The sequence below is a fragment of the Antedon mediterranea genome, chromosome 6, assembly GCF_964355755.1.
Source record: "Antedon mediterranea chromosome 6, ecAntMedi1.1, whole genome shotgun sequence".
Taxonomy (NCBI): domain Eukaryota; kingdom Metazoa; phylum Echinodermata; class Crinoidea; order Comatulida; family Antedonidae; genus Antedon; species Antedon mediterranea.
The window spans coordinates 3,568,891-3,685,336 of record NC_092675.1 but is presented as its reverse complement, the minus strand read 5'-3'; the positions used below and the strand labels follow the sequence as shown (position 1 = coordinate 3,685,336).

Sequence of the window (116,446 nt, the reverse complement as noted above, 5' to 3'; positions counted from 1 at the left end):
TGTATGCGCAGAAGAATTTCAATAGTGTATTTAATGCGCAATTTCTTTGTTGAAAATTCGCGGCAAAAATACAACCAGGGGCGACATTCCCCACATGAGATCGGATCATTCAATTGATTGAAATAGCGCTTTTCTTGTTGTTGAAAATTTGAACTACGTTTATTTCCGGGTTGATTACACCTAATTTTACCGAATATAAACCACCTACAGACACTTGCCAACTCCCTGGTTTGTATACGTTATATTACGCATCGGTGAGCTGGCTTGCCGAAGAGAGTCGATTGAGGCCGAAACGAACTGATAGAGGAACTATCGTACGGAAAAAAAATCGCCTGGTCGGAACTAAAAACCCTTTTACAAATATCTCGAATTAACACATTGAAAATATGTAAATCATTGTGCGTCATGCAAAAGACAACACGTCACAACAACAGAAAATAAATGTTTAAATTATTATAAATTTAAAAGCTTATTAAACAATTAACTATTCCTATCCGTCTTGTCCAATTGCAATAAGCTGCTCAATTATTTGTTCTAAAAAGTTTGCTCTCATTTGTATTGTTGATAATTTGGGCTTTCATTGACACATGTTAGGCCTCAGACCTCTGGTCAAGGTGGGCACTGGACGAGAGAAGCCCTTGATCAATGTTAGGACCAATCAAGGTGCTTTAAACAGTCCTGGCTTTGTTTGTATCAAACCTGTTAGTGGCGGTAATTATCGCTGTTGGTTTCGATTAAATAAAATAAAATAAAAATAAAATAAAATAATGAATTACATTTACAAGTTACTCTTCAATTTTGTTACTAACACATTTATGTGCTAGTATTATTTGTACATTATGATTTAGACCGATTTATTTATAGATTTCACTTTGAAATTACAAATTTAGATTTACTCGTGTACAGTACATTCCTAAAACATCGGATCTGATTGGATAATTTTTATCTGTTCTGCATGTCTAAAGCTAGCTTCAACTACCTATCAAGTGCCAATCAGTATGGAGGATAGGGCTAGTTGGTCAGTAAGGGCCAGGCTGGTGTTGTTGGCCCAAAAGAGGTAGGTACACTAAGCAATAAATTGGACATTGTGTCTCTCTGAAACACTGGTTAGGGTTCTGACACTGGAAGTGAATTGCCAGCAGAAATCACCAGATCCCTAGTTGCAATACCACACCACTAATGCAAACAACCATTCAAATGAATCGGTATTCAAATTTGTACACAAGTTTATGAAAATGTGCATAAATGCGCGATTTTTACTTGACCAATCAATTGCGTTCCGCTGACCGAACTCTAAGCACTTACAGCTAACAACATAATATTATTAATCAAAAGTAAAAAATAGATATTAAAATATAGTTCATAGCTGTTGAAATGAGGAGCGTTGATCTCGATCAATCTTTAATTGGTTGGTGGTGCTTTATATTTTAAAATTTTGGTGATCCTCTTCTATATAGTGTCGGGTGTATTTAACCATTATCAGTAAAGTGGCCTTATAAAAATTATTTTCAAAAATCCAGAAATATGGGTAATTTATGGTAATAATTCTGTTGTACAAAGAAAGAACAACAAATTAAAGTTATAATCGTAAAAATTATTTAAAAACAAACACATCACAAGTTCACTTCCTCTAATTGTCAAGAGGACAGGGAGTGCAATCCCACAAATTATGCAATTTGTCTGCAATTAATTTGTAACTTGGATATTATTCTCAAACGTTAAAAACATTGCCTTGATGTCATTATGGGATGCTTTATAGGCAAAACATAACCTTCAGTATAAGTCAAACTTTAGGTGATGAGATATATTTAAATTACTCTTGCTGGTGTTTCAACAAATACTTTGGTTTCACTGACAGACAGTTGGTGTATTGAGAGTCTGTAAATTTTGGTTCTACTTAACTGAACTGGACATTATACAACATTTTGCTTCCTTCAAAGAACAGGATGATGTACCGTTCACCCTTTATTAGTAGGCATACCGTCCAGATGTATTACAATGCACTCAACTTGAGGATTTTGTAATAAAAATACTGATTTTTTTATCTCATGAAATGAAACACATGCCATAAGAAGTAGTGGTCAATTTAGCATGAAATTTCTTAGTAGTTTGCCATGGAGTTATACAACAAAGGAATTACGTCAGTGTTGCAGAACTTGAATTAGGCCTACAGATTAAAACGACATTTGAGTATTCTGATAACCACATTTTTAATGATGAGAGGATAAAGTTTTAGTTGTCGTTAACATAAGCTATTTCTACACGTTCGTTGATACCGCCGTCAAGTGTAAAACAGTATTGTATGTATGTTATTATGAACATGTTTGGGATGGCTGGATGGCGTCATTTTCTACTTATGGTATTTGTGTGCTTGGTGTTACAGGTTCCGTTTAACCATGTTGAAGCTAGGAAGGATAACACATTGAGATGGTTAGCAGCACTTCGTTCAAATAATTCAACACCAGTAAGTAACATTCTGCTTTTAATTTTCAGTTAAATTATCTAGATGTTACAGTACATTCATTAGATTTGCAAAGATTATGACCTTCAGATTTAATTAATAGTCTGAGGTTTGAAACATCAAGCTTTACATATTTTTCATCATAACAAATTTGTTTTTGTAGCTAAAGTTGAGATGTGAATGTCTTGTTCAATCTTCCTCTTTTACACCCACAATTTTTCATTCAGGATATACAATCACAAGTATATTGCAAGTTAGAGAAAAAATAGCTAAAAAAGTATACAACACTTGGTGAACCTTGTTAATGATACGCCATTGCTTATTTAAAAAGCCAAACAAATTTAGTAAACCTGGATGTTCAATAGAGTATTTAGATATTTTTTTGATATAGTAAAATATAATTATATTGTTAACAATGCTTGCCACGAGGAGAATTCCATCTTTCTACAAGCATGTACACAAGTGCGTCTATGGTTTTAGATTAAGAGTTGTGAATAGTGAAAATTCTACAAACTATCTGTTACGATATTCAAATCTCTTCACTAATCGGGAAAAAGTTTTGTATTAATTTTTGTTGTGTATATATATATGGAATATTTTTTCTGAAGTGATCAATTCAATTCAATATGAAACAAACCAAGAACTTCATAAAGCTACTATGAATATTTCTTAAAGAATAGAACATTTTAAAATCTTCCAAAGATTATGTTGTACTCTGTGTTTGTTTTTGGACAGTTCATGTTGCCCACAAATGCACATTTAGATCTTGATTTGCAACAGTTACTGTAATATGCTCCATGTATTTTAGCCTTTATCTGTTTTTATTTTATTTCTTATTCTTCTAATATCTTATGAGATCTAATCATAAAATTTCAAAGATATCAACGTTTAGTCTCATCTTCTTCTGTTTCAATGCCACCTTTTTTTTGTAACTATACAAAATGGAAAATGATTCACCAAGATAGAGCAATTCTCAATTTTGATGACATCTGGACTTATTAAACGTCTTCATTTATAAAAAGTAGCATGTTATTTGCCTTTTTTTTTAGTATGGTATGTAAATATATAGTATAGTAGTCAATAGTCAATAGTAAATCAAAATGTACCAGTATAAAAAAGAAATTGATGAAAAGGCAGTAAGATTTAGTTGACAAATTTTATGATTTAAGTTAAGAACTTGGAGGTAAAAACTGTGATTTATTGCTAATTTATCACTGAATTATTTGACACTTATTGCTAATGGTTGGTGGCATTGCAATTGTTATGGTGGCTTTGCACTTTTATATATGTAATCTTATACAAAGTAATATTAAATTAATATTTTTTTATTTCCTTATCCAGAAAACATTTTTTTTATTACTAAAGTTATATTTTTTTGGTTTAGGTAATTTTTTTTTGTCGAATGTTATTATTTATGTAGAGTTCTGTAAAATTTAGTATGGTATAACATCTTTGATATCAAGGTATATTTATTTAAAGACAAATCAAACATCCCAATTTTATTTCAGTTAAAAAGAATTAATAAAAAAAGATTACAAAGAATCAATAGCACTCATAAAAAACATCAAGAATAATCACAATTTCATTTCAGTTTAAAAAAACTTAATTTAAAAAAAGTTGACACAAAATCAATGACATTCATAAAAAATAATGATAATTGATATATTACATCTTAACAGAGAAGTTTCATTGATATTCTTAATTCAGCTAGAATTTGGTTTAAAAACATAATTGTATTTTATAAACAAATATTTTAGAAGCACATACATTAAATTTTCGTTTTTTTAAACAAAAAAACAATATTGGAACAATTAGTTGATTGCTCTGAAAATGTAGAATATAAAAACCATGCAAAAAACGCATTGATCCAAAACCAGGAACTAATTGGTGTGCTTTCATAGTTACCTCCCAGGAAACATTATAATGTGGTGTTAAATTTACAGTGTATGGCGTCCATTTTATTTAAAATTATTTAACCCTACGATTAGGCTGTTCATGTCATTGGCCTACTTTCCTATGAACTGTCAGTTCTTGTAACTTATATAGTTACTCAGCACTTTTATGAAAAAAAGTAGAAAACCTTGATTATGAAATTATTTATATTTACAGATTTATATTTTCAGAACCCATTGGTTCTATTCTATCTCGCAATGCCTTTTGAAATGTTTACACATATTTGATGAACAGGATATTCTTGTTTCAAGATACAAAGTTTTTGATACACCATGTTCTGAAAAGAACTATTGATTTTCTTCCATTTCAATGAATATACTTTTAACTTCTTTCGATTCTTGTTATAGGTCCTTTGAAGAAAGATAATTTAGGTTCTTTGAAGTGAATGAATAATCATTTTTTTTTACATAAAAGTTCCATTACATTTTCTGCGAAAAATATACATGAATATTGGGTATTTTCAATTGTGCTTTTAATGATTATAAATGTAATATTAAGTTATATAATTGTTTCCTGTATGATGTAAGGAAAAGGTTTTTAAACCTTTTAAAATTGGTTCTCACTTTCCTATGAAATAACAGGTCACCATTTATGAACCATACAATAGAAAGTTAAGTAGAGCGTAGTAGAGATGGAACTTACAAACTATGGGCTTATTTCTGCTTGGATGAAAAACAAATTGTTTTTCTACTGACACACAAATACAAAAAAAATGTTTTAAAAACCCACTTAATGGTAGTCTTGTCTAAATCGATTTTCAAAACGGTTTTCATGGAGCAATTTGTCCTCAACTTACCCGGGTAAAAGATGAGGTAAATTCACACACAGAAAACAGCGCTAAAAACAAGTAACACTTAATCTTTGCTTGGTAAAGCTTCCACCTAATTCCCACTCCCACCTTTATTTTCACTAATAACTTTTCAACCCTCATTCGGTACAGCAGTTTTTTGAGAGGGAAAAACAAGACTGAGTGACATAAAAAGGTCATAAAGGAAGGATGTTGATGGGTTTTTGGCACATACTACACCATTATATCCCTGTCCTTTTTAAACCAAGTGAATCGAAGTAGTACAAAAAAAAGTGATGCTTGGCTATATTTAGTAGTTCCTCTATTTCGACAATAAATTACATTCAGTGTTCACATTCCATTACAAAATTGAGAGTGGCAACTTGACAGGTTATTCACCTGCTTAAATAGATTCTGTTCCCATAACTAATTTTTCTTTCAATTTAGCCGACATTTTTTATATCTCAGAAAAGATTTGACTAACAAAATTTGTGTTGACTTTCCATGAAGTTTGAAAAATTTGTAATATGATATTTTTGTTTTGTATTATAGCTGGTTTTCATTTATACTTTCAAGACTACATTTGCAGAATGTAGGCTTCAGACTTCATACCAATGCAATGCCTTTATACATTTTTGACTTTATAAAAGATAACAGTGCACAATTAAAGCAATGATTTGATTAGAAGATTGTCACATGATATAATTAAGTAAACTACTCCAATGAACACTTATGTCATCAAGAGTGCAATTTTATTTTGAGTCAATTTGTTATATCCGAAAGTACAATTTCGTTTTGCGAGAGTGCCATTTTGTTATTCTCATTCTTGTTACAATGAACATTTTGGTACTCGCGACGCAAGGCTAGGCTGAATATAAACCTGCGCTGTCTATAATTGTTCTATTCCGTGTTAAAAAATTTCTGTCTAACATAAATTAAAATTCCCATATTAATAATAATAAATTCTAATTCAACAAAAATGTTAACAATCTGCTGATTTTTCCTACATCAGATATCATGTGGTTTCATTTGAAGCAATGAAGTGGAGATATTGTACAAACCCATGTGTTAATTTTTTCCACTGAATTATTCAGAATTATTCACGTTATTCATCAGCTATTCAATTTGATTCGGTATGATAAAAAAAAACTTACTCTTGATCGTAATTCACCTTCAGGACATGAATGAGAATCCCAAGTCTATCACATCTTCAGACAAGTGTCTCTGGAAAACAATGACAATGTAGTGACTTCTTGATTCTTCAACAATGGAAAAATGATGCCATTTGAATTGTATTGTAATTTTTATAAAACACTGATTTGTCAAATAGGCAAAAACCTTTTTTAATTATAATTGTTGTTTATCAAATTTTGTGTCTATATATGGTAATAGATGGTTAGGTTAGAGCCTATGATACAGGTATCACATGTGACACATGTGATGCTGTATCACAGAATTTTCCTTTAATGCTAAAAAATAAATTGAGGTACAGTACCGAGAATCGGTGCAATGTGATGATGTTATCAGAGAGCAGTACACACTATTACACCCGCCTTCCTCTTCTCTTAAGGCGCCAAAGTATGTTGAAACATGATTACCCTTTTGAAAATGATTTTACTAATGTGTTGAATGACATATGTAAACTTGTCAGTTGTGTTGTCAATGACGATCTTCAAAAACAATGGTTGCTTAATTTTTAACCTTCGGATGAAGGCAATGGAGCTAACATTTAATCCATGTATTTATTTTTGTTAAAATTGAGTTTCAAAATAGGACTTTTGTGCTCTCAGATCTCAGAATAATATTTCTTCTTTCACTAACCCTGAGACTAAAGCTCTGTCAACACTATCAAACTTGATGTGACAAAAAATGTGATGTGCCCATATATGGACATGATGATGTCATATGTGATGTGCCCATATATGGACATGATGATGTCATATATACTTCTATAATTGGGCATATCACTACCATATTTGGGCACATCGCACTTTTTTTGTCAAACTAGTTTGATTAGTGTACAGTAGGCAGAGCTTAATAATGTTCACTTCCCATTCAATCTGACATCTCAGGCCATGTGCAAATCTGTATTTAAAAATGTTGTATTTTAAAAATAATGGAACCCTCTTAACTAAAAGTGGATGTTGTTCATCAGAAATACAGCCGTTGATTTAACTACCCTCTTGCAGCATCACTACTACTTTTGATCTTTCCATTGATTGTTTTGATTGTAGTAATTTGACAGGATTATATGGCAAATTATCTCTAAACGTTGAAAATAAAAACAAACATTGTTGGTAATTCCATCTTAATAGGCTTCTTTAGTTCTACTTAAAACAGACCTATACCACTAAAAGTCCTTTGTACTTTAGAAAATGATCATAAAACTTGTAAGGTATCCAAGCCATGTTTTACTGAATTTGGCTTCTGTTTGTACATTTTAGCCAAAAGTGTTAAGACTTATAGTCATACATTACTGTAGCTCAAAAAACAAATCAATTTAGATGAACCACAAATTAAGGCTGTACGTCAACTAATACAATACACCAGTTTGAGTCACATCACTACTAATGTATGTCTGTGGTGTTGGTTTTCAGACTTTCACCAAGAAATTATTATTATATTGCCATATTACTTTAGATCTAAATTTGATAACAAATATTTTATATTAATTATTTTTTTATACTAATTAAATGATATTATTTAATAGATATTACGTTAGTTATCATTTTGAGTCTCTGCCCTGTTTGCATGACTTAATTGTATTAACCTCTTTTATACTTTTATAGTAGCTTATTTCTGTTCTCGATAATCTGTTTTAACATTTGTTTGTGATCCAAAAAACAGTTTTTAATACAATGTTTTCATACAAAATAACTTTTAAAATCCAAATACAGTACAAATGAGCAAAACCATCTGTCTAATCAACTCCCAATAACTTATAGTCGGTAGTAAAGAAAATTTTCAGTATCTATGATTTACACAGTACTTTTTCAATCGATAAATGTCATTTATTATTGATATTAGGTAAAGCTTTGATAAAAGAATTGTGATATTTGATGACAAGAGACAAACAAAGGTGAAGTATATTAAATCAGGTGATGATTTAAGACTAGTTGAAAAGATGGAATAATATTTATCCCATTCCTATTGACTATAATATAAATCAACTGTACTTTATATATATGTACTGTATATTTTTAACTCATCATGATGTTGAAATCACCCAATAATTAAGATAAAATATCAATTGAAATAACAAACAAAGCAAAGAACATATTGGTTAGAGGGGCAAGTTTAGAAAAAACAATGCATAATAGTTTGTCATGGAAAGGATTGATCTGGATATACTGTATTGTCTTATGACCGGTTTTACCAACCCAGTTGTTCACACTGAACTTGCAAAAGGTTAAATATAATCAAGGTAATTTACCCAATTGGCCATCGTTAAATTTTACCATTATTTGCACTGGGATAATTTCATGCAGTAAGTTTGACCAAAATTTGACTGAAGGTTGTATGTGTACCTGAGACTCGCGTTCGGATTGGACTTTTTACCCGGCATGGTTACTTTTACCGAGACTATGGTCAGTTATCCTGGGCAGGCAGTTGTCAGTAAAACTAACCATTAGACTTTATTAATTTAATCCTGAGGGAATTGTAGCCAGTGTTGGGATTGAACTTTTTCTGATCAATTTAGCCAGCAATTAATTTGACCAAATTAAGTCCAGTGCGATCGATGCTTTAATGTTCCAAGTAAAAGTGTAAATAGCATTTTTATTAAAATGAATAACTAATATTTATAAACAACTCTCAGTAAGCATGCAATGTATTTTTATTCCAACCATGACACAATGATTATTTAGTGTACTGTCAGACTTTACAATCTTTCTACAAAAATGTAGGGTTCATCATCTGTTCATTTATGATCTTGGAGGCGTATGAAAAATAGATAAACATGATAATAAAGATTTGATGGTTTCATCAGCTGGTTGTTTTATTAAGTCATTCAATGCAGCTGTCATCATTTAGGATTATCATCTTTATCATGATTACCTGGGATTGGCTTGTCTTGATCTAAATCTCCTTGGTACTGTATGAAGCGTGTGGATCTAGTTAACCTTTGACATTCAGACAAGAAGAATGACATTTAATTATATAGGAGCATCTAAACTAATATTTTGATTTATAAAAATGTTTTTGTAGTAAATATATCATATTTTTGCATGCTTGTTTAGTTTTTCGTATAGGCATATCGTTTCATGTTTTTTTTATAGTGATTTATTGTTTTTTGTTGTAAACTCATAAGAATTTCAACTTCTGTTGCATTTTGAATATATTATTATAGAGAATAAATAAAGAAAACGACAAGTACTATATATACTATAATATTATTGTTTTATTCTTATATCATATTTTTCTCCCCGACAAAGATAGTCAATCGGCCCCAGTTAATATTTACATTACCATACTAATGCCTAATTACCTAAATAATTACCAAACTACTTTTTTCAAATTTGGAAAATTGGTTATGTTTCAGATTTAATTTCATCTCTCAATAGTACAATAGTTGGAGGAATATTATTTCTATAAATAAATGACAGTAACAGGTGGGAGAAACACTAATATAGGAAGCCACATTTCACATCAAAGGTTCTGTGCCCTAATATTATAATAAACAAAACAAATAAAAGCATTTTAATGTCTTCCGATTAAAAAAACGTAACCATTGTCATCTGTAAATAATTTGTGCCAATTTAAAATATCAACATCAGGAATTGTTTTTCGGAAGTTTTTAAATAGGTTCATTTCAAAGTAAATAGATAACGTCCCAGTTAATTAATGTTGTCTATTTAACTCATCTTGAAGTTATTAACAATTATTAGTATTCTCCAGGGTCAGTATTCAAATCCAAAATTAGTGGTGAAGTGTTGGTAAAGTAAGCCAGTAAATAAGACAAATATGTGAGTGCAAACACATTGCTTTAATTATGGCAATTGACAGTGAAATGATTCACAAAATATTTGTCAGTTTCAATAAAACTAACTGCTCCTCAAAATTCTTTGATCTTTTTACATGCAATTCAAATACAATAAAACCTTGAAAACAAGCTCACCTCATTGGTTTGCAAAAGTAATCTAAAAAAGAAGCCCATCTTGAAATGCCATCATATTAAAAAAAAAAAAAAGAAGATCTACAGCATTCATTTCGAAAAGAAGGCCATCTCAAAAAGGAGACGTCCATCCAAAGAGAAGCCCATGCTTCTTTTGAGGTTCATACTGTAGCTGATAAATACATAATGAATGTTTAGGAGTTGCATAGAGAGTGTTTCTTGTGAATTAAATGGTATATTATAGTAATAATGTTTTAATGAATGAAATTACTGTATTTAGTCCAAGTACAAAATATTCATTTTATAACACAAATCAAGTGTATATGTAGTAGGAGTTATGAATGAATTGTAATTCCCAATGACATCCAATCAAATGGCAAGAATATTGAAATGTGATTTGTTATTAATAATTTTTGTATTATAGCTGAGTGCAGCCCTTCTTAATACTGATGTGATTCACACTTGTTCGTGTATCTTCTAATTCCCCAAATTGTTTATGCTATACAGTAGGCCTATATTAGAACATCCACTTTTCACAAACCAGCCATCATACACATCAAGTTGCAGAGAATTTATTTATTTATTTATTACCATCTTTACCGAGGGTAGCCTATCCAGTTCCTAATGGAACTGATCATTTAGGGCCCTCGATAAAACATACATACAGTAAAACACATAAAATATTGAATATTCAAATGACATAATATAGGCCTAAAAATTTACAATGGTTATAAAATTCATATAGAATTAAAATCGTTGACAGATAAAATATATATATACACAATACGAACAATATTAGCTGGAAATAAATTCTTTAAGTTCACGTTTAAAGGAAATAATATTTTCAGATTATATTAAAATACATAGGCGCTTTATGTAAATGTAAAAGATACTGTCTCATCTGTAGGACACATCTAGTTTTATTATTCAATCATATCATTTCCTCGCATATGTTGGAAGACATCAAAATGTACGTAACAGTATCATCATCTTGTAACTATTCTTGAACCTTTGTAAAATCTTTCCCAGAGGGTGGTCCTATAATCTAATTTGATATGAAGTATTTCATCCACTGATCTCGGCCTAAAATGCAGTGTATCAAGAACTGTTGTTTTAATGGTCAGTAGATTCTGAAAGGCTTCTTTTAGGCGTTGACTACCAACTGAGATAGCTTGGTGGCTAAACATCAAAATGTCATTCATTACACTAGTAGTAGTAGGCATATGCATAACTGAATGTTTTGTGTTTGTTGAATGGGAAGAATATTTCACGAGTAGACAGAGCTTTAGTTAAGTAGCACAGTCAATAACATTACAGTTATTATTTGTTTTATAACCTTCTGTTCTAAAGTAATTAAAGATGTATTGTCCCTTAAAACACAAAAAATACAAAAAAAAATATTTTAAATTTAAATTGGCCATATCAAAGTAATATTAAAGTTATTCACTTTAAGTCGAAAATTCGAGGCAAAAACAACAAGTGTACGTAATTAACAGGTAAATTAATTTGATTACATTTCGTCTGGAAAATTGTGACGAGCGAAAGTAAACAAAGATTTCAAACCATAAGTATGCATTATGCATGATGCTAATTAGGATTGTTCACAACTGTCATGGTTGAGAAGGTGTTTCCACACAGATCGCGAGGCAAACAAGCGCGTTGCATTATGAGATATGTTTTGATCGAAAACTTTGACTGGAAGTCAAAGTTATTTTTTGAACAAAAAAACGTCCGTATTTCGGTTAAATTATTTTTGGTGAACGTTAATATAAACTATTATGATACTTAAAAATGACCCACTTTTTTTTTAAATATTGAAAAAACAATTTTTTTTTTAAGTTAGTCAAAGGGACAATACATTTTTAACTTTCGAAAACAATTTATCAACTACTTTTATCTTCAATAAATGTTGTTAAAAAAGGCAGCACTCAGAGTAGAACGTTTAGAGATGATGCACGCTACAAACAAACTACTAACAGTCACAGCTTCACAGGGCACAGAATGTTTACAATATTAGCTGAATGTAATAGTACCATTAAATGTCTCTTACGTGCAGTAGAACTAATACTGAATGGCATGTGATATTTTAATTAACCAGGTAGTCTAATTATATTCAAGTGTGCATAATGGGTAATTAGGCTTATGCATGTTCATAAGAGGATTTGTGGTAACGGTGTGATTAGGACACTGGTTTAAGTTCTTGATAAGAACAACTCCAAATCTAATCAGTTAGCAAATTAGTGCCTGGTTGAAAAATAAGGCAACATGGAATAGAATTGTAACCTACCATATAGTGCCGAGGCTTAGTACAACATGAGCTCCTAACAGCTTATTTCGCTACATTCAAAATTAATAACGGGACTCGCCTTTACCTTACTGTACCTAAATTCAAATAATTTGCTAGTAGAAAAAAACAGCATGCAGAAGCAGTTCATAAAAAATCATGAATATACACATTTTTTTTAAATTAAGGCCAATGACACTTGATGTATTCTAAGGTAACTAGATTGTTGAAAGATGCTTAAATCCATCGGACAAATCAACAATTTTCCAACAGCTTGATAATATCAAATTTTATTAATTTTGGAAGGGGTTTCCTATTTTTTAAACACGCTTCATTAAATTTGGGCTGAATAGGGTCTGGAAAGTAACTTTTCAAATGAAGATGCATGTTTAATGTCGCATTCACGTATCATCAGATGATGCAAATCCAGACAAGTAGAAAATTGACTTTTCATCTTTAAAAGATTGTTTTTAGGTGTTGATTGAGATTAAATAGGTGGGCAATTTCACCTATTCTTAACAGACTTCGTTTAGTCATTCACAGTCAGAAGAGTGACATTATCCTGTTTATTCTGAATTCAGGGTACACATTGGTTTCAACACTATTCTCCAAATCTATGCCCATGTGCAAAGAGCTGTTACAACTGTTGTTCATCATGCATCCATGCAAATATACCAAATATATTATGATCAGCTTTTCTGTATGCACTCCTAGTATGTTTCTAAGTTGAATAATGTCCCAATATAAATGAGAATTAACACAAATAACCAACATACTTATTTTAAAAATTAAACAACTTGACTCATTTTTTTGCGATGTTTTATTTGTCTATTAAGGACTTTGATATTTCTGGTGGCAAAGGCCATCTATACAATTTTTCATTTTCAAAATTTTGTGACTCAAAATTTTTGTAAATTATGAAAGTTAGGAAATTAACATTTCCATATTTCTTAGTGGTTAATTTTGATTTTAAATATAGCAAAATTAAAAAAGTAAAAAAAAAAGTATTTTATCAAAGTTAATCTAAATAATCAATATTCGTTTTAAATTAAAATATTTGAAATATTCATAAAGAGCATGTGTGGCCTATATTTACCTGTAGGACTGTTACATGCATGGCCTACATCTTAGCCCTCGCCTTAGGTTGCTCAGGTGAATCAGCCTGCTATGACACCTGCCTCAACAAACACTTCCTGCCGCAGTTACCTTCGAGCTTGCATGGTTATTAAAACAGGAAAATTGCATTTGATTTGTTTTTGTTTCTGACACGCTTGCTAGTTGTAATTCCCTCGTCTAGGATCATCTGTGCCAATGTGCTTGGTCATGCTGATAATGATGTGTCAACTTTGAAACAATATAAACAGATTGTGAAATAAAGATATTTATTGCTTCATGAAATATCAAGCAAAAACAGAAGATTTTTAATTAATAGAGTTTAAACGCTCTCTCAGGTTGCAGAAAAATAAAAATAGTCATTATGTTATTTTAAAAAGTAACATTTTAGGGGGGGGGGGGGGTGGGAGGTAAAGCCTGTTTTCGCCTAAATATGCGTCTAAAAATAACAATTGAAACTACATTACTATAAACATATTTGATATATATAAAAACAATTAAAAGCATTAACTATATACAGTACATTTTGATTATAATTTTATTTTTGTTCTGCTCTTTATCCTTAATATAAATGATTTAAACTTTAAAAAAAATGCATGTAAAAAGTTATTTCCTGGTTTAGAAGTCAATATAAAAAATGTAGTAAATTGTTGGATATTCTTTAAACATTTTTTTGTAATCCAATTTCCTTTTAATATTAAATGTATCCATCATAATTACTATGTCAATTCAATTCAACTAGTTAGCTTTTATATATTCGTGACCTTGACAATAATAATAGCATAAAGAAATCATAATCAAAGATATTTGTTAGTTTACTAAATCATAAATAATGACATTTTTTTAATGTAGTGGTACTATGGGTATTTCTATGTACATATGACTAACGGCTTTACGTTCCATCCGAAGGACGAGGGATGAGAGTAGAGCATCTTGCCTAAAAATACAGTTAGTACATGATACAGATAGGCTTGAACCCATGCCTATCACATGCTAGCCCGATATTATCACTACACCATCACTCTCTAGTATATGCAGCACCCGCCACTATTCTAGACCGTCTCCCATCCAGAATGCAAACAAACCCAACGAGAACTGGTGTTGAACACATAATGGAGTTTATATGGTGTTTCGGTATTGGTTGAACACATAGGGTTGGTGTTTCGTTATTGGTTGAACACATAATAGAGTTTAAATGATGTTTTGGTATTGGTTGAACACATAGGGTTGGTGTTTCGTTATTGGTTGAACACATAATGGAGTTTAAATATGTTTCGGTATTGGTTGAACACATAGGGTTGGTGTTTCGTTATTGGTTGAACACATAGGGTTGGTGTTTCGGTATTGGTTGAACACATAATAGAGTTTAAATGATGTTTTGGTATTGGTTGAACACATAGGGTTGGTGTTTTGGTATTGGTTGAACACATAGGGTTGGTGTTTCGGTATTGGTTGAACACATAATAGAGTTTAAATGATGTTTTGGTATTGGTTGAACACATAGGGTTGGTGTTTCGTTATTGGTTGAACACATAGGGTTGGTGTTTCGGTATTGGTTGAACACATAATAGAGTTTAAATGATGTTTTGGTATTGGTTGAACACATAGGGTTGGTGTTTCGTTATTGGTTGAACACATAATGGAGTTTAAATAGTGTTTCGGTATTGGTTGAACACATAGGGTTGGTGTTTTGGTATTGGTTGAACACATAGGGTTGGTGTTTTGGTATTGGTTGAACACATAGGGTTGGTGTTTTGGTATTGGTTGAACACATAGGGTTGGTGTTTCGTTATTGGTTGAACACATAGGGTTGGTGTTTCGGTATTGGTTGAACACATAATAGAGTTTAAATGATGTTTTGGTATTGGTTGAACACATAGGGTTGGTGTTTCGTTATTGGTTGAACACATAATGGAGTTTAAATAGTGTTTCGGTATTGGTTGAACACATAGGGTTGGTGTTTTGGTATTGGTTGAACACATAGGGTTGGTGTTTCGGTATTGGTTGAACACATAGGGTTGGTGTTTCGGTATTGGTTGAACACATAGGGTTGGTGTTTTGGTATTGGTTGAACACATAGGGTTGGTGTTTCGGTATTGGTTGAACACATAGGGTTGGTGTTTCGGTATTGGTTGAACACATAGGGTTGGTGTTTTGGTATTGGTTGAACACATAGGGTTGGTGTTTCGGTATTGGTTGAACACATAGGGTTGGTGTTTTGGTATTGGTTGAACACATAGGGTTGGTGTTTCGGTATTCGTTGAACACATAATGGAGTTTATATGGTGTTTCGGTATTGGTTGAATACATAGGGTTAGTGTGTTGGTATTGGTTGAACACCGGTGTATTAAAATGACTGGAATTGTACTGGGAAATGCTCACGAGGAGGGTTATCTTTGCTAGTAGACCTACTATAAATAAAAGTTTAGAGTTTGAAAGTAACTCAATGTGTTAGTGTTGAATGAATGGATTTAATTTAATACTTGATATTTTGAGGGAGTGTAAGAATTAAATGGTCAACTATGTGGTTATGAGTGAGAATCCTATATCCTCTGTACCTATGATTCATAGAAGATACACTAAGAGCAATACTTTCTTTTTATTAGAGCTGTACATTCAATTATATAAAAGTGATTTTAAAATACAATTGTACAATAATAATAACACAGACAAATGTCAAATATCCAAAATCAACCTCTTGTATTTACTCTTGTACAGTATTGTAGAATATTATTATATTGGATAGAGTCAGAAAATATTTAAGGATGCTGTATTAGTACAGAGTACTGTACATGCATTGTGAAAGTTTTTTGTCTAAAAATGGCCAATGTAATTTATTCGCAAAATTTTCTGGTTTTGCAGTCTGATATAGTATAGGTAATGAAATTTAAAGGCCAGGTGCGAGCACAAAATTTCTATTGATCATACATTCCAATAATCCTCGATCTATAATAGTTTCCTCTATGTTTCATCATTTTTGGGATTTTATTTGTGTTACACAGCTTGTTGAAAATAAGCACTTTCTTATCAGTGGGGGATAGTTCAAATTACACAGTAAAATCTCTATTCTTTTGTACACAAATTTTGTAAATAGAGAAGCATTTTAAAAAGCTATGAAAACTAAACGGTGTGGTAAAAAATGTTATCGGATGACTAAATATAGGTAATATAACTTGAATTTTACATTTCTGGTATTTTTATTCAACTTCCGATTTTTGTTTTCATGCTATAGCAAAAATTATCCACCGTATATCCACCATCTTTTTTCACCTTCTAGGGAGTCACCAGACATGTTATTACATTAGGTTAACTACCTAACTACTGAACAAAATTCTTCCTGGTTTTTATGGCAGAATATTGCTAAATTTTGTATTTGACCATATTAAGGGAAATTCATGTTTTTTCGTCTTGATTTTTGTTACAAATATTTGATTTATGTACAATTAACCAGATATTATATTTAAAATTCATGCCTGTACCTGAGCTTTAAAGTTTGATCAAAAACGGAAATTGTATCCATTTTATGGTTTTGTTTAAAAAAAATGCTAATAAAATACCTAAGTAATGCAATACATTGCCTTCAGGAAAATTCAAGATCAACTATTGTATTGTGGTTTGATTGGTAATATTTGGTTTTGAACATTTCCTTTGATCTTTAGTATCACGATTTGTCTAGACCCCCAAAGTTTACGAGTACATTCCGTTATTACCCATGTTACAGATTCGCATCTGACAGCCGCGGTGTTTAACACAGGAATTTCATAATTAAACAATAACACAGCAACAAGAGGAGATCAGCAGTTGTTGTGTTTAGCACCAAGGTGCATTTTTAGAGAATCAATAGATATGATACTGTTATTAACTGTTATGTGTTATGCCAAGTTTGGCCGGCTTGTTTAGTTGTGTCGGGGTGCTACCTTGAGGCAATATCCTATCTGTTACCAATTGTGCATCTGCGTTTTATTAAATGCACTCACAGAGCAAGATATGTATTAAGTAAATAGCATTTTCAAAGAATCGTGCAAAGTTAAAAGAACTATGTTTTCAAAGAAAAAAAAAAGGAAAGAAATGATGACTATGCAATATTATACCTGTATGTTATATATAAACGTTTTATTTGGATACTACAATGTGACATACTATACAAGGTGGAGTCTGCGTAAAAAAAAAATATCTTAAAATTAATTAAAATAATAATGACAAATTCAAACCAATTAAACCATTCAAAATACAAACAATGTGCTGTTGTTAATTGATGTTAATAAAGCTAGTAACATGAATCTTACAGTATTTTTTGTTACCTTTTACACACAGTACAGTACCACATCTATACCTGAAATGAACTTTTTGAGTACACTCTGTATAAAAGTTGAATTTGTTTGTGATGGTATAACAGGTTATATTATCATATTTGATTGTTAATGTTTAACGTTAGCAATTTGTTGGCATTTTTTCTTCATTGTATACCTGATCCTTTTTTTGCTGATTCCCCAAAGCCATTGCTTGTAAGTAGAGCATAAGCGTTGCGGTCATTCCAAGTTTGTTGACGCGTAAAAACAATATAGCGCAACTTGATCAAAGTTCAAGTACCAAGAAAACAATGCAAGTTTGATGAATTCATTCCAAGTTTAGATACAGTAACTTAATATGCTTTATAGTTCATTAATAAGCCTATTTATTATCCAAGTGAACATGTTTTATCTGCTAAATTAAATTCACCCTGTTGAACTTTACTGAGATCCTTACTCTTGTCTTCTTATGGAACGTCCATAATTACAATGAAATTTGGCCCAATTACAAACGTACAGAAATGGTGATAAATGCTAAAAACTACACAAAATTATTATTTGCCATTGAATTATTGGAAATCCCCGACCAAAAAATATTTATAGACAAATCAACAACCCACATCATGAAAAGGCCTGTTTCTGGAGTCTTCCCGAAAGAAGTGTATAAACATGACATGTTGGTCTTTTGTTTTCATGACGCAACAAGCAACTAAAACACTGTCAGGCTCAGAAACATCATAGCAACGGAAGAATGAATGTTTGATGTAATGTGTAAAAAAGAATACTGAAATTAATTATAGCAAGTTAAGTACTCTGTCACTTTGAAACCTTTATAGCAAGTTAAGTACTTTGTCACTTTGAAACCTTTATACCAATAGAATGTTGGAAATAGATGCTTTTGAAAAATCATGCTCTATTATATTGAAAAAAAACATCTGTAGAACCTCCTTTGGGACTTCCTTATGTGTGGTGGACACCCCTTGAGTGGAACAAACAAGGTGCAATATTTGTTTTAACAATATGACCAACTCTTAATCACGAGACATTCTCTATTAACGGAGGTGTCCCCTTAATAGAGGTTCGACTATAATGTTAAACTGGTCAAAATAAAGCCAAAAAGCCTAATTATGCCATATTTGGTCACTATGATATTAAATTTTATTAAATTATTTTCACAGCAGAGGAAGGGTTTTTCAGCTGTTATTAAATCAATGTCAGAAGTTGTTTGTCTTCAAATGGAAACAATACCTATTCTACTGCCAAAGATATTCAATCTATCTAGATTTATTACATGCCTTCCAACTCTGTGATTTACAAACATCTCCTGGGGGTAATTCATTGTTTTTATTAGGTTTAGAAACGTAATCTTAATATATGATACAAACCAACCATGTAGGATATATTGGCGTCAAATTTACACAAACATGTTTCAGTCATTAAAGGGCTGTTTCTGATTTTCAATTAATAAATATTAAACAATAATGTTCACAAAAATGTCATTTTGTTTTTAAAGAAGCAAACATTTGTTTTAAGCTATGTTAATTGTGGCAGATCTCATTGGGATATAAGCAAATTCAGTCAATATCTAAAGTAAAGTGGAGAGAAGATTTTAAAAAAAATGGTACTTAAAATGTAGAATATTATAATTATCAATATGGGATTTTTAAATTAAAAGATTACTTAAACAATATTTAAAAATACAGTAGGTCAAAACTGTCAAGATTTATGTAAAATTGTATATATAAAGTTTGGAAAGTATTATATTTTCAGTTGGGCTTTCTGATTGGCCAATACTTAACAATGTCAGAACACCACCAGCCTATCAGCAATCGGATATTGCATGGGCATTATCAGCAACAATAACTAACTGATATGTATACCTATTAGGTTATATTTAGAATGTCAGCTACAGAGAAGGATATAGACAAGAAACTCTTTTAGGATGAAGGAGAAATTCTAAATATTACTTTCATTTATTTTTTTTGTGCGAGACAATAATTTTAACCTTGCCTTAATATGGATCTTCTGTATGGTGTGCAGTTATTAATTGTTATAGGATTTTCATTGTTTTTTTTGGTAAGAATTTTTTTTTCTAGGTGGGAAGTAAAATGCAATAATGCTTTCTAGGTGTAAAACTTTGAAGGTATGGGTGTCTGCCTACTTCCACCCATCCTTTATAATTATACTAATTATACAGTATGTTAATAATAAATGTAAATATATCTTTAAATATTTAATACAATGTAATAAGCTGATGATACTTAATAATAATGAATAGTATTAAAATATTTTAAGATCTTGTCATTCTGCATTTCCACAGACTTACTACTGTAAATGATATTTTATTTGTCCATCTTCATACGGTACTCTATTTGGTTTACCTAACCATACAGTTAGCATGTTGACATAATTGCTTTTTGTATAGTTATTGAATTTCCTGTGTGGCTCAGACCTTCATGATGTATTATGTTACTGTGTACTGCTTGACTCCTCTGCATTTTACTAGATCTATGTCATAACTTTCTCACTTTAATATTTGCTACAAAAGTTGTATTAAACTTTAAATTACATTGCATCGCAAAAAAACAAATTCGAAATAAAAAAAAAATTATAAAATTGAGAGTAATATAATTATTTGGAGATAGTTGGCCGTTTTATTTGAAAATTTTTTATTTTATTTTTTTTATTAATTTTGTTTTATCCATTATGGATTTAAAATTAACTCCCAAATGGTCTATAATGATAGGGTGTTCATACTACATTTTTTTCATCAATAACGTTTCCTGTGTTGTTTGCCTTATGTTTCAAAAATATCTTATCCAACAATTGCTATTGATTCTGAATCTAATCCCACAACTCCTCAGGGAAAATGGCACTTTCCTAGGAAGGGGAACAGGAAAGTACAGCTTTTGGGCTAGGGTAAAAGGTTATATGGAAGTGTATTAAAAATGGTAAATTTTTGTTTTGATCGTGTTCCTGACCCATATTACATCATCAGTTTAGTGTCGACCAGCATACCGTTAGTAACACTTGGTACGTAAGAATTCCTTAGTTTAAGTAACCTAGTATCGAATAATCTACTTTCGTGTTAGGCATCTAATTTGTTTCATTAACTTCAAAACAGTTACCACCATGATACCGTTGTTGAATTCTTATCTTGCAAATGATACTTTCACCTGTTTGTATAAAATTTTACTTAAAAATGTTTACATGGCAGAGAATTATGGTTCCCAATCCAATAAAAAGAATATCTTCAACTGTTCTTACAAAAAAGTTAATATATTTACAAAATAAAGAAACATAAATAAAAAAGAACTTTCCGAAAGTTAAATATGTTTTTGTTTAACTAAAATGTTAGGGCAAGAGCTTTAAAATGAAGTAACACAGGAAGTCACAACATCAAGGTGTCATTCAATTACAGAAATTGTCACTATTCTTAGTGTTTGATCATGAAAGATTTGTGTCACATTGTTTTTTTATATGAAAGTCATTGTGTAACAAATCTATCATGTAGCAGATAATTTATAAAAAAATTAATATTTTGACCCTGAATTTTGCCTTAGGCATGACAATAAGTGGATAGACTACAATATTGTAGCCTTTGGCTGCAGCACGGTCCTTCTGAAGTGCTGATAAATGTCTGTGAATTGTCTATATCAAATATTAAATTAACACTGAGTGAACCGTATCTTTAATCAGTTTCATGTGTTGATTTAATCTTTGTTTTCCAGGATTTTAAAATCTATTTAATTTTTTCTGGAAACTGTACAGTGTACTATATCATCATTCAGAGTGACGACCCTTACACATTTTGAATACTTCTAATTCATTGGCATGCATTTGTATTTTTATTTTATTCAATTTCCAAAACAGAACAATAAAAAATAAATAAAAATCTAAAATTAATTTTTAAACATCATAAAAAGGGATCTTAAGTTCTGTTTACACTATCAAACTAGTTTGACAAAAAAAGTTTGATGTGTCCAAATATGGTATTGATATGCCCAAATATGGTAGTGATATGACCTCATCACATCACATTTTTTGTCGCATAAAGTTTGATAGTGTAGACAGAGCTTAACAAGGTATATCTTGAATAGTGGTGTCCCCTGAATGGGGACTAGGTATCCTGAATAGGGTCTCCTCTAAATATTCTACTCTATATTTAATATCATCAATGTACTGCAATGTGGTGCAATAATTTATTCAATTTCAACAAGCCTACACACCCATTTTATTGAGTGTCCTCTTCTAAATTGATAATTGATTCATCTTCCTATTTTTTAAAGAATTTGGCATTAGAAGGTGACTAAGTTCAAAAGCAGCCACATGTTATTAATCATTATTTAACGAGAATGTTTCAAAGCAAGACCCGCTGACGACAAAAACTTCTTGAAATAATTACCATGAGATTTACTGTTCTGTGTTTTTGTAAAAAAAAAAATAATAATCACTCATTTATGCTTTTTTGATATAAATCTTTTTGGCGTTTTAAAAATAAATTAAAAACTTATTTGCACATGGAATGGGCTATCAAGAGATATTTAAGGACATTGTTCATATATATATATATATTGTGTATATTTGCATGTTCTTGATACAGTATATACCTCTTTTTCCACTTTTTGTCACATTAAACCTATTAGTTCTTCATTGTCTGCAAAAATGTTTGATTGATAAAGATAAGTACTTAAAATAAAGAAAAGAGAAATTTTAACTTAAAAGAACTTTTTTCGCTAAATATATTATAGAGCATTTTAACTTTTATAAAAATATGCATAACTGTGGGTGGCTATTTTGATTTGGGTCTTACAATGTTTGATTTAGCATAGGTCCACTGGCCGATGGCGAGTAAAATCCATAATTGCCCTGTAGAGGTTACTCAGTTACTGGCCCGTTTGGTCATGTTTTATTAAGTACAACAGTCTTTTGAACAATGCTTATGTTGATTTCAGCCAATACAGATCTACTGCACTTGCCCAATGGGCTATTTTAAAGTAACCCCAACCCCCTTGGGTCCATGAATGATACAGATCAAAACATAACATATTATTTCAGAGGTTCAACTGAAAATTTTCCAAGTTGAAATACCTTGGTATGGTTGTTGCTCTCAAAGGATTATTAGGTGAAAAATAACTGAACCCTATTAACAGGACTAGAGCACCGAAGATCAATGTTTAATACCATCCTAAGGCTATTTCAAGTTCATGCTTAACGAGGCTATAGCTTATTCCAATTTCATGGTACCTTTACCAAATCTATTTTGTAACTCTAGGATATAAACACAGTAGTTTATTTCTAAAATGGAATATATACACTTTGTTTGGGTTTTTTTGTATTAGTTTTTGTACAGCGCACAAGGTTTCACAACGCGCTATATAAATCCAGAATATTATTATTATAATATAATGAAATTGCTGATTATCATAGAGCTATGAATTGTTTAATTTAACCACGGTTAGTTGGTCGGGCACATCACATTTTTTGGTCACATAAAGTTTGATAGTGTAGACAAGGCTTAAAAAATAGTATTACAAAGGCAAGTACCGGTATATCAATACAAGAGGTTGTTTATTTAGTTGTAAATGGTTTCCCTTTATAGTTTTCTCAGTAGTTGCAATTTATTTTGCATAGTCTACCATTACCGACAAAACAGGATGAGAATGAATCTGGTTTCCTAATTTTAATTTGTTTAAAATCAGGTAAAAGTTTAGATAAAATGTGTAGTTTGTTGACCTTTTTCCGGTTGTAACTAATTTTTTCCTAATAGTTTACAAATCTGCTTCAAAATAGTTTTTGTTTTACTGGTTTCATGGCTGTGACTAATTCACACTGTTATAGCACCATCTGGATTGAGAAAAGAGCATGAAAATTCCCTAAAATGTTGTCCTATCAGCTGTGAATCAATTTGTTTTTTAAAACGGCGTATTTAAACCACTTCCTGTGTGTCAACTATGGACTAGTCTGCGTTCCCTTGTTGCTTCTGTGTGTACGGAAACAAGTCTCCTCACTTTTTCGTCCCATATTTAAACCATGTGTGTGTAAGCCTCAATATTATATTATTTGCAAATTGTAATGTTTCTTCTATCTACATTCATCATCTTATTTTATTTAATGTAAACATTTTATGCAGGCTATGTTTGTGTGTTCCCCTGTACAGTATATCTAGTTCAAATTGGAATGAAGCATTTATCTACCTAGTATACAATGTAAAAATTAACCCCTTAGCCTGTTAACCCTGGGCTAAGAATCCTAAAGTTCTATCACAATAATATTGTTTGAAGGTTTGCATGGCGAAATCAAGTTTTCTCAGGACGATCAAAGCATTGATCGAAACGTTGAGTACCTCAACAAGTTCTTTTCAGAACTAATATACGTGGTATAACGCAAACTTTATATCAACATATCACAATAATATGTAAACAAAAATTTTAGAATGAAATTAATTTAAATTTTACTTTTTACTAGTTAGCAAGTTTCCATTAAATCATACGTAATACTCCTCAACACTGTAACAATAACAAGATAAAAGAAACGCTTTAATTTTAATCTAAAATATTAGAATGGAAACTTACATTTTACAAATTACTATATGTTATATCAACTTTTCTATAATACTCTCATAGCCCTGACGAAGGATTGATTTATTCAAGAAGTTTGGACGTTTGTTATTAAGTTTGTTATACTTTTACTTATTTATTTATTTATTAGTATCTTAATGGATATCCAGCTACTGTTTCTAAAGGCCTTGTTCAGATTCTTTTATTAATACTACAGTATATCTGATAATGATATCATATTTGATGTATAGTTATTTTAATCTGGAATGTTTTTCCAAGTTCATGAACTGTTTCACAAAGCTGTTATAACGCTCCCTCGATGAATTGACTTGTTACACCTTAACGGTATCAAACTGAGCATGCTCAATAGTGCACCTGTTTATCAAACGAATATTTCACGCTCTTGGCTGCGAGGGCCTAAGTGAGCAGCTGATTAAAGAAAATAAAACCAACAGTTTTTCAACAATTTTGTTGCGATGAAACTCAGCTAGTAGAAATAGTTTCTCAACAGTTGCTAATTTAGATAAAGGTGTGCCTCTAGCTTCAGCAATTATGATATCGTAAATGATTTTATATGAAGAGCTATAATACAGAATGATATGATCTACTCCTAAATAGATTCCTGTCATTTGATTGGACGATTGTAAGTCACATAATAAAAATAAATGCCTATTTTTACTCTCGAGCATAGTGTATTATATTTTTACCTATAGAAGACAGGAAAATGCGACCCCTTTAGCATAACAAAAAAAACTTACTGCTAGGTATTCACCTGGGGTGGATTCTAGGGCAGATGATAGGAGCTTAGCTCTATATAAAGCTTGGTTCCCACTAGGATGCAACATAAGCAAGTTGACCAATCACACGCGATTGTGCGAATAATCTATCGCTTGTGATTGGTCTAATCACATTACGTTGCGTTACGCCCTTGCGTTACCCTGGTGGGAACCAAGCTTTAGAATGAACTATCACTATTATATCAATTTAGCGTAATTGGAAGTTATTTCTGGAAATTGATAAGTATTGAACTATTTCACATTTCTATTGAACTTTATTCATATTTCTATTGTTGATTGATTAATATTTCTTTACGACTCTGACATCCTCTGTCTATGTTTTATAATGTTGATTTGACCTCATTATATGATATTGTATATCTGATATTATATATAGATACTCTAAGATAGGATAGACCCATGCTGACTTGAATACCAGCGAAGGTCAAATTTTCTTTTACTCGTTGTGGAAATAATACATTTATTAACCAGTTAATTTGGATTATTCCATTTTCAATTCATTATATATTAATTCATTATTAATTCTATAGTTACATTTTCTCATTATTTTTGTTCTTAATTGTTATTCATAAATAAAAAAATCAGAAGATATAATACTCTTCTGTATATTTTGAATTGTATTTGCATTTGAAGGTTTTCTTATTGTATGTCTGTGTATACTGATTCGACAAATAAAAATGAATATAAATTATTTTTTATCATTGAGTTTTGAAATTAAAATCTTTTCTGTTAACATTTAAACTTAACTGAAAAATGTATTAAGTTAAAGCAACTCATTTTTTTTTAGGTTTCAAGTTCAGATCCATCTACATATAACTATACAGAATGGGAAAATTGGGTGCCATGTTCTAAAAAATGTGGTCGAGGATTATCATTCCGAGCGAGGGGATGTGCACGGGGTGCCTGCCCGTCAGCTGGTCTAATTACATATAAAACTTGCAATTTACAGGTAATTATAAATATTTAAAATAAGATTATTATCATTATTTTTGTATAAGTGGCCTTTATGTAGTTACTTACACTTCAAGTGAGTAAGCATGTGCATTAATTGCTTAATTGAAGAGATGTCTCTACTTTAAAATTGTAGACCTGTGGATAAGTGCTAATTGTATTTTAAGATAAAGGCGCAGTAGTCATCACTTTGTTACAGCCGTGCTCAATGCTCTGCTCAACTGTTATTGAAATATTAAGAACTATACTGCGATACCAGTGTACACAAATTTACTGACCTTATTTATTTTAATAAACACCCTGAGGCATTGTTCAGGAGGGTTTTTAGGGGAGGCGTTTATTTTTTTGGGTGTAATATGGTAAACATGTATAATCAAATAAATATCCCTAGATATGAAAAAATACAATGTAATTAATATCGACAAGTGATAATATACAGTAAAAATTGTATCAAAATGCTTGGTAAATTGTAGATAATGTCAATCAATGGATTCTACTACAAATATTATTATTCGATGAAATAAATAAAGGCCCTGGGGTGATATTCAAGGGTGGAGATGTGGGAGCGTTTATTCGAATAAATATGGTAGTGTGCAGTAGAAATGTGTACTTGTTCACATTGTTCCTGTCGTGAGAAGAGACGGCTAAATAGAAGATGCATTTACAGTATAGTGATATCTGGACCATCACCACATCAGAGACTTTGTTTATACCAACTGACAGTAATTTTTTTGCTTTAGTTGCCCCTGACCATTGTGCTTTGTTTCTGTTCTGTATTATTTTAATGTTTATTGGTCAAATAAATAAATGAAATGAAATAAAAATTCCTATATATTATGATTAATAATAAGTGATATTCAAATTCTTTACAGCCATGTACAGAAAATGAACAAGAAGAAATAACCCGAGACCAGCAATGCGCTGCATTTGATGCTGGCTTTTTAAAATGGTCAGCTTTTGCTGTTGCGGACAGCATGGCTAGATGTTCGTTGACATGTCGAGAGCAAATAACAGGATTGATTGAACAAAAAGGACCTAAAGTTTTAGATGGCACATTATGTGGACCTGATATGTTAGATATTTGTATAAATGGGAAATGTGAGGTAAATATTTTAGTTATATTGTTGTTTTTTGTTGATGATATTGAGCTGTTCAGAATGACATAGATCAGCTCAGAGGCAAATCAAAAATTAAGGAACCGATAGAAGTGGTTGTAGTGTGGTGGTTAAGGTGCTAGGCTCCAATCCCATTTTATTGGTTTCGAATACGGTATTGTAAGATCTCTGGATTATTTTTGTAAAAGCAACTCCATTTCCAAGTAATTGTTAAAGATTTTGAGTATGTAGAGCATCTTGTGTGATCTTGGTGAATGGATTTTGCTTTTGGTTATCATTAGCAATTTATTAAAAAAAAACAAATTATGTTTCATTTTAGATTAAAACATAAAATAAAATGGTGTGCATGTCACCTCTTAAATCTATCGCTGCATATTTTTGAAATATCATTCATCTTAAACTCCCCACCAGAGGATACATCATTTACTACCGTAGGTTTTTTGTGATACAGGTTACAGTAATTGGCTTTTTCTAGTCTAATAAATAGGCATTAACAGAGGTGTTTTTTTTTTTGGCTACCATAATGTGTAAATATGGAACCAAGCAAGGTACTGTACCAAAAACGTATCAAAATTCACTCGTACTGATTAAAGGAATGTATCAATCCTTTATATCCGTGCTATTATGTTCCCATTTCTATTAATTTCTTGGAACAAAACGTATGTCTTAGACAGACAAGCGACGAAAAGTGTTTTTAGTAGAGTTAATTCCTCTTTTAGATTATTAAATAATATCTACTTTAATTACAATAACCAGTTAATTTCTTTTGAGAATATTGCTTTTTATTAGGTTAGCAGAATCTAACTCAAAGTCAATAACACTATTAAATTTGATAGTATGAAATATATTACTATCTAATTGTAATGGAAAAGTTGGCAAATGTTCACATAGTTTAATTTAGATGTGGTCAGATTCATCCCCCACATGTTTTAATGAAATCAACTATTCAAATTAGGTTTTAAGTTTAGTTGATAAACAAAATATTGTATTTTGTATAAGATTATACTATTGCTCTCTGAGGATGTTTTTCTGTCACCCCTTCCAAAAGAAGCACAGCATGTTAATTTCCATTCATCTTTAGGCGTAGGCTGTCCAAACACTGTCCAATACTCTCTATGACCCAAAGCTAGGGCGCAAATAGACCTGCTGGGTTCTATACCAATGAGTTGCAACAGTGACTAATTCATTGCCTATCACTTCTGCCTTTAGGCTATGGGATAATGACTTTATAAAGTTGTCATATTACTAGACCGAGACTTAAGGCGGTGCATATTTTAAGTACTTTTGGTCATTGATATAAATTGTTTTTAGTTTGACCTTTAAATTATAAAAGACAAACACTTAGCACCCTACAGTTTCATACAGATAGATTTCCTTTATCAAAGTAAATATTAATGTAAATTGTAACTTTAATTTAAAATATAGAACTTTATCTAGAAACTGATTCAGACTCTGTTCAGTTGCAATTGATTGGAAAAACTTGTTAAAACTTTGTTGTTTGAAGGTTTCCTGGTGAAATCAAACATTTTGATTTGTACCGCAAACTTGATATAAAGTTTGCGGTACATCATGTATGTAGTGTAGTCTGAAAATAACTATTGAGTTTCTCAAAGTTCAGATCAATCAATATGCTTTGATCATCCTCAGGAGTGAGAATGCCATGTGGAGATCAAATTAAATCCCTGCACTGGATTTAATGTCAGCCTTACCATATAATGGCCAGTATACAGTAGTTCAGACTAGTTAGACCCAACGTTGTTGAATTGGCTGTAAAATAATAACCCAAAGGTTTACATTATATGGAATAGAACACTTTTGAAGTTAATTTGTTTCATTAGGTGGAAAACAGGTGACAAAACAGCATATTTTATCTTGCCTCTACAGTGAATTAGTGACCACACAGCAGTATGTAAGTGGTGCAATTCAATTCCAAAGGGCAAATGACTTAAAAGTACCAACAAAAAAATGTTCAACAAAATTAGTCACTATTAGATTTGGTAGACATAATAATTTTACTTATTTTGTTCAATTTGAATGTTGATGCTTATAACTTAATTTCCAAACTATTGTCTATAGAATTTTTAAATTATTTGATCTTGTGATTTTTTTAATGAATAATTTGAAAGTCTTCCAATTGACTATTTTTTTCTCCACCCATTAAAAAATTATTTACCTATACAATTTGTATACATGTTTTATAAAGTTTGTAACATTTTAAAAGTTTTCTAAAATTGAGGGCGCTATAATAAAAGAAACTATTAGGCACAAGTTTTCAAAGCCTGTCCATTACTACACAAATGTTGATGTGTGTTTATTAATATGACTTCTTTATTACCAAACAACTATTTTATGTTATCTTGCCTATACAAAACTCCTATTAAGGGGACACCTTTAGGACCTAACAAGTGACCTCTTAATAGTGGTGTCCCTGAATAGGCGTTTCCAAAAAGAGCTTTTAAAGCTGGACTCCAGCAAAATATACATTTCTTTATGGTAGGCCTATTATGATTTGTTTTTTTAGCCTGTAGGTTGCGACGGCCAATTGAATTCAATATCAAAACTAGATCGATGTGGAGTATGTAACGGCAATGGACAAACCTGCCAAGTAATCAAGGGTCAACCTTTCAAATTAAAAAGTGGTAAAAGTCAAGGTAAATGAAAATGATACTTGTCTATCTTAAATTAACACTGTGTTAATGCTTCCATGTTAAAAAAGAAAATGATGATGGTGGTATGTTGGACTAGTTCATTATGGTACAGGGGTGTTCTGGAACTTTTTACTTTTGTATCTAAGCCCTCCTTCTGGAGAGCATGGGCTATTGTTGGTTTATCCAGGTAAGCTGGCACGAAATTTACTACTTTTGGTTTGTGTAATTTCAATCAAACAGGAGTGGATGTTGTATATACGTTTCCCCAAGGAGCCACAAATATAATGATTCGATATCGAGGAAATAACTACATAGGAGTTAGAGGAACAATGCTAGGTGCAGAACGCGGTGGACTGAACCAATTTCCTCCTGCCAGCCGAGCAGGAACGTACATGGTCTCGGGGACAAGAGTACGATATATGACTGAAAGGAGAGGAAAGAAAAGGATTGTAATTCAAGGACCTATACCAAATGCGATGCAGTTAACGGTATGAGTAAGATTCATATTACTACTGATAATAGAAAAACTCCAAAAAGCGAGGCAAGCCATCCTTATTCAATATTTTAAACTTTATTTGTTCATCGTAATTAATGTTCTTTTTATCAATAAACCATAAAAAAGTGATTTTAAATATTACCTTATAGAAATAAAATCCATACAGTTTAAACCACATTCAAGCATGACCAAAAATAAATATAAAAAAATATTTACTGGATAAATCCACATGTAATTTAAAGAAAAAGATTTATTTTGTAAGTGAAATCAATCTTTTTATTTTAATAACTTTATTACAACTATAAAATGGCTTATTCAAATACAGTAGTGATCTCTATTTGTTTTGGGGTGCGATACATCTTTAAACCAATTATTATTATTACATACTGTTTCACATTCATTGATTTTTTTAAATTACAAAATTCAAACACAAATCTCATTTTACTCCGCCTCCTGAATGTTTTGTTTATTGAAAAAAATTCTAATATAATACTTTTGCTTTGTGTACTCATTCGTAGGTTATGTTTGTGTCTCCAGCAACTGAACTAGAATATGTATATTATAACTACACAGCAGGCTATTATTGGAAAGAGTTAGGCTGGTCTGAGTGTTCAGTATCCTGCAATGGAGGTAAGGAATATTGGCACATAATAAAGCCTGTCCATTGGCAGCTTGTTTAAAGGAGGGGTACATTTAACATCCACCGGAATGGACAGGAGTCTTTTACCATCTTTCAGAATGGACATAACACTTTAAATTATGAATTAAAAGTATAACATTTAACTCTTTGGGCAAACTAAACATGTAACATTAAATAAGACTTGACTGATTCAATTTATTCATTTACAAACTACAGTACATAATAATTTCACTTCAGATGAAATGAAATTAGAAATGTACATTGTGAAAACTACTAAAAACCTATAAAGTGGATCTGGCTAAAGTCTTACTATAAAACGTATTTAATTTAGTTAGATTGTGAAACCTATTGTTGAAAGTGAAACTTATTTTCAAATGGTTCCTTTTAACTTGAAGTATTTATGTGATTTAATGATGACTTTTTTTCACCTTAAGCTATCCCGTTTAAAGATTACATAAATTATATTTCTGATGATTTCATCTTGCCTCTGTTTGTGCTTGAAGCAATCAAATGACAGAGTCTGTCCGCTTTCAGTAGTGTTGATATTTTAATCCAATCATCAATTTGACAAATTGAGACACGCCAGGAATTTTCTTTTAAAATTTTATTTGTAGTCGGCCTTGACACATTTCAGTGTGATTTCAGATGTTCAAACTTTTATTTTGATCAAGGGTAGTTTTAAATTACAATAGTTTAATTGGAAACATATCTTCGCCATATGCTCGCCCTGTGAAACCAATGTGTACTTCTCGCAATTTGTCGATTGTAATTGTTTATTCTCGTATTTATTTGCTTTGACTTCTATCTATTTCTATACATTTATTTTAACTGTCTAAAAATATAGAATGAATAAAATATAAAAAAGCAAAACAATATAAATTAGAATCCAATAAAGTTTCTCCATAATCAAGGTGTCCTCTGAATAGGATGTTGACTGTAGTGTTAAAACATATATATATTGCCCCATTTGTTTCACAGGAAAGTGTTCCCTTAATCTCCTATTAAACAGGAGTGTCCCGAAATTCTGTAGATATACCAAAAGTGCCTTTTGTATTTTCAGCAAATCTGCAGCATAAGGAAGGTGACTTCAACCTAAACTCAAATGAAGAAGGTCCCATATTTATGACATTTATGATAGAATCCCCCTGAAAAAATAATTAACAACATTTTGGTTGAATATGCCATTTTAATGTAACATAATTGTTTTTAATGGTTTTTGGTTGAACTTAACCATTTATTTTGTCATTTTATAAGTGAACTTTATTAAAACTTCAAAATAAAATATTCAAAGTCTGATTTAATTAATCTTAATTGTTTTATGTTCTTCGGGGACAATACATCTGTAAACTTGCATGATATCAATTTGTTATCTGAATCATTGATATCATGGGCTAGAAATACTCCCAGGAATATTTACATGCAGCATGGCAATTTGCCATCTATTTGGATCAATGGACTGAGGGTTAAAAATGATTCCAATTGCCACCCAAGATCATTGCTGCAAGGATCTATATAACATAATATCAACCTTTGATTTAATTTGCAGCTGTTTGCTACAGGAGACATACAATAATAACCTGATTGCTACAGTAGCTATAGAGTGTAACACATTTTGAAACTAAAATAGTTTAAAATAAATATCTGGTGAACGTATGAATAAATTACCTCTATTTTCTTGGAAATGGAAACCGTAGAAAAAACCTGTGAAGGGAATTCTGAAATTAGAGTTATACTGTAACAATAACATTATCAACATTTAACTTGTAGTTATAGTGCAGTTTTTTGAGCTGCAACACAAAATGACAGTTACAATTATTAGTTTTACCAAGAAATTCAATTTGGATCACTTACTTGATAATATGAGACAAAGATCTCACACGGCATACAGATTTTGAATCAGCCAAAATTCATACAATTTAAACATCAAATTACATTATTAGGACAAACAGTGTCTTTGTCTTTGTTAACCTTCTGTATTTTTACAGACACCAAACAATTTATATTTTCAAACAAAATATCTTTGCATTATTTTGAAGAAGTGGATTCCTTGTTTCATATTAGAAAATTGCAATCAAACTAGGTTACCATAGTAGCATTTTACTCCCTTTTGATTGGTTCTCTAAATCTAAAAGTTTTATGGATTATTTCATTTGTTCTTTAGGGGTGTTGGAATATTTAGTTAGCATTTAATCAAGCATGAGATAAATTATCTTCTTGTGGTTTTTACTTTATTATCTCCTGATCTTTAATGGAAACCATATGTTTGTCTGCACTTGTAATATATTAAATATAGATCTACTAATATTAATATCTTTATATGTAAATACCCTTTTTATTAGTCTACGCAACCAAAGATATTGTTTTTCTGTTTATGTTGGTTAAAATCCCAGTGGCCCTACAATAAGTAGGCCTATGTTGTTTGGTAGTCTGATAACTTTTAATACAATTTATAAGATTTACAAAAGATTACACCAGATTATTTTGAAGACAAGACTAATACATTTAGAAATGCAAACTTGCTATATTTTTGTTCTCATTTGTGTGGTATCAGTGGTTTCTAAAAATGTTGTGGATTCATCATTTACAGGGAAGTGGGTCACAAGGCAGTTTGGTAAGAGTATTATTTTGTGTTTACAAATGGCTCAAAAGAGTTAGTTCTTTTTTCTTTAGTTAATTCTTTTTCTTGATTAATTTACTATATATAATATGAACTTTCTATACATTATAAATAATGGTAAAAATGTTTTGTTTTTGTTTTGTTATGATGAAGAGGTAATTGGAAGTTATGGAGAAAGAGGACAATTCATTTTGCAGGCGTTTTCTGATATCATTGTCTTTCAACTTTTTTCTTTTTTATCATTCTCTTTCTTTCATTAAAAGTATTCAATCATCATAATTATCATTCTTTTCCATTGTTATGATTTTATCAACTTAAAAAGAAGAAAGTCTTCTAACATTATTTAAGTTTGCTTTGTCAATCCATGACTTGTCTTCTTGTTTTTCTTTTCTTCATTATAATGATTATAGACATTTTATCCTATTTTATCTTTACATGATTTTCTTTATGATTATCAACATTTGCACTCTTTTCCTTATCATAATTATTGACATCATTTCATTGACAGAACCATTCATCCATTTTTCCTCTTTCTCGTTTTTAATCACAATTACCATATTTTCCAATGTTATTCAATAATCAGCAACATTAAAATTTATTAATAATAATATCAAGGTTGCAATATCTTCAAAGTTTTCCATCTGAGCCATATGGTCTTGGGCTGTAAATTAACCTGTCCCAGCTTGACTTCATCAATGTGGAAGCATGTGCCTAACACATATCAAACTTAAATATGAAATATTATATCATTTTTCCCCAATTTATGGTATATTCAAATTTGTATGTGATTTTCTCAGAGTTTTATAAAATCAAAACTGTTAAGATATATGTAATTTGGACATTTTTAGTATCAAGTAACAGAGTCTGGTTACTCATGCTGTTATTTTGGTCATTAGAAATGATAAATTTTACAAAGTAGAAAACAATTGAACATAGTTTAGATACCATGGTTAAACAAAAGGTTATTCAATGTTTGATTCACCTTTTCAATGGCATTAGCTCCTTTTATTTAAATAGTCTAGTTTAAATGTCTGGAATATTAAATGTGTCAAATTGGAATATTAAACATTTTTAATTTTGAATGATGTATACAATTTTATACATGGTTGAATCCAAGATTTTAAAATGCAGAGAGGCTTAAAAATAGTAAATTATTAAAAACTGTTATATATTATAAATATTATGTACAGTAAACATCTTCCTTTTCAGAAGACACCCCGATACTTTCTCATGAAATGAATGAAAACCAAAATATACGTTTTAACACTGAAGCCAACCCCTATTTAGAGGACAATTTCTGTGGTCCCGAGAGTGTCAACTAGGGATTTACTGTATTTTATTGTATGTTATTAAAAGTCATTATTTAAGTTATTACAGTGTGCAGTGGTTAATATTGGACAGCGTTAATCTAATTGTCACAAATACAAGGAGTACATGGTTCATTAAATGTGAAAATTACCATAGCAAAAGTAAAAGAAGATTTATTGAAATTGATTAATTTGAATGCAGAGTCACAAATGTGGTCAGATATCACCTATTACTCACTATTGTTCTCATAAAATGGTACTCTAGTAGGGTTAACATCAGTCACAAGTTCTTGGGTTCAAATCCTGATTCTAACTTTAATCCACCTAAAAAAAAAAGCTTGGAAATTTATTTATTTATTTATTTATTGTAAAACCCTATAGACTGTAGAACAGTTAACACAAAAGTAATAAAATGAAAGCACCATGTTGGTTCTCACAATATGTAAGGTTATTTTTTGATGGCTCTTTGCATTTGATACAATTGGTCTATTTTGTGCCTAGCTTACCTGGATAAACTGACATTGGCCTATTATCTCCGAGAAGAGAGCTACATTTTATCTACATCCTAGCCACACTTTTATATAGCATTAGAATTGTCCTCATCAATTGTTAACTAACATTGTGTTTAATTAAATGCATAGAAAATAATAAAAAATAATTTGAATACAGAACCTTTTATCGGGGTTCAGGAAAATCAGAATTTTAAAATCTTAAGATTTTAAGAAATATGTTTTGACTATGTATAAATACAGAATTAATTTTAAGTTAACTTTAAGTTAAGTAACTTTTAAATTACCGTATCAGCTGCCTTTGTTGAAAATTATGAATAAGATAGTGAAGGAACAGTGCTGACCATGCATGAAATTGCATCCCTGGTAACCACAAAATTACTGACACTGAATAAACCTCCCACAAACTAATGAATCAACCAACCTACCCCACCTCGGAAAAATTTAGCTAGCGACTTTTTTTGTAATTATATTTTATACCAATTATCTTTCAACTGGCTAATATCACATCTGTTTGTTTTATATGGTAGATTTTTTTTCAGGATTGATAGTAGTAAAGTTTGGTTCACACTTGCACAATGGTGTACGCACAACACAGTGGTTGACCAATCACAAGGAACAGTTTCGATGATCCATTGTATCATGATTGGTCAATTTACTTGGGGTGTGGGCCTATTTTACGTGTGCATGTTGATGTGTTTGAATTAAATAATTTTAAAAAGCAGGACAATGTGAAAGGTTTATAGCCCCTCAAGAGTATCACTATAGCATGCTCTAACTACACTCATAAATCAATAGTAATAAAACCTCATTGGCAATAAAATGGTTGAATAATTCAATAATAGTTATTTACAATTAAGTGAAAGTTAACATTTCGGAAGTAGAAATTCAGTTTAAGTGTTTGTTTTTGTTATTTTGTGTTTTTTCTGTTTTACTTTAAAATATGCATACAAATATTAATTTTTTTTAAAATAGGCCTACTACAGGTGAAGTACGAAGAAAAGAAAAGTGGCTCTTTCATTTCATTAAATTGTTTAAATATGTTCAGTATAAATACAATATTATATTTAGACATTTTATTTCCACGTGTTCGCTAAATTATTAGAAAAAAATATTTGAGACATTCAAATTGTAGTGACAAAAAGTGTCTGTTTACGTTAAGTGTTCGCTTATATGATGTACCAAATTCACTATTACTAATAAATTAAATAATTATACAACTTTATGATAAGCACATGTACAGTATTACATGGTTGAAAATCCAAGAAATGTTTAGATTTTAAGCTTGTTTAAACATTTTTTAAACAGTTTTTTTGGGTGATAAACAATGCTAATTACGTAGGGAAATAAGAGACTCAGAGACAATAAGTTGTCTTTCGCTGTAAAAATTTACATTTCATTTTTAAAGGTGAAAAAGGAAGTTTAATCAGTTGTGTGAGTGTGGAGTCTGGAGAGGCATTGGATGACAGCTTCTGTGATCAAAGTAAAAGACCAAAAGAAAACTTTGAACATTGCAATAACCAGGTGTGTCCACCAAGGTAAGGGGATCAAGAATTATTTTGTATACTGGTGAGGCAACTCCTACCACACATGTAGATGGTGTGTTAGAATGTCCCTAGTAGATTCATATTTAGAGTCGATCAATTAGACCGTGATCTACTAATACTCATGATCTACTTGCTCATGATAAAGTGATTTATTTACAACAGTTAAATGTGGAAAATTGTTTGCCACCCGCCATTTTTCTACATCCTTATGTACATTTATATATACATATGACAGGCATAGCAGAAACTACAATGATGTAGATGAGGAAACATGTGAGAATAAGAAATCTTCTATGGTGTACATCCGATAGCACACTTGACAGACATGAGAAAGATCTTCATTTTACTGAGTCTGTTGCGAGGTATTGATGTACAGTAGTACAGTGTGTATTATCTTTTCTGATTTCTTTTTCAGGTGGCATACAAATCCATGGAGTGATTGTTCAACAAGCTGTGGTCAAGGGGTACAGCAACGTATAGTAACTTGCTCACAGGATCTACCTGATGGTCAGTCTATATCAAAGGTATACCAGGCTTGCCAAGGACAAAGACCTCCATCACAGAAGACATGTAACCCCCAACCTTGCCCACATTGGCTTACTGGCAATTGGTCTGAGGTGAGTATAATGGAGAGAATAATTTAGTCAAAATAGGCCTATGTTTCAAATGGAAACAAAGTATTGCAGACGCTGTTCAAAATATTACGAGTAAATTTTAACTGCAGGAGGATATCCTAATTTTTTGTCAAATTGAACTGGCCTGAATGGAAAGAAAAAATTTTGTGACTTTTTTGAAAAGTTTGATTTTCATGGAGACTAGTATTATGACTATTATTTGTAAATTCTTAAGCAATATAGTTTGTGGGAAATGTTTATATAAAGAGTAAACATAAAACAATGTACCAACAAATTATTCTTCCTGGGCTCCTGGACTTATTATGAGTCACTTATACATTTAAAATGCTCAAAATGTTTTTCCGGTTAGCGACAAAACCATGTTCCGTTTTTCATTCTATTTAAATATTGACCTTGAGATTTTATGGCATATACATGGCATGTAGTTAATTATGTTTTGTTTCATACTAGTTCCATATTTATTACACATGCTAGCTACAATTGCCTATATACTGTAATTTATTTTTAAAAACACCTTGTTTTCTTGTTTGTTTTTTTTGTGATTTTAACTGGTATTCTTTATCTCCAGAGCTTAAAAACTTATAAATAATGTGCTGAATTAACTTTAAATTCTGTCTTGTGAATATATATTTATTTATTTATTCTGTCTTGATACTGAATGACACATTTAGTGCTAAAGCATTGATTTCAAAAGTTGTTCAGTAGAGAAACATTAACAATATAATAAAAATAATTCAAAGACAACTAACAAAGTATGATTACTACTGGTTGAGGATCCTGTGATTGAAAACAAAAATCCAATCCCAAAGACATTGTTTGTGTAGAGCACTATTCTTAAGGCCCATTTACACTATGATGCTTTTGAAATATAATTAAATGGAAAAACAACATTAAAGGCCCATTTACACTAGGATGATAACGACCGACGATAAATAGACAAATATGCATTTTTCATACATAAAACAAAAGAAATATAAAAACTTTTCATTCTAGAACTATAGAATAACCATCTATGCTTCCTTTGATGACAATGATATTTTCACACGTCCAATCAAATGACGTCATGATTAGTAAGAGCAATAATATTGTGACAATACAACGATTTTATTGTTTTTATTTATCATGACGTCATTTGATTGGAATTTTAAAAATATTATTTTTATCAAAGACAGCATGAATGATTATCCTATAGTTCTAGAACGAAAACCTTTCTAATTTATTTTGTTTTATGTAAAAAAAATGCATGTTTATATATTTATCGTCCATCGTTATCGTCCTAGTGTAAATGGGCCTTTAATGTTGTTTTTCCATTTAATTATATTTCAAAAGCATCATAGAATATGTAATATATAAACAAGTACATTTACTTGCAGTGCTCTGTAAGTTGTGGCGATGGTATAACTACTCGCTATGTTCAATGTCAAAATCATCAAGAAGTGGTTGTTACAACGGGCTGTGACCCAGACACTCAACCAGATACGCAGAAGACTTGCTCCACAAGAATTCCATGTCACTCACCAAAGAGTAAGTTAATAATAGTTTTGTTTACGTTAATTACAAAAATTTTTTATGAAAATGCATGCAAAAATGAAAAAAAAGTTGACATTTGATTTGATTAAAAAACATTTCTAGAACCAATATTGGAAAGTGAAGAAGAATTTATTCAAGTTGAAACAGGAGCTTTTAATAGTGGTCCAGACTCAACTACTCCAAGGTAGAGGTACCATAATCCATAGCCATAATATAGGAAATGGTTCGCGGAAAACTAGTTCCGTGTTTCTGATGGTCGAGACAGTCTTGGATAAAGACTATGAACCCTAGGTTCAGTGTACACAAAATATTTGAGTAGAGTGTTGCCTTGTTGTGTTTTTTCACACACAACCACTGCCCGGGACAATGAGACAGTCAAGTCAATCTATTTGGTACTTTTAAATTTTAGATAACACAATTTATGATTATCTATTATTGGTCCCACTACTAATGCTGCCAAGAAACTGTTATTTATTTATGTAATTTAACATAAGTGAGTATAAGTTATAGTGCCTAAACCCTTTACTACCTTACATCCTTGTTTAGCTTTGTGACAGGTGAATTTGGGGACTGCAGCGCTACTTGTGGTGAAGCTGTAAAGACTAGATTGGTAACATGCAAAGTTGTCTCAGGGTTCTCGCAGTTGGTCACAGACCTTCCCGATTTTGAGTGCACAGGTTCAAAGCCAGAAACAACTGTACCATGTGACCTTTCCAGTTGTGAAAATGAAGATAACAATATATTTGGTAGTGATTACGGCAGTGGCGGTATTCCTCGTTATATGTGGCGGTTCAATGGGCATACAGAGTGCAGTCTCTCTTGTGCTGGAGGTCAGTGCATTTATGTATTGGTTAATAATATTGAAACTGGCTATTTCTCCTATTTTCCATCTAAGTTGTTCCCATTAATTTACCAAAATCATACAAACGATCTCAAGCTAAGTGTTTTTTAAAAATAAAAAGCTCTTGAATTTCATGTGGTGATGTTTGCAATTGGACTTGAGATTTTTTTGTACTTGATCGTTTAAAAGTCTTTTTAATCAACCAAGTGACCCACAATCATCCAATCAAATAACTGGAATTTATTTAGGCTTGTTATAATAATGACAATCAACTTATTATTAAATGTAATATTTTGTCTAGGATATCGTGAATCAATTGTGTCTTGTTATGACTATGAATCAACTGATTTCGTTAGTGATGTGTTCTGTGACATTGAAAATAAGCTGCCAGTCTACCGAGACCTTTGTAATGACTTCCCATGCCCTCCAATGTAAGTCTAATATATTTTAATACAGTATCATATTTTATATATATATTTTATATAATTATAAAGTAAAATAAAATTTATTAACAAAAGAAATTTTGCAAAATATTTATAGTTTTACCCTTAATAATACTAAAACATTTTCTTGAAACATTCCTGTATAATTATAATTTTTTAAAATCTTAATATTACACAGATATTGCTCTTTTGTCTGTCGGTTGCTAGTGACATTATGGTTAAGTACCATATTAAGTCACTGACAGTAGCAGTAAAAAGTCTTTTTAATTGCCAAAAGTTTCAGTTCAATTATTTTGGGGTGGGACATGGTGATAGGACTGCTATGCCTTCCTGATTGTCTTGATATATCAACCTTGTATGATGCTACACTATAGGAGTATTTAACTGGACTGATTTGATTATCAGCAGATCTAGCTCTTCAAACTCCTCGCTGTTTGTATTTGCGAACGACCAGTCGAATACGCCTAATTTATTTATCTGTTTATTTTTATAGGTGGCAACTGGTCATTTACAGGGAGTGCTCTGCGACTTGTGGAGGTGGTGTTCAAGAGGCTCACTATCTCTGTATGCAGAAATTTGGAGCGAATTATGTGAAGACAGTTCATGACTATATGTGCAAAGAACATAAACCAACATCGACGAGACCATGCAATGAAGTGCCATGTGACGCTGAATGGGTACCGGGAGAGTGGTCTATGGTAATGCTTCTTGGCTAACATACTTACTAAGCCTTTGTAAGAATCTGTTATGCTTTGCAAGTAGAGGTTGAAGCATAACTCTAATTATATCTACACTCTTTGAACCAAAATCTTGTACAATTTGACATCAAAAAACTAATAGCGCCCTCAAGTTGACATATTTTGGACAGACTTTCATATTTTGGCTGAATTTAGAACTCTTATGTTGATGCATTGTTAGTAGACCTACTGTTTAGATTGATTAAAACTTCAAAAAAAATGTATACCGTATATTTACTTGTTTATGTCATTGCTGTTTGTTATTAATAGTGTTCAAGAGAATGTGGTAATGGTATGCGTCGACGCATGGTCTATTGTCGTCAGAAGACCGTTGACCGACAGATTGTAGAAGTTGACCCATCTCTTTGTCCCGCTGACCAAAAGCCTAGAGAGACTGAAGACTGTAATCAGATAGACTGTGAGCCAGAATGGATTGCTAAAGAGTGGTCAGACGTAAGGGATCATGTCAAAATTATTCTACTGCAGTAACTATATTTTTTCCTGCAAAAACGTATTAAAGTACTTTCGTTTATAAACTTGGAAGTTTTTTTTTTCCTCTTTTGTGGTTAACCACCACCTTTATTCATTCAATCTTTCATATGTATTATATTCACAATTAATGGAAGTTTATAATATTTTTTTATTTAGTGTTCGACGACGTGTGGTGAAGGGCAAAGAATTCGAGTTATACTCTGTGTGCAGCAAACTGGCAGCAACAGAGTTGAGATTGTTTCGACATGTGACTGGGACCAAATGCCAAATAGAAGTGAAATATGTAGACAGAAGAAGTGTGTCGGTACGATCTTAAGTTATTTTGAGTTAAGCCTTTATTTTGATAAATATAATTTATTCAATTTGATATGTGTCTACTATAAAGCCATTAGAACGTAACACAACGTGACGTATCGACGCAAAGTGCTGTATTGCGTAATCAAAAGTGGGAATCGACGATGCAACAGTGCCGGAAACATTGCAGGTTTGATTTCAGGACAGGCGGGGGGGGGGGGGGGGGGGGGGGGGCAAACACAATTATTGGAATGGAATTTTCTTACATTGCATATGTTGCGCTACGTTGCTTTGCTAGTGGGAACCAAGCTTTAGTTCTTAATGTTACTCATTCATTGTAAAGACTTCTAAAGCACAATATATTAATAGCAGTATTTAACTACCTTATTATGTTATGCAGAAATATTGGGAAACAATACAAGTGTGATTCAAACGAAGCGAATGAATAAAGTGCGTCTACAAATTGGCAACACCGCAAAGTTATACGAAGGCACTACCGTCCTCATAAAGTGTCCAGTAATCAATTTTAAAAAGACTAACCTACTCTGGACCAAAAATGGTATACCTATTTCACGGGGCGATGGAAAATTCCAGATTCTGCAAGACGGGACCTTGAAGGTTTTGGCGATTGAGAAAGAAGACCGCGGTATTTATACGTGTCACGCTGGTGATGTCAGTGAAGATTTCAATCTGCTTTTACATGAAAGTTAGTTTAATTTATTATTGTTTAGACATATTTATATTATCTAATTCTTATTGTAAGAATAACAAATTATTTCATCAAATGGACATTTGTTATTTGCAATTGAATTCAAAATGAAGTAATTACTGAAAGTTTATATTTTTTAATGTTGCAGATGATGATGGACTGTCAGGAAGGTAAGGAAATACTGTATGACTTATTTTTTACGCTACTTTCCTAGGGAGGAGTGTATATACAATAGACACGTTTCTCGCTCGCGACCAATCAGAAATAGTGGGTATAGATTTGTAAACAAACCAACACCGCTCTCGCCTAGTGCGTGTTGAAGCATAGCGAAATGGCGACTGCCGAGTGCTTTTGTTGCAAGGTGCATCATAAATGTTGTATATGTTGGATAAATCGTGAATTTAACTACACAAAATCACTGAATAATATTCCTGTTTTTAATTTTCAAACACTTGCTGAGTGGTTTGCGTCGGCTCCGAAGGATAGTGGCGCAAAATCTTGGAAATTTTTTAAGGAAAGGTACGTGACTACGTCCACGATGTGCTCGGGTCTCTCCGCTCGCCCGGTGGCGTTGCCTGATGATGCGGTACTTGGTCTACTAGGCCTAGGAGGCTTGGGTGTCTGTTTAAGCGCCGAAGAACATCACATAATACATGGAAGATGCAATAGGAGCATGAAGAAGAATGAAAGATAATAATTAATATATTTACGCAACATTTGTCAATAAAATCAACAGTTAACATGTATTAAATGCACCGTAATTATATATGTCAAACCAAAAATGACAATACATAAATAAAGTCGATGATTCCGAACCAAATGCCCAAATAATTCTACAGTGAATATAAAACATAAGTTTAGAAAATAAATAACATCCTTACCATGCCATTCCATCAAAAGGCTAGTTTTGACGATTGCTTTTTAAGATGATCATCTCTCAGTTCTCCCATGCTTTAACATACCTCTCGCTGTGTTTGTTTACCATTGTATACCCACTAAAAGGTCAAACTGACGGTGACCTCGCGAGCACAAAACGTGTCTATTGTATACACTAGAAAGACCTTTTTTATTTTCATTTTCTTCATATGAGGGTTTTTTTTCTGTTTATCAATGAAATTTTATTTTAATTCTATCAACAGTAATTCTGCCATTGGTTGGGATAAAGATCCGTGGAGCAGTTGTTCTGTAACCTGTGGTGGTGGTTTTAAATCTCGAAATGTGACATGCGTTGAGACTCAGAATGACAAGAAGGAAATGCTCCCTGATCAAGAATGTTTGAACTTTGGAATTAAAAGGCCTAATGATACCATACCATGTAACAAGGGCAGATGTGCAAACCAATGGAAGGTTGAGCCATGGGGATCTGTGAGTATCCAGTGGTATTTTTTCTTTCACTCTACCGTTATGAAAATGTTGTACTGTGTTATTGTTTTGTGATCCTTTAAATTCATGACTTTTAATGAACATAAAATAACCTTTTTCATTTTCTCAGAGGCCAAGCAATTTTAACTTGTAAACCAAAATTACAATTAAGCAAACAAGAGATCTAATTTTCTGCATAACCCATACCAGAACAACAAAAACCATATGTACAATTAAAAGTTTAGTATAATAACACCACACCTATCACCTTTTACCTGTTATTTGTGACACAATTTCAGTCTTGTCATTTTATACCTTTTTTACATTCTGGAAGTGCGCACACAGACAGGGCATCAGCGCCAGTGTTTTTGTTTTGTGTCCGCCTTGATGTATTACTAGGCAATGTTAATGGTTTATAAGTTTATATGTTATACAATTATTTATATATCTTTCTCTTTCTTTTGTTTTCTCTTTTCCCCATAAATTCATCTGTTGTTTTCTTTTAAACCATTTTTATTTTGTTACTAGTGTTCTGGCAAATGTACAGAGTCGTATACTGCCTATAAGATGAGGCGAGTTTACTGTGAAAACGGGGATGGTGTAATGATTCAAGGCAAAAACTGTGATAGTGCTAAGAAACCCAAGAGATTGTACCCTTGCCGAACAATGAGGTGCAGGCCAGAGTGGAGAAAGACGAAGTGGTCTGAGGTACAGTATAGTAGGCCTAGGCCTTACATATGATTTTATATTTAAATGAGTGGTTTTTGGTGAGGTTCACATATGCATTGAATTTATTTTTATACCAGAGCTGCTTTATTTCCATTATGAACATGAGTGCTTGGTATTACAGCAGTTTGAATTAAATTAACACTATTCAAACTTTCCTTATTTAAATTAACAGCAATTGTTAAAGTTATGATATATATATATATATCTATAAAATAAATAACACAATATTATGTTAATATTTTATGTATGTTATATAACACATCTTTTAGTGTTCTGCAACATGTGGACCTTATGGATTCCAAACAAGAAAAATTGATTGTGTTTATGGTGGAACAAAAGGATCAGCACCAACAAACTTTTGCAACGCTAGAGGGCAGCCTAGCGTCATACAACAATGCAACCAACAACCTTGTGAAAATAGTAGGTTAAACAAAATTTATTATGTTGAGTATTATGTTAAAAGGTAAATGTATTCCTCTACAGTAGCTTAACAGGAACCCTATTGACCTAATGGTAGCCATCAGTGTAATGCCTACCCAAATGAACAACACTATTGAATTCCCTATGATACTGAGAACTTCAGGTGATTATAGAGCCCAAGTTGAAAGGTCTAATCTATATATAAATTTATGTAAAGGCAAAATTTTATAAATCGCGCGTTATTTCTAGAATGTTTACTCGATGGTATATAAAGTTGGTTCGTACTTTCGGTACTGATTTTAACCACCTGATGTAACCCTGTTTACTAACTAAAGTTCGATAATTAGTTATTGACAATTAAAACAAATTTAGGTTCAAATGATTTTCCCCAAATAGGGGTGTTTTCCAATCGTGGTATACACTGTCTAATGGATGTCCATCTTGAAAAATACCCACACACAATAATACAAGGATGCTTCGCATTTTCCTATCTCCTCCTACGATAATTGTTTTTAATGGCTGAAAACTCTAGTATTTAAAAATGCTGTTAATACTCATTTTGTTTTGTTTCCTAGCTATTTTACTTTATTGTTTGTAACATTAATTTTATGCTTGTAGTGAAGAACTCGGCTATAATATTTGATGCGGTGTTTCTTTTTAATTCACAGTACCTTGCAAAGATCTTGCTCATTACTGCCCACTGGTGAAACAACTTGACCTATGCAACTCTGACAGCTATCAAATACAATGCTGTCAATCATGTTCCACTTGAGAAAACACCATGATGACATCATCACCATCATTGATGTCATAATAATGAAAACATCAAGCTGTGATGATAATCATATTTCTAGTTATTCAATTTGAACTGTTGGTGGAGTTTAGACACTTGTGTACAGGATTGCTCCGAGGCAAGCATATTTACCTATAAATTAAAAGCTACAGTGTCTATAAACCAATGACATATTTCAGTCAAATTGAACTGTTCAGTAGTGTGTTAATGAATATAAACAAAACAGAACAAACAATGTAGTGTTTCTGCCAAAAGCATGAATCTATTTCAAACCACTGCTTGTATTTTGATATTGTACATAAATATTAGTGCGTAAATTCATTAATTTTGCTGTCATTTTCCAACATATATCATGCTGTATTTATATCTCTAATGAATTGAATTCTTATTTTTTTTCTAAATAAAGTAAATTGTATTAACAAATGTATTGTAAAATTTTTATTTGCAAAATCATTCAAATTTCGACCTTTTTGAAATCGAATTAATATGCACTAATATGTTCATGTATAGTACCATATCATTATCTTATAGTGTCATGGGACCACTTTATGTCGAAAAATAAAAAGGTCGAAATTTGGTCATTTTTCGAGAAAATCCCTGTACTATACTGCCCCGTCATGAAAGAACGACTCAACTGCATAAAGCAAAGTTTTGAGATAATCAACAATACGTGTTCTTGTTTTAGCTCTTCACGTGTGTAGATAATATTATTTTGATTAGCATAATAAACATGCGCAGAGGCGAAAAATGGTTACTATTGCATAATAAACATGCGCGTTAGTAACCAGTTTTATCGAAAAATAAAAAGGTCGAAAATTTGCCATTTTTTGAAAAATCCCTGTACTGCGCATGTCAATTGTGCTATCACAACCATCATAGCACAATTGACATGCGCAAAACCCATTATTCGTCTCTCTACTATAGTACAGGGATTTTCTCGAAAAATAACAAACTTTCGACCTTTTTATTTTTCGACATAAAGTGGTCGCATGACACTATAAGATGATGATATGGTACTATACGTGAACATATAGCAATATTAGTGCATATTAATTCGATTTCAAAAAGGTCGAAATTTTGGCCCGTGATTTTGCAAAAAATCCCTGTACTATAGTACAGGGATTTTCTCGAAAAATAACAAACTTTCAACCTTTTTATTTTTCGACATAAAGTGGTCGCATGACACTATAACGCCGACCATGGGTGTTCAACGCATGTCCCCTGGGGTTTCAAACGCCGCCCGTGGCACTAAGAGAGATAAGATGATGATATGGTACTATACGTAAAGCACAGAAATTTTCACAAAATATGACGAAATTTCTTCGACACGATGTGACATTAATATTAATTGATGATGAAATGTAATTTTATGTACATCATTAATTAGCAAATAAAGTTAATTTATCAGATCAGAAGTAAAACACTTGTTTTAAAATAACATTTATTTATAGACTACCTAACTATTCATACAAAACCAATTAATTGTTATTGTACATAATGCTTTAGGTATTTATGTGCTCAGCTGCAACCAAAGACAAACAATATACCAGAAGGTTTAGAGGGAGGGGGTTGCGGTAGGGGAGGGGGGTTGCGGTAGGGGAGGGTGGATAAATTAACCACCGTTTCTTCACAAGAAAATAATTTGAGAAAATATACCTAAATACTGTAACAGAAACTATTGTAACTATTAGAAATGCTTTTGAAAGACTGTCTTCTTGTGCATAAATATACAATGTTATATAGTATTTTATTTTGTAGATAAAAATTCACCACATCAGTTTAATATATCAGGTACCCAGTTGATGCTTTATGTATTTAAGGCTTGCAGCAGTTTACAAACAATACTAATGTACAAAATTACATTCTTAATGCCAATAATATCAATAAATTTATACAATTTTATGTACAAAATAGGTTCTAATAGAACATTTATTTATATATCTACAATGGGGAAATAGTGTTGCCAATTTATAATTACCTTTAATCAAGAAGGAAAACCAAGATTCAAGATTTTTAAAATATATAAAATTCATATAATGTACAAAATACAAAACGTTGATATCTTTTATATTTCTTTTTGAAATCTAAAAATAACATAACTCTACTACTTATTATATTACTATACATTATAATACTGTATAAATGTTGAGAAATATCTGATGAAATATAACTAAATTATTATTTTTAGTTGCTACTAAATTCATAGTAAGAAAAAACATTCATCTAGAGCATATTTAGTTTGGTATTTTATATATAAATACATATTATCATCTAATAATTTAATCTAGACTAACGTTACAATAGGTGCCTACATTTGGTGAACTAGACCTCTTAGTTTACATTTTTAGTAGGCCATCCTATAGGATAATATTTCCTGTGAGGCTAGTATGTTATACATGTTCTTTGCATGATAATTTACCTTATATCACCATTTTAGTAATGCTGTAAACAGAGTCGCACGATATTGTTCTATATTCCTATGGGGTTCAGCCATATGATTTATTCATGCATAGGTACAAATTCTAACATTTCTAATAATGTCATTTAATAATTAATCATCTATTACGTCCAAAGCAGGAATGGCAACAGTACTTTTTATAGAAGGCATACGAGCAAAGTCGTGCTTGAGCAACTTTATCACAGTATGTATAACGATCCGTGCACTTTGTGGAACCTGCGTAAGAAACAAATACATTGTTTACATATTCTGTACAATTCTACTAGTTCTCTAAATTTAATTTCTTCTGCTTGAGCTGCAGAAAATTTGATAGAAAATTTCTTCACACTAGCTATAATTAACATCAAACATTGATTTTGTCAGGCCTACATTACTTTTTTTCGATCACACACATACGTTTTGTATGAAATTTTAAATGATTTAGTGCTAACAGTTCTATTCTTAAACACTACACCCATTTTCCAACAATTATTCATCTGGCCACCAGACCAGACAGGCTCAGTTCAGTGTGAACATAGCTTAAACTACTCTCAGTATGACTATAACAGGGAAACAAAATGTAGCTACTGCAGTAACTGCAGTAAGATAATGATCTCTAAATAGTTGATTTTATAAAGGTAGTAGTATCATACTCACTTGGCTGTGTATTAAGTGCACACCGTAATTTGTTACATTCTTGTTGTGTGTCTGGTCTTTTACTTTCGTCACATTCATTTGATGCTTGCATATTGTGTGACATACATTTTACTTCTCTCGTTTGACTACCAGTACCACATGTTTTTGAACACTGCATAAAATAATAAACAGTTTTAAAATATTGTTCAAAGCTTTGCATAGTGAATTTAGGCACATCATGTGTGTCCAAAAGAAAATAAAGTGTGGTTGAAAATGTCTTGACGTTTTAATTGTTCTACAACCATATTCACCAGCATACCAGCTGAAACATTGACACATTCTCAACTAACTGTACTTTTTGAAAAACACACGATGTACTGCAAACCTAAGTTTAATCATAATCAGTGTTGACAAGAGAGATATTTATTACTCATTCATAAGATAAAATAAATTTTTTAATACAATATATTTTGTATTACAGATAAAATAAGTTAAAAAAGATGTTTTGAGAAGGCTTACCGTGGACCATTCTGTTTTTAACCACATTGGTGAACAGGACGTCAACTCGCATCTCTGTTCTTTCACAGGTTTTAAGCGGGCTGGACAAGCACTATCATCTAGTATTCGTTTAGGAATATTTTGACTTATGCACATCACATCACGTGCCTGAATGCCAACACCACACTCTACAGAACACTGAAATAGGAAGCAATATTTAGACACTCTCTTTGAAAATTCAAGATCACTTTAAACACTGTTACTATCATTCACTATCACTATCATTTATACAAAATTCTTGATACAGTATATTCAGTAAGATTGACAGATGAGTAAGCACTGTTTGATGGAAGCTGTACATTACACAGGGATCCTTTCATGTACCATCCACAACTGTGTGAAAATCAGCTCAGTTGGGCTGTGAGACACAGGTTTCTCTTCCTCACTTACATTTTGTAAATGACGAACAACCTTATTCAACATGTCCACATTTACAAGCTGGATCAGTAAAGTCAGTGCAAGTAATATACCTCAGTATATACAGAGATTTTACATCAGTGATATTTTTATATTTTTGCTGGCGATTGTCTACTTCAAAGGCAGTGTTGTAGTCACGAGAATTAAAGTGGTGCAGTGGTAAAAAAAACAATCCCCTGTGCAGGCCACAAGGTTGTCAATGGCCTCTGTAAAAAAACTTCTGAAAGGCACCCTTACCTGGCCCCACTCTGAGGCAAACCATTTTGCACCACATAGTTGACTATTGCATGCCTTAACCTCTCGTGGCTTTATTGAAACGTCACACTGACCGCTACCCATATCACCATGTAGACCAACAGTAGTACAGACAGTTACCCTAGCCATCTGGCCTCCACCACATTCTCGAGAACACTTAAAAGAAAACAAAAATTATATTCAAATCAGTTCATATGTTTGTATAGTTTTTCATTTTTCTGTTTCAAATGTCTATACAATAATTCTGAAATCAACTACTAGTCATAGGTACTATTAAAATGCTGATTGGATTGAAGGCAGGCAAAGAAAGTTTTTTTTACACAGAATTGCTTCATAAATGTTGGTGCTTCACTCCTTTTCGATTGTCCAATCCAAAAATGCAAATACCCAAACATACCTGTCGTGGCCAATCACCAATAAACCATTTAGTATCGCATGGTGGCCCTGTACACGCTATAGATTCCAGTGGTCTTGAATTAGGGTCACAACCACTTTCATCCACTTGAATCATGTTATCATCAACACAAGTTATATCACGACTTTGTACGCCATCACCACACTGTGCAGAACACTACAAATATAGTAAGAAAAATGTAGTATTATATATTTAAATATTTATTTATTTTAAACCATACCCCTTAACCCAGTAAGTATTTGTATTTTACATACCGTTTGCCACCTTCCTGTCTTCCACATAGTGCACCTTGCCATTGAGCACTCTTGTACCTTGTCAGGAATCTTACTGGCATCACAGTTACTCATGTCAACAATTGTTGTTAAAGAAGCAGATTTCTTTTGTTTGCATATCACCTGTCTCATTTGCATACCACGTCCACATGTTCTACTGCATTGGCTCCACATACCAACTTCCCACCTGTAGTAAAATAGATCAAATTCTCAATGTTTCCTTTAGTATCTGCAATGATTTAGTGGATCTTCTACATATATATTTAAACCTCTTGACATACAGTCTATCAAATCTGGTATCATTGCTTTTTGAAATAAATAGTTGTAGAGAAAATAGAAATTTTCAATGAAGTTGGATCTGTAGTCTCATATTTAACAAGGCCATATACATGGCATGCAGTCGCATGCGCAAATTTAAGTTGGTGGTTGGTGTTTACCGGCCAACCGACCGGCCGACCAACCGACCGACATAGTGAGCTATAGAGTCGCGTTTGTACACTTATACTAATTATTATAAATGAGCATTTCAGAGAATATATAGCAATTTATACTTACATAGCAGGACATGGTTGAGTATTACAAATGATTGTCTTTGTTGGAGGTTTGTAACGCTCATCACAATATGAATCTTCTGCTTCATTTGCAGTTTGCAAATTGAAACATATTACTACCTTGTGTTGGGTACCTGGACAAATTAATTCAATATTAGAATTGTTTGCTGGTAGTTGTTAATATAACACTAGGTTACAACAATCATTGATGTTCTTTGTATGAATAAAAAAAAAGAGTCCTTACCCCCTGCACAAGTGACAGAACAATCTGAAAGGCCGACCTCTTGCCAAAGATATGTGGCATCATCAGGTCTAACATTTCCAGTTTTTAATGGATTCACAACAGGCATTTCTTGCCGCTCTTGTTCACCATCAGGACTGCCAGTTGTGGTATCGTCAGTTGACGGTCCGCGGTTGCTACTTGGGAATGCTCCACCATTTGGTGAACCTCCATAAGGTAATCCACTTCCAGCATCAGTATTTGATGGGTTATGGTTGTACCGTCCACTCCCTTGCTGAGAACCAACATTTGGTTGGTAACCATTTTGAGAACCGCCACCATTTGGTTGGTAACCATTTTGAGAACCACGACCATTTGGTTGATAACCATTTTGAGAACCACCACCACTTGGTTGGTAACCATTTTGAGAACCACCACCATTTGGTTGATAACCATTTTGAGAACCACCACCATTTGGTTGGTAGCCACCATTTTGTGGAAATCTACTATTTGGTCGGTAACCACCAATTTGTGAACCACCATTTGGTTGGTAACCATTTTGAGAACCACTTGTTTGGTAACCACCATTTTGTTGATAGCCACCATTTTGAGTACTGCCACTTTGTGGAAATCCACCATTAGGATTAGGTCGGTAACCACCATTCTGTTGATAGCCACCATTTTGAGTACTGCCACTTTGTGGAAATCCCCCATTAGGATTAGGTCGGTAACCACCATTCGGTTGATAGCCACTATTTTGAGTACTGCCACTTTGTGGAAATCTACTATTAGGATTAGGTTGGTAACCACCATTCTGTTGATAGCCACCTGTTTGAGTACCGCCATTTTGCTGGTAACCACCATTTGGTTGATAACCACTATTTTGTGGATGACCGCCATTTGGTTGATAACCACTGCTTTGAGGATATCCACTATTCTGTTGGTAACCCTGTGTATTTGGATTTCTTTGAGGATTCCCTTCAGATAGAGCATCTGTTTGTCCGTTTCCAGACCTATACGGATTACCACTACGTGCCTGAGTATTTGGAATCATGAATCCTGGTTTGTAAGGATTAATCACCTTTGGTTTACCATTTGGTAACAAACCAGAAGGAAGCGAGTCTTCATGATTAGGATAATGTGGATTCCCTGAAGAATGGCTAGTACCATGTGAAGATTCTTTACTGTTAGAATCTGCAACATTTAACGCATTGTGATCAGGTGTGGCAGGCGAGGGTTCAGCTTTCTCTGGATTATTTCCATTGCTACTGATACTATCTTCCAGAGGACTAGGTGGAATTCTTTCTGATCCCAATCCATCAGAATTTGGAGATGGTCTTTCAGATGTTGATGTCTTTCTATTAAAAAATGGTTTCTCAGTTGTGGATACTTCTTTAGATTTATATGTATTCTTTGGTGTGGATGTTTGTCTACTCATCTTAGATCCTACAGTTGGAGAAGCATCACCATTTGCAGATGCATCATCAGCTTTGATTGGTTTGGGCGTAGTTTCACTATAATCAACAAATGGAGGATCAATATTTTTATCTTTTGTTTTATCTACTTCCTGTTGTGAACTTCCAGATTCAACAACACCAGAAGGTGATGGCACAATTTCTTGGACAGTCTTTGTTTCATCAATTGTTTTGGCATTTTCTGAAGGCACAACTGCTGCTGCTTTGCTTTCTTCAGCCTGTACATCAATTGGTGTGTCATCAATAGAAAAATGATGATGTCTTCTGTTTGATTCCTGCGTAGTTTGTTCTGTAGTAGAATCTGGCATTTCAGTCACCTTTTGTGCATCAGGAACAGGGGTATTGCTTGTCTGCGTGTTTACTTTCTGTTTGTTACCATTTGGCCATAAACCACCACTGTCTATTGGAGTTCTTGCATTTGGTCCAAGGTTAGGAGGTAAAACAGGAGATGTTAATCCAATATCATCCTGTTTTCGTTTATTATTTTTTGGCTTTACAGGTGATGCCACTGCCGGTGACCCAGTAGATGTTCTTGGTTGCTGTCCTTTTCTGTTGCCTTTCTTTTTTTTATGCGATCTAGAATTCTGTTGGTTTGTAGAAGTTGTTCTACTAGGGTTACTGTCTATTTCCTGTAAAAGAATGAAAGATATACACAATTATAATTTTTAATTAAGGTATAAATAATCACTAAAACTAAGTTACTTAAAAAAAGTAGTTTGTGATTTGTTGGTCTCTGCGATAATACTGTACATAGAAATATGCAACGCAGGTGTCTTGTTGATCTTTGGCTTAAGTTACAGTAAGTAACAATGGAAACAGATGAAACAAAGCAATATTATTCTATAATAACTAATAAGAGCCTAAATGAAATACAGTTACCTGATGTTTATTTTTTAGCAGAGAAGTTGTTAGAGGAGCATCAGTTTCAGTGGTTGTTGTTGGCTTGACAGTAGTAGGTGAAGTTTCAGTTGGAATAACATATTCATATTCAACTCCAGGATTAGTTTTTTGAAATATCAGCTGAAAAAGTAGAAGATAGACTATAATAAGTTTATCTATAGTATGATGCATGCAAACAAAGATTCTAGTACAGTTCTTGTATACTTTCTATAGAGTTCTGCGGTGCTGACGTCACGACGGTAGGTGGCGCTGCGTGGACGGTAGGTGGCGCTGCATGGTTGCTAGCCAACCGAAAAATGCGTTCAACCTGCCTGAGTGACTCCTAGTTTACCAATGGTGGAATAGGCTTATTGAAGTAGTCATTTTAAAACTTAATCATTTTCAATAAAAACAAACTAAAATTCAAAAGATCATTAAATATCTTTTTTTGATAATCTATTTATTCTTCAACTACAAGTTAAAAAAAATCAAGCTAAGATACATAATTTGATAGAAACACAAATCTATAGTGTTTATCAACATATAGCATTGAACGCATTTTTGATTACGCTAGCAACCATGCAGCGCCATCTACCGTTGTGACGTCACACCACAAAACTCTATATTCTACCTACCTGAACTATAAGATCTTTGTCAGTAGGACCTTCTGCTATAAGTTGTTGTCCAGATCCAGCTGTAACAGATGCTCTCTTGTATTGGAACATTGTGCCTGCAGCTGGGTAGTTACCATTTGTATCTATATGCCAGTCACCATTGATGTAGGTTTCACCATTTGTGTCTGCTAGTGCTGAAAAAATAAATTCAAATTAAATGTAAAATAACACTATCAGTAAATTATTAGTTGTTAAAAATGAGAATTAATGAGATAAGATACAAAATTAGCATTTTTTTCCAAATGCATAGAAGTTTAATCCATTTTCACACCAGTGCTGTGACAAGAATGCCATCACATTAACTAAATAAATGAATATTTTTTTTATTTAAGCTATTTAAGTGTGTAAACAAACCTCATTATATTACTAGTTAAAAATGGTGTTAAATATAAAATGAACATTTTTTTGGACAATGAGAAATGTTATTGCATAGCTTACCAAGGTAATTCATGCTCTTAGCAGCTGTTATATTTATGTACATAGCTCCTACAGGTATGGTGACTATATCATTATAACCAACGGACATTGTAACTCTATTAAACGTTCCTGTGTGAACTTCACAAGCTGTGTTGTGGCCATCGCATACACCGCATTTGTCATATTCAAGACCAGAACTGAGAACGCCATCACATCCAACTTTCTATAAATAGATAGCAACAATTTAGTAAAATTAGCTTTACGATTAGCAATACAATATTCTTAAAAAATAAAGCAATAATTTGAAAGAGCGAAAAACAAGAATATACACAGTAACATAAAGGCCTATGAAAATGGAAAATCTAGTTTCTTTGTAGAATCTGTATCTATCTATCCTGAGCGAAAACTTCCCGTTCACTACGTCTTGTGTGTAAATGGTCATAAGGAATAAACATAGATTATATATTTTTATTACCGTTACCGCTCGTTTGTGTAAATTGGCCTTTAACAAGAAACTTAGCATATTGTTTTACTCTCAGTCTATATATAGCTAACAAGCTGAATATTAAAGATGATATATGCATTTTAAATTTCTGGTAAAAGGAAACTTATGTGGGGTTTTTGGCTAGTTTTTTTAGGCTTATGAATTACTTTTCCACAAGCACCTTGAGCATTTTGGTAGATATGTGCAGTTAACAAAATACTATTATTGAAAAAAATGTGTCACTTATTTCTGTTTCTAAATAGCTTTGTAAAAAAGAGAAATGATGGAATTACAATGTAATTTCACTCGCCCCTGGTAAAACACATCCAAAGCCCTCACCTAATTATGACCTTTTAAAAAAAAACCTTTTTGATACCTGGGAAGAGAATATTTCAATCAATTCACTACAATGTTGAAACATGTTATATGCATTATCACATAATCCATAGTGACATTACACTCATGATGTCACATCAACACCAAATGGTTAGTGTCAATCCCTGGGCAACATTATAATGCAATAAATGTCAAGTCATTGTTAATGTTAACAGGTGAACAATTGTTGAGGTAAGGTTTTTAGTAATCTTAATTAACTAATCGCGCCATGTGAGATAACTTTGATTTTTCTGAGCACCACCACATTGCAGATGAATTACATTAATTATATCCTTTAGATATTTCATCATGTCATTGAAGTACCTGGACTTGTTCAACACATATACAAAACTATTCAACAGTATTCATGTGGCTATTAGCCTTATTTTCAGTAAATTATCCAGTGATTATATATATATTCTTTTAATATTTATTTTTCAAATTGCATAAATTGGTTACAAAAGTAAAAAAAAATATTTACTAAAAATCATCATAGGTAACTGACAAAATAAAAACTGGCCAAAATACTTGGAAAAATGAAGAAAGCAAAAGAGGCCGTGCTATTTCAAATTTCAGTCTATATAAAAGATAACTCCATTTGTGATATCATTAATATATCACAAAAGGTACGTTCATAGTAACAAAGTGCCCATCATTTGATAATTATTCAAAGTGGATATCTGACCAGGCAAATCACTGTTAAAACCAACAACATCATTATAAGACAAAAAAAATCAAAATTGTGTGGACATTTTAAAGTTAATTTTCTTTCTACAGCTACTAAAAAGTTAAACATAACATCTGTGACGACAGCTGTGATTTGTTCTTTAAAAATTACCTTTAATTACCTTGACTACACAAGGAAACCCACTTTTTAAAAATTCTATGCAAGTCATGATTGAACATTATTTCTAAAAAGTTATTGAAATCTTTTACTTCACCGTGAACCTAAATATCAGTAAAGTTTTAACTTTTCACCTTCATTTGATCTCGCCCCTTTCTATTAAGAAAGAAGTGAACATGTGTGGTCTAAAAACGTTTGATTCATATTGTATTTAAATCTGGCCCAGTTGTTCATGGTGGACAGATATTCAATACAAGCAAAGTAGCTTGGATTTCAGTAAACTATTAACAGACAAACAGGATCACTGAGTAAATACCGCTACAGGCTGTTCCAAGATTCAATCCTGAAACCAATTGATATAAATACAAACATAATGATGTGTGTTATTGTTGTAATCTCTTTTTGTTCACTTTTAATCACTTGGTAATGTATCAAAATCAGATGGTGTCACCTGTAAGTTTTAGTTTTGCTCAAGGTAATTCAGAAGTGTTTAAAGCTCATGTACAGGCATGAATTTTAAATATAATATCTGGTTAATTGTACATAAATCAAATATTTGTAATAGAAATCAAGACGAAAAAACATAAATTTCCCTTAAAAAGAAAAACTTTTTTTCAGTAGTTAGGTAGTTTAACCTAATATAATAACATGTCTGGTGACTCCATAGAAGGTGAAAAAAGATGGTGGATATATGGTGGATAATTTTGGCTATAGTATGAAAACAAAACTCTGAAGTTGAATAAAATTAATTGGTTCAATTTAGGCTAAATAAACCTTTAGAGATGCTGTATTTAATAATGATTTTATAATCTGAATATTGCTTTTTTATCTTAGTTATTGTAGTATATTGTTGTGGATGTTATAGTTTGAATTTAATGAGAAATCTTTAATATCAGGTCCTCTTGAAATAAAAACTGCCCCATGTCTCTAGTTATTATCTTTCTTATGTTGTTCACCAGACATTTTTGATTATGTATTATGTGTATGAAACTCCAAAATCTTCATCATTTTACTAATACTAAGTTGAATCAAGATTTCGTCGATGATGTTATGAAATTGATTTTTAAGATTATTCCAGACGTTCTTTTCTCAGCTTGATAAAGCATCTTTTAACCTAGCAAAGTTTTTCAAATCCATCTACAGTACTCTTGACTGTAAAAGCAAATGCAATTAATCAATTAGTTAACTTAATTCTGTCACAGACCCATGGGTCTTAACTGGGAAATCGTAGCGACACTATATTACCTTTTTTTTCTTTTTAGCATGGAACATCGAGACTGTGGATGGTTTCCAAGAGGATCTTTATAGAACAAACAGGAAATCCTCACCCCCTCATAGTTTGTCATTACAAGGACATTCCTCAGGGGAGAAAACAACAGGGGACGGAGATCTTGGCTCCCTATCATAAACAAGGTTGTTGACCTACTATATTTATGATTTTTATGATATTTATATTTATGAATTTTAAAGGTTTTTTTGAACTAACCCCATCCCGACAAAAAATAATAAAGAGATAAATGTTTTATAATTAAGTTCCTTCATTACAATGTTAATTACGAGAATTTAAATTACTTTAATAGCTTTGTGTCAGAGATCTAAGTTAGATAGTTTGCCATACTTACAGTACAGTAATTATAATGAACTTACAGAGTAATTCTCGGATGGGATTTGAACCCACAACTTCCAGAGGTCTAGCAATATGATTGCCTGGCCAGAGTGAATATGGAGGTTGTGGGTTAAATCCCCCAGATTTTAAAATTATATAGTAGTTTTTAGTAGTATTATATTATTTAATTAAGAAAATTATATAGATATATAATAATATTATAACATGTCAGTAATATCTAAATGTTGTCTTGTTATTTGTTTGCTTATACAGTATATTATATGTTATGTCTTTCAACCCTGTTAATGGTGAAGAATGGTCACTGTAGAGTGATGATGAAATAAAATTTAAAAAGTGTATGATCAACTTTAAAACACATTTTGACAGGGTTAAACTTGGCCTAATCTTAAATAATTTTTCTGAAATAGCACTGCAGAGTATGAAACCATGCATGGAAAAAACCCCAAAACTCTGCAGCGGACACACTGTACGCTGAACATGTTCGCTCCATTAACGTTTGGCTGCGATTCTTAATTGAATTGAATTCTTGGACAAATACCAGGAAGGTTTAGATGGTACTTAAAAAAAATTATGGAATGGCATTGAAGCTTAATAAATAGCCGGATTTGTTTACAACTTGAGTTATGCAGTATGTAGGATGCATTTGCTGTAACATATAGCATTTTATACTAAAGAAGTTCAATTCAATATATTTAGATGTACTTTATATATCCTGTTTAAATAATTCATGATTGCCATTTGTAGTGTCTACAAAATAAAAAAAAAACCTCCAAAACAAGTTACTTTATACCCATTTTAGGTTTAGGATGTTTTTCTCTGTATACAGCTTATACCTTCTAGGCCATCTCTTTCATCTTAAACCATGCACTCACCAATCCTGCGCCTCTTTCAAACCATGGGATGCTCACTAACGCTGTTCATATTTAGGCTACGTTAAGGGTGATTTTATTCTTTTTAACTGTTTTGGTTTATGTTTCAAACCTGTTAGTGGCGGTATTAATCGCTGTTGGTTTTGAATGAATAAAATAAAATAAAATCCTCTTTACAAATGTTTCATTGAAATAATCAAGCACATGTTCATCAATTTTTTATATGTACTTAATATTCAGGTTGCAGAGAGGTTAAAGATAATAATCTGGCAGATTTCAAGTAGTTATCAATAAAAAAATATGCAAACAATTTTAATATTTTATTTATTCAATTCATTTATGTAAGATAGAACACGTTTCCTTTAAGCACACTTTTTTAAAACTTTTCCATTTGTTGGGTCATTGCTTGGTGATGCTAAAAACACTTTAAATTGTAAACCTACTTTTAACCAAAGTTAAGTACTGTAGCTGTCAACAAATAGCATCCCATTAACATTAATAGGATGCAGAATGAGAACAGAGACCAAGAACCATTAAGTTCAGCACAAGGACATAATAAAACATAGGAAGTAAATGAAGGATACAGAAAAAGATGACGACTTTACTTAATTAAGACTTGATGGTGGATATATACCATTATGCAGTATTACAGAATAGTTCACATGTGATCAGTGCAGTGCGTATAATGCAAGAGGTAACGGTCCCTAGTTAAGTACTTCTAAGAGGCCCTTTGAGGTTAAATTCATTTTTCAAAATATAACCCTAATACCTAGGTAAATATGTATGGCAAGTTAAGTATATTGGTCTTTTATTGCAAAATTCATGATATAATGTAAAGTAGGCCGAAGGCTAAAACATTACACTTGATAGAAGAACATCGCATTTATGATCTATGATGATGTCAAAAACATGTTTAATTAAGACAACTTACATCAGGTTCACATTGTGAGTAGTTGATCATGATCAAGTCCAAATGTAAACACATTGAATACATACTTTCTCTCAAGATAACATTCTAAAAGTCACATTTATTTAAGTAAGATTCTAAAAACCCAGAGGCGACATCTTTGTTTAATTTGTACAATTTACAGCAGCCAATAATATTGTTGTTCTTATTTATTTTATTTATTTATTTTATTTATTCAGGTTTATACAATAAAAAACATGCAGCCCGAAGGCTGAAATTGTTGATTTACAAAAAAATATATATAAATATATGGAAACAGAAACATTTAAAAAAAAATACAAAAATTTATACAAAACATAAAAAATTTGAAAAAATCAGTTAAAAAAATAAAATTATGTTATGTTATGTCTGATAGGCGTCACTGGCACATGAAAGAGGCAATATTAAAAATTATTATTTAATGATGACTGAAAACTGTTATAAACATGTTGGTATGCGCTGGATTTGGTGACAACGTTTTGAGGCGTGTAATATGATTCTATGACCACCATCATTCCTCTACCATCACCACTTTACAAAAAATAATTGAGGTAAATGTATTACCACTTAGATAAAACATGTTGGCATGCAATTGCTTTTGCCGTAGGGCTTGCAGTGTATAACAATTTCCAAACTGTGGTTGCTATGTTATAGCCCCCTCAAGTTTACTGTTATTTTATCTAAAGCTCTGTCTACACTATCAAACTTTATGTGACAAAAAAATGTGATGTGCCCATATATGGGCATGATGTCATATCACTACCATATATATGATAATCGCAACTTTTTTGTCAAACTAGTTTGATAGTGTAGACAGAGGTTTCAAGTAATCAATGTCGACATTTTAGAGTATAAAAAATTTAACCAAAATAATTTCCTGTACATTCACATACAATTTTATTACCTTTTGACAATCGTATTATTGATAGTGAAAGTGTTCCCTAATAATAGGGTGTCATAAAGGAAGGATTTTCTGCTGAATAAAAATAACCGGTTAAAATCGGTGTGAATAAACGGTTAATTTGCAGAAACAGACCCCTATACTACTACTTATATTCATAAATATTGCATATTGATGGGTTAGATACAAATAACAAATCTAGATCCTGGTCTATAAGCTTTTCACAAAAGTTTCACACAAGATCAACACATTCATAATAAAAAAGAAATTATGTTAACATTTAATAATAAAAATGACATAAATAAAAGTAAAAAGAAGAAATTGTTGCCATGTATTAGAAACATCTCCTGTCATCTAAAGCCAACTACTACAAACTGTCATGATGTTTTACAAAAGAAATGGTTTCTCATTGCTCAATGATACTACTGTAGCTAAAAGATTTCTTTGTCTGAACTATATAACAGATGACATTGCATTTTAATTATGAAAATCAATATTATTTCACACTCTGTCAATCAATTCCGGGCACTGATGGACTGTCAAAAAATGTTCACGCCCAAATTGAGACAACTTAAAATTTGGGCAGTGAAAGCTAAATCATTTATCATCATTCATTATTTATACTGAGTGACATTCTGTATTGAAATGTATGTTGTTGAAGACCAAGATCTACTAATGTTTTCCACAAATATTTACGTAGACATTTTGTTTTTTGGTATATTGAGCATATAATTTATAATTTTCAAATTTGTATTATAACTATGGTGTACATAATTAGTTTAGCTGGTATTATTTTAGGCTGGCAGATTTTATAAGATTTTTTCCAATACATTAATTTATAAGAAGTTTCATCTTTTCTTTAAAGATATAATTACCTATTTCTCATGTTTAAGCTTTAACAAAATTGAGAAGAAACTGCCTGGTACATGCAAATGATATGAACCCAGGAGATTCTTATTTAATAATGGTGAATGTTTCGGGGACCATGCCCTGACCTATATGTAGGTTAAAGGTAAAGTAATTGCATCAAATTCAAGTTAAACTGTAACTTTCTTTAATAATGAAATAGTCCCTATTGCATGCTATGTATTAATGTATTTCTTATGGCGTATACGCTATAATAGTGAAACAAGGAACTGTCAAGAAAGGTAACTCGTTTAAATGCAATTTCCATGCCGTCTTCATTATTCATCTTAAGCTCTAGGTCTACACTATCAAACTTTTGACAAAAAATGTGTCATATGCACAAACATGGTTGTGATATGACATCATTTCCATACATTTTTTTGTCACATAAAGTTTGATAGTGTAGATAGAGCTTAACAAGTCTACATTATTTCCCCACCTTAGTAGACAGAGCAGTATGGCATAATGGTAAGTGATATCAGACTAGCATGTGAGAGGCATGGGTTCGAGACCTGTTTGTTCTAAATATTGCTTGTATATCCCTAGGCAAGATACACTTGTTGCCCCATCCTTAGGATTGGACATACAGTCATTGGTCTTGTAAAAATACGATACGATAACAACTTGGTATACACTGTTGTTAGAAATGTGTAGAGGATCACGTTCTGGATTCGACCCTCTGGGAGAAAAATATAAAGATGAAATAAATTTGAAAAAAATAAAAATATAAAATGTTAAAATCATAGCAAAAATTTAAAAATATGAAAACACTGAAAAAGCCTGTGTCATTGCAATTACCATAATGACTTCGTTCGGTCAAGGTGTGTGCACGAAATTGCATATAAATGTACAATATGTCACCATAAAGAAAGATCACCAGGCACATCAATTAATTTATTTTTATTGTGATTTTTGAAATTTCAAGATGACTTGCTCTTTTTCAAAACTATATTTTAGAGAAACCTAAAATCCTACAGCTGAAAATAATTTAACAAAAAACAATTTTAGATAAAGGTTTCCTCACGATAATACTGTGAGGATCATAAAGGAAAAAACATTTTTTTTTTGGCTGTTGGTTATTTAATTTATATCATCATCATCTTAAACGCTATTCATTGTTAAACATTGCGCGTCTCACTTGCGTTCGCCACTCTGTAAATTTTTTAGCAGGTCCTGTTTCCTTTTTTATGTTAGCTATGTTGTTTTTTGGTCCTCCTTTTGGTCTAATTCATATACATTTATTTAAATTACTTTGTTTTTCTATACTACCGTATATATATTACTGTATATATTTTCTTTCAGTTTTACATGATGATTTTTCAGAACAGGATTTACAGTTACAAAAACAAAGATACTACTATTATTAATGTGCGAATGCACCGCCTCTTGACCTAATTGATGGTCTCTATAAATCAGTTGTTGTTCTAGGCGCTGAGTGCAGATGAGATGAGACAACAGCAAAGACAATATTCAGCAACCCATATCAATTGGCAGATCCCTTATAACATATTAACACAAACAAGTACAGTTACTTTGATCTTCTTCACCTCTTTGCCACAACCGTAACCATTAAAAAATAAACATTGCATTAAATTTATTTATATAATGGCTTGTATCCTTAAGTGAGCATGTCCATGATAAAAGGGGTAATATGACTAACAAGTTTAATAGTGAATTGAATATTAAAAAAGTCTAATGAAATTGTAATTTATTATCCCTGCCTAATAATTCCAAAACCACAATTACTACATTAATAGCTGCATCAGCTGTAAAGAATATACATGACAAATAAAAATCCGCAATGGTAGAATGGTGTTATTATCAATGACTCAATGGTCAATCACAGGGAAGCTCATTACCAGCAATAAACTTTACTATGGGGGAGTGGAAGTCCTACGGGAAAAATAGTCTCTTGAGAGGAACTAATAAAATATGGTGAGCCTCTAGCCGGCTATTCTAATGAAGTGCATGTCACAAGTAATTTGATAATAATAGTTTTTACATTCATAACACACATCATGCATGGTAACAGGAAGCAATGCTCTAACAACAATGCTGCTTTAACAATATTCAATTATACAATATTTCATAAATTATTAAATTATTTTTTTACAATGTATCTACTTTAAACTGATAAAAAAACAGCAACCCTAGTTTATGTTACTTTATCCAGTTGACAGTGTTAGAAAGGAACAAAATAATCAAGCGGTAATGGTGAAAAACCTGTGAAGTTAGAGTGCCCCTGGATACCAACAGCATCATCTAGGTGAAAGGTTAACCTCTATAAATAAAGTTGAAATAAAAAAGACAATATCCCAAATAATTCAATCTATTTGGTATTATTGTTACTTTGTATCATTTTTAAATAGGTCAAATGTGAAAATGTTTCTGTGCTTTATATTTTAACAGCTGGGAATATTCATAAAAGCTTATGTGTTCAAGACTGTTAAAAAGTTTCCAAGTTAGGAGATATACATTCATTGAAACTTTTTAAGTGTGGTATACTTTAATGAATGACATGGCATTTAAGAATGATAAGTTAATGTAACTATTTAAACAAGAAGGTTTGCTATTTAAAGTTAACATCTTGTTACGGGAAGGAAGATGTGTATAATTTGTTACATAGTGAATCAAAAAATTCTCTCATTCTCGTACTGATAACAATAACCTAAACATTGTAGCTATAAACTTTGAATAGGTTAACAGGCTCTGGTGGTAGAAGAAGTCTTCTTGGATAAGTAAACAGTGTACTGGCTCATATTGTGCACTTGGAAGACTATAATGCAGAAGAATAAGGTGTTAACTCTGGTACACATCTCAGCTGGTGTTGTCAATTTGAGTATGGATATAGTATACTATAGAATACTAAAGGAGGAGCTTGAACACATTGACTGTTGTAGCTATTCATTCTGTATCGTTAGTCAATGAAAATTTAGGCCTTAACTCATGTATCTTTTTGGCAGGAGCATACTTATTGCTGACAAGCTGTTGCTGTGCTGTTTTGTAAAACAAAAATTAGTGGTGACTAAAATATAATACTGTGTTTTTCAAAAACTTAATAAGCTGGTAGTTATTCATCTACAAACTTATGTAAAATGAATGATTTGATTAACTTAGCGACGCCATTCTTCTTATTTGATAATCTTCGCTTGGAAAAAAACATGACTTTGCTTTTGTTGATGATATGCCATGAATTAAGGAAAAAAGTGGGTGGATCTAGGGCTTACCTATTCATAGAACAAAACACATTTTTTTGCTGGAACTTTCCAACAACAATAGATGAATCATCTTGGGTGACATAAGGTTAATCTTCGTAAACTAATGAGAATGATAGTCTCACATATGTCATAATTCATGACAAGAGGGTGGGACCACATCATTGTCTTCTGGTGCTTCAAATAATAGATGAATCATTTTGAATGACACAGAATAGTCATCAAAACATTTCAATGTTATTCAGAGGATGATGATTTTGCATTTAGACCCACGCAGCAGGGAATTAGACCAATAGTGACCGCAGAGATGATCCAACATTAATTTGACATTGATTTTTCCTTTGATCATTGTGCAAGAAATTGTGATGTAAGATAAATTTTAGGAACATGGAACCCCGATTGTAGGGACACCTTCCTATCATAGTAGACGTGTCCCCTAAGTAGAGGTTTACTCCTGTGTCAAAATATACAGTATTTTCCCTCCTTTGTTCCAGTAAATAAGCCTATTCCTTAAATACAGCCACGTATATAGTTTTTTTTTTAATTTTTACTGTCAATGTTTTTATTTTATTTTTCATCTTAAATCCGTCTCTCTTGGGAGACCAGTACTTTTAATGTATTGAATAAGCTTTTCCAGACTGAAGAAAGATTTGAATTGTATTGTATTTACAAAGTAAGTTTTTATGATACAAACATTTTCTCTTCAATTAAAGTTAGCTCATTCATGCTAAAGCATACAATAATGTTCTAATAAAATAGAAAATAGTATTTTGCAATTAATACATAAAAATTAAATCAGACCACATGAATTTCTAACCTATGTTATTTCTTAAATGTTGATATCAACAGTAGTATCTCTCATTACATCATAATTGATAACATTTGAAGTATTAGGCAATGGATAACTTCCCCATGACAGGCCAAGGACTCGGGGAAGGGGACAAGCAGACTCGCAAAGTAATTCAAAAAATATGATCATTGCGCATCTGTCATTGTGAATATAAATTCCTTTTTGTTTTCAGTTTTAATTAAAATCAAATGGATAATTTTAAAAACATGGTAATATGGCCTTGCTATAATCATTCACATACATTTGTAAACTATTATTTGTTTAATATTTTGGTTTTCTGTAAAGAATTATTATATTGCCATTCTAACAGTAGCTGAATAAAACCCTTTAAAATTAACGCTTTGAAGATGCGAGGTTTCTAACCCAAGTGACTGAGGCTAAATAAGGTATTTTTAATAGGTTTAGTTTTTAGGTTTTGTTCTTTTTATTGTTACCGTATGTAAAATGTTTTGGCCTTCCAAAAAAAATTTCTTTTCATAGGTTAAAGGTCAAAACCAAAAAGTCAACCCGTACGTATACAGGCCTCGCGTCCTGTGACAGTAAATTACTTTGTATGGGATACGGGCCAAATCTTCAAAGGGTTAAAAGGTGCTGTCAGTTGTTTGAAAGTGCGAGTATTGAATGTGCACCAAATTTTGGGTTTAGTGCTAATGATTTAATAATAAACGGAAGAATGATTACGTTAACATTCCTCTAGGATTTTGCTATCTGGGTGGAGGAGTCTAGAATATTATGCAAAGACGTCATAGTTTAAAATATCTAGAGAATAAGATTTTACTATGATAGGAAGTATTTAATATAATGATAGTCAACAATTCTACACGAAGTATAAAAGTTCTCTGTACACTATCAGAATCTATCAAATTATGAACTTCTTTTTTGTCCCGTAAGGAATAAACTAATTTTTAAAATGATTAATATGAAATGGCAAATATTTAGGTTTACAATAAGGTAAAATTGTATAAACAGAAAAATATTCTTAGCCTGAAAAACGTAATTCATTCATAAAACGCATTCTCTACAGTTAGAACTGTTTTACTTGCTAAATAGGCCTATATTTGCTGTCATGATGCTTTTATAAAATAAAAACTAGCACTTTAATTTTCTTTATTTTTAATCAAAAAGAATTAAAAATATAATATAATATGACATATTACTATAACATGAAATGCAACCACTCCTATAAGATTTATTACAATATGATTACTATTATTCCATACTAAACCACATTTCTCAATTGAATCTACACCCACTATATACAGTATGAACCATCCTCTGACGTTAAATGGGCGTATCAGCTTAACATTATATTCTCAATGGACTTTTTTCCAGTCATTGTACATGGAAGTCCACATATCCCCATGGGTGGTAACATCTTAAACTCTCGGATTTAATATCCCAGATAGAGGAAATCCATCAATTAATTGGATTTACAATTGTAGATCTTGAATGGTTTTTATTAAAACTTACATTGATTTGAAGAAAGCATTACAAAGCATAATATATTATTGGCAAATTTACTATAACATGAAACGCAATCAATCAGTTCATGAAAAAATATGATTTATTAAAAAAAAAATGAAACAAAAGAAAATTACTTATTGGATTGAGACCAGAACATCTGTAATTTTTGTTTTTTAATGATAAACTTTAAGTAAAGCTTGTTTGTTGATACCAACTTAATGTTAAAAATTCTCCTTTTACCTCATAATCGATGGAAAAAACTATGGTAAAATCCCCAAATGAATATGCCAAATTATAAATTAATTCAGCTGTACAAGAAGGGAGAGCGCTGATAGATGCAATAGCACAGTATGATGCAAGTGCCAACTAGTTGAACTTTGGCCCACTCTTCCACTCATAGGTTTTGTATGACATGACACCAAAGACATCCTCAAATCTAATAAGTTTTTATGAAAACGGAACACAGGACAAGGTGGTTGCACAGGGAGTTGCAAGAAAGAAAATGATTTGCTCTCATAAAATGTCTGAAATGTTGCTACACAATGGACTGGTGACGTTTACCCTGCAAATTTTACCATTTTTATTCTGAAGCACCACTCAATTCAGAAGGAAAACCATTACAAAATTGCTAAGAATGATTAATTACCAAATTTCGAGTTTTATGAGATCCATAAAATAACTTTACATTAAAACATTTTGATAACATTTTTATAAATACATTAATTTGCTATCTTGTATCAATATTCAAAAACCAACAAAGAAAGAACCACAATCAGATTATACTTCTCTCTCAGTTTCCAAATAGTTAATTAAGTGTGTTGATATACGGAACATTTCAACAAATACAACATCAAATTTAATTACATTCTTATCTGATATGAAATTCAAGTTCTGTCTGGATAGAAATAGTTTTCTATCATGAGGGAAATCTTCTGCGTGCTCACAAAGATCCTACAAGAAATTCAATTTTGCATGCTCCTTAAAGAAAATAGTGAAAGTTAATATTTATCAGCCTAATATTGCATTAAGTCTTGTGAAAGTTGCCCAACAGAAGTTTTGTTTGTTTTTGTCGGGAAACGCTTGGATTAAATGCAAATTAAAGTCTCTAACAACAGTTTCATTTCTGGTCTGCAAATAGCAAATTGTTACCTTGAAAATTATTGTTTGCAAATGATTCAATTATTAGGCATAATCTACTGTTAATTTTGATATTAAAATGAATTAGCTAATTTCTCGTGAATTAAAGCACCGACAAAGTGAACAAAGTACAGAGCATCTAAACCGTGGATATCACAGGTGTTGGGTGGAAGACCTCAATATCTAAAGAACGTTTATAATATAAATTCTACAACTGTATTTCACGAGACAATTTAGCTGTTAAAAATCTAAGGCAGAGCATATAAAATGTAGTGATCTTCATAGCAAACAATTGTCTTTATCCTAATAGCCATGTTTACATGTATTTTTTTAATTGGCAAGATGGGTCTTGAATTCAATACAAAAATGGCCCTTCTTTTAATACTTATAGTATCTCAAACACCAACGACCTATTTTTTGTTTCCATTTTGCACTTTTCCAAATGGATTGGCAAGATGGTAGGGTATTACTATTAAAGTCAAATTAAAAAAATCAATAAAAATCCCTATATTCTTGACACAAGTCGTTTCTTTTAATACTTAGTATCTCTATAACACCAACAACCTATTGCATAAAGATAGAGAATACTAGCTAGTGTTTTCATTAAGTTAACGCCATCAGCTATGATTCTGCAGATTTTCAGTGTAGACTTGCCAACTAGTTCCGTATTCCCGGCGTTAACCTATTGTTAAATTAAGTTATTTTGCGAGAGTTTATCTCATTTTTTCATAGTAAGCAGCAGACTGAACAAACTCCCACTATGACATCCTTTCCAATGGTTTTCATTTCCATGGTGACATGACAACAAAGCCCTAATAGTCATCATAACAAGGGACTTTTACCAACTAAGTAAAACACTCTAGAGTTATTATTGACTGTTCTCTGATGGGGATACAACTGTAAATTGATGCAGACTTATGTTTTCCATGTTGATGCTAGACATCGCAGGAGTATGTTAAAACATCTCGCAAACAGGGAAACACTCAATGAAATGATTAAGAGCAAGCAGGAAACTACATTTTTAATAATTATTCACCATATGTTCATTTTTATCAGTTCAACAATATTATCAGCATTCTACTAAAGATAATAATATGTCGATCTTATTGTATATAGCACTAATGCATAAAGCCTCGACTAAGCACATCACATTATAAAACTCTGTCTACATTATCAAACTAGTTTGACAAAAAAAGTGTGAAGTGCCCAAATATGGTAGTAATATTCCCAAATATGGTAGTAATATTCCCAAATATGGTAGTGATATGACATCATCATGTCTATATATTGGCACATCACATTTTTTTTGGTAACATAAAGTTTGATGTGTAGTAATATTAAAGATGTATTTCTATATATTAACATTTATTTATTTGTGTTTGTTTTTAATTATGAATGTGCAGTTTAATGGATCTCAATAGAGATAAGCTGATGAACAAAGAGCAGAAACAGTATAAAAATTCAGACAGAACAATATATTTATATATGGAAAAATGGGTAAATCTACACCTATAATAATGTATAATCAAATTCATATTTAATATCCATACACCTGAAGAACATTACTACCACCTCACAGCATATAATTGAATCATGTGACTCACCGATCATGACAGGCAACATCCAACATTAAGCAGGAGTTGTCATACTTAACCCATAAAAGATGAAAAAGCTCAATCATTGGGGTATACATGCGTTAGGTGCAAGGCACCCAGATAGAAGGCGACTCGTAATACTTAACACAAAACATATTAAAATAAACAAAGTGAATAATTATTTCCATCATCTAATTAGGAACAGTTGTGATTAGGTTATTACCCCTCTATCTAGAACATGATTTAAGTTGTTAATACTTAACCTGAAAACAGAAATGTCAAACAAGTTCAGAAAAATGCAGTTACAAGGGGTACCAGCTTCCAATATCTTTCAGATACTGTATACAGTACTACAATACGGACGTACCATCAGGTCACATGTATTTTAAAATTGTCCACTATGCAAAGCAATATCCACACTTTTTCCAGTTGGACGTGCCATTCCATTTTGTCATCTTGTGTTCTGTTCTTATGTAGATTATGTCCAGAAGAAATATGGGTACTGGTGTGGTAAAGATCCTGTGGCGATCGAACTTATATCATTTCAAAGATTGACATTATGTTCTTACCTATCAAACTGTTTTTCTTTTTTGTACATGAAAGAAGACAGGAAATGAAAATTTCTGATTGAAGTCTCCCCCTCCAAATCCCACTCTTCTCCACTATGAGGAAACCAATATTTTGATTCTACAGTTTAATAAGTTTAAGTTTTCTATAAGTTTATAATTAATAAGATTACTTCGAGAAGGGGAACATCAAATCTTAATTTTATTTTGGAATGCAAGCTATTAAATCAATTAGTTATTTAACATTCTGTTGCTTTCAATTCATTCTGCTTCTTTTAATTGTACCTGATTTTCCTTGACAGTTTGTATATGATTCATCAAAATTCTTCATAGCTTATAAATGACTCTACCATGTTTTAAAGTAGGAGGCATTTCATTGATTATGTTTTAAGATTAATTTTTAAAAATTTCCTTTGTATAAACCATTTCTATAATGGGAATTAGTATACGAGACATGCTTATTTAGGCTGTCTAACAGACTTGACATGTACTGTACTCTATTAAGCAATACAAAATAACGTCAACAAATCAAATTAAGGAAGGGATAATACTGATCCCCTTGCTAGCTACTTGTCTTTACATGTTATTAAGGAAGTTTCACTTTTACTAAATTACTATAATTTGTCAATTTATTGACTATATCAATGATATCTACACTCTTGTCTTAAGTATTTAAAGTCATTTAAAGTCTTCGGAAGACCATTAGGAAGAGTTTCAAATTTTCAATGACCTTATTAACTTTGAAAAAAAGATTTAAAAAGAACATATTTTTACATCAATTACAAGCGATTTTTAAAATCAAATCAAAGCTTCTTCAAGAAACCAATCTTACTTGTTTTACCGTACTGTAATGTAGAAAAGTGGTCCTTGTATTAAGAACTGGTTTTTGTATAGCAATATATAAACAGTTTGAATAAAAGACCCAGTGGTACAGTTTTAAACAGATTTTTAAAAAAATATTTGGAATGAACATTCTGGGTGATTTTTATCTCTATAAAAAAAGGTATGTGAAGACTATATTTACACAAAATGTTTACTACTGATTGTTAAACAAAAATAATAGATCATTAAATCTGAAGAAAGAACAATTTTTAAAAATGATAGTCAAAAAGTCAAGCGGCGTTTTTTGTAAGAAATATTTCTTGTTCATAACTACTTTTTTACGAACCATTATGTTAAGATGATTAATTACCTTAAGGGTCAATTACATTCACCTTGTTCTTTTCCTTCAGGGTGTTACTGGACCCAAAGATCAAATTATCATTCTTAAAAATACATTTTGAGAATACTTTCACTTTTAGGTCATGACATGACATACTGTAGTAGCTAATGACTTCAAATTATAAAGTAAATTATTAACTCCAGTCAAATAAAGAAAGAAAGAAAATGTTACGTATACATATGTTTGTGGGAAAAAGAGTCAATTTAAGTTTCACAAGGTACAATGTTTATATGCTTTTTAACTTGTTCTGCATTCGACTGTGTGTGCTGCCTTGAATTTCGCCGTACTGACATGTCGTTGCCCTTAGGGAAGAAGCATATAGGTTAAAAGTGTAACATCGTCTACAACGCCATGAGCAATGATCATTGAAATGGCGGTATAGAAATGGACATTTTTATTATTATTATTATTATATCAAATTATTATTGGATTTCAAGATACAGGGGTATACAAGAGTTGGATGTAAAGCATTATTTGGATCGACATGCATGCTTTTAAGGGTAAATGAACATATGAGAAAAACAATAAATGCAACATATTGTTTGTTTTAACTATTTCATAAAAAATGATAAAAGCAAGGGTCAAATATATTCTTCAGTAATTGAATACTTTCAAAATAATATTCTGTTTCAACTATTTCATACATAATACCAGGTGATAAATATTCTATCATTACAAGTGACTGCCAAAATGAGAAGTAATAAATTATCAGGGAAATCAGATTACCCAACTAAACCAGCATATGTTGTAGTAGCATGCATTAACTGTCCATCATTTGGCCTATTAAACTCTGAGACTAGTGACAGTTTAGAAAAGTAAAAAAATGAAACATTCAAAGTATTTGTTTTTGAAGATATAAATAAAACCCAAGATCCAATATTAAGAAGAGGCTTATCCAAATTATGGTGTTGTTGTATGGACAGTTTGAAGAAATGATAAAAAGGTCTTTTTGTCTCTTTTATATTATATAAATAAATGATAATTTACACTGTATTCGAGATTTGATGTTATTTTCAAGAGGGGCTTATAGGCATAGCCTAGCCTCGATTCCAGACCCAGCAAATGTTCAGCTCCAGAAATAAGTAAACAAGTAAGTAAACAAATGAATTGAATGATGATGTCATGATGATGATTATAAATATATCACCCAAGCTATTCTTCTGTTTTCCATATTTATCTTTAATTAACTTTCTGATCAGTATGGGATGTTAAAAAAGCCAATTTACTGTAAAAACTTTTAGCAAAGTTTATCGACTACTTGAACGAATACATTAGTATTTTTATTAAATAATTATTTAATTCTTTATGATTAAAGATTAGATAACTTAAATTCCATAATTAATTATATTTAAATAAAATAAATTTTCAAGTGAAAAGTTATGATGAAATAATTAATAAATTATGAATAAGGAAATGAAAGAGAAAGCTAAAAATCCTAAAGTCACCATTAATGGATTTGTATATTTCTTCCAAACTGTGGTCAATCAGCTGTATCTAATAGACCACAAGTGAGTGACCCCCATCATCGTTAACCCTTCAAAGTAAAAACCTGAGAAACTGGCCAGGTAGGTTCCAAGTAGGCTAGTCTAAAAACTTAATCACCAATAATATACTGGATGTTTTCATTACTATCCAAATATGGGCATCTATGAATAAAGAGATTTCACTTTGTATGTTTTTGATAAAGCAATAAAGAAAAGCGTTGAGTCAATTAAATTGTTTGATATATGAGGGAAGTAGTATAGGCAAGCAACCTATGAACACAATGCACTAGAATAAATAGTACTGTACATTTGCCATTTGTCAATTGGAATTGTACCATAGAACAGTTTTTCCGTTGAGTACTTATTTTGAGAGTTGAGATTGTTCTTACGAAAAAGCTTGCGCAGGTTGTCAACATTTTCTATTCTAGAAATTATATTCAACGTTCTGTTGAGCAGAAATTTACAATTCAAATACAAGAAGTACTCAACAAATCTTTACGTTGACGAAAGAAAGTTCCCATTCGAATACGACAATTGTAGCAAAGATGTCTTTTCTCTTTCTACTGTGTAGCGCCAAATAATCTGGTTATATTAGAAATATAATTTGCTTATCGACTGCATTTCTGCTAAGTGCCAGATATTTACACTGGACCTCCAGTTTAAAGTCTATATCTCAGAAACTTTGTTCTGCCGCCAAGACTATGGTCTAGCAGTGCCTTGAACCTGTGCCAATTATTATGGCTGGAGTTTACTGTGCTCTGTCCTGCTTGGCCACTTGGGGTTGAAAGATTTTTACCATTCTTAAACAATTAAAAAAAAATATATAGAAATATTATTTCAAATTTCTTAGTAAATAATAAAATTTAAAATCAATTAAATTAATTATAAACAAAGTGTCAAATAATCAAATAAAAATGACAGGAATTTTATCATGTTAAATATTTGTTGGTGATTGGGTCATGGCCAGGAATTGTAAGTTTTCCCCATGGTGGCATAATTCCATTATGGATGGAACATGCTATAAACAAGTTGAAGCCAATTATGATATTTCCCTCTTTAGGGGTGTAATGAAACAAGCATATACCCAGTACTGTTTAGGGAGTATGGATGGGCATACCACATAGGTGTTGAGACCAATTACAGTCTTTAAAATCCCACCGAGATTACGTGCATACTCTGTAACTTTTGACATACAGTAATTGGTGAATAAATGACAAATTAGGAAAACACAAACAAATATTTAGGTTAATATGTCCTTGAAAAACAGTTTATTGAAAATTATACCAGGATTATTCAAGTTATTTCTTATATAATTCTGTATCAAAAGTTCTCAATGAAAAGAAAGTGTTTCACAATACAGGCCTTAGCCACCAGTAGGATTAGTAAGGTTTCAACCCGACTACTTTTGACAAACCAGGCTTGAAGAGAGATTGTTCCCTTGTCTTGCGAAAACCGGACCACTTTAATTTAATTCTTGTGGCTACATCACTTTGCAATAGGATGTAATATTTGACATTATTACTACTAAAAGTAAATTCTTGATGATGACATTTTAATTTAAGACATGATGGCATGTACAGTATCTCTCAGGCATGTAGCATACTGTTTTACTTAAAGTTATTACTGAATGTTGTTAACTAAGATATAACATTGATGAAGATTTCTCTGTGTGTGGTTTTTGAGGCAAAAATCATGAAGAAGTGAACCCAACATCATTTTATCCAAGGTCAAACAAATTAATATTTTGAATTTCAAATTACCTTACTAAACATTTAGTGGGGTGCCATTTACCTGCTATTTGAAAGGAGTAGCATTTCATGGCAGAATCAGGAAACTAAATACAAGAAATGAAAACCCTTGTCTATTATTATATTTGGTAGAAAAGTAATAAACAAACAAACAAACTAACAAACTATTTAATGCGTTGATGAAACTTTCTGGAAATACTTCCAATATAATATGTTCTGCTTTTGCTTAAAACCTAACCATTTTATGCACAGTAAAATATTAATTTGAAGACTGATAATTTATTAAAACCTTCCTTTAACTTGATTAAACTTTCTTTCTTTTAAAACATCCCAATAATTAAATATTTTAGATAAACCCTAGTGCAGAATATCTCAACAAAACACCTGCTGTCTCAATCCCATAATATTTCCTCTCAAATCTAGGCTAACACTGGAATTTTATCATTGTTGGATCATTGTCAAGTTTTACAAATTGTCACAATTCTAAAAGCCGCCCACATTGAATTAAGTTCCGACTGTAAATATTAATGTTTCTGGAGAGTGTGGGTTATCATTAGCTTCTTTAATTTAGATTAAAGTCAATAGCCTATTTTTCAGTATCATTTTCTAATTCAAATGGCTTGATGTCAAAATAATAATTCCTGACATGTTGATAAAATATTTTTCCTCTAAAAAAAAAAACTACAGACATTGTACTAAAACTGTGTACTGCTTTCACGTTGCTGCCTAGTCCCGTGCCTAGTATGCACACACTGCGGCTTCAACACCATATGGTGTGCATCCCGGTGTGTTCAAAGTCCAGAGTTTTTCTAGACAATGTGAAAGTCCTAGTTTTAAAGGGGTATCAGAGTCAATGAAAATGTATACCCTACAGTCTCTTCGGCCTAGCCTAAATTTGTATAAATTTATCCCACAGCTGCTTGGTCCAACTAAGACTATCTGTCTATGTATATTAATAACATATTTTATATTCATTTTCTTACACCTGTCAAAATATAAATTGCTTTTTTTTGTCTAACTTTCGGATGTCTGAATTGTGAAAGTTGACTGTATAACAATCATAATTTACTGTATATGGACATTTAATAGTTTTTAATTGGAGAGAAAAATGTGAGAGGAAACATGTTTCCCATCTTTCAATAGAAGCTTCGATGAGTGAAAATATGTTTGGGTTTCTTATTACAAATAAATAGAAAAACATCATTGCCTCATGAGGTGGGAAACTCAAAATTCTAGAAGTTGTTAATAAGTTCAAATTGTATTATACCAAGAAACCCCAGTGGTAGAATGGCAGAAGATTCCAGGTTGGAATCTCAATTAGGGCGCCTATTTCTTATTTCTTAAGGACGTAAGCACAACAAAAGTGATTTGACCAAACACAATTGTTGGATTTTTTGAACTGTCACTTTCCATTGGTCAACTCACTTTCTTTGCGTCTACATCCTCGCGTTGCGTCTATAGTGGGAACCATTCTTTAGGATTCCTCTATGCCTGTAAATTTGTGAAGATGTTTTAAAAATATAATATTTTGGTACACAATGAGTTAATACAATGTACAGTGGGCAAGGTGTTCTAATTATGGTTTAAACTAATTTGATATAACCACACCAAAAACATCTTAAGTTTAATTAAATCAAAATCAAATATTGCATTATGTATACATATGTTTATAAGTAAACAAATGGTTCTCATCTTAGAGACTTCCTATGATGTGGTCAGCGTAAATTATAACACACTTCAAAATCCTACTTAAGCTTATTAGATTAAGAAGCATTTGAAATCAAAACAGAACACCTGACAAAGATACTGAACCTACCTGAGCATTGATTTCTGCAGCCACCACGAACAAAGCAAGAAACAATGTGTAAAATATCTTCATATTTAGTACCCTATCTGACAAGCGTATATATATAACCACACAAAAAGAAATTCACAATTAGAATAACTTTTCTCCAAAAGTTAAACAAATCTTCTCACATTCTACAATAGACTTCTGTGTAACAACTATTCAGACAGATATTTCACTTTACATTTAGGGTTGATCATGTCTAAAGAAGTTTGTCTGTACCTGTATACTTGGCCACACCCACTTTGTTTCTGATTGGTCAATATGACATTAGCAAATTGGATACTATTATGTAAGAGTTTCAAAGCTTCAGAAGTGAATAGATTTTGCACTTAAACTTGATACACAAAGATGTGGACTAATACATTTTCAAAATAGGGATGTTTTATATGGTATGCAAAATAAGTTTAGTTCATTTCAGTTGTACTATTATTATTTTAAACACAATTGAAAACTGTTTATGTTTTTATATGTATTATATAGGGCTACAGGAGCTGGTCTACCCTCATGAAAAAATAGAGATGAAAAATGAATAGAGATATTCAGATGAGTTGGAACTAAACCTTGAAGTAGCAGTTTGTTTTTTGTAAGCCCTGGTTACATCAACCTTCCTATACAGACAATTTATTCCCGAGAAGACTTCCGCGTACACAAGGAATGTAAAGTTACACGCTAGCGAACTAGAGTCGTGTAGGCGCACTACTTCATGTTTACATCAGACATAAGGCCGTCTGAACATTAACTATAGCGTTGTTTTTTACACAATTTTTGTAGCTTTAGTGAACAAAAATAATTTTGTAACTAAGGCAGAGATGTGAAACAGGTTGCGCTGATCAAATTTGACAAATTCTTACTAAATTAAAAATAATTTTATTACTGTGTTTTAATGGATAAATTAATAAATATATTAATCCTGCTGTCCTTAGGATGATCCTTAGGATCACAAAGATTGGTTACCCCATGGTCAAACTCTTTGTACAACCTACATTCTATCTTTATCTATACTTTATATGACTCAATCAATGTGAAAACTTAAACAGACCTCTTTATAATTACATTTGAAGTTCATTACCAAAGTAATTAGTCTAAAGTCATAAATAATTGTATTGTTCTAGTTCTCACAGAGAGTCATAGGAGATATTTGGCAAGCTTTGTTTCTGTAAAGAAGCCAGATATAGGTTGCTGTTAGTTCTTAAACCTCTGCTAATTCTACAAGGACTTGACTGTTTTAATACTTTAGCATTATGTCATCCTGTCTCCCCATCTCATTATACTCAGTAGGAAGGATATTTCCAGGTGTGTATGCCTAACAGTACATGTTTGTGTATGGCGTGCCAAACAGTTATTTATTCGGAAATAAAGATATCTTATTTTGATTTTTTTATTCAATATATTACACAGAAGCACCTCACAAGGTGGAACCATCTTAGTTTCAAGGCGCCTCAGATAACAAATATGACATTTCAAAACAAAAAAACTAACAGAAACATCAATCAAATCTTCCAGAATTAACAAGAAATTGTTGAACATAATAAAAGAATAAAGCATTTTCACAATTCAAAAGAAGATCGGATCCAAAATAAAAATTTCACTAGTAAAAATTTAATTTAATCCTTGGCTAAGATATCCTAAATAACTATCTAATTAGTTTAAGATATTTTAAGTAAGATCTTTTATGATATTTCCAGGTGTGTAAAAAGTAGTCTGTGTTTGGCGTGACAAATTTAAAAGTAAGATACAAATCTCTACTAAAAACTAATACATCTTAATATAAAATCCACATAAAACTTAATTCTCAAAATAAATTGAATGCACTCATGGTTATTATGTCTAGATACTATTATATTTTTGTAAATTTTCATCACAATTTAAACTTTATAAACAACAATGTTTTTGTTGTTTATTTACAGGAAGTAGTAGACTCAAGTATGTTAATACTTTAATTATTTAATAACAGGGTTTTATTAAATTTGTCTCCGTTTCATTTTCCCCACCCTCCTCTTTCCCCAATCATACTTTCCAGTTGATAATTCGTCTGTCCCATATCCCTAGGTTCCAACTCCCAATGGATCAATTCTTCCATTTAATCACGGAGGTAAACAATAAGGAGGACCAAGGGACCTGGAAGCTTATGTATGTACATTTCAGCATGTTCTGTTTTATAGTCTATTTATAATAATACTATAAATTTCTTGAATGAAAATGTTTACAAAGATTAAACAAGTTTGTTCGACAGTATTGAATCTAGGCCAACTTAAAAACGTGCACTTCTACATTAAATGTATATAGAAATAAAAACATTTTCAGAATTCTTTCACATACACACAAAACAAATACACTCAATATTAATGCATTCAAAATTGTAAACAAAAATAATTATAATTGAATACATTTATTTTTTTAAACTAACTTTTTATTTTTAACTTTTGTTTTCCTTTAAGAAACATTTATTTCTCTATATTCTTTTCTATGTACAGAGTCTGTGATAAATTATAAATAAGACCGGCGGAACCTGTGAAGGGCTGCGAAAAGTTATGAGGTGATTAATATATCTTCTTATCTATTTATATAACAGAATAAGTAGAAAATAACAAACACATTTATTTAGTAAGAACATGAAGAAATAATAATAATATCTTATTTCTCCATGGTAAGATCTACCTCATCCACCCCATACCTCACAAAATTTAACATAGAGTAGCATAACAAATGTTGAAGAAATAATTAATAAAACATGATAAAACTAGCAAACAAAATTAATCTATTAATAACTTTTCATATTAAAATCATGCTGTGTTGTTATTGTTGTCAATTTTAACTGAAAAACATTGAGTATCACAGCTCAAGTGCTTCCTTTATAAAACCTATTCATTAATTAGTTAATTCAATAAAAAAAAATAATAAAAACCCTTTTTACAAACTTTCTTTCATTTAAGAATTTACAATACGGATATATAGTGAAAACAACAACTGTGGAAATAATGAATTAATTAGAAGAAAAATAGCTTTAATTCGCAGAATGCAAAAAAGGGTGATCTGCCAATGAATAAACAAAAATGATTATGAATAGAAAAAAGGTGTTTGGAAAGTAGGTTCTAGACCATGTGACAATGTAGTAAGTGCAATGCTAATTATCATTTTTAGAGTTGGTAACATACAGAATCATAACTTCTTATTTTTACAGCTACCGGTACATTAAAAGTCAGTAACTCAACAAGTTTTGTGTATGCAAAAGGATAAAATAACAAGGCCATATACATGGCTGAAGTCGCGTGCTCAAATTTGAGTTACCGTAGTTTTTACCAACCGACCAACATACAGTAGTGAGCTGTAGAGTTGCGTTTGCACATGATTAAAAATGGATATTTGAACATCTTGTTGAAACATCTGGAAGGAAATATATCTATTCCTATTTAAATTTTCTTATCAAGTTTCCCTTCTTTAATTGATTAAATCAACTGTAAAGATGGGCAATGGTCAATGCTATGTCCACTTGTTGACCAACACATAAGAAACCAACCTAATATAACTGTATTGACTAATCAAGGAAGTGTACAGTATGCTAATTACATAAAATAACATATTGATAGATTTCATTTGTAAACGGAAAATATCAACTGCTGCCTATCAAGTTTTAACTTATGGAGTAACAGATAGGAATTTGATCACACCTTTATTGCTCTGATTATCATTATAACATACATACTGTAGAATCGGGCCAAAATCACCAAGTAAAGAACAAAATATGTACAAATTGAAACTGACAACATTTTTTGAATGCAAAATTTATATATCTAATATAAGAAAATTGAAAATCTGGGTAATACATTTTTTGCCTTATTTGTGCCCTTATATCTTATTATGATTGTACAACATAGTGACGTGATATATGTTTGTTAGAGCTATTAGGACTCCTTGATAGCTGACCTGAATTTTCTTTATGAATCAGCAAAATAAAATCATTTGGGAAAGGTTATAATAGATCTAATTACATCATTTTGTTTCTTTGGGAATCATAAAAATATTAAAAGATTTTATCTTTATACATTGTTTTAATTTTGAATTCTCACAAAATATTGATAAGCAAACAAACACCATGTGGGCATACAGGGCACAGAAGTAGATGTCCATACTCCGAAGGAAATTAATTAACAATAGGGATTTCAGGTGAAAAATTGATTGACACCCTATGAACTTGGAAATGATACCATATGAAGCAGAATTGAAAGACAATGACAATGCTTTTTAAATTTTTTAAATCGGACAAGGCGTTCAAAAGTTACATTAAAAAACAATACGAAAAAATAGATAGGAAGTCGAAGACATTGGTTTCTATGTTTTCTATTATTTTATTAAAAGCTAAAAGTGGTCCAAAACAGTCAACAAAATCATTGATATTTTGTACATAATTGGGTATATCTTTTTAACCATAAAGTGTACCGGCCTAATTTTTTCAACAGTTATTAATATAATGTAAATACATAATGTTCAATAAAAATGTTGCCAAAAAAATCATAAATTATTGTTTTATTATTAATACATAATGAAACTATGTAATATTTGAATGTAATAAAATACATAAAATCTAGCATAGCTCTTTAATTATTACTCGCATTATGCCTATTTTTTTACCAGTTAATTGTATAATATAATTACACAATTTTTAATAAAAATTCTATTAAAAATATGTTTTTGTTGCCATGGAAACGTGTAATAAAATAAAAATATGACATTTAATCGCAAAAATACATAAAATCTAACATAGCTCTTTAATTATTACTCACATTATGCCTATTTTTTTACCAGTTAATTGTATAATATAAATACACAATTTTTAATAAAAATTCTATTAAAAATGTTTTTGTTACCATGGAAACGTGTAATAAAATGAAAATATGACGTTTAATCGCAAAAATACATAAAATCAAAGATAGCCATTCGTAATTGTAATGTTGATAAGTTTATCAGCAAGCAGTAAGTTTATGTAGATTTAAAGCTGAAATACCAACAGCTTTAAGAAAATCACCAGGAATATCTTCTTCCATGACTGTAGTAGAGATTAAATACCTGTTGATAAATATTAATTACAATAAGTTCACTTTTATTTTTATATGAAAATAATCGGTATTATTTAAAAAAAATAAATATTAACTGGAAAAAACACATCGATTTTTATAGCAGTTTTTAAATTAATCAATTAAAACTAAAAACCTACAAAATATGATGTATTCCTTTCATTTTTTATAAAAAAAACATAATCCTCAATTAATATAACCAAATAATACCCCTTAAAAATAAGTGGACCTGTCCATAATGTATTTAACTTTCATTGTACGGACGATTCCATTTACATTAATAGGGATGTTAAGCATTTCAAACTAATATGTTTTAAAACACTTAAAAATAATAAAGTACCTATTATTATTTCTTCGGAACGTTAGGAATAGGAAATATATTAATCATAATTATAATCAATGTTGGTTAAACTATAATTTATATAAGACTTAACCTCCGTTAAGTAACAATTCTACTGGCAGTCCTGTGCAGGCAGGCACAGGCTAGCCTCAGCCTGAGACAATGGAACAAGTGGACTGTGGCTTGAGAAAGGAAAAACATGTGCCTACTCTTTTCTTTTTCCGTTCATCAATTCTCAACCAATTACTCTAAGATTTTAACAATAGCTACTTTAAACATTATATTTTCATATTATATGTGTCTTTGATTTAAAATATTCCATCAACCTACCGAAAAAACGAAGATTATTTTTGAAAGTCCACCAATTCTGTTCTAGACATCGTATAAACCTGGGACATGCTTTGTTTACAAGCTAAAGCCCATGCCTTTCACTTAGGAAACCAATTTAATTGTCAATCACCTCAGGTTGTCACGGAAACTCCAATCAAAAAGCATCATATTTTTAGATCTCCAAAAATGGGCGGTCATAAACTGCAAGCAGGAATTTCCCTCATCATGTTCATGAGGTGACCAGCTGGATAGGGTGTTAGTAATCTTGTTGTATTTCATTGAATAATTGATATTTCCGCGAATTGTCTACAGCACTTGAAAGTAGACATGTGTACCTTTCCAAAAATGTATTATTTGCCCAAAAAATATTAATCTAATAATTAAAAAATGGCACTTCAAAATGGTCAATTTTTTACTTTAATGTGCTGCCTGTGTGTGTGTGACCTCAAGCTGTAGCCATGCAACTGAATACCCTATTAACAATGACATCAACCTGTGACCTAAATTCCAACCAATACATTGACATTTTGTCAATCTGGTATTTTTCTATATTCTATTAAATAGTAGGCCACCGATTTATTGTTCTCTAATTTTATATCTTATTTTAACCTGTAAATTTGTCTCTTAATTTCATATTCGTGTCCTGTGCGTAAACTTCGTATTAATAATTTGTTAAAAGTATAGTTCTCTCATGCCAATGCATGTAAAAACGGTATTTTTTTGTCGGGTTGCTCATTCATTAATAATTTAGCTCAAATGTTTCCTTATATCAATATTTTTAGTTGTAATACTTCTGTCTTTAATGTCATTTTTAATAATATATAAACCTGTTTGTTTTCCTTGTTCTTTTTATGTAAATCAAATGTATATTTTATGGCGATCCTGTATTGGTGTTTTTCTTTATACACTGTTGGATCTTGAATAAATAAAAAAAAAAGAAAAAGAACACAACAATCGTTTGATAGTTATTAATCATTATTCAAACAATCATAAGTACAATACGGTCAAGTAGACACAAACAATTTATAGCTTGTTAAGTAAGAATGCCATACTACTTGACAGCTACACTCATCTTAATTATACACAAATTAATTCCTCTTCCTATAAGATTGATACGTTATTTATTTTAATTAATGGAATGCAATGAGCTTAATAAATAAAAGCTGTGTATGAATGGAATTGTAAACGAAGCATGTAATGAATGATACCAATAGCTATATTAAAGTTAATGACATGTAGTAGAATTCACAAATTAACTTGATAAGAATTGTAAATTGTATTTCTCATAAAAAATAATAACAGTTAAATAATAAATAAATATTGTTTTAATATACCGTATCTTGTCCCCATAAAAATAGAATCAACAGATAAAGGCAGATTGTACAGTATAAGGTAGAGTAGAGTATGTATCCAAACTGGATACAAGTTTTAGTCCTGTACTAATTATAGCAGTTATATCACGCTAAAAATATCAACATCAAAGGCATTTTTAATCTAATTTACTTATTAAAACCAAATTGATATAATAAAAAATACTTACAAAAGAAAATTGAATTCATAGAAGGTGGGTTACCGCTAATAGACAGAAAGTAGCCTAAAGCACAAATTTCAAAATATCATTATGAAAGTTTATATTGGAATAAATGAATAAATAAATGGATGTGGACATATGCTGTGCATGCTGGTTCTTGGTTGCTTAGGGCTATGGAACCTGCCAGGTTTCATCGTCTAATAACTTCTGTAAGTCACGTTGAGGATAAACAAGAAAATATAACAAATATGACAGTAACTTTTTGTTTAAATATGTAAGAGATATTATAAACCTACATTAAGATCAATTTCATAATTTTTTTCAAATTTATTTGAAATAGAGTATATTAATTTTTGGGCTTACTAAGATTGGGCCTATTACAATGAATTCAAAATTACAACCATTCACAAAGTTTTATGAATTAATAAAGAGTGCCATGTTGAAAATTATTTGGATAAAGGGTATTCAATATTTAAATTATTTTCTACTATTATCGAAAAATAAATTTACCAACAATCATTTCTGAAACAAAGCATAGTTAGAAAAGAATATTGTTTTTGTTTAAACATGTCTTTGTATAAAATTTTTGAAAGCATTTTGTCCTATGTGGCCTTTCATACTCTTGATTGTCACTTGTTATTTCTAATTCCAGACAAAACAAACGGCAACTTTGGTTAATTTCCTATTACCCTGTTAACAAGAGGCCGACATAATGCGCCTGGAGGGTACTGTAAGAAGTAACAAAAATATAGTAATTTTTCCCAGAAAACTAAACGAAGAAAGTTGGAATGTGAATTTTCAATTAACACACGTTTTCATAACCAGCTGAAATAATTATAAAGCTAATTGGTAGTATTGGTATCTGATTCTAATTTCTAATTTATTTGTATTACATTATATAAACATAAATGCTGTATCTATTTTAATGACCTAGATAACATACTATCATAATTCAAAATCATCTTCTAACATTTAAACAAATTATTTTACACTTTAATTTTATTTAGTTATTTTATTTCAACTATATTTAACCATTCCAGCTGAACCCGCAGGCCAGCTGATACCACCTTTGAAAGGATAAAATATAAATAGCTATTATACTTAACTAACTTTAAAAACTCTTTACAATATAAAAATCACGTTTTTGAAAACGTCTTTTGAACAATAATAGGTCTATTTTTCTTAGATTTTTCTATTTTTTCATTTTTGTTAGAAGTGTGCAAATCATATCAAAATATATATACAGTATCCTGCAGATGGAAATATAGGTTATTGAAGATATGTAATTAAAAGTAGTTATATATTAGGATAGTTTGATATGCCTACACTTCTTGATATAAAACAGATCATTTATTTTCAACTCTTGGGACTTTGATGTAATGATTAGAATGGAATTACACTGAAAAGATTAGTATCGTAAAATTTTCAATTGTTCCGCACTAACTTTATATGACAAGAACAATTTAAATTTATAAGAAAGATGTGTTGAAGTGTCATTTTTATTTAGTTCATTCTACTAACAACACCTGACGTAAGCCCTGTAGACTGAATGTATCCCGAAGGGTGTGCCATCATAACAAAGAACAGAATTCAATTGTTTTGGGAAAAAGTGTTGAATAAATGAAAGTAAATTTAAAACAAATGGAACCAATGAGAAGGAAATATGCTTTTTTAGTAAGTTATTTTAAAGATTTGTCTAAAATTATAACAAAAGCAACATAAAAAATAGCTGAACATATGGATGAACCTGAGAGAGTACTCTGGTGGATTATAAGATTGAATGAACCAACTGGTCAAGAAGTGGAGTCTGATCATGTACGGATCTGAAACAATCTTTTTAAGAAAGTTCATGTGAGGCTTTCAAAATGTGGATTTGAAGAAAAGTGGAGAAAGTGAAGTGGAAATAGTTGATAGATAGATAGTTAGTAGTTGACCAATGTAGTCTTTATGAATGAAACCCCAAAGCTACTAATTATGATTATGTTTGTTTCAGGCCAAATTAGGACATTTGACTCACTACATACAAATATTTCGAATCAAATAAAGTTAAGGGCCTAATTTAAAATAGTCATGTTTGTTAATAATTGCCATGAAGCAAAGTTGGACAAATTGCATATTTCAAAAGTTGTGCATTTTTGTAGTTATGTTAATTGTTTTGTATTCTACAGTTCAATAGAGAATGAATGGAAGCACGTAGGTCAAAGGTCAGACAATCTGTGACGTATAGTGTTAAAAGAATGAAGAGGAAGAGAGGTAATCATCGGTTGATGACATCAAAGAAATACATCGAGAAGAGCAGAACGAGAAGAGTATAGCTAAAAGTTTTTTTTTAAATGCCTCATCATTAATCTTGATGAAACTGTAGATCATTTTAGCATTAAGTGATGCTACTACCACAAAACTCATTTTAGTTATTTTTAATAGTTGATGAAATTAATTAATTTTGACTCGCACTCTTACAATGTAAAGTATGAATTGAGTGCCAGCTGTGTTAAATCTAACCAATTTCCTAAAGGTGAAAATTTAATGGCATTCTTTTCTGTTTAGGCGTTACATTAGAACAGGAAGCAATTACCGAATAATGATGTAAGAAAAGATAATGTATCAAAGTAAGACATAACTGATTTTCTTTCTCTCATCAAGGAAAAAAAAAACACCATACAAGAATTGCACCACAAGACACAGCAAAGTACATCGCTGATGAATTACTCGAAATGGAAAGTGCGGTGTTTTACTTGATTGTATCTAACCTTTAGAGTATTCTTAACAAAGAACAGGAACATAAAAAAATCTCTTTATTAATAGCTACTTGACTATATGTCACTATAGATCTTGTTAGTATTTTCGGTTTTGACCGGGTAAGCTGGGATTAAATTTGTTCATTCACGTACATGATGTGTAATTACACTAAAATCCTGGTGCAGGTTTTTAAACTTCATAATAAGTTCACACAATATAAGATTGGAAAATACAGTGTATCATAAGAGGTGGGGTTCGGGCTTGCTTGGGGGCTATCCAAGGGTTTTAAGGACATAACCCCGAAACATTTTAATTATTATTGATATTATAACAATGATTATCATTGTGCTTTAATTTATCTATGCCTATGTAGGCCTATAGTTGCCCAGCCGAGATCTAGAACATTAGAAATGTATAACCACATTGTGAAATTCAATATAATTCTGTAGAAAATCAATCTAGGCACGAAATAAACTTATTGCTATGATTACAAATGACATTTGCTTGGTGGAATATTAATCAAATTTGTTTCGTCGATAGGAGATATTTAGTTTTCCAGGTCAATAAGTATAACACGTTCTTTACCCCCTTCCTGTTTCCCCTTTATTGAAGGCATGAGATGTTTCAGCACTAAGCTTACCAGCTGGTTTGTTTTTGTACAAAACTAGTTTGGACAATCATCAATAAAGTAATTAATAACAAAATATGAAATTACCATTTTTTAATCAATGAAGAAATACAAATATCAACATATATAGCATCGAGTACATGTTTTAACATATGTGTGGAATAGAGAGGGACTCTGGTATTACTAGTAGGTTTAATATAAAGAGGCTTATTAGGGGTTTCAGAGTAGATCAACTACTTTCATCACGTACTACTACTAGGGACCTACAGACATTTTAAATAATTAGCTACCTACATTTTTCTTCTTATACTCATACATGTTTGTTCAAATTCAAATCAACCGAAGTTTTGTACTCAAATGTGAAATAAGGTTTGAAAATATACTTTCTGTTTAAACAAGGAATATTACAAATATTTGTGTGTCACAGTAACACAAGGAAGTATATAACTGAAACCTACAACAAAGTTATAATGAGGTTGTCTTTCTATCATCACTCCATATTCATAGTTTTTCAACAGAACTAAACTTCCTCCTATTGACCCTATACCTCTTTCAATTCAGACTATTGACCAATACCCAGCAGATGATGATATTTTTTGGCTATACATACCCAGCAGGCAAGTTTCTAGAAGGGATTACTCTATACAGGCTGGGGGAATAGAACCTCCTAAAAAATAATTTAAACTAATCATAACATTTTGACCAGTATTTCTCTGTAAATTATGTCATTATAGCATGGAAATTATATATTATTGATACAAAGTTTGCAGTACACCACATAGATTTAGTTTTGAAAAGAACTGTTGAGTTTCCAACAGTGTTGATACTGATCATCCTCAGTTATAGTATATTGATCGAAACGTTGAGAAACTCAACAGTTCTTTTCAGGACTATATATACGTGGTGTACCGCAAACTTTATTTAAACATTTGATTTTTCCATCCAAACCTTCAAACAATATATAATATATTGTATTAATATTTTTTTTTGTAATTACATTTTGTCTATAAGTAATGCTTTTGTGAGATGAATATATTTTCTTTGTTTTGAATTAAATTAATTTTACAACAGTGTCAACAAGTCTTCAAATAATACACCTGTCAATATGTACGCTCTCTGTCGTGAAAACATTAAAGAACAAAGAAAACGAAAAATGCAATAAATACTATAGAGAATTAGTGTAGTTTCCCAACGAGCTTGGTGAATACTGCACTCCTATGTGTTTTTCCATTATCATGACATATAATATACATGTTTAACTAAATTAGTATGGCTTGTTCAACAATTATTAAATTGAATTAGGCTTGACAAAGGAAGAGTGTGGAATTTCTTTGGATGGAAAGTGATAACCTTTTTATTTTGCTTTTTTCTTATTAAACTAATTTTATATAAATGGAGTAATTTGTAAAACAATATAGTTAATAAATTACTATAATATAATTAGTTAAAAATTAGATATTTATCAATCAAATTCATATTAAATTAGATTTAGCAGAAGTCTTATCATTGAAACACAGCCTTCCTGAACCATCATCGTTGACGCTACTTACTGGATACAATGTACTACATTTCACATTTATGAAATTAGAAACCCATTTGCTATCATTTTTCTTTAAATTGATTGTGATTTGTTAACATGTTTTTGAGTTTGAAAAAAGGAATCAGATGTTATAACGTCACCCGCAATGTACATGTTAGACTTACTGAGTTACAGTTAATATGGTTGAACTGCTGATGTAGACAGCTTTTGTAAGTGGACGCCTTCCGTAACGGACACTCACATTCAAGAGACCGTTTGATCTTCCTACTGTTTCTAATCACACAACATAATATCAATACAATAATATACAATACGACATACCAACATTTAAAATGCTGGGCAGGAGAAATATCAGCAAGCTATCTTCCGTATTGTACTTCTCATACTGGACATTTTACAGATTTCTATTTGATAATAATTTACTTCCCATAAGAAGAATGAATATAATTGACAGTATATAGAAAACAATTAAATAAATTAATGCCTGAATTGAATTTAGATCAACATCAGTCATAGGTGAGCTAAAAAGTGTTGGTCTCTATCATCAGCAAATCTGGCCCTACATTAGAGGATACTTTTTATTTACGGATGTCTTCTGAATAGTAGTTGTCCCAGAGGAGTGTGAAATCAGTTTTAGGAAAAATATGTCAAATCATACATATCCCACACTTCCATTTTATATTTTTTTAAAACTTTTAATGTACACAGAACATTGAAACATAAGCACGCCCTCTGTCAAGTGCAACTTATAATTACTAGGATGTGATTTTAACCTTAATTTATTAGATCAGAACTCCAGGCTGGTGAGTCTGTGCAAGACAGGTGGTCAGGCCTTAAAGCATAAGTTAGTGGTAGGTCTAGACCAACATAAAATAACAGTCTCCAATATAAATTTAAAGAGGTACTCATTTATTTAATTTTTAATGTCCTAGTGCTGTCAATTAGCAAGTTAAGCATTAAGAAAAAACAGTACATGATATACCTCAGCTATTAATTTCTATGTCAAAAATGTTAAAATATGCACACTGTCCAATTTAAGGGTTAGTTCATATTTTATAAAAACACATATAGTAAGACACTTCTGTTGGACATTACTTTACCATGAAATAAATGTGTAGCAATTTATTATGTTTTAACACTGCGATGTTTTAACCACTGCGATGTTTTAACACTGCGATCAACATCTATTCAGCAGACACCCATATTATGGAGATACTTTGTTGCCTCCTGAAGGTATCTCAATAATACTCTTTTATTTTATTAAATTAGATAACATAAATAATATGCATGAAAAATAAACATCAAACATTAAATCAAGATATAGATCATTTACTTTAATGTTCAAATTTACTTTCAACAAACACAAACAGCTGAGGCACAATTTAAGCACGCTTCTGGAATGACTGCCCCTCGGACATGATCGCTTTATAGACCCAGACTACATACAGGCGACAGTGAACTGAAAGTAGGCTTCCAAGAAAAGAATCATTTTACATCCTGGAAGCAGAACATGGGTAAACGGAAATTGTTACAAAAAATAATATTGATTGCAAATTGAATTGCAGGGGGTAAAAAAGACCTGTCACTAAATGAGATGCAGTGAGATATCTATATGCAGACCACGGTTTCATCGCTGTTGGTTGACAACTGAATAAAATAAATAAAATAAAATAAATAAGGGAAATGAAACAGAGAGAGAGACCAAAAACATTTTGACCTATTCAACAACAAAAAGAATTTAAAGGGATTCCGTCATTAGAGTTTCATAACTTCTCGAGCCATCCAAGTTTTCAAATTCAAAGTAAAATGAATTAAAACTTAATATGATAACGACAGCTGAGAAAGGATGAAAAAGTGGAAGTAATCTAAAAGGAAGAGAATGTACAAGAAGAGAGGAAGGTGTGCGATTTCAGGGGAACACTTAAAAAAAAAAATTTAACCATTCGGATGAAGTCGTTTCCTATTGTAGTTAAATTATAACTTTACTTTTTTATAGTTCATCCCAGATGGACACCGATTGTTGTGACTCATATGCCATCCAATATTCGTAATTCCAACTCAATTCCCAAATAATTTGAATTAATCAGACTGTCACCGCATCGTTAACAGGTGGAAAAATACAAATGCATTGTCAGCTTTGACCATGTGACATCTTCTTTCTGTCAATCATAAATACAGCTGTCAATCAAATTGTAATAAGTCATAAAATATGGAAGATATCCAATGATTGCTGTTCTAATTTTGAATGACGGAGTACAATCAATTATAACCCATTTTTCCTAGTGATTGATAGGTCTAATTGTACATGGTGTTTTACACATGTGTATATAAAAAAAATACCTTTTAACATTAAATGTTTGCAGCAATTAAAATAGGGGTATGAGGAAGGTAAGGAATGTGGATGTAAGGTAACAGGAGGGTGTGTATGTGAACTTTAAATAATGCAACAATAAATGTGGGAGGAGAATGGTGCAGATCAAAAACATGGACTCTTAGGAAAGTTGAGGCTAAACAAATTTGGAGAAAAGCAGGTTACATTTGATGGTTAATAAATATTAAACGTATTCTTTGCCTGTTGACTTATGTAAATATATAAATGAACAATAAAATTACATTAATTATAATTGTTCTCAAAATAAAGTAGTAGACTGAAGGAACATGATCACATGGTCACATTAATAATATCAACAAATTAATTAATTATATCGGTACTAAAAATAAAAGTTATTATAATTATAGCGATAATAATAAAACAAGTTCTCCATAGAAGATATACAACAAAATCTAATAAATAAACTTTTAAATTGGATCACACAGCACACTGGTAATAAGAAATGATTGAGGCAATTAAAAAAAGATGATTCATTGAGGTAACTCAGACATTGAACTCAATAAATATTACTGGTTCTTTCCTTAATCAGCCGACTACAATATAAAGATCTTAATCTTTTGATACATTGCATGGTATTTTGAGGTTAGTTTTCTTATTTTTAATCTCTTAAGCTATGTCTACACTATCAAACTAGTTTGAAAAAAAGACAGTTTGATGTACCCAAATATGGTAGTGATATGACATCATCATGTCCATATATGGGCACATCACATTTTTGGCCACATAAAGTTTGATAGTGTAGCAGAGCTTTAGCCAAACTAAAGATGTTGATGACATAATAAATCCAACATATGCCAAACCAATGCTATTAACCTAAACATTTTTTATACAGGATTAAGGGACATTTTCTAAAGATGATGATCATCAGGGGATGTATGATAGTTGTAGGCATTTTCATTTAAAAGAATCAATAAAAAATAATTATGACAGAACATCAAACATGAAAGAGGGATGGCAAGAAAAGAAAAGGGCAGTAAAAATGTTGTTTGGGAGGTGTCAAAACCATAGATTCTCTAGGCTAGTATAAGGCTTTTCTATTATCTGCTTTTCTGACTATAAAGTCATCAATGGGTACAATTACAATTTTATAATGACTGTTTATGAGTTGGATAATAAGAATTACTAAAATAATACAGACTAAAGCTCTGCCCATATATGGACATGATGATGTCATACAACTACCATTATATGGGCACATCATCTAGTTTGATAGTGTAGATACAGCTTAGGGCACATTCATAAATGTGACAAAGATTAGGCAAGCTATTTCCTCACTTTATTTGAGTTTGGTATATATTATCATTAATGGTATTATATTTAAGAGATATTGACTGCTTAGAGGTTAAATATAAGATTTATATTATCTTTAAGGGTATTATATTTACAACTATTTAAACCTTGAAATGTCAAAGTGATATAACTTGAGCTTACAGGAAGTGCAATCAACTCCCTCCGTTCTATTTTAGGTGATGAGTAATAGCAAGTCACTCAGGTATTCACAAACTTTTACATAACTATAGAGGGCAGTATACAAATCACTATACTTTGGTAACAAAAAACACCTGATAAAGCCTGTGAGTCAGCAGCACTGCTGCATAATATCATAGAGATATTATAGTGTATATAGTCTATAATATCTCTATGATAATATCCACTTTAAAATAAATCCATTACATTAACAGTGTAATATGTTTTTTTTTAAACTTTTATTTCTGAAGTTTATAATTCTTTGTTTTTAAAATCTAGGTCTCCAAATCTTTGCAACTGAGACATTTATGACAATAAAAATCCAAAAAGGTTTCAATTTGAATAAAAAGTTGGCGAGAAATGTTTAAAACACATAAAAGTTCAATTACCTTAGTTATATTAGTCACTGATCTGTTAAACTACTAAATTGTAAATAAAATTTGTTGTAAAGTAATTGACTGAAGTTCCATATGTGTCAACATAATTTATTTCGAATGTGGAGATTGTATATGTATAGTGGATTCATATTTATGATGAGCTTTTCTACATTGATAACTGTGTCTCAAAGCACATTGTAATATATGCTGGACACATACAACTCCTTAAGGGTTACTTTGAGTTGTCGCCAAATGGCACTCATTTGTCTATCTACAAAGAAGCTGAGATTGACCAGTAAACCAGGGTAAGCTTTACAATTCCAAATGATGGACTGGGTTCAAGTCCACACAAGCCATAATATGTGTAGACTGGACCTCCAGTCTTTACCTCCAGTCTTTACCTACCACCAATACTATGGTCTAGGCTATGGCTTGCTCTTGCCTCGACAATGCATAACATGAATAAAGAAATCTTTAGGCAACCTTTTTTAACTGTGTTTTATAGAAAGATTGCGATTGTCCTACCTTACACATTCCATTTACACACACATCTGTCTCTCCTGGCCTGCATGTTGTTCCGTCGACAACTTTATCAGAATGCTTTGCATAGAAACGGTAACCCTTAGCCCTACAATGTAACTCACAAACCATTGGTTCTGAAATATAATTTACAAAAGATTTACAAAAGATCATAGTTTAAATATTAAATAACATAATGAACACTTTTTGGAAAATTATGGTAACACTATTGTTGTTATGGTAACGCTATTGTTGTTATGGTAACGCTATTGTTGTTATGGTAACGCTATTGTTGTTATGGTAACGCTATTGTTGTTATGGTAACGCTATTGTTGTTATGGTAACGCTATTGTTGTTATGGTAACGCTATTGTTGTTATGGTAACGCTATTGTTGTTATGGTAACGCTATTGTTGTTTAGCAAAACTAGTTTACTTGTGTTGTTTAAATTGTGGTTACTGTGTTTATTTATAATGGAAACTGTTTTGTTGATTGTTTTATTGGGCAAAAGAATGACAATGAACAAAGCATTGTGTTGTGAGTGGTGTGGTTTAATTTTTTTGGAGAAAAAAATCCTGACATCTTACAGGATTTGAACCCTGGGATTGCTAGACAAGCAGCATGACCGTTACATTTTAGTTAAATCAAACAGCAAATCGCTTTACCTTTTACAAAAGCGTACCATTCATAAAGTTGACCCATAAAAGGAACATTGTTGTATGATTCGCATTGCTCTGTTCTAAAATCCTTGCTTCCATTTGGACAAAGCTAAAATAAATGAAGATTTGTTATTATTTCGCTTATTTCAATTCTCAAAAATATTTTTTTAAAAGATGACTATGCAATAGTACTTTCAATTGATGAAATTGGAGAAAATAATGCATGGCACATGATACAAAATCAACCAATCAAAAGAAAAGTATAATACTATTTGAACATATATAGATACCTTTGTATTGCACTGCTTGTACTGCCTGTAAAGGCCAACACAATGATGACCCATTCCTACTGCCCTATAATAAATCAAATATTGAAATATTAATATTTGTTTGTTATAGATTGGTAGCATTATAAGTAATAGTTTTTTTTAATGATTAAAACAAAAATTTAAAATACAAAACCTTTATATGCTTAGAATTAACAAAGTTGAGAATTATGAAAAACATTGTAACAACAAAAACAGTCGAAAGAACAAATTTCATTTATGAATTTAATAAAAAAACGTAATGCAGAGGCGTACGGCAGGGCCCTTTTAATTTTTATATACTGAATATATTATGATTTTGTTGCATGAAACTAAGAATACAGTATTACAATAATGTTAGTTGAAGTATGTGCTTATTCATGTTGAAAGTATAGCGCCCTCTAAAAATGTTCTTTTATAAAAATAAATTATTATAAATTCAATTAAAAAAATATGACACAAATGTACATTTATGTAAATCTGAATATAGTTTAACCATTTTCGATAAATGTAATACATTTTCAATAATCAACGTTAGCATTTGTTTGTATTTGTCATTTTTTCTGTTTAGGCCTAGGCTATACTTACCCTGAACGTCTCCGTCGCAAGCACGGCCTGACTTGCGACGCTACACCTCCCCCACATGACCGAGAACAGCCTGACCACTGACCCCACTCTCCCCAGAATGATGATGACCTCCCTGTGATTGATCGCTCACGTCGAATCTGGAAATATAAAATAATTATAGACCTATTTAGGATCTACTATCCCAACTTTAGTAGTTTAAACAAGAAATATTTCTTACAAAAAACGCCGCTCATCTGACGATAACTACCGTCTTCGTGCATCCTATGTTTATGTTTACATAGAGTCTCTTTTCCCAGACGTTCTTTGGGGTGTGCGCATGCCTAGTCCGAGTTTCTAACATTTTCGACCACGGCGCTGAAATTTTAAGGCTTCTTATTGCAATGGTCTTAAATCTAAGACCATCGTTGCTAAGGGTTTCATCTTGGGCTTAAGTCTAAGACCGCGGTTAAGACCTTTATTGCAATCGGCCCATGGTTTGATCTACTAATCTTCGAAATTATAGTAGGCCTATAAATCATCAATATTTTGAAAATGTAGGCCTAATATTAGGTTGATTCGATATCACTATTTGCAGCAATACTTAGGCCAATTAAAATACAGCAATGACAGTTGCTCCATGCTCGTAGGAATAATCCCTCTGACAAACAACATTCCGATATATTATTACGGGATTACTTGTCTATTCGCACATCATCACTATAGGAAGATGTCATGTGCACTTTTATGTTACTAACATTATCAAAAACTTGGCATTCTTCCATCGTAACAATTTACTCTTGTTATGATTTCCGAAGTTGATCAAATACCTCATCGTAGGAAAACATCAAAGCTTATATTTCCTATTATTATATTGAAATAAATCAGGTTTCATTTTCTATGCTCTTATTATTTGTCTAAAAATATCATATTATGTTTCCATTAGGTAGAAAACTGGGTCCTTTATTCAGGAGACACCCATATAAGGGGAAGTAACTCACACAGTACATACTACGGTACACTAGAGACAACACCTATTCAGCCGTATTTCCTCTAATATGAGTTCTGCTGTATTCTGTTCTTCGGAAATTACGACATTTTGAGAATTAATAATCAATTAAACAATAATTGATATATGATGATTTTATTTATAAAGGCATTTGATGATTTGATAAGAGTTGAATCCTTATAAAATACAATAACGACAATGTTATTTAGATATACGCTAAATGTGTAGGTCTACTCCCACATGTAGAAGTTGTTTTTTCTGACAATTTTCTGCAGTAATTGTTGAACGGGAATCCCAAGAACGTAATAATTTGTGAATGTTAATATGTAGGCAATTTATTAATACTAATATAGTTCAGTCACGTATAAAAAAGGACACTTGACAGTCGTAAGTCTGCTGCTGTTGATGTAAGCAGTGTAGCCGTAAACACGTAACAAATGTCAATTGATATTGTCACGCACTTCGTAAATGTTATATTCTATAATTTCCTGATTCAAATTTAATAATTCCGCATAAGTCAAAGACCAAAGCCAAACTACATTACAAACAAGAAATATAAAAATTAAAAAGATCCGCTGAAACATAAGTTGAAAGGAACCGCGTTCACAGACCTACATTATAACATGTGGTAACATGGTTATGTAATTTAACTCTTCCCTGGTTATAGGTCTAAATTATTATTAATATCTGTGTGTGGACCTGTTGTAACGTTTTATGGGTTCTTCTGCTACTGGACATTATTCTTCACAGCACATTGTGCGTGGGAAGTTGTATTTGCCGATGTACCGGTATTTTCCATCAATACATACCGGTACTTGTGACTTTAGCATGGAAGTCAATTATTCCATCAATAATCCTTAAACGCATTCACATTTCAACATTATTAATCATATTATAATGTATACAGTGTAGAGAGGAAAAACATTTTTATCCCTCGCTTGTCTAACAAACTTTAACAAAATTATAAATAACTTCGTTTCTAATAGGTAAAATGAAATTATTATGGTGGATGACTAGCTTTTTGATTGACTGACGGTTTATCACAGATCTTTCTTAATTTCCTTAATAATAGTTAAACTTTTTTTTTAGCTTTTTCACAGAAACTTGTAATCTACATATTATTTCTATCATATACTAGTTCAGTTTTTCAGAAAATATGAAAACAATAATTATGATAGCTTAACGTTTTTCTTGAGGTTATGAGATGCCGAAAAATATGTTGATATTTTGCTAAAAAATCCATCTTTTTGGTTCAATAAAAGCTATCTAGTAAAAATGGTTACACAAAATTCTTATTTTATTGGAAAGATAATGTTAATGGCTCTCCCTCGATATGTTTGTGATATAAAATGGCGGCAATTTTGGACGCCCTCTTGGATTTGAGGATGATCGCAGTAAATTTGCGGCACACCTGAATTATTTTTCATAAGTGTGTAGGCTAACAGTGGGCGCTCTATAAACAAGAACATGGGCCTCCGCCCAATAGTATTTGTATCAGAGTTAGACCATGATCAACAACCGCCTTTCATACTTGTGCATTTTTAGCTTTCATTGTTCCTTCTAATAGGGATCCCTCTTAAATTTTCCCTACATCCAATTTAAATTAGCCTCCATCACCAAACAATCATGCTTTTAAGATAATTATTCCATCAATAATACACATTCACGCATTCTATTTTTCTGAGCTTATTAACATTTAAAAAAAATGTCTACAGTTATACCCAAGGAGAAATCAGCTTTGATTCAATTTCCTTTGCTAACAACTTGATGAATTTTATTTTAAAAAATGGTTAAAACATACTAATATTACTAATATTAACAAATATTCCGATTCGTTAAATCATTTCTATTCAGGCATCCCATAGACGCCAAATGACTACTTAACTCTGCATTAAGGTACCAATTGTTAACATTATTAGACTTAGTATCATCAGTATAATCACAAAATCATATACACAATTCCTAAATGTGAACTGATGGGTAATATGATCGTTATGTAACTGCTGACAAAAACTATAAGATTTATTATAATTATTAATTATTATATAAAGTTTTTATTCAGTTGTTATTAGGGCATTACTATTAATAAATGTAGTAGTTTGGGAACATATTATGAGGACCTTAAAAAAAAAATAAAAAGAAATGCAAAAGTGCTACTGCATTAAAAAAGTTTAAAAAAAAATTCAACATGCGGTTTTACACGAGTGCCTAGATTTGCCCCAAGTCTGTATTCATTGTCTTTTTTTTATTTATTTGTTTTTGATTCGATTTTTATTTGTCTGAAAAAGCTCAAGTAGTATACGTATGAAACGCCATATGTGCCAAAATATTTACCTTTTTACTAATATTAAAACAAAACCCCGTCTGGAACCCAGACTAACGAGTGCCCTGAGAGAACACGAATTTTCCAGCGATGTTCTCAGATGTGGAAATGTCCTCTGAATTATCTAGATATCAGTGAACATTGGCGAGTCATTGAAATAAAGCGTGGTTCTCACTAGAACGCAACACAGCGACGTATTGACGCAAAGTGATGTATCACGTAATTACAAGTGGGAACCGACGACGCAACAATGCTGCAAAAATCGTTATTAGAAGGGCATTTTCTTACGTTGCGTAGGTTGCGTTACGTTACGTTGCGTCGCTAGTGGAAACCAAGCTTAAGAAGGATGAAATACAGAGCTTAAGAACTTTCAGACTAACCAATCGTGTATCTGTACTTGATGATGACGATCCTACCCCTGCTGTTAGAATGATTATTGATACCGCTAGTAATTCCATTAATAAACTGTTGTTTGTGTTTTTTCTCATAGTTTTAGTAGACCACCTACAAAATAAAAAAAATCAGAATATTAATATTTAAGCAAACAAAGAACGAATTGTTCTAAACAGACTTTATTGTTCTGCTATTATCATTTACTTTTATGTTTTTCTGGAGCAGTTAATCCCCACGCAGGATGTTTATCTATAATGCAGAGTCGCCTACACATTTTAATGCAATATATACCTTTAAACATAACTGCAGAAGTCGTATTTGAATGAGAACAGGGTAGGACGTCAGCCGATGGTCAGAGACTTGGTTAGACCTAGGGTAAATATAGGCCTACCCCATGGGCTCATAGCATTATGTAATCCATGGGCTGAACATGATAAGAGAAACGAGAGAGAAACACTCAACTCTCACTAAAGTTAAAAACCAAAGAACTTAAAAAAAAAAATTACGATGTTATATTATTATATTATTATGTTCATGTTTAAAGAGCCAACAACAACATCGGCAAGGGTTCGAGGCTGACTCGCTCCTAGTTCTGGTGGTGGAACAAGTCTTCTCGGATAAGGACTATAAACCGTAGGTCCAGTGTACACAGTTATAACCTGTGTGTACTTTAAAGAAACCCAGTTCATTATTCGAAAAAGAGTAGGGGGTTACCCCGGTGAACTGGTTCACACAATAGCCCCTGTATCAGGGGGATTACCACCTATCTGATAGGACAGTGATTAATTCACTATTGGTAATCCTTGGCCACATTGCCTAAAGACATAAAATAAAATAAATAAATAAGTTCAACACAAAAATGTCGTAAAGAATTAAAAATAACAAAGTTTGATGGTTGAAGATTCGGGACAATCATAATGGTCATTGTGATTGTCCAGAATCTTATTTTTTCTTCATTGAAACAGAAAGCCAATAAGAACATTTTTAGCTTAATAATACTTACTTATACTACTTTTACTAATAATGCGCTGACGTGAAATATCCACATTATTACAGCCAAGGCGCGTGTATATTGTGTTACCAATAATGAACATATAATAATACTGCTATAATTAAGGTATCCTTGCCCAGTATACATTATTGTACTTTATTTATACAATGGATTGTTAGATGAATGAACCCCGTTATAGAATAAATGGTCTACAATATAGCCATTATATACGATCCATTAGTTTATTTAATTGTTGACTGAAATGATCTGACTACTTAACAAAAAGAACCCCAGATACCAAGGATACACTCCGATGGGAATCACTTTTAACGTGTCGACAAATAAAAGAAAATATTCAAAACTTGTGTAACAAATATTCTTCAAAATCCATAGAGATATTGCCTTTTATACTTGGTGATATTTGATATTACTGTTAGTGCGCACATTTCGCACATTTCGTGATATTTTACGTAGGAAGTACGGTAGGTACTCAATGAATATCGTGCGTACAGTTAGAACGCAATTTACCCTTACACGATCTTGTTTGTACCGTGGTTACAAGCAATTACTGTAATATATGTTTACAGTCCATAACAGTTATATTGAATGAACAGTTGATACTATATTTACTTTTTGAATAGAAGTCATTTAAAAGTTGCAAACAATGCACACAATAAATCTCTAATTGATGTTTTAACAATTTGTAAGTCTTTTTTTTTGTGGGTAAGGTTCGTGGCATGATTCTCCTGTCATTGAACCCTTTCTCAATGAAAGACTCAATTATAGTGTAACAGAATTGTGGAAAGACCTAGTTATTTCACTTGCACAATGGGGTGGGGACGTAAGAGGCTCTTGTCAAGACCTTTTTAATAAAACCACACGTAACCATTACCATGCATATTCCAAAGGAATGAATTAAAGCGAATACAATAAAACGATAAATATAACAAAATAATCAGCCTTACACAACCAACCAAATCAAATATGACAAATAAACTAAAGGATGAACAAACGGATAATTTTGTATATTGGTATACGCATTGAGGGTGGCCTATTTATTTTCTGTGTAGAAAGTGATCATTTAGGGTCTTCTATTGATGAATGTATCAATCTTGTGGGTGAATAGGATTATTGGAATTTTTTAATACAGTGAATTAATGAACAAACGACGAAAGAGCATGTCTTCTAAGAAGAAACGAACTACACAGGATTGATGTTATAGTGCGTGAATAAATGGAACGAGCAAGTATAGTCTAAACAGCAATAAAGATATATCATAAAAACATATTGATGCTAAATAGCTTGATACTAGATATTTTTCGAGCATTAAAACAATATGAAAAGTGATTTGGAAAACAGGGTTACCCATGCTACAACAAAGTTTGTAAATTCCCTTATTTCCAACTGATTGCAAGTGTTATACACATGTAAAATTACAGTTACATGGACATCAACAATCTGGAACAACAAATTTCATCGTCAAATTTAATAAGTTGAAACTAATTTCAAAAGTATCGTATAGTAATCGATTAAAATTGCCAGAAAATCAGCAAAAGCAAACAATTTTAAGAATTAAACACGTGCCGTGTGATTGCTTAAGCGTGATTCCCACTAGCGACGCAACGCAAGGACGTAACGCAACGCAAGTGAATTGACCAATCACAAGCGATGGCTTATTCGCTTGTGATTGCTAACTGCTATAACTTCGTTTGTCATTGGTTAAAACGATTGCGTTTCGTTTACGTCCTTGCGTTACGTTCTAGTGGGAACCAAGCTTTATTATAGATATTGTCCTACATCATTTTATTAAATACTATGATGTCACCTATATAAGTTTCTATAAATAGAACTATTTTCAGATACAGAAGATACAGTTTATTTTACCCTTCACAGGAAATTTACATGTTCGCTGTCCAAGAATACAACAATAATGATATTGAAAACTTAAGTAAATGACTAGGCCTATTGATGCTTGCCCATTCTTTCATGGTTTTACGGTGTATTTTGTTGACGATTTTCTGAATCGACCACACCTATAACAATTACTGATGCATAATGTAGACGTGTTTACGTACGTTTGTGATACACTTTTCACACTGTGTTTGACGCAAAAAGTTTAGCATCAGATTAGCATATCGATATGTGTAGGCGCATGTAAACTTTAAAAAAAGTTGGACTATGAACTATTTACTATGGAATGTGGACTTTGAGTCAAGAATCTGATGTGACACAAATATTAATGTGACAGTTCTATTACAGGGGAAATACCATATGTAGGCCAATCATGAATAAAAGGGCAAAGTGGGCATCACAATGATACGTTGGATTGCGCTTGACTTAAACCATGCTTTCAAAATTATGCTTACCTTAACAGTGATAATTCGCAAACGAAAACTTACAATGGTAGAGATATATCAATATTACGGTACACATGGTATGACATGTAGGCCTGTTTTGCTATTAGACCTATTTAGTAGGCCTACGACAGTAACTGGACAAGCTTGGGCTGATGATTTCTAACATTGGAAAGTTCGAAGTATACCGGGTGCAAGCTAGTTCAGCTATAAATGATGTTGACGCTATGGTAGATAGACACCAGAAATAATGGCAAGAATGAATGTTTTATATACGTTGTAAACGAATGCGTATATCCACTTCAGTCCCTCAATTATCCGTTGATCGGCAAGTTGAATAAAGACAGGTCACGTGATTATAATTCCTTTTTTACAGATCAAATATAAAGAGTATTTTACAAGTTTTTTGTTTCTCTCCAGTAATCTAAATAAAAGCTTTATTTCGTCTCGTAAGCAAACCGCTATTCCGTGTTCCTCACAATGTTGGGTTAGCAGCCTAACCCGTTGTACATGCTATATAAATATTTAATAGTGAAATTATGTAAACACTGCAAGTCAAGTGTAACAGAATTAATTGTGAACCTTTGGAATTCTTCTACTTCCTATCAGGTAGAAATAGAAACACATAACTATACTTGTTTCACTTACACGTAAGGTCATAGTTGAAAAGAGGGAATGTTTCAACCATTGAGTTAACTCTATGTTTTTAACTATTAAGGTAGGCCTACTGCTGAACATATAAAAATAAAAAAACATAATCTCTACCAATATGAATATTATAATTCACTGATGCATATGCATTTCTCTCACTCGGGGTTGTGACATTTCTAGCATCTAACATTGTCGACACCCTCGTCAGAAGTTGTTTGTGCTTGTGTTCCGGTTTTCAGTTTGTCTGTACAGGTTAAAGGACGGTTACAACACTTTCTCCCAATATTGTAGTACACATTTGATGAACAACAATGTAAACTTGATTTGAGGGTGATCATTTAATATTTTAAACATATTTAAATTAATACTTGTATACATGTTTCTATCTAATCGTACAGTATTAAGTTCAAACTCTCAGAAAAAAATGTACTATACTTAGGAAACAGGCGAGCGAACTCCATAAAAGCAAGCAACCATAACATATCAAATAAAATATCCATGCTTTTGACAACTATAATATATCATTTCGCTGCTATAAAATTAAAAAAACATGGTAAATATAATTTAATATCGTAACTGTACTACATTGATTTATAGATATGTTATCCATAGACCATTAGGCTAATGCTACGACGAGTACGTAATCAGTCAAAATCGCCATTTATTCGTAAAATTATCTAATTTAATATCGAGGCCTTTGTTCCAAGTTGCCTTAACATGTGAACGGATTAGAACTGCTTACGTTCTAAAGATATGTGACACAATATTGTATAGTACAGTAGAAACAGATAGTCACAGAAATAGAAATTCTGTATGGAGCAACGAACAATGTCAATCATTCAATGAGATCCAATAGAATGTAAAAAGTGGGAGGAGTTTAATGGCAACAGCTCGATTGGTTGCAAGTATGTTTAACTCGATTTGATTGTTAAGCATCTATAATATGTTATTATTTATTGAAAGATGTTCCCTTGTTTCAAATTATATATTCATTCGAAAGACATAAAACCCAATTTGATGATAGAAAAAAGCAAGAACCAAACAGCTGACAGTTGTGACTCATCTTTTATATCAATCTCGTCAAACAAGTCACATTTTAAACATTATTTTTACACCTGCTCATACCACACGGGGTTCGGAATTGTGATTGAACATGCATTGAGGAGAAACTTTAATGTGCAACATGACTGGGATATCTGCCCAGGTAGATATCACATTCGTTCAGTGTAATTGAGTTGAGAACGTTGAACATTCAGCTTGATGGTTGACATGTAAAATAAGTGAATGCATTGTAACTAGGCTGGATTACGCACATACGATCGGAATTACTTCTCATAAAGCTTGGTTCCCACTAGAGTATTCACCCAATAAGTAATTTGACAAATCATAAGCGAAAGTGTTGATGATCCACCACTAGTGAGAAACATAACTTCTTTTACTTCTATTAATGGTTATAGACATCGATTCATAAATAAAATATTACGAACAATAATCAAATCTCTCGATAATCGTGCTCATAAAGAAAAACTAAACAAAAAAGAGACAATTTGTGTTGTGCAGGCCCTAGCATTCGTGCTTGGTTCTGGGTTCTTGAAGAAGGCCTATCATAATTAAAGTACACACGACGAGCAGGTGGCACTCCAGTCATTTGATCCCAGAAGATTAGTTCCTTCACCAGAACTATGAAGAGAGCCTATAGTTGATGATGTTTAGGCCTATTTTATCAACTTAAATGTTAAGGTGTTTCCTTATACTGTACTCACTGATTTAGTAGGTCTCAGAATTAAACATTCATACGTATTGTAAATATCGAAAATAGGTTGTTTAATTTGTTCCTTTTTCCTGTCATAGTTGAGTTTGTCAAATCATCACACCACCCGAATCAATTACGGGAGCTCTCTGAGCAGAGAGTAAAAATAGCAATAAAACCAACAAAAAACTGTATAATAAAGCTCCGTCTACACTATTAATATTTTAAAATATGGTAGTTCTAAGAAATCATCATTTTCATTTTGTTGTGACTTAAATTTGATAGTGTAGAGACAGAGCTTAAGTGTATTCTCGAATAACTAACTGGATTTGACATTATGTCACTTGATTACCTGTGAGACAGGGAAAGGAAGTAACCCCAACAGCACGAGACAAATTCATCATCAGTATCTAGTTGTCTAAAAGTTTGGTAAGTTTCCAACAGTAACTTTTAAGCCATTATTACGAACCAGGGACATTCCATGATAAATATTTTCTCTAGCTAAGCTTGATATTGATATAAACACGGCATAATATTCCTGAAAAGCATTAGGCTTTTTTTTTCAAAGACCCTTTAATGCTTTTGACCGCAAGAAAGTTGTACAAGCCGCTGTTGCTGAATAGTGAATTCCCCTTTTTGGTACGTACGATACGCGGGTGTGTGTCTGATTGGTAGACTCATGGGGTTTCACTATAATTTATTACTTGTGGTCATCCTTACTATTGCAAACTATGATATTAAGCCAGTCCTATTAGTATTATTATTATAGGCCAAGTACTAAGTAGGTATCAAATAAATGCCACTGCGTTTTTAATTTGTTGACGTTTTAGTGAAATGCGGCGGTTTCGGCCAAGGGGCTTTACGATGAATCATAGTAACTATAAGCTTTTATTTAAATCGACATGACAAATTGATCTTTCAGGTTATATATTGTTCATATACCTATTAGTATGCATGTGTACCACTATTTATAATAATCCTGTATCTCTTTTTAACAGCACTAAAGTTTATTGAGGAATTAGATTAGAAACCGGGTCGTGGTTAGATCGAATAAATACGGTTCACAGTGTTGCATTATGTTATGATGTCGGTAAATATAAACTATACTACTTCCCCAATTAAGCAGTACATGAACATTAATAGCTACATTTAATTCAATTTGAAAGTTAATAGATTCAAAATCTAAAAACATATACCTAACATTCCATTCTGTGATTCATAAGATTGGTAAATCACTTCACAGACTACAACATGCTTAGGCCTACTTAAGTAGGATGCGGGTATTTACAAAGGAGATCATAATATACAGTAGATCTAAATCAAAATAACCCAGATCAGCAATTATTCGTAATTGATGTCATTTGTATAACGGATAGGAGGAGATTGCAATTTTTAACAATTAGTGTCATCTTTAATGAAATCGAAATTAAACTTCAGTTTTCATCATAAAAAATGAATGTCAAAACGAAATTCTTCGCATAAGGTTACATTGATAACATATTATACCTGCATAGACTACACAGTTTACAAAACAGTATGCGCACGCTCAGAAAGTTATGATCTTGCACATATTGTTTAATTGCCGCGACGTGAAATCAAAAAGCTCCTATAAATTGCGCGGGGCACCGAATTATATGTATTCCTGTATCTTTTCATCATAATTAAGATACTATGTATCATCTATCTACCATCCTGTCTATATTAACGTACTTGAATCCCCGACTATGCCCCCTTAGGTGGTCCCTATCTACCTCGGTAAAAAACACTTCAATTATGACTTTATATTCCTAAAGTTGACATGAATTTCATATTAACAACAAGAGCCTTTCTATATTTAAATATTGTTTTTAAATCTCAAAACAAATAACTTGAAAACAAATTAAATTTGTTATTTAGTGTTTGTGTTAAATTATTTTCTAATAAAAAACCTGTAATTACATAAGCCAACGTAAACCCGGGGAGAGTTTAATCTGATCATTTTCTTCCCTGCCTATCAACAAGTACACGCAATGTTATGCTCTACTACAAGATACTAATTATTTAATAATCGAAGATAAATAGATATGGTAAGTTTAAACCCATGAGTTGCATCAATCGTAAATAACAACGCATCCAGTATTAGCGATTTCAGTAAGTTCAGTTTTAGTAAGTTGATGAAAGCACGATTTAAAAAAAGAATAGGCCTATACATTTGTAGAAAATGTAGCAATTAATTAATATAAATATAAAGCTTGGTTCCCACTAGCAACACAACGTAACGCAACCTACGTAACGTAAGGAAATGTCCGTCTGATAAATGTTTTCCCCCGCCAGCGTGAAATCAAACATGCGATGTTTGCAGCACTATTTCGTCGTCGGTTCCCACTTGTGATTACGCAATACAGCACTTCTCTGCGTTGCGTTGCGTCGCTACTTCCATATCTCAAGATACTCTCGTACCATGTATTACAGGATGAAATAATGTTGAGAGTAAGTTAAGAAAGTATAGGCCTACTTGCAGGTAAATACTGCTGCAGTTAAAGGTGCATGTAAGCTACATGTTAATAAAACATAAGTGTATAATATAAATTGTACAAATATAGATTGACAACAAAAATCGTATGTATCAGCGCAATTGAAGATTAAAGCTTAAATTGAGCCAGACGGAAATCACATCCTCGACTTGATGAAGAAGTTACATTCCGGAATTGATTTGTAATAGTAGGTCAGACTTTAAAAGAAGTACATGTGTCCAGTCAGTGTCTGGGATGACTTCAATAGTAAACACAATATTGACAAATTTCTAAACAATCAGTTACCTCTTTTGAGCCCCTTACGGGTTTGTTTTTCTTTATACAATTAAAATATTATGCACCTTTCAAGCATAATGTAAAGTTTGTCATTTCATTTTCTCATAGACACAACGGTGCTGTTGATGTTCTTCCATACAATATGGGGATCTTACGGAGAAAAGTTAAAGGTTATCGTCAAAAATGAAGTAAATTAATCAATCATATCTCATATAACGCTCCAGAGAGGCAACGCAAGGACGTAGGCGCAATGTTTTGGTTCCCACTAGAACGCAACGCAAGGACGAGCGAGTTGCAAATGACAAGCGGATGTTTGAGTGAATCAATTGCGTTGCGCTGACGTCCTATAAGGGAATCAATCATAAATGAGTTGACCAATCACACGCGACAGTTCGCACGATCCACCGTGTCGTGATTAGTCAATTTATTTGCGTCGCAAGTCCCACTATGACCCACCGCAAGAACGTAGACGCAACGCAAGACAGTAACAATACTCAAACAATAACAAGAACATTTTTACGAATGACGATTCCATAAATCACCAGTCATTAGTATGTGTCAGTTGACTAGTTATTCCTAATCTGTTTGAATTTGAATTATGTTATAGGATGATGAATATGTGCCATACGTGGAATTGTTATGGATTTTCTTCTCGGCATCAGCTGCTGTGGAGGCTTCAACTATTGTACAGATGAGCTTGGTTCCCATTAGCGACGCAACGTAACGCAACCTACGCAACGTAAAAAATGCCCTTCTAATAAATGTGTTTTCCCCCGGCCTGCGAGAAATCAAACTTGTGATTACGCAATACAGCACTTTGCGCGCGTCAATACGTCGCTGCGTTGCGTTCTAGTAGAAACCACGCTATAGGGACGACGTATATTCCGTTCCGTATTTCTGTTTTAATGCACGGGAAATCATTCACATACACCATTCCTATTGAGTCCACAACACAGGAGTAAGTTTATTTTAGCACCACTCACTCTTTAACTGGGTTAATGACAGCTAATTCCAAAGGTATTTTTAACGCGTCTCAAAAGCCCCGGTTATTATACTTAAATCAATTATTTTGTTATCAAAAAGTTGTAAAATAAATTATGTAGGATATGATCCACTTATACCACCTGTCCATCCAGAATCAATTTGAAGACAAAGTCAAGGTGATATATACAGTAGGACAACATTTTTCAGATGGCCTAAATAAAAATATCCTAGCAAGAAATGGTTTCACGTGGATACCGGGGATTCTATGCCTATAAAGTACTTTATGAATAGGGAAAAGGAATGCATCATGATGAAGATCAGAAGATTGATTAGGAAATAATAGAGGACTACCATGATAAAGTATAATAGAGATTGGTCTGATTTTCCCAAAGTATTCCACCACGGTATGTAGACAGACAGGTAGCCTATTACGTTTGCTATAATCAGGGAGAAACTGACTTTAAAGCGTGGTTCCCACTAGCGATGCAACACAAGGACGTAACGCAACGCAAGTGAATTGACCAATCACAAGCGATAGCTTATTCGCTTGTGATTGCTAACTGTCTATAACTTCGCTTGTCATTGGTTAAAACGCTTGCGTTGCGTTTACGTCCTTGCTTTACGTTCTTGCTTTATGGAGATCAAACTAAATTAAATTTGCCAAAATTAGTGGGAATGGATTTGGAGTACGTTGTACGTTTCCATTTTTTATACGTTTAGTTGATTTTATTGAATTGATACCGGCTCTATTTATATTATGGCAATTTATATACACTTAAAGCCATGCACTAAAGCACCTTCAAATCGAATCCCTCATCATCCTAAAACGTATCACTTTTAATAAACGGTTTATGATCTTACGGTCAAACATCAAATCTGACAATACGTTAGCATAATAGGAGTACCATGAAGTTCCACCCCCAGGGTGTAAAAGTATGATTCATATTTTGAATTGATATGTGTATTACCGGTAGTTAAAATTTTGGAATGTTTCCATAACGGAATAACCTTCATATTTCGGGGTCAGGTTTGATTACTTCCGATTTTTGATATGAAATTAAATTCGATGTAAAATCCTTTGGGTGAGAACTTTTCTAGGCTATTCTTTAAATCTGAATACATAATACGTTAATGTATTGTCAATGAACTCTTCAATGACAAGCAATACATCACTAACTTATCTCATACATAATACACACAAATTAATCTTATCAATACATTATCTATTATGTACCTAACAAGCTATGTGGCATCCAATTTAGTACCCACACTCAACATATTGTATACAGGTATATTGCCAAATGTTATTTAATAATATGATAGCAGGTTAATTATTTCCGTCCCTTTGTGTGTAGATAGGGACGTGGGCCCTGACACCAAGTTTAACCCTGAGTGATAGACCGACTAAAAGTTGAATGGGTGGTGAAGAGTCACATATCTATTGTAAGGCCTATTAATCTTGTATTGATGACACTGGAAAAATGATCATTGCTGTATCTCCATAAGACGATATTCCCCAGAATTTTAGAAAAATTATGTTAGTTTTATGTGGTCATACTAGACTAGGCTAACACATGTGATGCCGTATTACAGAATGTTCCTATTATACGATACATCTAGATACAGCACCCGAAAATCGGGTGGGAGAATGGTATAATTGTCATTAGCAAATGACCTTTCAAACAAAATTATTTACAGATATCGTAAATGACATAAACTAAAACGTTTACAAGTCAGTGAGTTATCGTTATCATGTGATGAATAAATGTTTATCACAAACTTGTCAATAAAAGAAATAAAGTTACAATGACATACCGGTATGCTTAAGTAAGTAAGTAAGTAAGTAAGTATAGAAGTGCGATTTGTACTTTGAGATCTTAAGCGTTTGTATTTGACATTTTAAGTATTCAGTATTTTCTAAATATGAATGTAGACAAAATTGGCCTATAAGATTAGTTTTATGAGAAAACTTACTTACAGAAATAATATAGCCTAACTGTCTTCAGTTCAATAAATAATCGAACTGAAAAGTTAGTTGTTTATAAAGCAATACTATGTCATAACATTTTCAAATGTACTACTGTAGGCTAAACATTCCATAGTTTCAATATTAATTCAGGTAATTAATAAATTATTTAAAATATTAACGATGACGTAATGCTTTGAGTTGTTTTGTTGATTGGGAATTCTCACGTCTACGTAAAAGGAAAGGAAAAGCATACAGGACTTCTTGCGAAAAGCGACTTATAAACACTGGCCAGAACATAGCATGTTGTTAATACTGGAAATGTTCTGTTTAAAGGATAAAATAAAATTACTATAGCTGGAACGCCACACATGTGACATTTTCATATAATTTGTAATTTCAAATTTCAGTCAAATATGAATGTGTATGATAGTGTCGTTATAGACACATGTTATTAGTCTGTTTTGGTCTGAATTTGATATGATAGTCTACCGACTGTAGTACGGTGAAGAAACAGCATGCGTTTGCAACATAATTCTGTACTGTACATTCAATAAATATGGTCTATACTTATACATGTTTCGTATTAATACCACTACTCGCGCATTAGTTTAGCCTACTTACAGTAAGTTCCGATCTTGAGAACATGAGGTGCGGTTGAGAGGGAACATGAAGGGATGGGATCTGGGTCATTGTCCCGCAAAAAACGGCACCTGGACAACATGTTCGGTAATCACACATGTAAAGATGGGGTAATAATGAGATTTAATACACTTGAAAAGGGTAGCCTAACTGGTAGACCTGAAACATGATTTATAAGTAAAAATTAGAATCTTGATGGGAGAAGGAAGGTTATTGGTGGAGAAGAATTGGTGCATCTATTGTATATTGAATACCAATGCATGTTGATGGCCGTTTGCAACTTCTTGGACATTTCTCTTTCCCTTGAATTAAGAACTACAGTTACTATCGTATCTATAGCCTGAATAAGAAAAGTAACCTGGAATAAAATCACATGCCCCTCTACATAATGTATCCTAAATACTGTGCTTTTCTATCAAACAAAATTGCACATTTCATTTAAATCTTAAATCTTACCTCAACTTATTTGATTCGATATTAACATTCCTCGTTGAGTTATTTGCTTAGTTCCAGAGTTCTTTGATTCAATGTAAAAGTAAACGAAAAGACGCCTCTTTACTCAACGAAAGTCAATTCCTTTCCTTTATTAGCGTCACTTATAGTTGCACGTAATTCCAAGATAGATTTGGCTTTTATCCATGAGATTCCAAGCCAAACACCAGGATCAGCTTCACTAACTATTTTTTCCAGACTTTTACATTAATATGCAAAGTTCAAGCTAGCATACATAATTACAGCAGAAAATGCAAGAAGGGGATTAACACATCGGGAGAATAGATTCCACTGGGATTGTAGAAGCCCAACTGGCCGTTTTGTTGATATACTTTGTGTATAACACGCCTCGGTGTTTTGATTCTTGTAGTCTGTTAACTCAACTAAATGCTCAATGATATTATAGCTGAGTTGCTAATACGGTTCTAAAAAAAGTTCATGAAGACAAACCTCTCAGTGGATTTGATTGGTTGGGTATTTTTAACGCTCTACTGGTTTTCAAACAACACAGTGAATTTTTATTTCCTATTGACTTCACTGCAACAGCAGATTCAAAGTTTCTCGTGATAAGGCGTCAAAGAAAATATTTACCAGCTTTATTTTAGGAATGGCTATAAATAAAGTAAAGGCGTATATATTTATCTATCTAATGAGCTTTAACATGACAGAGAATTGATATTGAAACGGTTAATGGTTATCTCTGCTATATTCCACAATACCAATAAAACATATCATTAAGTAAATGATTCTTAACGAATTAGGCATACTAAATAACAGTCCTACCTGTACCAATTAATTAAATAGAATACCTGTAACATACAGAAAGTGGGCCTATAACTCTTCTATTTATTTGCTTTGTTCCTAGGCCAATCCGCTGTCTCATTTGTACTTATGCAAGAACCTTCAGTCTGTCCCGTCCTTCAGATGGACATACAGTCGTTGGTCCCTTTTACATAGTACTGTGCATGTAGGTGGGTGTATTGGCGTGTTGGTTTATGCGCATGCGTATTTACATTATCATCTATACCAATCAAGCTCATGTACGAATACATTATTTGCCTACTGGAGAACATGTTTTGATTAAGCCCTTACATATTTTAAAAATTGTAGGAAATCATCTCGACGTGTGATGGTGGTCATCGTTGCTGCGTTTTGGCTACCTTCAGTCCGTCAGTCCGTCCGTGAGAGCAGTAATCCGAATTGATCGTCAGTAAAACGTATTCACATTATGTTTCTATCAAATTAACGCGCACTATGTGGTAGTAACTAGGACGTCGTTTATTAATTAATTATTATCTTCATTGCGTTCTATAAATAGGTTATATATTGGACAATATCAACGTCAATTTTAATTTGACTCAGCCGATTCCGTGTAACACGGGAGCTACTTATCATGAACTCCTTGTATTAGAGCCACGACTCTTAAACAAGCATCGAAGGTAAAAGAGTTTTTGCCATACCAATAAGTCAGCTTATTTGTCGATTCATTATGAGGAATCTGCCTAACCATTTGCTGGCATACTTTAGTTCAAATTTTCAGTAAAACAGTTTTAGAGTTTTAGAAGCAAAGACGGACAGAAATAACTGTCTTCGGTACAATGAAAGCGTGGGGAATAGAAATATTGAATGCTGGAAAGTGCATCCAATTATGTAAAAAGCGGTTGGGAATAAACTTATTTAAAACGCCCAAAAGCCTGTGTTGAGTTTAAGTAAAAACCGGCTTATCGATATTGTCAATGTGTTCATTGATGTCTAAAAAGTTGAGCCGGATACGTTCGGTTAATAAAAAACATTCTATTAAGACTACAGAATAAATATTTTACGATAATTTAGTTCCTAAGAGACCTGTGGCCAGTCAAGGTGTGGGCCTAGAGACGGCTACAATCGACTGTATAATTGGAATGAGGGCTAAGAAATGGACAATCATTAAGAATAGTCATGCTTTTCAAGCACATTCTAATCATTAACACAAACAAGAAATGGAACTATTTTCTAGGGATTGTATTCTAAATAAATATGTATGATTTTATAACTTGTTTACCTTTTACTATTACACACATTAGTCTAAGTTTCAATTTCTTATGTTCTGACACGGTGTACCTAAAAGAATCATAGTTAAAATCATTTGGTTGAAAATGTCCCAATTATTGATGTTTCTATAAGTCTAAACAACCTTATAGACTACTGGAAACAGTAAATTAGCTGTAACTCAATAATAACAGTCATCGGCATTTCTAATAACTTGACCAAAATACGTTGTCTATCTCCTAAACGTATTTTTTTCAAAACGGCACAACGTGATCTGTTTCTTGAGTTTAATAACATTTCCTTGCTAGACGACACTGTTTCCAAGTGAACTGTACACCATGCTAAATATTTCTGTAGTTGCTAATAGTTTCATTTTTAAATTTGAAAACAATTTGAAAACAGAAATCTAACAATTTATACTATATAACCAACATATTCGTACACAAAATATTACAATATAACATTATATATTATATTATTAGATTGTGCAATTGATTTCAGTTAATCTCCATTGGTTCATCTGAGATTAAAATACTGTTGGTTTGTTACCGTATTAATCCACTTTAGTTATTTTGAGATTATGTAAAATTGCTTATTATAATTAAGAATGTAGCGTATAATCTGATTCAGTTCCGGTAAATATCAATGATTTAAGAAATCCACAAATAAACATAATTTCATCTGGTTTTTTAAAATTTAAAAATCGCGTTGGGTAAGCGAAAACGCGTTTAAGAGACGTATATTTGTATACCGTAACGGTATACATTCAATTTTTTGAGGATTTAGCAACAAGAAATACTGTATTTGGCCATCAGAAATCACCTTTGATACAAGTACAGTAGGACTACTATGTATGAACTGTTTAGACATCAAATAGAGGTTAGTGTACCGTTGTACAAAATCTAGTTTATCGATAACAATTTTTATATCCAAAAAATTTATTCTGTACAATCATTAATAAAGCCAAATTGGTTATAATAGCATAAGTGCTCAAGATATGACTTTGTTTATCGCAAATATCTTTATTGTTAGAATCTAGGTCAAATAAAAGGAACGTATTGCACACTCAACATTGTACTGCTTTTTTACGATGCTATTACAAAGAAAACTTCTTTTTTTTTATAGCCAATCAAATCCATTACATTGATTTAAACATTCACTTTCTTAATAGAAGCTTATTATTTTAAACTCAGTAAAAGTACAGGAGAACCATACATATGTGAACCAGAGTTGCCTTTGTTTGTATGCGTTAAAATAATCGTTACAATTATTTTATTTTTACATTATCAAACAGCAAAGATGATTCGCCAACGAGCTATATTTGGACAATCACACTGAAGACATCAGTATACTCACACTCACCGTACACCACCCTAAATGAGTAAGTAAGAGGCAGGTGGGCCGGTCGTGGCCCTCTTATTAGCCTCCATCGTCTTCTGAAATTGTCTTTTAAATAGTATGGTTGTGTCAACTTCTAATGTACTGGCAGGGAGAGCATTCCATGAATTTACCACTCGTTGGGTAAAAAAACGACTACGGCAATTTAATCGAGCATTATTCTTTTTCAATTTATGTTTATGACACTTGGTGACGATATATTCAGACTTATGAAAAAGTAAATCACTATCAATAGCCATTAGATAAACCGAACCCAACCCTCATAATGACAAAATATGTAGAAGGTTGATACGTTACCATAATATTCCATGAGTAAGCTGCTCTTTTCATTTTGATGAAGGATGCAAAACGCTTCATAAAGTTCTCATGATAAAAGTCTCATAATACGGAGAGAGGCTGTTGTAGTGTTGTTGTATTGGGTTGTCAAACAAATGCTGTAATAGTTAAATGATTTGAACCAATGAACTTAGGACTGGTATGCAGGCATGTCAACCATCAAATCTAAACAGCGGCACGATAACAATGTAAGCCACATTTGGAAATAAACGTGTGTATTTTCAAATTAGATGTTAAAACAACAACAACAATTGAAGGGCCGATGTGCTGAATTTCTTTCATTAGTTTTATTATCGGTGTTCACAGCGTTGTTTAAAATTGTGTCGACGAAGTAAAGAATGGGATGTTTCTAACATCGAATAACAACGAACACAATTTGTCTATGGTTTAACCTAGGAAAACATCCGATAAAGAAACA

At 31.9% G+C, this 116,446-nt stretch overlaps 2 protein-coding genes across 4 annotated transcripts; one reads left to right on the top strand and one right to left on the bottom strand.

Moving 5' to 3' along the window:
- Nucleotides 1-2,214: 2,214 nt before the first annotated feature.
- Nucleotides 2,215-46,595, top strand: LOC140052012 (ADAMTS-like protein 1). 2 transcript variants are annotated; one of them, XM_072097384.1, is made up of 21 exons: nt 2,215-2,464; nt 26,145-26,306; nt 27,181-27,411; nt 29,945-30,074; nt 30,312-30,559; nt 31,086-31,197; nt 37,049-37,178; nt 37,603-37,804; nt 39,196-39,346; nt 39,455-39,536; nt 39,899-40,182; nt 40,495-40,624; nt 41,130-41,334; nt 41,644-41,826; nt 42,022-42,169; nt 42,560-42,865; nt 43,017-43,038; nt 44,008-44,233; nt 44,759-44,938; nt 45,229-45,379; nt 46,048-46,595. In XM_072097384.1, exons 1-21 carry the CDS (start codon nt 2,303-2,305, stop codon nt 46,149-46,151), a joined length of 3,549 nt encoding a protein of 1,182 aa, XP_071953485.1. In that variant the 5' UTR covers nt 2,215-2,302; the 3' UTR covers nt 46,152-46,595. The 2 variants fall into 2 exon arrangements, with proteins under 2 accessions (XP_071953485.1, XP_071953486.1); XM_072097385.1 differs by lacking the exon at nt 2,215-2,464 and adding an exon at nt 19,910-20,076.
- A 993-nt stretch (nt 46,596-47,588) lies between these two features.
- LOC140052011 (uncharacterized) lies at nt 47,589-112,631 on the bottom strand. Of its 2 annotated transcripts, XM_072097382.1 has the most exons (17): nt 112,231-112,631; nt 99,635-99,758; nt 95,947-96,083; nt 95,344-95,407; nt 95,060-95,162; nt 94,402-94,532; nt 55,400-55,601; nt 54,923-55,095; nt 54,288-54,428; nt 51,958-54,037; nt 51,718-51,847; nt 51,145-51,349; nt 50,873-51,046; nt 50,458-50,631; nt 49,765-49,941; nt 49,267-49,417; nt 47,589-48,846 (listed from the first exon to the last, which is right to left on the bottom strand). In XM_072097382.1, the coding sequence occupies exons 2-17, from the start codon at nt 99,740-99,742 to the stop codon at nt 48,728-48,730; spliced, it is 4,269 nt and encodes a 1,422-aa protein (XP_071953483.1). In that variant the 5' UTR covers nt 99,743-99,758; nt 112,231-112,631; the 3' UTR covers nt 47,589-48,727. The 2 variants fall into 2 exon arrangements, with proteins under 2 accessions (XP_071953483.1, XP_071953484.1); XM_072097383.1 differs by lacking the exons at nt 94,402-94,532; nt 95,060-95,162; nt 95,344-95,407; ... (1 more) ...; nt 99,635-99,758; nt 112,231-112,631 and adding an exon at nt 77,428-77,619.
- Nucleotides 112,632-116,446: the final 3,815 nt, after the last annotated feature.

Bases quoted from the DNA above. Each gene is read 5' to 3' on its own strand.
- LOC140052012 (XM_072097384.1), top strand. From the start codon at position 2,303: ATGTATGTTATTATGAACATGTTTGGGATGGCTGGATGGCGTCATTTT. The intron at 30,560-31,085 runs GTATGAGTAAGA...ACTCATTCGTAG, and splicing joins CAAATGCGATGCAGTTAACG to GTTATGTTTGTGTCTCCAGC. The intron at 40,183-40,494 runs GTCAGTGCATTT...TATTTTGTCTAG, and splicing joins CAGTCTCTCTTGTGCTGGAG to GATATCGTGAATCAATTGTG.
- LOC140052011 (XM_072097382.1), bottom strand. From the start codon at position 99,742: ATGAGAAAAAACACAAACAACAGTTTATTAATGGAATTACTAGCGGTA. The intron at 55,602-94,401 runs GTAGGACAATCG...ATCTATTTATAG, and splicing joins GTGTAAATGGAATGTGTAAG to AAAGTTGGATGTGATGGCGT. The intron at 50,632-50,872 runs GTATGTTTGGGT...TTTTCTTTTAAG, and splicing joins TTGGTGATTGGCCACGACAG to TGTTCTCGAGAATGTGGTGG.